This window comes from Amphiura filiformis, chromosome 6, assembly GCF_039555335.1.
Source record: "Amphiura filiformis chromosome 6, Afil_fr2py, whole genome shotgun sequence".
NCBI lineage: Eukaryota > Metazoa > Echinodermata > Ophiuroidea > Amphilepidida > Amphiuridae > Amphiura > Amphiura filiformis.
The window spans coordinates 27,715,754-27,848,365 of record NC_092633.1 but is presented as its reverse complement, the minus strand read 5'-3'; the positions used below and the strand labels follow the sequence as shown (position 1 = coordinate 27,848,365).

Below are 132,612 nucleotides of genomic sequence, written 5' to 3'. Positions count from 1 at the left end.
AAATACATCATCTATAGGTAAGCAAATATGATCATCGTAAAAAGCATGATCAACTCAAGAAACGTTTTCTCATTTTTAATATTTTGGTCTATTTCCGATTTTGGGCATCATTTTGTGCAAATAGGCGTTTTTGAATTTTAAAAAGTTCATTTTGATGCCTTATATGGTCAATATCTCAAAAAATAAGGCCAATATCAAAAAAATAAAAAAACCGTTTTTGGAATGGAGCCTCAAGATTGAGCTAAAAACAAAATAAAATATTTTGGAAAGAGTGTTTTGTTGTTATGATGTACCTAACAAATATTGCCAAAAACTCACTTTTTGTGATTTTCTTCAGAATTGTTGTTTTTACCCCAAATCTGTATTTATATTAAGATTTATTGATGTCTTGCCTTCATAAAAATGTATACTTTTATATGTTTTGCGCGAATAATTACAAAGTTATTGCACTTTTACTACATGCATGTCTGAGAGTACACAGCCACCTTAACTAATAATACCATCCAATTGGATAAGGTAGTACCAATGGCAATATCTTACTATCAATCTCGCAGTGTTTTTAACATCCATCCGAGATCAACATTAAGATATTAAATATATGAATATTTACTAGTTTATGAGAAAATAAACCACACGGAGATTATTCCGGTTCTTTCGGTTTTCAAATTGATTTGTTTCAATCAATTGTCTCACATTCGTCATTCAATATTTCAAACTGAAAAGTTAAACTTTGAAATAATAACATGTTTCATTTTTTACCACCGCAATGAATTCTCTTGACTGCACTTTAAGATCAATCTTGCGTGTGATAAATCACAGTGTCTCCCTGAGGCTCACGCGGATCATCATTTTCACATATCAGATTTGAGTAGCACAGTGGCTGCTAATTTTGAACCATATCGAGTTGCAAACTAATACTTTTCCCTCGCCATATTAAACAATTTTAATGTCGATTTCGCACACACGTAATCTCTTTTAAAAGCAATTTACTTCGTATGCTGCAGATTGCACTGTTCAGTGGCAATTGCGTCGTAATTTACGGCTAATTGAATCCTAAACGTGCGTGCCCCTTGTTTAGAGATACTGATACTCCCCCATCTCAATTGACAATGTGTATCATGTTAGAAATGAGTTTTAAATGATGAGAATTTGGTAAATGATACCGTCTTTTGAGACATTCAAAGATATGATGATTCTGATTAGTCTCGCTTTTCCCTCTGCTACATGTATTTCCTTCTTTTTAATTTTCTTATTGCCTCTTTTTGACTTCCTATCCAATATAATTCGTTCTTTCTTTTTTCTTTTCTTTCTTTTTTGGTTTTTGTTTTAATACCAGCCATGTTTTGCATTTTTGTTTTTTACTTTTTCCCTTCATGTTCTTGATAATCTCTGCTGTATAAGTGTCGTTTTAAATTTTGGTCAGCTTCGTCATTTTAGCATTTCTTTATAGCTTTGCATTCGGCCCATTGGCTATTTTTTTTCTCAGCGCGCGATCAATTAGTACAGCCGTTTTAGGCAATGTTTTTTTTTGAACATCATTATTTTTCATGTTTTTTTGCTTTGATTGCTATCTTCAGCTTGCTATCTTCTGAAGATAGCATTTAGGGCCTACGAAAAAAATAATTAATACCTCCAGCGGAATCGGTTAAAAACATCTTTACGTTTGATGATTTTTTTTATCATTATTTAAATATTATTATTATTATCGCTATCTTCTAAAGATAGCAATTACGGCGGGTATATATCATACAAAAAGATCATTTCTTGCGTACTGAATCATCATTGTTTTTGTTGTTGTTATTTTGTTATTTCTAATACCAGCCATGTTTTGCATTTTTGTTTTTTACTTTTTCCTGATAATCTCTACTGTATATGTGCCGTTTTAAATTTTGATCAGCTTCGTCATTAGCATTTCTCTATTGGCTATTTTTTTCTAAGCGCGCGGTCAATTAGTATAGCCGCGTGCCGTACTGAATCCTCATCTAGAACGCGTGTTGTGCAATGATTTTTGGAACATTTTTCATGTTTTTTGCTTTAATGAAGATAGCATTTAATATGTTAAAAACATCTTTTCGTATCATTATTTTGAATATCTACTGAAGATAGCAATAACGGCGGGTTTATATAAGACAATTTCTTGCGTACTGAATCATCGTTGCTTTTTTGTTATTTTTAATACAAACCATGCATGTTTTGTTTCTTATTTGTTTTCCTTCATGTTCCTGATAATCTCTGCTATATAAGCGCCGTTTTAAATTTTGGTCCGCGTAGTCATTTTAGCATTTCTTTATAGCTTTGCATTCGGCCTATTGGCTATTTTTTTTACACGCGCGGTCAATTATAGTATACCCGTTTTGCATACTGAATCCTCATCTAGAACGCGTGTTAGGCAATGTTTTTTAGCGTTATTACTTTTTATGTTTTTTGCTTTGCTTGCTATCTTCTGAAGATAGCATTTAAGGCCCATGAAGAAAATAATTAATACTTCCAGCAGAATCGGTTAAACACATCTATTCGTATATATATATATTTCTTTATGTTTATCGGATTAAAAAAAATTATTATCATGATTTTTACTATCTATTGAAGATAGCAATTACGACGGGTTTATATAAGACAAAAGATGATTTCTTGCGTACAGAATCGTCAATGGTTTTTTGTTTGTTTTGTTTTTGTTTGTTTTTTTGTTTGTTTTTTAAAACCAGCCATATTCTTCATTTTTGTTTTTTATCTTTTCCCCTACATGTTCCTGATAGTCTCTGCTATATTAGTGCCATTTTAAATTTTGTTCAGCGTCGTCATTTTAGCATTTCTTTATAGCTTTGCATTCGACCTATATCGGCTATTTTTTCTAAGCGCGCGGTCAATTAGTATAATAATAGCCGCGTGCTGTATTATACTGAATCCTCATCTAGAACGCGTGTTATGCAATGATTTTTTGGAACATTATTATTTTTCATGTTTTTTGCTTTAATTGCTATCTTCTGAAAATAGCATTTAAGGCTACGAAGAAAATAATCAATACCTCCAGCGGAATCTGTTAAAAGCATCTTTTCGTACATATAGGCATATGGTTTTTATTTTATTTAATGATTTAAAAACAAATTTATTATCATTATTTTGACTATCTACTGAAGATAGCAATAACGGCGGGTTTATATAAGATAAAAGATAATTTCTTGTGTACTGAATCATCATTGTTTTTTGTTATTTTTATTACAAGCCATGTTTGCCTTTTTGTTTGTTATTTGTTTTCCTTCATGTTCCTGATAATCTCTGCTATAAAAGTGCCGTTTTAAATTTGGTCAGCGTCGTCATTTTAGCATTTCTTTATAGCTTTGCATTCGGCCTATTGGCTATTTTTTTATTACACGCGCGGTCAATTAGTATACCCGTTTTGCGCACTGAATCCTCATCTAGAACGCGTGTTAGGCAATGTTTTTTAGCGTTATTACTTTTTATGTTATTTGCTTTGCTTGCTATCTTCTGAAGATAGCATTTAGGGCCCATGAAGAAAATAATTAATACCTCCAGCGGAATCGGTTAAAAACACTTATTCGTATATATATATATTTTTTCTTTATGCTTATCGGATTTAAAAAAAAATATTATCATGATTTTAACTATCTACTGAAGATAGCAATTACGACGGGTTTATATAAGACAAAAGATTATTTCGTGCGTACTGAATCATCATTGTTTTTTTGTTTGTTTTTTGTTTTTGTTTTTGTTTTTTTAATACCAGCCATATTTTGCATTTTTGTTTTTTATCTTTTCCCCTACATGTTCCTGATAGTCGCTGCTATATTAGTGCCGTTTTAAATTTGGTTCAGCTTCGTCATTTTAGCATTTCTTTATAGCTTTGCATTCGGCCTATTGGCTATTTTGTCTAAGCGCGCGGTCAATTAGTATAGCCGCGTGCCGTACTGAATCCTCATCTAGAACGCGTGTTATGCAATGATTTTCGGAACATTATTAATTTTCATGTTTTTTGCTTTAATTGTTATCTTCTGAAAATAGCATTTAAAGCTACGAAGAAAATAATCAATACCTCCAGCGGATTCTGTTAAAAGCATCTTTTCGTACATATATATTTTTCTGTATATTTAATGATTTTTAAATTTATTATCATTATTTTGACTATCTACTGAAGATAGCAATAACGGCGGGTTTATATAAGACAAAAGATAATTTCTTGTGTACTGAATCATCATTGTTTTTTGTTATTTTTAATACAAGCCATGTTTTGCCTTTTTGTTTGTTATTTGTTTTCCTTCATGTTCCTGATAATCTCTGCTATAAAAGTGCCGTTTTAAATTTGGTCAGCGTCGTCATTTTAGCATTTCTTTATAGCTTTGCATTCGGCCTATTGGCTATTTTTTTATTACACGCGCGGTCAGTGGCGTAACTCCTATGGGCTCTGGGGGGCCGCGCCCCCGGGCACCCGGGCTAAGGGGCACCCAAGCCTGGATAGCCTTTGACACGATAATACTTTGTTATAGGAAAGAAGTGGAAACCTTTACCCACCATGCATAGAATTACTCTTCATTTGGGTGTCCCTTCAACACAAAATTTTTCGCTCGCTTCGCGCGCATTGAAACATAAATTGGCATTTTAAAGACCTAAATTCAACTTGATTTAATACCAAATTAGTGGTATTTTTGCACGCCTGCACGCAATTGTTTTAGGAAGAGGGGGTATTTTGTATTCTTGCCCCTGATCGCCACAATCACTAGCTACGTCACTGCAGCTAGTAGCTGCTAGTGATGAGTCTTCAAAAGTAAAGACATTGGAGAATATGAAAACATTTTGTTTTATTAACATGCACTGCATTAGCTTGTATTGAAACATGAAATAAATTTAATCTGAAACACTATTTGTAAGTTATTCGGTAGGTCTATACATATGCCTTTCAATACCAAAATTGATTAGCTCTGCACCATGCACACCCTTGGTTAGGGGCACCCGAACTACTTTCGCCCCCGGGCACCCTGTCCCAAAGTTACGCCACTGCGCGCGGTCAATTAGTATACCCATTTTGCGCACTGAATCCTCATCTAGAACGCGTGTTAGGCAATGTTTTTTAGCGTTATTACTTTTTATGTTATTTGCTTTGCTTGCTATCTTCTGAAGATAGCATTTAGGGCCCATGAAGAAAATAATTAATACCTCCAGCGGAATCGGTTAAAAACACTTATTCGTATATATATATTTTTTTCTTTATGCTTATCGGATTAAAAAAAAAAATATTATCATGATTTTAACTATCTGCTGAAGATAGCAATTACGACGGGTTTATATAAGACAAAAGATTATTTCGTGCGTACTGAATCATCATTGTTTTGTTTTTTTGTTTTTTGTTTTTTTGTTTTTTTAATACCAGCCATATTTTGCATTTTTGTTTTTTATCTTTTCCCCTACATGTTCCTGAATAATTAATACCTCCAGCGGAATCGGTTAAAAACACTTATTCGTATATTTATATTTTTTTCTTTATGCTTATCGGATTAAAAAAAAAAATATTATCATGATTTTAACTATCTACTGAAGATAGCAATTACGACGGGTTTATATAAGACAAAAGATTATTTCGTGCGTACTGAATCATCATTGTTTTTTTTTGTTTGTTTTTTGTTTTTGTTTTTGTTTTTTAATACCAGCCATATTTTGCATTTTTGTTTTTTATCTTTTCCCTACATGTTCCTGATAGTCGCTGCTATATTAGTGCCGTTTTAAATTTGGTTCAGCTTCGTCATTTTAGCATTTCTTTATAGCTTTGCATTCGGCCTATTGGCTATTTTGTCTAAGCGCGCGGTCAATTAGTATAGCCGCGTGCCGTACTGAATCCTCATCTAGAACGCGTGTTATGCAATGATTTTCGGAACATTATTAATTTTCATGTTTTTTGCTTTAATTGTTATCTTCTGAAAATAGCATTTAAAGCTACGAAGAAAATAATCAATACCTCCAGCGGATTCTGTTAAAAGCATCTTTTCGTACATATATATTTTTCTGTATATTTAATGATTTTTTAAATTTATTATCATTATTTTGACTATCTACTGAAGATAGCAATAACGGCGGGTTTATATAAGACAAAAGATAATTTCTTGTGTACTGAATCATCATTGTTTTTTGTTATTTTTAATACAAGCCATGTTTTGCCTTTTTGTTTGTTATTTGTTTTCCTTCATGTTCCTGATAATCTCTGCTATAAAAGTGCCGTTTTAAATTTGGTCAGCGTCGTCATTTTAGCATTTCTTTATAGCTTTGCATTCGGCCTATTGGCTATTTTTTATTACACGCGCGGTCAGTGGCGTAACTCCTATGGGCTCTGGGGGCCGCGCCCCGGGCACCCAGGCTAAGGGCACCCAAGCCTGGATAGCCTTTGACACGATAATACTTTGTTATAGGAAAGAAGTGGAAACCTTTACCCACCATGCATAGAATTACTCTTCATTTGGGTGCCCCTTCAACACAAAATTTTTCGCTCGCTTCGCGCGCATTGAAACATAAATTGGCATTTTAAAGACCTAAATTCAACTTGATTTAATACCAAATTAGTGGTATTTTTGCACGCCTGCACGCAATTGTTTTAGGAAGAGGGGTATTTTGTATTCTTGCCCCTGATCGCCACAATCACTAGCTACGTCACTGCAGCTAGTAGCTGCTAGTGATGAGTCTTCAAAAGTAAAGACATTGGAGAATATGAAAACATTTTGTTTTATTAACATGCACTGCATTAGCTTGTATTGAAACATGAAATAAATTTAATCTGAAACACTATTTGTAAGTTATTCGGTAGGTCTATACATATGCCTTTCAATACCAAAATTGATTAGCTCTGCACCATGCACACCCTTGGTTAGGGGCACCCGAACTACTTTCGCCCCCGGGCACCCTGTCCCAAAGTTACGCCACTGCGCGCGGTCAATTAGTATACCCATTTTGCGCACTGAATCCTCATCTAGAACGCGTGTTAGGCAATGTTTTTTAGCGTTATTACTTTTTATGTTATTTGCTTTGCTTGCTATCTTCTGAAGATAGCATTTAGGGCCCATGAAGAAAATAATTAATACCTCCAGCGGAATCGGTTAAAAACACTTATTCGTATATATATATTTTTTCTTTATGCTTATCGGATTAAAAAAAAAAAAATATTATCATGATTTTAACTATCTGCTGAAGATAGCAATTACGACGGGTTTATATAAGACAAAAGATTATTTCGTGCGTACTGAATCATCATTGTTTTGTTTTTTTGTTTTTTGTTTTTTTGTTTTTTAATACCAGCCATATTTTGCATTTTTTTGTTTTTTATCTTTTCCCTACATGTTCCTGATAGTCGCTGCTATATTAGTGCCGTTTTAAATTTGGTTCAGCTTCGTCATTTTAGCATTTCTTTATAGCTTTGCATTCGGCCTATTGGCTGTTTTGTCTAAGCGCGCGGTCAATTAGTATAGCCGCGTGCCGTACTGAATCCTCATCTAGAACACGTGTTATGCAATGATTTTTGGAACATTATTAATTTTCATATTTTTTGCTTTAATTGCTATCTTCTGAAAATAGCATTTAAGGCTACGAAGAAAATAATCAATACCTCCAGCGGATTCTGTTAAAAGCATCTTTTCGTACATATATATTTTTCTGTATATTTAATGATTTTTTAAAATTATTATCATTATTTTGATTATCTACTGAAGATAGCAATTACGGCGGGTTTATATAAAACAAAAGATAATTTCTTGCGTACTGAATCATCATTGTTTTTTGTTATTTTTTTTAATACCAGCCATGTTTTGCATTTTTGTTTGTATTAGCATGCCCGTTTTGCATACTGAATCCTCATCTAGAACACGTGTTAGGCAATTATTTTTTAGCGTTATTACTTTTTATGTTTTTTGCTTTGCTTGCTATCTTCTGAAGATAGCATTTAGGGCCTACGAAGAAAGTAATTAATACTTCCAGCGGAATCGGTTAAAAACATCTATTCGTATATATATATTTTTCTTTATGCTTATAGATTTTTTTAAGAATTATTATCATGATTTTGACTATCTTCTGAAGATAGCAATTACGACAGGTTTATATAAGACAAAAGATAATTTCTTGCGTACTGAATCATCATTGTTTTAATTTTCTTTTTGTTTTTTTTTTTTGTTTTTGTTTTTTTAATACCAGCCATATTTTTTTTTTTTCATTCCACTTTTTCCCTACATGTTCCTGATAGTCTCTGCTATATTAGTGCCGTTTTAAATTTTGTTCAGCTTCGTCATTTTAACACTTCTTTAATAGCTTTGCATTCGGCCTATCGGCTATTTTTTCTAAGCTCGCGGTCAATTAGTATACCCGTTTTGCATACTGAATCCTCATCTAAAACGCGTGTTAGGCAATGTTTTTTTAGCGTTATTACTTTTTATGTTTTTTGCTTTGCTTGCTATCTTCTGAAGATAGCATTTAGGGCCTACGAAGAAAGTAATTAATACTTCCAGCGGAATCGGTTAAAAACATCTATTCGTATATATATATTTTTCTTTATGCTTATAGATTTTTAAAGAATTATTATCATGATTTTGACTATCTTCTGAAGATAGCAATTACGACGGGTTTATATAAGACAAAAGGTAATTTCTTTCGTACTGAATCATCATTGTTTTAATTTTGTTTTTGTTTTTTGTTTTTGAATTTGTTTTTTTAATACCAGCCATATTCTTCATTTTTGTTTTTTTATCTTTTCCCCTACATGTTCCTGATAGTCGCTGCTATATTAGTGCCGTTTTAAATTTTGTTCAGCTTCGTCATTTTAGCATTTCTTTATAGCTTTGCATTCGGCCTATTGGCTATTTTTTCTAAGCGCGCGGTCAATTAGTATAGCCGCGTGCCGTACTGAATCCTCATCTAGAACGCGTGTTATGCAATGATTTTTTTGAACATTATTATTATTATTAATGTTCATGTTTTTTGCTTTAATTGCTATCTTCTGAAAATAGCATTTAAGGATACGAAGAAAATAATCAATACCTCCAGCGGTATCTGTTAAAAGCATCTTTTCGTACATATATGTTTTTCTTTTTATTTAATGATTTAAAAAAAATGTATTATCATTATTTTGACTATCTACTGAAGATAGCAATAACGACGGGTTTATATAAGACAAACGATAATTTCTTGCGTACTAAATCATCATTGTTTTTTTGTTATTTTTTAATACCAGCCATGTTTTGCATTTTTGTTAGTATTAGTATACCCGTTTTGCATACTGAATCCTCATCTAGAACGCGTGTTAGGCAACGTTTTTTTAGCGTTATTACTTTTTATGTTATTTGCTTTGCTTGCTATCTTCTGAAGATAGCATTTAGGGCCCACGAAGAAAATAATTAATACTTCCAGCGGAATCGGTTAAAAACATCTATTCGTATATATATTTTTTTCTTTATGTTTATCGATTTTTAAAATTATTATCATGATTTTGACTATCTACTGAAGATAGCAATTACGGCGGGTTTATATAAGACAAAAGATAATTTCTTGCGTACTGAATCATCATTGTTGTTTTTTCGTTTTTTTAATACCATCCATGTTTGCTTTATGTTTATTGATTTTTATTATTAACATGATTTTGACTATCTACTGAAGATAGCAATTACGGTGGGTTTATATAAGACAAAAAATAATTTCTTGTGTAGGCTACTGAATCATTATTGTTTTTGTTTTTTTGTTTTTTTAAATACCAGCCATATACCAGCCATTTATGCAAAGTAAATTTCCAGAAGAGTCATGTACACAAACTCAGCCCTCCTAAAGCCTGCACCATTATAGTGCTATCAGTGGTAGATATCAACTCACACTGTACCATGCATATAGTGCTATCAGGGGTAGATATCAACTCACACTGTACCATGCGTACTGCTATCAGGGGTAGACTTCTCCGTAGTCATACTCTGGCTATTACATTTAAGCATAAAACTCTGATTTGTATTAATTTGTGTGCAATTGATAGATTTACACATCTGATCTGTCACCGTACCGTACTCCCTCTGTTTGTTAGCTTCTATCAGGGGTAGATAGCAACACACATGTACCATACATAATGTGCTATCAGGGGTAGATAGCAACACACACCCCGCCATACACACTGTGTTATCAGGGGTAGATAGCAACGCGCACTGTACATACCATGCGTAGCTTGCTATCAGGGGTAGATAACAACACACACTGTACCATGCATGTGCTAAGGTGCTGTCAGGGGTAGATAGCAACACACACACTGTGCCATACAGACTGTGCTATCAGGGGTAGATAGCAACGCACACTGTACCATGCGTATAGTTTGCTATCAGGGGTAGATAGCAACACACAATGTACCATACATACTGTGCTATCAGGGGTACCGTAGATAGCAACACCCCGTACCATAAACTAGGTATGCTAAGCAAGGTTATCTATCTGATACACAGAAGATAGATATGATTTTTAACATATCATAATAATTTTCTACAGCTTTAATGTATACGTATGATAAAATGAATTGAAGATAACGAAAATACATGGTCTCTGGTTCTGACAAGTCTTTTATACATCCGTAAGTTTCTGCCGTTATTACGGTCATGTCGTAGATTTTGTGTTGTGTAATATATTCTCTTCGTATCATTTGTTGAGACTGCTTTGTAAATTATACAATGTTACGATATAAGTTTTTGTACATACGGGCGCTTTATAAATGGTAAAATTGCACAGTAGTCTACTGAAGATATCAATATTGAAAAGCGTGCTAATTATAAAGACACCTAAAATCATAAATGCTTGGTATTTAAGATGATACCAATAATGCAACCTGCTAAACTATCTTCTTTAAAACATTTCTCTCTGTCCCTCACTGCATGCCCCTCCCCTTTTCTCTGTCTTTCCCTCCCTCCCCTCTCTCCGTCCCTCCCTCCCCTCCCCTCCCTCCACTTTCTCCCTCTATATCATCACTACTCTCCTTTTCTTTCAGCACGAACACCCTTCTCTCACCTTTTCCTTCCGGTATTCGTCACTTCCCTCTCGCTTTCTTTTTCATCACCTGCCGACTTTACAAAATGACAAACATACCAATAAATTAAACAATCAATTTTCATTAATCTATTGTTAACAAGTTCATAGTTATTTTTGTCATTAGTTGACACAAGATGTGTCCTTTGAAGACACAATAAGGTCTCCAAATAAGATGTGAATGGCAGGTTTTGATTTCTCTAAAAGCTTGCCATAGGGCTTGAATACAAAGGGACTTAATCGGGACGTGTCATGAATTGCTTTATCCCGATTGGATATCGCCTTCATAATCACGCTCAAGAGTTCTGTCACCGTCTCTCTCACAATTTAGGAAACTTTACTGAGTTAACACGATAAGCTCAGGGAGTTAAACGGCAGAGAGCGATTTTTCTAATTCGATTAAGTTTTTCGATCATGCGCGTCTTAATGGCAGTAGGTATTTTTGTTCTCATTTGTAATTATTGTGCAAGTGGTATTGAGGGCTTTTATAAACGAGGAATTGGATGAATTGAGCATAAATTTTGTCTTGTCTTGGGAGGCTACCTAAATGCAATAATCATCATCATTTCCATCACTATAACTTTGATGTCATTTAGCGACGGCGCCACTTTTTGACCGACTGGACACGGTTGGCATACGAACATACCATACTTGCGATACTCTCTCACTCTTGCATAATACTTTGATATGCTTTACTTGGTTCTAAGTCACCACAATCAAGACATTTCTCAGAGATAGTTACGTAAATTTGAATACCACCTTTTACAATTAATTTGCAAACAATAATACAGTAGAGTATTATATTTAGAACAAAGTTTGCTAACTAAAAAAAAATAATACCGGTTTTAGGTGGATACTTATCCTACAAGTCGTCGAATTATGGAAGAATTGCAGGCATTTGTGACCAAATCTTTCGCAGATACAAATGATGATATTACTCCAAGCGCGGGAAAACTTAAAGACAAACCTTTTTCTCTGGCCAAATTTGACAACTCGGCATGGCTTAACGTTCTCAGTGAAAATAACTCGTCGACCGGAGGGAGTAGAAAAACAAGACGTGTGGCGTTCGGTCCCGGCTTTCGTCGGCGTTAGATAGACTGGAGCGATTCGAAGCTATGCGGAATAGTTTGCATGGAGCCAAGACGACCGGGATATTTTCACTTAGCGAAATAGAACCATTGGCATTGACAAGGAAAACCCCGGCATCGGTGGTGGGAAGAACAGGGGGTGCCAAGAAACACAAACTTCATCAAGGGAGTGAAGGTAAGTCAAAGTCCTAAATCGTGTGAAATATAAAATATTGTTAATTAAATCAAATTCTAGAATCAAATTCTAGAAATGCTAGAAGTGTAAGTTTGCTGCTCATCTCATTCATTTCGTGAATTTACTTGATCCATCAGATAATGCGATTGGAAGATAAATTTAAAACAAGATGGCTTAGTCAGGGCACGGAGGGGCAGCTGTCCCCTGTGTGACATCTTGGCCCAGTGCCTTGATATTTTAGGTTTTTTTAGGCCTTTTTTGCCAATTAATTTGGTCAAAGTTACATCTTAAAAGCCGCCCCCATGAAAAATCTTTACGCCAGCTGCCTATTTCAACAAAAGCTTGGGACTTGGTTAAATAAAGTAATGCAAGTGATATAAGGTATGAAAAATATGGCATATTTTAGTTATAACCTATAACATGAATGTTTGAGGCAAGCCTCTACAATCATATTCAATGTAATAATCAAATGTTACTTTTATTGTTTGAAAATGAAGGTATAATAAAACTCACTTTTGGACCTTTGAAACTAAATGCTATCTTCCATTTTATGACTTTTGTTGTCTTTGAATTATGAGCATGGAAGTAAGAGATGCTATACAAATTACTTGGGAAACAGCACAATATAGGTCACTGGGGTTGTATGACCTTTGTTGCCGTATTTCACCAGAATAACGAAGCATTCTAGACGGTGCAAACTATTACTTTTCGGATTTATTTTTTACGTGACAAACAATGTGAAGCTATTTTTTTTTATAGATTTATTCGGATCGCCTGTATACTCTCAAATTTGACTTTTGAACTTTGTACTACACTTTTGCTGAATCCTTAGGATGAGAGGAATACTTGGACCAACTTTGAAATCCCCCTGTTGTCCTTTAAATATCAAATTTGATGACTTTCGACAAGTTTGATAAAAGTTCACATAAAAGATTCATGTGTACATAAAAAGGAACTAGCTAGCCTAGCTAGCTAACTAACTATATCATATTAACATGACATACCTGTTTTCTTTCCGTGTTTTTTGTATTTGGAATATTATAGGCCCCTATATATACAAAATATGTATACAGACTCGTGCGTAATATGTAACCTTAGTTTCCAACTTGAAAAGCAAAAAAGAAATATACCAACAATACCAAAATGACATCACATTACATTATTCTTTCGTAAAACAACTTTAATTTACTCCATAGGGCCCAATTGATTCAAACAAAAAATGTTGAAGTTTGTTTTGCAATGAGTTCCGTGAGAAGGAAAGTCTACGTTACTGCCGCTCTTGCTTACGTTGTGCATGCGTCGTATGTATGGAAATGGGGCGGTGCATGCCCAATTGTCATGATTCTGGTGATAAGGGAGCGCTTTATTTGGTGCTTCCTTCTCACTTACATTCCAAACAATATTAAAATATTGGTACCGCTAAAGTAAAGTTAGTGTTAGTTTGCCTAGCATATAAATAAGCAATCCCTTAGGGACGCATCATTATAGATATCATGGGGCTGGGGGTTGGGTAGTTTTTCGGGAAAAAAAATTCTCACCATCGGAGCAAAAAAAAATTGCTCCACCTTTGACAATTTTCTTTGCTCCACCTTGAACCAGAATCAAATTGATGTCAAGGGTGAAAGAGGAATTTGTCATAGTTAGAGAAGGAAAATTAACCTGAAACCTCATATTTGACAATTTTAGCTTTTAAATTGCAAATTATCTTGCGCTTCGTGCAAATTTGTCAGTGTTACTTAATATTTCGTGCAATTGTGTTTGTACAGAAAAGCCACATGATGATGATGAGCCACATATACCATCAAAGCAACCTCGTCCTAACCATGCCGACGACACCAAACTACCGACAACAGTTTTAGATGACGGTACAACAAACATCGGAGTCAACGACAGCGATGCCGACGACGAAGCAGATTTTGATGAAGACAATGCCGACAACATAAGCGTCGGCGGCCTAGATGATTTGCCGGCAGGTCTTTCTGCTACTGATCTTTCCAGAGATCCAGCAACGGATCTTGGCGATGATGATGACGAACCGGGTGAAGATATAGATGGACTCCGGGACCCAGACAGTCCGACGAGTACAGTGCCAGCAGGGAAGTTGAAACAGCGCAGAAGCCGGACCAATTTCACTGCAGAACAACTGAGTGCGCTGGAAAAACTGTTTGACGAAACACATTACCCAGATGCGTTTATGCGTGAAGAATTGAGCAGAAAATTAGGCCTATCAGAAGCAAGAGTTCAGGTCAGTAAACTATACGTAGGCGTTCTCTTCATCAATACCGTATTAGAAGGGTTTTCCGTATCGGACTTCCATCTTGTCGTTTTTACAAGCACTGATGGTTAAAGTCCATTGCTTGAGGACCGGACATGCACGGAATGTGTCAAATGAACCATCTTCTACACTGTAAAATTAATTTTTCGTCAAAAAAGTGGTCTAATTTGACAATTTTAAAATTATGTAATTGTCAAAAACTAAGCTGTTTATGTTAGAAATTTATTTGTAATGATTTGTCATTATTCAGTTTATCATTACAAGTGGAAAATAATTTATTGTGTTGAAAATTAATTTTAATTTCAAGAGTTCTTTTTCATCATTATAAATTAGTTCTCAGTGTAACAGATTATTTTTGGAATGAAATTGAAAATTAAGATTTTTTAATTTGTCAAATTAGACCACATTTTTGATGAATTAGAATATACTGAGTATTCCAAATTATGAAAGGCCCCCAGCACTGCACGTGAATGTTTATGTGAAACTCATCAAATACCGTATACACCCCTAATATACGTAATTTTGATCTAACTGTGAAAACATCGAAGCAGGTCTTTTTGGTGACAGCACATCCCCGATGCAGTATCAATGATAAATAGGTCTTGATCTGCAGGTTTTCCAAAAATACAGTGTTGTCCACTCTCCGGGCTACATAGATTACGACACAATAGGGCGGTTAATTTAGAGAAAACATAATGTTTAGTTAAACCATCGTGCTTATAAATTCAATGTATAATATCCCTTGCTGTCAAATAACATTATACATGAAAAGACTATAGTAAATTTATTTATTTTAATGGATCTGTAACAACATAAAACATTGAAACCAACAAAAAACCAAGTATGTACCCAACTATATCTTAAAGGCTTTTTTATTCTTTCATTTAAGGTTTGGTTTCAGAACAGGCGAGCCAAATGTCGTAAGCAAGAGAACCAGGGTGGAAAAGGTGAGTCCTGTTTATATGATTCGGTCCTCGAAAATAGTATGTTCCCAGCAAATACAAAACGTTTTACAGAAAACGTTTAAATATCGGGTTATTTATATAAAGGGTAAAATAAACCGCTTTAATAATTTTCAGAAAACATTTTTGAAAACTTGATCAACTTGATATAAAACAATTACATTTTAACATAATTATTTTATTATGTGTTGACAAAATATTTTCCAAAAATGTTTGCCAGCATGTGGTTGATATTCATAGTAGATAGCAGCTATAGCTAAAATAAGCGTCAGCAATTTTGCTATCTTCTGTATAGATAGCATTGACAATAACATGCAATTGCAATCGTATCGAGATAATCAAACGGTAATGTTCATACATTAAGACAGAAAAATGTACGTGATGATGTGCGCTCGCTATTCTAGTACAATCCACACTTCCCCTGTGGAAGATTTTGGAAATATCTTCCACAGTGGGAGTATGTTTTTCAAATGTAATTGGTCAAAGTTAATCATTTTGAAAGCCCTACTCCCCCTGCTATATCTTCCACAACTGGAGTGAGTATTTCAAATGGAAGTTGCCCAATTGTCTATTCTATTCGAAACTTATACTCCCTCTGTGGAAGACTTTAGTTAAATCTTCAGTGTGGATTTTAAATGGAATAGCCCATGATACACTGTGATGAAATTATAGTTTTCTTCATGTCATAATTATATAAACAATATTCATTAATTTGTTAATAAAATCAAATACGCTCTCGTGTGCTCTGTAAAGCCCGGGTTCTTATTGTTATACATAAAAGTTGATCTGCTATTTAGTATGATAAGAACGGCATCTTAATTATGTTATAATGCTATGAAGAAATAATTGCATGCAACAGCACGCAAGCGTTTTAATATATTTTACAATAAAAACAGTGTGCATAAGAATTGCCTAAACATATTTTGTATCATCATATGAAAATAACTTACGAAATTAATCAAAAAATGGGAGGGTTTTGATTATTACGCTAACGAAATAATGAAAAGAAAGTTGAAATAGATAAGCAGAGATGGTTACAGATGACTGTAATTACGTATTGTGACATCTAATATGAGTGGAGCAAAGAACAAAGATCTCACTAACTTAATAATTACTCGTGCCACACGTCAGCTCACACCTCGCCGTATGCTCAAATCAAAGAAGGTAACATAGCTGCATTGCTATAGGAGAAAAACTACCCAGCAATGTACCCAGGAGAATTGGGAGGGCATCCCGTTCAGCGCGCAAATTGGATTAATAAAGGCTAAAGAAAAACAAATTAAATCTCAAGATTACGTTGTTAAGCCCACATCATCAAAATACGAAATTTTGTCTCGATGTTGCTCATTCATTTTCCAAGTCGTTAAGTCTTCCTATTGGCATCGTAAAATAAGAAAAGATTGATAAATATTTTGAATGATACCTGCTAGCAAAAGCACTAATCATCAATTAAATCGTTGCCTTATATATATCATAATAAACATCACATGCATGATATTGTTGGAAGTTAACCAAAATTTAAAAAAAATGAAAATATAGAGAGCTTTAAAAATGCATATATAACTTAGTCCTATTCAAATAGAATTGAGCAAATGCTATTTAGCAAAATAATATTCCATAACCAAATTATGTTAAAATTTAATAAATTTACAAGTGACTTCAGTAAATAAAGTTACGGATTGTGGTGGAGATTAAGTCGTATTACAGAATTAAATCAATATATAAACCATTTAGCGCTGGATACTCCGCAGTTAACACATTTTATAAGAACGTTATACAAAACGCCTTTACCTTATAAAATTTGTGCACTGAGAAAGGATCTTCAAAGTCTAAGTAATTGAATCAGCAGGATTCTACAGACTACAGTCATTTCTTAACACTTAACCAATTTTCTCTCAATTGGATTACTTGACAAAGTAATAGGTCTATAACGACGTGGTAATTGACATAAAATTCATTTTGGCTAGTCAGGCCAGCGTGTAATGGATACGGGAATGGGTATAGCTCGCGCAAGGCGAGTCGGCCTCAACGCCCGCCCCGTGAGATCAAATTCAAAGACTTGCACACTACCCATGGAAAATCAGTGCACCATATTTTTTCAAACTTGAGGAAGCGATATAAAGTGTTTTTATAACATTTTGAACAGTTATTAACTGTCTAGTCTGTGTAGGCTAAATAGACATTAGCTTGTTTCAAATTTCTTTTAAGAGAGAAAGATAGAGAAAGAGAAAGATAAAGTCCTAGTATACACTGTAAAAACAGTGTTTAGCAATTAAACACTTTTCTAAACACAATTTTGCCACCACTTTGTAAACATGTTTAAAAGCTAAACATCATGTGTCAAATTTCTCAACATTGGTCAGTGATGGTGTTTAATTTCTAAACATCTGACATCCATATTCTAAACATAACGTTTCTAAACACATTCTTGCCACCACTTTCTAAACACTGTTTTTACAGTGTAGCGAGCAGAAAAAAAGAGAGAAAGAGGAGGAGGAGATAGAGAGACAGTAAGACACAGGCAGACACTCCAAAATAGAACATTTTCTATAATTTTCCATTATTATCGTCAGTAGATACTAGCATGTATTACCATGTTCAGTAGATAGCATGTATTATTAGTATCGTTAGCAGAAAGCATGCTTTATTACTGTCTTCAGTATCTTCAGTAGATAGCAAACATTAGTACTATCTTCAGCAAATAGTAAGCTTTATTACTATCTTTAGTACATAACAGACATTATTACTATCTTCAGTAGATAGCAACCTTTATTAATATCTTCAGTAGATAGCAGACATTATCACTATCTTCAGTAGATAAGCTTCATTACTATCTTTAGTATAACATACATCTTCAGTAGATAGCAACCTTTATTATGATTGTCAGTATATATTAGAATGTATGACCATGTTCAGTAGATAACATGCATTACTATCTTCAGCAGATAGGAAGCTTTATTACTATCTTCAATAGATATCATGCGTTATTACTATCTTCAGTAGATAGCAAGCGGTATTATTACTATCTTCAGCAGATAGTAAGCTTTATTACTATCTTCTGTAGATATCAGACATTATTACTATCTTCAGCAGATATCAGACATTATTAATATCTGCAGTAGATAGCAAGCTTTATTACTATTTTCAGTAGATATCCTGCGTTACTACTATCTTCAGTATAGATAGCAAGCTTTATTACTATCTTCTGTAGATAGCAGACATTATTACTATCTTCTGTAGATAGCAAGCTTTATTAATATTTCAATAAATATCATGCGTTACTACTATTTTCAGTCAATAGCATGCATTATTGCTATCTTCAGTAGATAGCAAACATTATTACTATCTTCAGTAGATATCAGACATTATTACTATCTTCTGTAGATAGCAAGCTTTACTATCTTCAGAAGATATCAGACATTAATACTATCTTCAGTGATAGCTAGCATTATTACTATCTCCAGTAGATAGCAAGCTTTTGTCATTTTTAATTTACGCCATACTCATACCTTGTGTCCTGTATATAAGATTTTTGATGTTCCTTCACTGACAACCAATGTGATATTTATGTTCAAACGCGTGAACTCGGTTGATTTGACCGTGTTAAATAGGCTCATGAGAGTTGGTAAGCATGTGATAAACATAATATTTTTCACATGAATTAATGTGAATGTGCTTAAAATATCGTATCATGGATGACATTAATGTAATGTTATATGCATCATTGGCAAATGCATCATCGGCAATGGTTAAGGGATCTGGAATGAGCGTTTTGAGCGTTTCGACAGTATTTGTTGGGGGACATGAGAGCACATCAGACATATCGAATTGCATTATGAATACGAAGAATGTGTTTCTGATATCAAATAATTTTCATTTTTTGAAATTCACGATAGGCCCTATAATACAAATTTTATGACAAATTATTAAAATTTGATATTTTTCACATTTTTGATATATAACAGTCCTCGAAGTAAATTTTATATATCTAATGACATATTCTTAAAGTGTATGTAGCTGGGAGGAAAAGCCGACGATCAATTGAAAATTTTGACCTTTCATATTGAAGATATGGATTTTTTCCCCCAAAATGACCTAATTTTTGTTGGTGTTTTGTGGGGAAAAAATCCATATCTTCAATACGAAAGGTCAAAATTTTCAATTGATCGTCGGATTTTCATCCCACCTACATACACTTTAAGTATAAATCATCAGATTTATAAAGTTTACTTCGAGTACTGTTAAATATCAAAAATATCAATTTTTAATCATTTGCCATAAAATGTGTATTACATTGCGAATTTCAAAAAATCAAAATTATTTGATATCAGAAGGCCATTCTTCGTATTCAGAATGCAATTCGATATGTCTGATGTGCTCTAATGTCCCACAATAAATACTGTCCAAACGTTCATACCCCACCCCTTAATGCAATTTACTGCTACTTTTATCATATTTTCACTGGATTGTTATGATAAACAAAAAGAAAACATTAACAAACTTATTATACATGATATATGAACAATGCTATTATAAAAGTGGCTATTCTTTTAACATGTTTAAACAATCTAAAGGTAGAAGCTGGTTTTATTTTACGCACGTGGGAGCATGAAATATTCCATATAATGTAATACAATGTGAAGATTTAGGCAATATCATCCAAGACAATAAAAATGGATTGTATTAAAGTATACGATAAAAGACAAAAGAAATCAACTTAATATAATTTTTGACAACATTAGATATAGCGTAGAAGATAACTGTTAAATTTAGTCATCGGCTTCATTTATATTTTGATGTCGTGAGATGGAACCCGTGTTAACTTAAATCACTCAAAAATGCAAGCTACATCTGACATGGCTATTCATTTTGATTTGTTGTTATTTTCAACTTGAACAAGCGAACACATACAACACTCCTTCCTTGTATAGGCATATACTTTATTGACACATCTCAGAACTGTATAAAAACATGAACATAATACGTTAATAATTCGATCAAATTAATCTATTTCAAATTTTCGTGTGAAATAAAATAATTGCGTTCAAATAGAAAGTTAAAAAGTAATTTGGGTCAATTGAATTATTTTGTTAAAAGTTAATACAGATTTTCTGGTACACCCTTAAGGCGGGATTATCACGCGCGTCAAAATCTTAACAAACTCAGAGATTTAAACTGTTTGGGAGAACGCCCCACTGACGGATTTGCTGATACAGGAAAATTGATGTATAAATACATTTTAATAATTGATTTTGAGATCAAAAGTTTTTGCCATTACTGAAATCCATATTTATGTGAGTATATAGTTTGGTTAAGAGTTTATTTAGTATAATTTGTGATTTTGATTATGATTTCGATTCATCCGATTTCTTCGTGTTTTTGTTGATATATAAATAATAAATACAATACAGGCCTATATCTTAATCAATTTATTTTTATTTATATTGTTATATAGGCCTATACATGTATACATTTATATAATGACGTTATTACTTTTGTTTTTCAAGTACCATTTACTATATCAAACTAAATTACCGCTGTGGTTGACTTTCACATACCGTACGTGACGTGTATTCATTAACGGCGAAGTAATGACGCTTTTCGTTTGAGAAAATAAATATTAACTGAGAACACGGTTAGTTAAATCCAATATTAGTTTTAATACAATTGATTATTGTATTTATAATGTTTATTTTTCTTATCGGGCGCAACTTAACTAACCATTACGCACATTGAGGCACCATGCATGCCCGCGGGTGGCAGGCGGGCAGTGCTTTGTAGCTTGCCCTCGGCACGCCCTGATCATAATGTACCATACGACGGCCATTACAAAAATTAAACGATGACTGCACTGATGAAATTGGAGATTACAATTTTCATCAAGATGATTCTATTTCTCTTGAAATAAAACACTTTAGAAACAAATTTGCAACCCATGTATTTCTCTTTGATTTTTAATTTAATATTGCTTGAGAATTGGGATCAAACTAGAGTTATCGGCAATGTTCGGAACATATCAAAGCACTTAAACAGATAGATATGAACAAGAAAGAGAAAAGAAAGGGGAAGGATTGGGATTAGAAAGGCGGGCAAGAAAATGTACGAAGAAAGAAAGACAGAGGAAAAGAAAAGACAGTTTAGCCAATGCTGTCTACTGAAGATAGCTGGGCCAAAATGAAATCCGATGATAAAATCTGTGTCAAAATCAAAAATGATATGTACTGATTAGTGTGGTCTTTGATGAATTTTATTGAGGGGGTTAAGGTTGTCAATTATACGTTAAGGTTGTCAATGCTATCTTACGAAGATAACCAAGCCAAAATACTATCTATTTACTATCTACTGAAGATATAACTAAACCAACAATAAATGCTATCTACTGACGGTAGTGATGCCAAAATGCTATCTACTGAAGATAGCTATGCCAACATAACAAGCAAAGTTTGCTATGCAAGGTTCGCATGGAAAATATCAACAAATCCGTCACGTCAGTGGCTTAAACAGAATTGTTGAAGCTATTTTCCATGTGCGAGCATTTTAAAAACGCTCGCAAAAAAGATGAAAATTTTGGATTCATTATACACCTTACATATTTCAGAACCTGTCTTTCAGTTCGTTTTCTTATAGCTGTTCTTTTGAAATTTACTTAGGCATCCCTATTATTTTACTGGTCTCGTTATACTAATATTATTATCTTATCGTTTGTGTTAATTATAAGGTTTTTTTTGTCAATCACTACCCATAGAAAGGCAAGTTCATCTCATCATTAAAGTTTTCTTCATAACTTTCAACTTTCTATCGATCGGCCTTGCGAAAATCTCCCTTAAAGTGGTTGGCAAACGTTTTCACTCATTTACATAATCGAATACAAAATTGTCCAATTCGCGCCATCATTTAAAAACTATTAGGAAATTTGTCTGTACTAGAAAAAGGGTTCAGTTTCGTCAATAATGGGTTGCGTCGCGAATAAGTTTCCGTGTGTTTTAATCCTCTCAGCGCGGTAAACAATTGGTAAAGGTACACACATGCAGTCGAGAAGTTTCAATCATATGGGCTCATGTTTAAAACATCACATTTTCATTAATTATTTTGAAATAAAAAAGTTAATTTAAATGAATAAATCGTAATTTGAATTTACTATGATTTTGTTAAAATTACGACAAAAGTCAATAGTGACAGTTTAACAATTTCAACCAAAAACCAGCGTGTAAGGTGCGCTTCAGACTCCGTATTGTACGTACAATATTGTATGTACAATATTTTTCGTGACGTCAAAAAGTATTGCACGTCCAATAAATATACGTGCCACGACGAGTTGAATCAGATTAAATAACGCGCTATATAATATAAAACCCTGACGGTTCATTGTTTGTTAAATCCAAGCGAGGTCACCCGAAAATCTATGCAAGAGAAATTTCTACTGCTGCTGATGAAAAATCCTAGAGTGCGTTTGGAGGTTTTTCTGCACTTTACCAGTAGGCCTAATAAATTCATTAAAAAATAAAAATAAAATAAACATTTAGAGGGAATGTTTTTACTCACTGCTCATCTGATCCACTTTCCCAGGAAACTAAATACCGATACTCCTTAGTTTTATCCCTGACTTTCCAGACATAATTATGAGTAAACATCAAATTTAATGTTTACAAAACAATCAAATATATATACATTCGTTTGCATTTTGTACATTAATATTAATATTAATAATGTACAAACATTAAAAAAGGGGGCCTAAGAGTATGTCTATTTTTAATCATATACTAATTCCGCCATGCCCAAACATGAAATCGTGTAAAACAGACCACTTGTAAATTAGAACCCCAAATTTCAATCAAAAATAAAAACAACTTTGTTGTCAAATACACTAGGCCTATACATTGTATTACAGGAATTTAATAGATGGTGCATTTTAATAAATAAATAGATTAATACGGATAACGGACGAGAAATATTTGGCAATACCGGATTTACCACAGAGCCAGTGGATAAAGAAATTAATTAAAATTAAAACAAATTAAATGAGAAAATGAAAGCAAGGACATTTGGTGAAGTATTGTTTTAGAATGCGAAGGAGTCCTAAATGTTACCCAGGCCCAGGACACTGATTAATGTAAATTCGACCCATAGTTATTTTGTCTACTTTTGCCAGCATTCAACCTGTTCAATGTAATTTATGCCTATTTTCAATAAAATTCGGAAATCTGACGTACGGTAGGCCTATCAACGTTGTATCGTGCACAAATTATGATTCGAGACTATTTCATTTGACACGGTTGTATGGATTTCAAAAGATCGGTCCTATAATAGATATCGAATAGAGAATTACAGCAGGAGGCTTTGAGGATGCCGTAATCCTCTTGATAATCAACCAATCAGAGAGACATATTTCAGAAATATGTTCGTATAGTTGAAACTCTTTCAATATTTTAAGTAATCGCGTTTCACATTTAGCAGCACTTTGGCTTGCAATAAAGCCACGAAGGGACGGTAATGCTAATATACGATTTCAGTCAAATATTGGTGCAAATATACGATTTCGGTCAACTATTTGGCTATTCTTTGCCCAAAATTATGAAATGTTTATTAGTAACAACTCTTAGGAGGGTTTTCGAGTAATTTTAACGAAATAATGAGGTAAAATAAAAGAAAGCCCACTTACAATTTTGGACGCTTAACTGTGGTGTTCTAGGGGAATTAAAATATCACAATTAACATGTTTAATTCAAAATCGTTGTCCTACAAGCACATGTTAAATGGCTCGATTCACATTAGGTATAAGCTGGGACATTGTCAGATTGTGTAGACATTACAAATACAAACAATAAGGTTGAAAAAAACCATTTAAAAATGATTTTAAAAGATCGTCTATTTTGTAGCTTACACTGATTAGACCAAATATCTGCCTCTGACGAAAAAAAAAAAAAATGTTTTCCATGCTGATTTGTTTTTGTAACGAGTATATCATATCAAAAAGAAAGAAATAAAGGCGGATATTACTTTTTAAAATCTCAACGCATTACTATTAATAGGCCTATAATTAATGAAAAAGTATAGAAGGCGTTGCATCCGGGTCTACAGGCCTACAAATAATACTTAAGAAACTGAATAAATCAATATATGACTAAATATAAATGAATCTCTAAATCAATTAATCAATCAGTAATCAATCAATCAATAAATAAATAAATAAACAAATAGGCCTAAATAAATAAATCTATAAATAAATAAATAAATAAATAAATAAATAAATAAATAAATAAATAAATAAATAAGAACTGAATGTGCCATTTATATTATTATTACAATTTTAATATTTTTTTATATTAATATCAGTATTAATATTATTAACTTTCAAGGTGCCCATTGATTATATAATAATTCAAGTACAGTTGAATACAAGAAGACATAAAAGATTCCGTGCACGAACACTGCACTAAATTTACCACTCTTAGAAATTTGGCAACTCCGTATCAATTAAGCAACCAATGATTGTGGCAAAATATATATTTTCCCGGTACATACTTTTTATTGTACGTGCAATACTTTCTGACGTCACGAAAAATATTGTACATACAATATTGTACGTACAATGCGGAGTCTGAAGCGCACTTTAAGCTTATAATGTTGACCATTTAAGCAGTATTATCTGGATGAACAAACATAACATTCTCTTATAATCGAAGTGACGAATTTAGATCAGAAAATCAATGCTACCCCGCAGTCAAATGCAGCTAGCTCCGTCTGTCGGGCCCTCATCCACCATGTTTCCATCTTCTCGTCTCTAGCTTTTTCTTTAAAAGGCAAATTGAATTACACAATAATTAAATTGACAATTTGAAGAGCTGAGAGTGGTTTAGTCGGTAGCAATTTTGAGATAAATCAAATTTAGAGGGAATAATCGAGTAAAAGGAGATTGAATACTATGAGCTCTGGTTTAGATATATAGTAATTTACACCTCAGGCTCAGGGCACGGATGTTATTAAATCGACTCGAGCTGTCACTAAGTCACAAATTTGACAATGTTAGAAGAATACCATGATTTCAACTTGGCTTTATATCTAAGTGATTACGAGTACTTTAAGGAGGTATATTTCTCTTGGTGATATAGTAACAGGCATCCAATGTACTTGCAATAATATTAGTTTCTTTTAATACTGGATCAATTTGTCTCATTCCTCTTTGTTTTACTTAGAGTGAATGAATTTATTTCAATGTAGATAATTTAATTTGAATATTGAATTTAACAACATCGTGTTCTTAGGAGATATAAGATTCCTATAATGCCCATGCGTATTCTAAAAGTTTGATTAGATTCATAAGTACAACGTATGGTGAACATAAAGAGGGGTTATTGGTAGTTTATATAACCAACATGGATGTTTGTGAACATTATTATTAGTTTTGATTAAAATAACAAACAAACTATTAATTTGCCAGACTCGTGTAAGGAACGTGGACAGCTTTCGGTGTTATTGTAACTCAAATAAATTCACACACACACACACCCCCACAAACAAACATACAAAAAAAAAAAAAAAAAAAAAAAAAAAAAGGGTCTATAAGTATAAAATTTATACTACATCGCTATTATAGCGATAGCGATTATTTGTTAGCCAATGAGGTAGCGCGCTTTTTGCTGGGTTGGGAAAAGCGCACTAGCTCATTGGTCAAATACCAATCGATGTGATTTTTGTTTTATCAGATGCATCATTGGATGACTTCACACGAGAGCGGGATCCACATAAAACCGTTTCAATGCGATCTCCAGGGATGCGCATCCATAGTAGAAAGTGTCTAACTCTTGAATCCACACCCGGCAAATGATCGCGTAGTGTTTCTAGTAAGCGAGTTACAATGCCCTTTCTCATTATGTGCATCACTACCCGCACGATAAGCTTTTTGCTCTGCACTGCTATCTATATCTTAGATAGGCAGAATGTTAGAATAGCTAGGCGTATATCCTCAGTTGACAGCATTTTGGCATAGTTGTCGTCAGTAAATAGCATTTTTGACCTAGCTTTCTTCAGTACACAACATGTTTGACACAGCTATCTTCAGTAGACAGCATTTTAGCCTAGCTATCTTTCTTCCGAAGAAAGCGATTGTAACATTTTTGGCATTACCTTCTTCAATATATACAGTTTGTGTAATTGCAATCTTCAGTAGAGAGCACTTTTGACATAGCTATATTCTGACATAGATAACATTAAATAGCATCTTGACATAGCTATCATTTGTAGACAACATGATTGACATAGCTTTCTTCAGTAGATACCATTTTGACATAGGCCTAGTAACTTCAGTTGACAGCTTTTTTGACATAGCTATCTTCAGTAGATAGCATTTTTGCCACAGCTTTCTTCAGTAGATAGCATTTTTGACATAGCTATCATTGGTAGATAGATAGCATTTTTGACATAGCTATCTTCAGTATATAGCATTTTTGTCATAGCTATCTTCAGTAGATAGCATTTTTGCCATGGCTATCTTCAGAAGATAGCATTTTGACATAGTGATCTTCAGTAGATAGCATTTTTTGCCATAGTTATTTTCAGTAGTTAACGTTTTTGCCATATAGCTATCTTCAGCAGACAGCGTTTTTGATATAGCTATCTTCAGTAGATAGATAGCATTTTTGACATAGCTATCTTCAGTAGATAGCATTTTGACATAGTGATCTTCAGTAGATAGCAATTTTGCCATAGTTGTCTTCAGTAGATAGCATTTTGACGTAGCTATCTTCAGTAGATAGATAGCATTTTTTGCTATCTAATAGTCACATGATATTATTTTCAGTAGTTAACGTTTTTGCCATATAGCTATCTTCAGCAGACAGCGTTTCTGATATAGCTATCTTCAGTAGATAGATAGCATTTTTGACATAGCTATCTTCAGTAGATAGCATTTTGACATAGTTATCTTCTGTAGATAGCATTTGAAATAGCTATCTTCAGTAGATAGCATTTTGACGTAGCTATCTTCAGTAGATAGATAGCATTTTTTGCTATCTAATAGTCACATGATACACCTAATGAGCCACGGCTGAGGAATAAATGTAAAGCGCATTGATCATCATTCTATATATAATTTTTTTTGACACAGCCATTTTCAGTAGATAGCGTTTTTGCCATAGCTATCTTCAGTAGACAGCATTTTTGCCAAAGCTATCTTCAGTAGATAGCATTGTTGACAGCTATCTTCAGTAAATAACATTTTTGACATAGCTATCTTCGGTAGATAATATTTTTGACATAACTATCTTCAGTATAGTAGATAGAGCATAATTATTTGACATAGTTTTCTTCAGTATATAGCATTTTTGCCATAGCTATCTTCAGTAGATAGCATTTTTGCCATAGCTATCTTCAGTAGAGTAGCATTTTTGCCATAGCTATCTTCAGTAGATAGCATTTTTGCCATAGCTATCTTCAGTAGATAGCATTTTTGCCATAGCTATCTTCAGTAGATAGCAATTTTGCCATAGCGGTCTTCAGTAGATAACATTTATGACATAGCTATCTTTAGTAGATAGCATTTTGAAATAGCTATCTTCAGTAGATAGATAGCTTTTTTTTTTGCTATCTGATAGTTCCATGAAACACGTGAGCCACGGCTGAGGAATACATGTAAAGCGCATTGATCATCATTCTATATATAATATTTTTGACACAGCCATTTTCAGTAGATAGCGTTTTGCCATAACTATCTTCAGTAGACAGCGTTTTTGCCGTAGCTATCTTCAGTAGATAGCATTTTGACAGCTATCTTCAGTAAATAACATTTTTGACATAGCTATCTTCGGTAGATAATATTTTTGACATAACTATCTTCAGTATAGAGCATTTTTGACATAGTTTTCTTCAGTATATAGCATTTTTGCCATAGCTATCTTCAGTAGAGAGCATTTTTGCCATAGCTATCTTCAGTAGATAGCAATTTTGCCATAGCGGTCTTCAGTAGATAACATTTATGACATAGCTATATTTAGTAGATAGCATTTTGAAATAGCTATCTTCAGTAGATAGCATTTTGTTGTAGCTATCTTCAGTAGATAGATAGCATTTTTAACAACCATTTTCAGTAAATAACAATTTTGCCATAGCTATCTTCGGTAGATAACATTTTTGCCATAGCTATCTTCAGCAGATAGCATTTTTGACATAGCTATCTTCAGTAGATAACATTTTTGCCACAGCTATCTTCAGTAGATAGCATTTTTGCTATTGACAGCCCCATGATACACCTATAGTGGCAGCGGAATATGTAAAGCGCTTACGAATTTAAGGCATTATATTAATGACCACATTTGTTTATTTATTCATTCAAGTTTTAGTATTACACTCTTTTATTATTTTAATAATAAAAGAGTAAATACCAACATGATAACAAATATTTCAAGCAGTTAAAAATCCAAGATGACATTTTGACCAGAATTAACAGCAAGAGTCTAGCATGCAGGTTAAATAACATGTAAACAATTTTATTAAATCTGTAATTACAAAACCAGCCTCATGTTCAAAAGCTTCAATATGGATGGATTGCCCTTAGGAACATAAAGGTATCACCTGATTAGAACTTCAACTGGAATGCCAACATTTTGTTGGAGGTGTTGTACAGTTATGATTTTTTTCCTGAAACTTTTAGGGTTATTGAAACAATTATGTTATGTTATTAATATCTTTTTAATTTGTCACTCCGTTTTATATACGTTGTATTTTTAGAAGTAGTATAATACTCCTATTTAAATTTTGAAAGTAAATCTAAAGAAACTACTGAATGATCGGTATAAGTTGGTTCATTCAAGGGCATATAATGACAGCTCCAAATATAGCTAAATATGATCACGACGATTTGAAAATCTAAACTTTTGAAAATATTGGCATGTCGATTGCTCTGGTGTGATCCGCACAAGAAGGGTTGATATTGATTTCTTAAACGGTATTAACCAATAAACAACGTGCTTTGTTGTTTTTGCTGGTTTCTCTTGTGGCTATACTTGAACTGATTTATTTTTAATTTGGATAAAATCCCCGGGGATAGTTTTGACGTATTAAGGCGTGTGTAGTCAACCCTTGAGGTGTTTAACCCTTTGTTTGAATTTCATAAAACTAACGAGCTCAATTCGAACGATTAGTATAGTCGGTGGATGGGAATTACTTCATGTTTATTGAAACACAGGAGTGTGTTAGCTTGTGTTGTGTGTCAAATACTTGAAGTTCACATTTACATTCACAAGTTTACATTTACAAGTTTACATTCAAGTCTGAAGTTCTTCTTTCGTGGGCTATACATGTAATGACTGTTTGACAAAAATGATAAATTTGATATATTTCATGATTTGAGGCATGAAATAAAATAAACCTACAAACAGTGTTTGCTTTAAAGAACCAAAATGCCAATACCGTAAAAACTTGATAGTTACCATATGTGCTTACTATCGAGCGTTTTTAAAAACACGAACTTGTACCAAAGTCCGGCGCTTTACCAACTGAGCTATGGGGTTGAGACACAAATTTGCAGGTTTACTTGTTTGTATATAACTGTGTGTATCGATGATTTGCTCAAAACCCTTTACACTTCAGGGCGGATCCAGGAATTTTCAATAGAGGGGCATCGAGCCACCGCCGCTGCTGCGCGGCTTGGCTTAGCGCCATATACAAAGTCAGGCGCCGCTCTGCAAAAATACACAGAGTCAGGCGCCGATCGGCAAAAAATAGAGGGGACGCGCGCCGGGTGCGCCCCCCCTCTAAATCCGCCCCTGCACTTTTGTGGATGGGGCGCTTCATGTTTGAATGTTTTAAACTGTGCTCGATAGTAAGCACATATGCTAACTATCAAGTTTTTACGGTAACTGATTAATTCCAAAGATATCTGATTTGATACTGTAAGCTTCTGCATGTATTAAGTATCATTTTAAATTAACATTTCCATCACTTTGTTTTTATCTCTCCCTCCAGGTACCCCAGTCACTGCTAACACTTCAGTGGACACATGCCGAGTAGCCCCTTACTTAAGCATGGGCTCTCTCAGGATGCCATTCGAAAGAGTACAGGAGCAACTTCAGATTAATCTTTCTACCAGCCCCACCCTGTGCTCAACAGTCCCCAGACCAACCCCATCTCTGCTGGCAGCCCATGCCCCCTCTTTGATGCTGTTCCCCCCTCCTGCTTATGCGTTTCCATTGGCAACATTGATGTCGCACATGATGAGACAACAGCAGGCACAGGCTAGTGCTAGTGCAGCTAGTGGGGGCAGCAGTAGCAGCACAAAGAGCTCAAGTATTGCAGACTTGAGAATGAAAGCACGACAACATGCTGCTGCACTAGGTTTACATTCATTTGTAGCACCATAGGTTAGTACCCAGCGTGCCATAATGGAACTGATTTGTACAAAAAACAATTATATCAATATAATTCATCATTAATATTGTAAGTGCTGTGGATTATTTCAAATTGTCATAAGTGTCAAACACTACATGTACAGTTTAGTAAAAAGATATTTTTGTGTTTTGGGGGAGTCAAGCTTGACAGTGTACACATGCATGACCATATTATCACCATACCCCTAAAAAGTCCCCTACCCCTGCCCCTACCCACAGATATACCTCATAAACAAGAATGCTTTATACTAATTTTGATGTACTTTTTGGAACCAGCTTACAAAATCTGTTTTAAAAACTACCCTAAAAAGTTCATTCTTGGAAATCCATTTAATATGTAGCAGGGGTATACACCTTCAACCCCAGTGGGCTAGGGGTCCACTCTGGGGCTGGTGACTTGACTAGTCATCAAAAACACCCCTCTTCCCTCTTTTGGTCACACATGTAGAGTTTGTTTCCTGGATTGCATACATCCATACATACATGATCATGACATATAGATTGTTAATAATTATATTGTCTATACATTTTATTATTTCTTATTGTTCTTTCACAAAGTGTGTATCTGGTATTTATAATGAAAACTTGTACATAATGTATATAAACTACAAGGGTCACTCTTCAGTTGGAATGATAAACAATGACTTATAATATGCTTTCAAGAACAATTTGAAAAGCAGCGGCACTTTGTAACTTATTGTACTTTTTTCTGCAGAAATCAAATATTAGGCTATTCCTGTTGAAATCCATACACACCCTATACCAGACATGACCTTAATCGCTCCCAGAGGGTGGGGTGCAGATTGGAGTCACACATTGCGGTAACCATTTAAAATGCACACTCCCTCTGTAGAAGATTAGGCTTGTGTCTTCCATAGGGGGTGTATGGATTTCAACTGGAATAGACCATTGCACTTAAGGTTGATATGACACATTGTTTGGCTTTACAAATACAAGAACCACCCCTGCACATTTACAGACTTGTAAGAGAGATTGAATTTCTTGTGATCAGTGGCGTGCACAAAGGGGGGGAAGAGGGCACATGCCCCCCCCCCACTTTCAATGTGCTGCGCACGCCACTGCTTGTGACTTCCCCCTTCGAATTGGGAAGGTAGTAACATTTAGCACTAAAGTCAGTACTTTTTTGGATACTCTTTCCCTCTAACCATGACAAATCAATGGCTGTGCTTTTGTCCCTACAGAACACTGCAGCTGGTTACAGCCTGCATAGATGCAATTACAGTTTTATAAACTTTTAAAATCCATACACCCCCTATGGAAGTCATGACCAGTGGCATAGCATGAGTCATCCTATTGAGGGGCACCGACCATGATTGGGGGTACCCAGCCTGATTGGAGGGAGGGGTAGTACGAGCTGTTTTTTGGTAATTTTCCTATGGGATCTTCTAAATCGTACCCCTATGACGCCACACCACTGGTCATGACCTTAATCACCCACACAGGGTGTGTGAATTTGAAATGGAATCACCTATTCAGGTAAGCCCATTTGAAATTCACACTCCCTGTGTGGAAGCACAGATCTAAATTTCCAGGATCTGTGGTGGAAGATTACTAGGGTCATGTCTTCCATAGGGGCATGTGGATTTCAACTGGAATAGTCCAATAGGTATAATTCATACTTGATGACAAATTCAAATTGTAGAATAACTGAATCAATTTGTCACTTAATTCTAGTAATGATAGATATTTTCTGCACATATCATTGTGTTGCTAGTATGCAATCACATACATGATTTGCTATTTCATATTTACATGATTATTCATTTCTTACAAAATAATATAGAATAAAAAAAGATGATACATTTAAATATATTTTCAAAATGGCAGCTAACACCAGAAGGTTACTTTACCAGCATTTCAAATCATTAAAATTAACATACCCTGTTTCTTTTTGTTCATTTCAAGTTTTATATTGAATAATATAATCAATTATTATCAAGTGTAAAAATGTATGTTTGTTGTAATTGATGATTGGAAAGATTCAGAATGATTCGAGTCTTTCTTATTATTTTATGATCTTATTTTTCCATCCAAACTTGGAATACACACATTTTTAAGAACACAGTTTGCATTGTTTTCAAATAAAGGAATACAGCAAACATATGTTTATGCCCTACACCAAAAAAAAGGTTTGCCTCAGAAGACTGTGCATAGCTGGTAAAATTCACATTTTTGCACATTTCTTCCTTTTCAGGCTTTTCCCTTTTATTCTTCAGAAAAAAAAGTAAGGTGTGAAGCAGCACAAACAAAAATTCAAAATTACATACCGCTAAGAGGTTCCTCCATGTTCTTCTGAGACACACCTTTTATTTTCTTATCATCATGTTGCACAACATTATTCAGGTAATCATTTTAGATGCTCAATAACTATAGGTTATTCATTGGGTTAGAGAGATGTATCATCTGATTATAAACTGATGCCTAAAATTGTCTCTCACTTAGAGGAAGAGATTGGCATCTTGACTGAATAGCCAAATCTTCTAGTTTATGCGGTCCAGCAAAACAATGTTTTTGTTTTCAATAGTATTTATCCAGAATTTACTTATCAATGACACCACTTTGTGGACAATTTCCCAATAAATCCTGGGGTGCTCTATTTTGGTCTTACCATGGTAGCTTTATAAGCTTTTTTTTACACACAGTGCTGTTGTGATTCCAGACTTTTAAAGTCTAATCTCTGTGAAAGACAATAATATTAGCCCCCTCTGAAGGGTGTGTCTATTTTAATGTGAAGATGGCCACTCTATATGTACATTTAATGTATATGAATACTCAGCTATACTCTGATCAGCTCACAATAGGCGGGACTCATAACATTGTGGATTGATATAGAATCAGCTGGGCGTAGCACTTATGCAAACTGCTCTTTGCGTATTGCGTGACTGATGTGCACTTTTGTGAATTTACGCGGGCATTAGTTGGGACTGTATTGACTTCCGCAGTAACAAAAACCGAACAATTCCCGGCTATTAGGAGTTGATCAAAGTATAGTATAGTGTTCTTTTAATCCTTGTGGATTGTATAGAAACTTATAGCATGTTTCTACTCACAACACAACAACAACTAATGTCTTTTTAACTGGTATTTCAGGCTGTTTCCACTGAGATCACTTAGTGATAAGCAACATTGGAAAAACAAACTCAGAGAAGATTTGATTTTGGCATACCATGTTGATTGGAAATAGCAGAATGGGTAATGCCTATAGTGAGCTGGATACCAGTCATCATGTGTCCAATAGAATCAATGTTCTCAGTAGAAACATACTAAAAGTCAATGTTCTCAGTAGAAACATACTAATAAATTATTTTAAAAATTCCTCCCACTGGTCATCAGCATTAGTACAGAATTATAATGCCATAGCCAGCCAGGCTAATATCAAGGCAGTTCCTCCATAAGGTGCAAATGGGACTAGTTTAGGATCTGATGTGATTGCATAATAGTACATAGGCACACAGAAGAGAACCATCCCTGTTGACATTAAACCACCAACCTGCAACAACAATAGAAACATACAACTCATAATTAAACTCATTTTTAAATTTCTAAAAAGATTCTGGACAGCTGAATATCTAGAAGTTTCTAATGTGATATGATCGATGGGAATGAGTCACGTTTATTAAAAACTAAAACAAAATTGATAGAAAATTACATCTCTAAGTATTTTTGTACATTAGTGTGTTCATCATTATCATCATTTCCTTGGTCCTGCAAAGCAAAATACACTTTCATGTATTTTTTTGCCAAAATCTATTTTGTAAAACTGTACCAATTCCAGTGCCGCTGAGAGCCATTATGGGCCTGGGGTAAAATGAATGCACAGGCCCCCTGAGGTGTCTTTTCTTTGCTTTTATGGGCCCATTAATGTATATTTTATTTATTTTTACGTGCCCCCTAGGACCCTGGCCCTGGGGTAATGCACCCCTTTAACCCCCCTTGTCGGCAGCACTGACCAATTCAGTAAAAAGTTTGAAAGAAAGTGCATATTATCTGTTCAAGTGTTAATGTACATAAAGTCTTTCAAATGATAAGCACTTGACTGACATTCATATTCTATACATGGTACATTATTATTTTTAATACAAAGTTACAGAAATGAGGTGTTTTAAACAAATTAGGTAGTGTAAAACTAATGTAAAACACCAGGAGTCCTGATATTTTACATTAGTTTTCCCACTACCTATTTTTGTTCAAAACGCTTTATTTCTGCTGAGGAGTGATCTTATAGTTAGTATTTTAATAGTTACATTTTTCAGCTAGATATAAACTATTATGATAATTATAAAAGAAACTTGTATATGTAAACTATAAAATCTAATGTTTGTAAATAAGTTGCTATATGGATTGTACAAAATCACCATTAATCTTTCCTGTTTGTATATACATGATGCCATAAATAAATTTCAGTGATTCTGTTAACCCAAAATTGGTGCAGCTTGTGTCATGATTTTGACTTCTTAACTTTATATCAGTTAAAACATGAATTCCATTCATTATTATACGTTCTTGACCAGGGGTGTAGCAAGACCCTCGGGGGCCCATGGACAAGGAGCAGTGTGGGCCCTTTTAACATCTGTTTTAGCAGCCCTATCCCTAACACATATAGATTCGTGTTGGAATTTGTCCATCCTGTCCACACATTTGCTATGTCCCTGTTCTTGACACTGTTTCTTACACAAATTAGAACTGGCATTTACCATTGTTTGCATGTTTACAAAATTTGACTACCAAAGTAATAACTTTGAAATTATTGGAAACAATATCTTCGTACATGTAGGATGAATTTTCCCATTATAAAACATTTTTTTACAGTACTAATGAGTACAAATTTCAGTTTTTGTCACCAAACTTTCTTACTGATTGATCCTCATGTTTAGGGGCATCTCAGCAAAGACAACCTTTTCTTAGTGTCACATGTCACTGAAAGACCCCTCATAAATTTATAGGTATCAAACTAGCATTGCTTGCTACATGTCTCAATTATTTGAATGCACCACTTTCAAAGTTTACTACACTTATGGAACTTTTAGCCATTTCATGAGATAATCACACTTTACAAAAGGAAAACAATAAATGAACAGACAAATTTGATTAACTGGATGCAAATACAAACAAGTAAATGCAAGACAAAACTGCCAAGGAATATACAAAAAGGCAGGTGGGATAAAACATAAGAAATAACACATGGTGTGCTGCAAGAACAAGGATACATTAACCTCCCAGCTTATGATGTTTTTAATTTTATAAGACCAGTGCAGGCCAGTCAGGAGTCATTTTACTCACCACCATAGGTTTTCTACATAATGGTGCTGCCAGAAGTCCCAGCGTATGAAAGAAGTGATACCTATTTGCCGAGTCAAATGTCTGAAATAATTAATAAAAGCACAACATTTCATGTAAGAGATCTAACTTTCCCTCCTTAGTATTATTTTTTTACTAGGACGGCAGCATTCCATCCCGGGTGTTACTTACAGTGGACCAAGCATGATAGAATTTGTTCCTAGAATCTCTTAATATTTTGATATTTGTTATTTTCAGCTGTGCTGATTACAAATCTGAATTAAAAAATCCAATTCAGAGTCAGATTTTTAAGCAAAATCAATTCTGAAAGGGTGTATTTCCTACTATTTTAATACAGGCTTCAATTGAAAAAATACCAAAAAAATCTTTGTTTAAACTCTTCGTAATTTTAAAGAATTGTTCATAGAATTTTGTTTGTTTTCACATTATGTTCAGGTTGTTGTTATATACTTTATAATATATGGTTAAAATTTGCAAACAAAATATGAAAACAACACAAATTTAAGCACAGTTTCCTCTCCTATTTGCATCATGTGCATAGCTGAGATGCAGGTTGATGTGAATTGCGCACGCAATGACTTGGACGTGTGAGAAGGTTGTACAACAAAATGTGAGGTGCAGGAAAACGCATGACTTGATACCTGCAAACTCACAAGATCCCTTGAAATAAAATGGAATGGAATATAATGGGAGTGCTCAGAAATGGACGAGTATGTTGACTGTGATAGGAGTGGTCTGGAGCTTTCACTTTAACATCACCAACCCTTTTACCCCAGGAAAAACCACAAATCACTGCAAATCATGGGGAAAATTCAAAATTGCGGCAAATTTTCAGATTCATTTCGATGAAAATAATGCTGGTGTTGTCACAGCAGTAGAGGATTTATGGAAAGTATTAATGGAAAGGGAAGACTGAATGTCTCTCTGATTGAAGAAAATTGTAAAGTAATTGAAGGTACTCACCACCTTTTCATGTTCCAAGCCTTCTTTTGTCCTCAACACTGAAGATAAGCAAAATGAATGATAATAAATATAATAGATTATGATACAATAATCTGATCAACAATGAGGTAAATGGGGGGGGGGGGAGATCAGACGGGGTCTAATTCTGCATAAAACCGGGCAGCCTTATTTCTATAGATCTGCTGCGCATTCAAATTGCATTGTATTGCATCGTAATTTCATTTGTGTCTATGCTAATTATATTTACACAACATGAACTCACATGTTTTCAAGCAAATTCGCCGATAATAGGTGATCAAAAGCGATCGGAATGTTACAAAAGTACAGATCCCATTCAGCTTACTTCATATGAGATGATCTTTGGAAAAATACGGCATAATTTGTCTTCTTCTTCATCTTACGTAACAGTATTGTTCTCCAAAAAAACCCGGAAGCTTGTCGTTTGGAGCTCTAGCTGAAATACAGCAAGATAATATAAGATAGTAAATGTAAACCTGTATTTTAGCTAGAGTATCTCGAGCTAGGGAAGATGAGACTGTCGATCTGGTTAATGGCCTTTAATTGTATGCGTCCATATCAAAAGCGATGCACTTGTCGGCTGCTACATGTGTCTCATTTCACATAATAGCTAGAATAAATACCAGACTCATCTCAAAATGGAGGTCACTTCAAATCATCCCAAATCACATGGTTTAGGAATACAGAGAACATTCCTTAACCATGTGATTTGGGATGATTTGAAGTGACCTCCACTTCAGAGATGAGTCTGGTATTTATTCCTAGCTATTATGTGAAATGAGACACATGTAGCAGCCGACAAGTGCATCGTTTTGATATGGACGTACACAATTATCATTGACAATGACATTATCATTTTTTATACATGTAAGGCCAAGTAAAATGAATAACATTGTATATCAATTATCATCCCATGCACCATTGATTTTAGGAGATTTTCAAATGTTTTTGTTATTTTTCTTATTTGCTCCCTTACTTTGTTTCTAACCTAAACTTGTTGTGATGAAAAGACATGTTAATATTGAAGTTCTTGGTTATCATTTCTAAACACATTACAAACACTTTCTTCAGGCTAGCTAGGCCCAGCAGAGTGAGAAGTTACTTGACCATTGCATTCAAAATCTAGTCGGATTTGCTGAAGTATGACACTGTGTAAAGCAATGGAAGTTCAGAAGTAAACACAGCTGATAATGGTGATTGCATCAAAAATGTTGCTACACTTCAGCAAAATTTTAGACTGTCCAAAATAGGCAAATCTTGCTCAAAAGATACAGTTGACTCGATCATCAAAACTTGCTTTCATCCAAATTTCAACATTAACAGAACAATAACCTCTGCACCACTGTCCAACCGAAAAACGATAGCAATGCAAATTTGAATCTAGAGTTCTTGAGTAAGTATAAGCAGGGGTAGGCTTGCTCGAGAAACACTAGCAACGAATTTGCTTACAGATGCCCTCGCAAGCTTTGCGTTAGAGAATAATATGCTCGAACAAGAAATTCAAGGGTAGGCTTTGAGGAAATATTATAATATTAAAAATATATCAAAATATTAGGAGCCTCCTCATTTTTATAATGTGTTGACAAAGCCTTTACAATTGCAATTTTAAAAATGAGAAATGAATTTAATAATAAGGGCCTCCATCATCAAATTTGTATTTATTTTATTTTTTTCCAAATTCCAAACGTACTGTAGATTTCAACTTTCATTGATGATTGCTTTTTTTATTGATGATTTCTTACCATGGGCTCCATATGTTCCTAAACCTACTGCTGATGCCCTGAAACTCCAGCAATGCGGACGAACATTTTCCCGTTTCTAAAAGCTGCCATAGCCATTTTCCTACAAATATTTATATCGTTTTTCAGGCAAATTAAGACGATCCGGACTTCGTGTATTTGTGCACGTACGTAAATTCGGGAATTGCCTGAGATAAACGCGATCTTAAACGCGATCACATGATCAAACATGTGATTATTCTATCGCCTGTTAAGGGCAAAGTTCGGATATAACAGTTTCTACAACTTGCAATCTGAACGTCGTAATATAACTGATGATGCAAAATCTTACTGCATTTTCCACCACTGATTGAGGGAAGGATTTGAGGCCCTGGACTGGAGGATTGATTAACTTGGGCTTCAAACATGGTCAATCACATTGTACATGTTGGGCACCTATTTGTCCGTATTGCAGGAATTTCTGGAGCCCTTGCAGTTGGTCTTGGGGCATACGGGGCTCATGGTAAGAATAGAAATGCATGCCAATTTTTAAGCTTACTTCAAATTAAAATTCCAATGACAATGCAACAGTCAATAGGATACTCACAGTGCAGCAGAAGATACCTTCTCTGGCCAAGACAGAATCTATTCAGACAGGCCTGTATGTTGAATACATTTGTAACATAACACCCACTGGAATGCCACATATATATGTGGGTAATTCAGTGCTGTCAGGTGGGTATAATTTCTGGGAAAACTGCAGGGGGGGGGGGCAACATAACCTGGAACACATTCCTCACCATAGGGCCATGAACAATAGAGTAATTGAAGAAACATGGCACCCTGAACGCATTGTGCAGTTCAATTTAATATATAGGATATCGCATGACACACATCACTGACCCCTTTTTTTTCAGCAAGTCTGCCACCCAATGACCCACTATTTTCATTAGCGCACAGTGTCAACACCCTGTATTATAAATATTTTTTCCATACAGCTCAATACTCCGTTGAAATCAATATTCTATTATTGACACAGATAAAGAAAGTTTACATAGCATTGTGTTATAGGACTTGTACCTGGAACTTAACTGAATGGGCTAAACGTGTTCCTATAAAGTATAATTGTAATTCTCAAAATTAAATATATCACAATTTTTACTTTGGATTTCAAAATCTTTACTTATAAAATGCAGTAAAAGATATCCACAGCAGGCTGCAAGGCCCCGCTAATTAGTGTATTGCTTTTCGAGTTAGTGTACTGGAAACAAACCCCTGGTTTTACCTGAAAACAAATCGATTTTTCTTGTAATTTTAGAAACATCATATGGGGTACTAGAGCATGCACAAATCGTAATAATGTGTAGAATATAGAAACTCTGTGGTATCTCGTATGATAGTCATGGTATGCTTAGCCTGAGTCTCTTGGCCTATCTCGAACAAAATCGCCATGCGTAGCTGTTAAAAAACGAGAGGATTCGCTGTACTATCACAGCAATTTTTGACACGAAGATATAGGGATGATGACGTTGTGTAGCATAACACCCAATCCCCTTTTTTTTAGAACTTTACCCAAAATCTGCAAGTATTTTGATCAATTTTTACATTTTTTTTAGTTGCAATTTTAGCTTCAAAATGGCAAATTTGCACACATTTTTGCCCAGAAAGTTACTTTTCCTGGTCAATGACACACAATTTTTAGTGTTTCCATACATTAAATGACTCCAATTTTCTCTGAGCCGCCACTGAATGACCCCCTTTTTCGACAAAAATCACCACCGATAAGTCTCTGTTAGGCACAGGTACGTCCTCGTCCAGTGTCTTAGCTGGCCACCCATCTGCTCGTCATTTCAGACGGGAATTAGCTTCTGGGATGGGCAAAATTAATGCCTTTGACAGATGCTAAATTATAATTAGAGGTGTTGAGAAAGGCTATTGACCTTTTTTGGTAGACCAGATTTGCAAAACAAGGCTATAGCAATACATATTTGAACTCTTTGAACCCCCAATGGGTTGCACAAATCTGGTAAATGTTTTAAAGGTCAAATGAGGACAGACAATTTTATTCAAATGATGGGCAAACCTCAATTCCTAGCTAAGACCTGGGTATGTCCCTTTCATATTCGAGTGCCAACCCCCAGGATAGTCTTGGAATATAGAACTTTTATTTAGATTTATTTTGTAAACTGTGGAACAAGATAATATATGATTTTTATTCCTTTTACAGGATTGAAAAACAGAACTGACAAGGAAAGAGAGGTAAGTAGTATGAACATTGCAGTGCTTATTAGGTTTCCAAATGCATTGAAAGAATGGTCAGCAAGGCATTAGCCAGAGGGATGACCAGGTGTCATATGGGCACCCTGTTTTCAATTTGGACACCCTAAAATTCTTATTTTTATAATGGAGTGAATTAGAATAAGGTATTTTTGACCATTTTGGACACCCTAAAGACACCCCTCTGGCTAATGCCTTGCTGATCAGAAATTATAGCTTGATATATTTATCCAAAACAAAACCATTGAAAAATCCCACAAAAACAGCACTTTTCTAAGTAAAATTGTTTTCATATGTCAGTAAAGGTCTACATTTTAAAAGTTCACAAAAAGTAAAAAAAAAGTGTAAAAAAAGTGTAATAATTTAAGTGATTTTGAAATCACAAAAGGTCAAGTTTTGTGTGTGGATATACATGTAGAGTAGACTTCTTACATTTTAGCGTAAATCCTCAATCCTGTTGAGTAATGCACAGGTACAGGTTAAAGTAAAAGATTTGAAAAAGTACCATTGCCCCTCCAATAACTTGCACCAGGTGCCATTGCCCCCTCAAAAATTTAAAATCTTTATGTGCCTCTGACATGTTCAACTGCAACACATGGCTTGTAGACCCAAGTCACCTAACCAAAACTTAACAGTTGCATTTATTTCATATAACAGGTATTCATGACAGCTAACAGATATCACATGCTACACACACTAGCTTTACTGGCTGTACCATTGACAAATCAACCAAATATGGTATGTATTTTCAATATTTTTTCTGTTGTTGTTGAGAAGCTAAACAGGAATGTGTGAGGCACTTCCATTTCAGAGGTAATGCATATGTTGGGTTATCATGTTTGTTGACCCTCATATTTATAAAAAGCGGATCTCTTTTATGAGCAAAATGCAGAATATCTTCAACAAAGATAGTTAACAAAGTGCCAATAAATGAGAGTGTTTCATTCAGGAAAAGAAAGGTTGCTCAGAAGATTTGCCCCCTCGAGGTCTCACTTTCCGGGTGACTCTCATGCTCAGATACTGAGAACACTGCTTAGTTTGAGGGAGTGCCTTCCCATACTGTTTGTTAACTTAATTACATTGTCAGATATTGTAATTATGGTATTCTAAAAGAATCCCATAATTAGCAGCCTGAAATGCCTGTCAGTGAAAATTGTTGCTCTCAAAAATCTGAAGGAAATAGAGAATATGCTTTTAAGAAAGTTGATGGAAAATACAGTTTGAAATGCTTACCGCTTTTCTTGACAATGACCCTATTGCATGATGTTAAATAAAACTTTCCTCATTTATGATGAGATCAGCAAAGTTAGGCCACCTTAATAAAAACCTGTGTCTCAAAGCTTGTCGGAAATTGAAAACCTAATGCGGAATGTGTGTGTGTGGGTTTTTTTAAATAATTTTTTACTTTTTATTTTTTTATGTGTCACTAGTACAGGCTAGGCTTTGGGACAAGCATTTTGTTCAGAAACTATCCAACATCTGTGATTGAATATTAGCAAATAGTAGCAAATAAAGTTACTGCTACAAATTCAGGGCTGTGGCCACTTAACAGTGTTGTATTCGAGGACCTCATGTCCAAGACCAAAGCCAAGGAGGGTGTCTCCGAGGCCAAGGATATGAGGCCAAGGACAGACCATCTGAGGCCAAGGACTTTTGTCTCCGAGGCGAAGGACAAAGGACTTTCTTAATAATGAACCACTCATACACTCGTACTCTAGGGTGATCATGTTTGCTTTTTTTTTCGTAATTATCTTAACTTTTTACACTAAACGAACACCACTAAATAAGAAAAGAAAAACTGCAGGCATGTGCATGCCCACAAATAATTGCGAATATGTGTGCCTACCCGCAAACACTTGCGCAGGTGTGTGCATAGTTTGTGCACCCGCAAACACTTGCGCAGGTGTGTGCGTAGTTTGTGCACCCGCAAACACTTGCGCAGGTGTGTGCGTAGTTTGTGCACCCGCAAACACTTGCGCAGGTGTATGCGTAGTTTGTGCACCCGCAAACACTTGCGCAGGTGTGTGCATAGTTTGTGCACCCGCAACCACTTGTGTACGTACCAAAACACATGCTGGCAAACGCAATTGCAAACTCACAAATCCTTGAATATGCATGTGTGTACCCATAAACACTTGCAAACATGCATGCATACCCGCAAACATAAGTATGTGTCATGTGTCAATAAACACCACGCAAGTGCACAGTGCACAAGTGTATATAGGAAACTTAGCTCAGCTCAGTGTCTCTACACTTGACTGTAATACATACTCTCCTGTGCACAAAATGTTACATGACCCAAATGATCAATTTATTTGAAGAGACTAGTACAGTTACAAGCCGAAGCTGAAGGTAAATAAACAAATAATAGATATAAAAGGTGGTAGGTGGTTCAGAGAAACAGTGAATGACCAAAGAAATGTCATTCATGATTTTGCTTATCCTTGTCAGGTCCTTGTTGTCAAAGACCAAGGACTTTGAGGTCCGAGGCCAAGACCAAGGACCACACGTCTGACGTCAGAGGCCAAGGACTACATGTCCGAGGACCAAGAAACTAAAAAACTGTCCTTGAGGAGTCCTCGAGGCCAAGGAGGACTACAACACTGGTAGCCAGCCATTTCCTGTGGAGGGGGGGTCACTCCCATTGTGGCCTGTACACCATCCGCGATAATGAAAACGCAGTAAAAAGGGTAATTTTTTTAGTGGGTAGGCACGATACGCATGTAACACGTTTAGGGTGTCAAAAACATGAAATATTGGAAAAAAGGGTAGCAAAATTGCAATTGCTAATACGCGGAAATGAAATTTAGGGTATGAAATTTGATGCAAATAATAAAATCCCTGTTTAGGGTGTGAAAACACCTGTTTAGGGTATTGTTTTAACCAAGGGTTAAATCCTTGTTTAGGGTGCTTTTCAAAAGTTGATTGTCGCGGATGGTGTACAGGCCACAATGGGGGGGGGGTCACTCCCATTAAGGTGGCAAAGCCCAATTCTCGCCCCATTATTAAATGTTTTGTCCCATTGTCAGGACCATGTACTTTAGTCTTTGCCATCCCCATTTTATCCCTGAACATTTTCAGCTCCCACTGGCTATGCCACTAAAATAAATTCTTCAATGTGTTTAGTTGTCATGTTGTAATACCAATATGAAACACTGAATGAAAAAAGTGTAACATCAATGTCATATATATAAACCACATTCTTTTATACAAAATTGCAAAGCAAAAAAATTGAGAAAAAATTGAAAATTTGAAATAAAATATGAATTTTGAATTTTATTTTTGCCCCTTTTTAAAAAAAGACAAACAAATGAATTTCTTGATTTTCAAAGAAGATCATAATGCGCATGATTTTACTAACACACACATCACGTTGCAGCTTTGAGACACAGGTTTTGATTAAGGTGGCCATAGCTATTTGACATAAAAATCAATTTTGAGTTATGGATTGTAAGTACTTCATGTTTACATCAAGGTTACCATAATTTGATAAAATTGTCAGTATATTGAACTCCTATTATTAGGTAAGAATATAAAGATTTTGTATTTGACTGATGAGTGGTGGTTCAACAGGGGTCAAATGTCCCCCAGTCAGAACTCTTGCCCCCCCCCCCCAAGGGGGCTGGCATTTTCTTCGGAATTGTGACCCCCTATTTTAGCAAAAAAATTTATGACCCCTCACCACCGGCACCGATACATCTGATTGAAATCAGTCTTTTTGAATAAAATAAACACAGTATCTGTGGTCATCTTGTGACTCCCTACATTTTGGTCATTAAAAATTTTATGACCCCCCCTGTATTTTTCTTTCCAAGTTTTATGAACCCCCACCTCAGATATTTGGGATCCCCCCTGAAGAAAATGCCAGCCCCCTAAGATGTCCCCAGTAAAACTCCAAATTACAAAAACCAAAAAATATTTCTGGCAGCAAGTTTGTGCAAAATTTGTTGATTTTGTCCCTTCCCATGCACTTTTTCCTCATCACCCCCACCCCACCCTGAATTTTTTTTTTTTTTTTGGTGCCACTACTTACTGTGACTAATAGATTATTGCATCATCATCATCACCCACTGTTGGTTGTATTCCTTATTTTACAGGTTGGTGTCACCATGCTACTTGGTATGCTTGGCTTCTGTGGGACATGCTACTACTCTGCACTGTCTGGAGATACATCTTTGAATCGATTTACACCTTATGGTGGGGTGACACTGATGATTGCTTGGGCTATGATGGCCTTATGACGGATCCCTGGGGAATACTGAACATTGACTTTTGTTATGAGTGGGTTAAGGAGGGATATGATAGGCAATTTAATTTTGTATAAAAATCTAAGTTGTCAAGATCTGATGGACTTCAGAAAGGCTTTTGATAATAAAACACAACTTTGTATGCAAAATTTTAATAGTTTCATATGATTTGGATATTTTTAATTCAAATAAGATTTGTATACCACTGCAATATTTCACAAGTACCTGTCCATCCAATTTTAACATTGTCTCCTGTAACAACAAGGTAGATATGATCAGTGGCTGCACCAGAAATTTTTTCAGGGGGCGGCATTGGGGGGCAAAATCACCAAATTTTGACCAAAATTGCCCCCCTCCCTTAGTGCCTCCACTGGATATGATTAGACTGCAGTGTCCATAATTATAGCCTCTGTGGACTGTAAATAATTGGTGACAATATACATTTTTATGGGGCTGTGAGTAACAGAAACACCATGCACCATGCCCCCGGGACCATGTGTTATGAGTTGCGCACATTTTAAACCATTTAGTACTTGTAGTGAATGGCATAAGATTGCACGTAACTTGTTGGGTAAAGAAAGACGACTGACTGTATAATAATTTCACTGATTAAAAGTGACCCTACAACATTTTACAAAAATGTATGATGATATAAATGAGGGCAAATTTGAACATACAGACAGTGTCAGTGCAATCATACTTTCATTGATTAACTTTGAAGCCAGTTAGTCATGCTAATAGCAGCCACTGGTCCAGGATGAGTCGAGCTGAATAGGACCCAAAAGTTGTCAAAATTGGGCCGATTTCGCCCAAATAAAACACCCCCAGGATCCATTTCTGAATAGTACAATGTATATTACAAGAAAGTATGCAAATAAAGCTCAGCTCATTAGTATTCAAAATAATTATGCAAATAATGTGACAAAACTAAACCAGAAAACAAAATCATTTTCACCCTCTATCTATATCTCTGATTCTCTGTACTGCTTATTCATTTACATGGCATTTTATTAATAGAGTGGATTAATAGCTCATTAATAGAATCAGGCCTTTAATATATGAGTATATCCCAAAGATGGTTCCTGGCCCTATAGTTTGTAAAATATTGGACACACCAAAACTGGGCAACCATTAATTTAAGTCTTGAATAGAATGATGACAGCAAACATCTCAGTAAAATTGGTTTTGTGCTGGCAATATGGTAAATATTTTGACCTATCAGTCTTTATTTATTCCATATTTATAAATAAGAATTTATCAGTCTTGTATTCCATATTTATAAATAAGAATTTATAAATTCTTGATGGAGATAACTGAAGGCTACCATTATGGCTGGGTGCCAGTATGTCTGGAGAGTTGATCTCTAGCACAGTGGGTCACTGGGTGGTCTTCCTGAACTTTTCAATAGTATTAAAAGCAGTTGATTTCAGGAACTTGGCGCTCAAAATTTGTTCTGTTTTACCGAGTAAAAACCATTATAAAATGAATGGTGCTCAAAAACTTTTTAAATGATTTTGATAACTTTTCTCTAAAATTAGTTTGTCAAAACGTATGTAAGTTACAGAATCACCCAATCTTCAGACTTTTTGCAGTAGTCATTTTTGTGAAAATTCATGAATACTGACATCTTGTTTTCCTATTCATTTGTACTGAGTGAATGCTGTTGTGTAAGGGACCGTTCACAAACACTTGTTGGGGGGGGGCCTGATGCAAAAAGGGGGGCCCTGAAATTTTTTGACCCTCTTAAGGGGGGGCCTGAAAAAATGACCACAAATTTTCCTGGGAAAATTGAGTCTATATGCTTTTCTATGGGGTTGACCCATAATTTTCATGTCAAAAGGGGAGGGCCCTGACATTTTTGAGATCTGTAAAGGGGGCCTCAAAAAATTTTATGATGATTTTTTTTGCATCAAGCCCCCCAACAAGTGTATGTGAATGGTCCCTAATGGCTGCGCCCATGTACCCCATGGTGAATTTATATATTTGTATTTATAAATATGAAATACAAGATTGAATATCCAAATGTTTTGGTCCCATTCAATTTTAAAAGTTCTTATTGTATTGCTACATACACATTTAAATCAGTCAACATTCATTAAAAGAAACAATAAGTTGTTGTTGTTGAAGGAATAGTTGTCAGACAAAATCCACTAATAAACTTTTTTGTGTATTTTCTACAAACTGTGTTTTATTTTGTGTTTATTTAACAACTCAAATACCACAGACTAATCTACACCCAGATACCACAGATCCGGGGATTATCAGGGGAAATTTAGACAAAAACATTTCCCGGTTGCATCATTTTGAAACGGTATTAACTATATATTAACAGCGAGATAAAAATATATACCGTTTTTTAGCAAGACTGCATTTCAAAAAGAGGGCTTTATTGAGACAATGTGTGCATGTAGCATGCAAAAAAATTGCTATTTTACTCTATTTTGGCTCATGATCAGGGTGAATTTTGAGCTATTTTGTTGGGAAACACTAAACAGGCTCCTTTCACCTTGCCTTCCTGATTTTATCTTTCATTTTTTTTCAAAGGGGTACTTTTTCTTTTATTTTTTTGTCAATGCCACTAACCTCCTGCTGCTGAGGGGCTGTGCAATTATTATTAGCTCGGGTGGAAGGGGGTGGGGTAACATTTTCAAACGGCCTGCCAAAAATTGCTTGTCCCCCCCCCCTCTCAGCCTGCCAAAAGTCACTTGCCCCACTCTTGGCCTGTCAACAAAATTGCTTGCCCCCCTCTTGGCCTGCCAAAAATGATTTTCTCTCCCCATTTGCACATCCCAATTTTTGGGGATCCCAATTCGCAAACCTAAAATGGTCGAGATATATACAGAAAATTTGCATTCAAAAATGTTTTTGTACTGTTTTCCTAAGCCTTTTTAGAGCATAAAAGGTGCCCCATGAAAGTATGCCAAGAATCGCTTATCCCCTTCCCTTGGCTGACCAAAAATTTCTCACCCCCATTACTCATGTTATTGCAAGTGCCCCCTGAAATTTTAGAAAATCCCATAGGAAAATTGCAGACAAATTGCTTGTGCCCCCAATCATGATCGGTGCCCCCACCCCCATATGATGACCCACGCTACGCCACTGCAACTATTAAAATGACCCCCTCGCCCCACCAATGTTTCGATTTTTGGGTCAAATGCATGGTTGTTTCATTTAGTGGTGTGCGTCCCTAATAAATGAATAATTGATGACCTACGAGCTGTAACTCAAGCCCGTAACCAGCAACGGAAATTTACGTTGTAAACAATGGCAGCTGCAGAAAAACGAGAGCAATTGTTTCATTTCACCAATTTACCTGGAAAGAAATGTCTTTCACTGGAGAACAGCGCAACCACAGATTTACTGATGAAATGGTTCGTATTACTGCCCTCTTCAATAGCTTTCAATGCTCTTGAATTTAACACTGATCGTGTCCTAAAAGTCAAGCAGCCAACAAGCCTGCCAAATTCTGCAACCACCATCTACAATCAATTTTACTATAGCTAAAATAATAGTTTCTCGATCATGAGAGCTCAATATAGGCACGCAATGACAATTGCGTCGGCGTACAATGCCTACTACACACGCTTTGGGTACGGTAGCGCTGCATTTCCGTGCACAATCGATCGCGCTGTTGTTTCATTCCACTAAACTTGCAACATTACGCAGGGCACGCAGTACATTCTTCCTTCCTTTCCTCCCTTCCTTCCGTTAAAGTGCAGACCACATATAGATATGGATAATCACACTGCGTTGGTGGCTCATGCGTGGAGCAACACATGCAAAAATATCAGGTGCAATATGTACATGTGCGAGTAAAAAGCTGGCTGTAAGATGCTACAGTTGTTGGGCCCTCAGCGCAGATTTGAAAGCGTTGAGGGTTGAGAAAGCTGCAGGATCACTCTCCAAGCTGTTCCAGTCCCTTGTTGTTCTTGGGAAGAAGGAGTTGGAATAGGCAGCTAAGTTGCAGTGTTGGCACAGGAAACGAGATGAATGACCTCTGGTTCTGGATGTTGATGGAGTAAGATAATTGGACCACTCGATGTCAATGAGGCCAAACCTGATTCGGTACATCATCTGGAGTCTGCTCAATCGGCGGCGACAGGCAAGTGAGGGCCACTGAAGTTGTTCCATCATTGCTGTTACACTAGCAGTTCTGTCGTATATTCCTGTGACATATCTTGCTGAGCTGCGCTGTACCTGTTCCAACTTGCTGGTGTTTCGTTGTGTATGAGGATCCCATGCAGTAGCCGAATACTCAAGGATGGGTCTTACAAATGTCTTGTAGCTGGTTTCTTTGATGTTTTTACTACAGTGGCTGAGGTTGCGACACAGGAAGGCTTTGGTGGAATTGGCTTTCTTGGATACTGCATCCACATGTGTGTTAAATCTCAGTTTGGAATCCAGATGTAGACTCAGTCAGGCATTGCGGATTCAGAGTCGTTGGTGAATACCGAGGAAAACTGCCTATTTAGTATGTCAGCTTTCTGCTTGGGGTCTGTATGGAGGATCCCCTTCTCCTTCAGCGGTGAGACGCCTAGCTGGTCACAGCGTTTTGATTTCACAATTGCTCCCAGCTTTTTGTTGCCACCAGGATCACTGTTTACGATGTCATAAACGTATTTGTTGTACGCCTGCCTGCAGACTTTCTTAGTTTCTTTCTTCAGTCTGTTTAAGCGTGTCCAATCACGCTCCTTTCTGGTATATCTTGCCTTCCTGTAAGCACGCTTCTTGCGTCTGGTTGCTCTCTTGGTATGAGTGTTCAGCCAAGGTTGGCCATGACGGGTTGAGCTGAATTTAGAAGGAACCAAGTCAGTCAGCACCTCTTCAAGTTCTTGTTGAAGCTTGTCAGATAGTTGTTCCACAGGGGTTTCAACTGAGTACTGGTCTGTAAAATTCCATAAGAGAATCTTGTGTCGTATGGGCTTACCCCTTTGAGCTTGGACATTCATCTCGGTGAAGACTACGTCGTGATCACTCAGACCAGGGGCACCTTCACATCTGTTGGTCAGCGTGGGCCTGTTGGTAAGTATCACATCAAGAGTGTTATCTCCACGGGTGGGGAAGTCGACCAGTTGTTCTAAGCCCGCATCAGCTATGGTCTGGAGAAATGATTGGTTGATGGCAATCGGATACTGGTGCGAGATGATACGGTTATGAGTCCAGTCTATGTCGGGGAGATTTATATCACCACCAAACCAGATGGAAGCACCAGGATTACGTAGGCATATCTCAAACATAGTTCTATTACGTTCATCCATATACTGCTGGTCGTTGTTAGTGGGTCTTTACAGGGCACCAACTATGATGGTATTTTTCCCATTAATTATTTTAGCATAACAAATTCAGCTCCAGAGTCAACGTTAAACTGGTGACTATTTAAGCTGTTGTGCACGCCCAGGAGAACTCCACCATGTCTGTCACCCCTGTCCTTTCTATAAAGATCATAGCCGGTGGGAATATTTCACCATAGGTCATTGATGGTTTTAACCATGTTTCACACCAAGATTATGTCGGGTTTTGTAGCATCTACTAAACACCAAAACTCCTCTCTTTTGGAGTATATACTTTGAAAGTTAATTTCCAAGGTACATAAATTGTGAATTGAGTTTGCATTATTGATGCTAGGTTGCTTGGTTGGGGATGATTTGGCAAGAGGAGATCCTGGTTGAGTAGAACTAGTGGAACTACAGCTAGACCGCCCTGAAGTAATCGAGGAGTCAGCATTCAGGATGAATGAATCAAAGAGGCCAGACGAGATGTTTGGTGTACCACATTTATAACATTCCCATGGCATGTCGCATCTGCCGAGCACATCAAGCATGTCGTCAGATAATCCAACACACTCTGCATGAAACCATGAGTTACATGTGTCGCAAAGGATGCTAGCCTTAGCACCACGGTATGATGAGCAGGCTCTGGTACACTCACCGCAAGGATACTTTGGGGTGCGGGGGCCAGGGTTTATCTCTATTGTCACCTGCTTGGAGGATGAGGAGTGGTAGATACAATAAAGTCAAAATGCAGGAGAGCATACACAAGTTCTTGCTTACTTGATGACCAAAGGCATGGAGAGATTTAACATTGGTCGGCTGATACTGACAGCATGATGGAGAACGACCAGGGGACATGTTGATGGACTGTTTAGTGTTTACATGTTGTTACTACATGCTGTATGCATGTACATGGTATGTGGCAATCCATCAGAATGCAATAACTAGGCTGGCTATAGCTACAGTACATCACTACATCATCAACATGACTAGTAGAGTGAAGGCAGTTGACCGTAACCATGACTACACTACAGCTCACGGTACAGGAAATTAAAACCTTTGCATGAACAAAGGGGTGACGGATAATTGGATACACATATTAAAGAGAGTCATACATTACACATGTACAAGACAGGTCCATGCACTGCAGGGTTATAAACAAAGGCATGCAGACAATCAGCCTTGGCAAAGCCCTTGATGTAGGTGTAGCATACTTTCATGATCAAGAAACTATTGTTTTAGCTATAGCCTAGTCTCAAGGGTATCGTAAACACATGGTCCTCCTTTTTTGGCGACAGTATTTATTACGTCCCCCCCCCAAAAAAAATGACGAGCCCATCACATCTACATGATCACTCGGGCCGCCCCCAATTTGTTTTAAGTACCGGTATCAAAAAATCCTAATTTGCAAGCATCACAAAATGATTTTTATAATGATTTTTTAGTTAAAAAAATTGGGGAAGCAGGTCCACTTTTCACAACCCCCCTAAAAAGGTCCAATATTCAAAATCTGCATGTGACCCTCCAAGAAAATCTTGCGTATGGGCGTGTGATTGCTAGTCTATAATTTGTGTCTTGTCTCAAGTTGAGAGTAACACCATGTTGCATATCACAGTCGCCGTTTTTGATTGCGCGCAAACCTAATCCCGCGGAGGTGCAGGGCATATACAATATACACATAATGTGCCAATTGTCAAATTGTGCGCAAAATTGCAGCAAAAGCTGTATGTTATTTATGATAACAAAAGAGGTACCGCTAGAATGTACCTCATTTCTTAACATATTAATGAACCACTTGTCTTGAATCACTGAAATTTCAGTGAAGTAATTGGATTCATTTCCCTATATTACATAACTTTTGTTGCCGGTGTGTAGTTATTTTTTGAAAAAATGCAAAATTAGTCACAAAATTTATCAAGGGGTGTAGTACCACCTTAAACCATGTTACTTCGCCACCATAGTGCACAAAATCATGTCATGTGGCAATACAAACAAAAGATATGGCCCAGTCCATATTATGTATTTACTGATAATATATTAATATTTGAACAAATTTGTATGATTTGTTTCAGGTCTATGAAAGACACGATTCAGGTACAGTATTACAGCTATGATAAGCTATTCCAGTCTTACCAGAAAGATGACTTTGCTTTGGTGAGTAGTTATTTCATGCATAACAAGGCGGTTCTCGAACCACGAGTCTTGCCTGCTTTTGTGACCGCCTGCTTTTGCGATAACTGTTGGTAGAGAGGTAAATGAATTTGGCGGTTATCAGATGGGCACGATTATCTGGCTGATGGCAACTATACTGTACCCACCAAGTTTCATGCCCATGCAACAGTTTTTACTAATATGACCTCAGATGACCCCTGGTGGCCCTGAAATGACCTTCTAAAATTTTGGCTCTAAATGTTGACTGTACCCCTCGTGCTAAGTTTCATGCCCATACGACAGTTTTTACTAATTTGACCTCAGATGACCCCTGGTGGCCTCGAAATGACCTTCCAAAAATTTGGTTTTAAATGTTGACTGTACCCACCAAGTTTCATGCCCATACAACAGTTTTTGCTAATTTGACCTCAGATGACCCCGAAATGACCTTCCAAAAATTTGACTAAGTTTCGACAGTTTTTACTAATTTGACCTCAGGTGACCCCTGGTAACCTCAAAATGACCTTCAAAAATTTGGCTTTAAATGTTGACTGTACCCACCAAGTTTCATGCCCATACGACAGTTTTTACTAATTTGACCTCAGATGACCCCTGGTGACCCCCAAATGACCTTCCAAATCCTTGGCTTTAAATGTTGACTGTACCCACCAAGTTTCATGCCCATACGACAGTTTTTACTAATTTGACCTCAGATGACCCCTGGTGACCCCAAAATGAACTTCCAAAAATTTGGCTTGAAATGTTGACTGTACCCATCAAGTTTCATGCCCATACGACAGTTTTTAATAACTTGACCTCAAATGACCCCTGAGTGACCTCGGATGACCCCGTAATGACCTTTCAAAAATTTGGCAAAACCAAAGAACTATTTCATCAAAGAAATAAATCAAAACAGAAAGATGCTTCCTTTACGAGTTATCACTCATTGAAAGTGCTACTTTGCTATACTTTACAAAGAAAGCGACTATCTTAAAGTCGTCATATTTCATTAATTACATGACCGATCAAGCTGTTATTTGGATATGTGATGCACAGTTGAAAATTAATTATTAAAAGATTTGGTGACCTCGGTTGACCTTTGACCTTGTATGTGACCTTTGACCTCACGAAATTGGATAAAGTATGTTGCGCTGAAAAATCAAATTTGGCAATACCAAAGAACTATTTCATCAAATAAATCAAAACAGAAAGATGCTTCCTTTACGAGTTATCACTCATTGAAAGTGCTACTTTGCTTTACTTTACATGGAAAGCGACTATCTTAAAGTTGTCATATTTCCTTAATTACATGACCGATCAAGCTGTTATTTGGATATGTGATGCACAGTTGAAAAATAATTATTAAAAGATTTGGTGACCTCAGTTGACCTTTGACCTTGTATGTGACCTTTGACCTCACGAAATTGGATAAAGTATGTTGCGCTGGAAATCTAATCAGGTCGAGTACCTCTGGCCACGCAACTCCCCACCAAGTTATGTCACTGTACCCCATACGGATCTCCAGATAATCTGTTCACAAGGTATTTTGCTTATTACGCATATATTATGCAAATTAGGTACTTAATTACCATATTTTACGCTCAAAATCTAATCAGGTCGAGAACCTCTGGCCCCGCTACTCCTCACCAAGTTACGTCACTGTACCCCATACGGATCTCCAGATAAGCTGTTCACAAGGGCTTTTTGCTTGATACGCATCAAATACGCATAAATCATGCAAATTAGGTACTTAATTACCATATTTTGCGCTGAAAATCTAATCGGGTTGAGATCCTCTGGTCATACTACCCCCTACCACGTTATGTTGACCGTACCCACCAAGTTTCGTGCCCATACGACAGTTTTTAGTCATTTGACCTCAGATGACCCCTGGATGACCTCGGGTGACCTTGACGCACTAACCAATACAAACTTGTTCTGTCTGGGGTGAAGATGCACCCACCCACCAAGTTTGAAGAACGTGCGACCCCAAGTCTCCGAGAAAATAGGTTTTTGCATTTTATGCATAAATTATGCAAATTAGGTACTTAATTACCATATTTTGCGCTGAAAATCGAATCGGGTTGAGATCCTCTGGTCATACTACCCCCTACCACGTTTCATCATCATAGGGCTTAGGGATCTTACGGATCCCCCAGATACAGCTCCACAAGGCGGATTTCTTCAGATTTCCAACCACATTTGTAGAATCGTTCCGCATAAATTATGCAAATTAACAACTAAATGCGCATACTTTTCGCCGAAAAACTAATCAGGTGATCAGCAGATGTGTATCATAGCTGCCACCAGGTTTCGTTACCATGCGCCCGACGGATCTTGAGATAGTCTGTCCACAAACTCCGCTATCAATTTGCGCTGATTTTCAGATAAATTATGCAAATTAGCTATGTTAATTTGCATATTTTTCACGAAAACATACGATTCGAGCAAACTTGGATACCCTTCCTCCCACCAAGTAGCGTCGCCGTAGGTCTTACGGTTCCCCAGATACAGCTCCGGACGGACACACATACATCCACACACACGCCCCCACACCCCCATCCATCCACACACACACCCCCACACACGGACAGACAGAAATAGTGATTACTAAGTCCCATCCTGAACAAAGTTCAGGCGAGACAATAAAATGTTTGTTGCCCCCCCCTTTTTTTTTAGCTCTGCTAGAGGTACATGTATAGTACACTCAAATTTATAAATGTTTACATTCAATCCACAGTTCATGTTGAGTAGCCCCAGGGAGTAGACCAAGTTGTAAAGTAATTGAATGATCACTAAAATAATACCAATTTTGGCCAGTGTTTTCATAAAAATAATTCGGTTATGATGGTATTTTAGAAGCACATTTTTTTCATGTGTATTTTAACAATTTATGCATTTAAAATGCAGTTACAGGCCTATTCAGTGATCCCAGCAAAAGTGTAAAAAGTGTATAAGTTGCTTAAAAGTAAAGGATAAGTCATTAAAATTGTCATTTATAGGCATTTTAGGGAAAAAAAACCCAGCAATATTGACGAAGTTGAAACTGCATTCAAATACATCTATTTTACTGATTAATGTGCAAAAAAACTAAATTTTGGTGATTTTTATGATTTTCCAAATGAGTAAATCTCTAAATAGGTCTTATAATTCTAACATTCTACTCATTTTCCTTTTTTGTTTCAATTGTGCTTTTAAAAATGACTACTCTGAACTGTCTTTCACAAATTGTAGTGGAATAGAATATTTAAATTTATATATCTTTCTCTCTATATAAAACAGGATTTCTTAACTGATTCACAAGTGATGTCCACGTTGTCAGTAATGTCTTCTAGAGGCTCATGGGGAGGATTAGGTGAGTTGCAATCATCAGTTGTAATATGTATGTGCCATTTTTATCCACTTGATTTTCACTCATGTACTTTTTCATCTGGGAGCTGCCCCCTGTGAAAAGTCTTGCCCCACCACCTTGTGTGATGGTGGCTGACAAGAGACAAAAAGGTATACCAAACATTGTGGAAACAAATTACATCTGTAGACTAAAGGTAATTGGACAAACCCACCTTGCTTGAAATATACCTCTGTTTTTATACACAATCAACTGATACCGAATCCCTATTTTCCTAAAATATATTTGTCTCTTTTAAGGGTTGACTACAATGTAAGTACTGTTGGTCGAGGCAGCCAAAAAGATCAATTTTCATTGTCTAAATCAATATATTATTGAGTAATAACACCTTGGTGTTTTGCAGAAATTCAGTTTACAAATCATACTTTGAAAACTTGCTTGATTTATTATTGTCAATGAGTTATGTATGTTTTACAAAGGTGATGTGGTTTCAGCTCTTTTTACAACACAACTCAAGAACCACAGGACCTACAAAAGTATATCTGTGATATATGAAATTTTTGCCAAAGCTCACTACCAATCGCAGGATGCTGTGAACTACCAAATCGCAACCGTTGAAAATAGTTACTATACTAACCTTAAAACAAGAAATAATAAACAATTAAATAAGTTCTGTTTGTTGTAATTGTTGGACTGCATTTCTTCATTATTATACATTGATGCATCACAAATTGACTAATTCCCTCTCAGGTTTCAAGGCTGCCAAAGTAGAAGTTGAGCCTGTACCATGTGCTATCACCTCCATGACAATCTTTGACAGACTCCAAGAAGAAGGTATCGTGAGGGAATCAGGAAGTATTATGAAATGCTTTGATGAATTCTATGAAGACTTCCAAATATCAGATGAACTCAGAAAAGTGAGTAAAACCTGTGCTGCAGTGTCATGAATTTGTTTGTTTGGTACATATACCGGTAGTTGCAAATGGGACTGACACATAGGATATCAAAATTATAACTTTCACTGCAAAATCTGGATATTAATTTTGATGTACATTTTCTAGAAATCCCTGTACAGGGATCGAAATACAAGTAGTGAGTCACAGAAAAGGTATATCGGAAACTGCAAATCATTTTTTGCAAAAGCAAAGATAAAAATTATGTTCTGGTCATTTATAGGTCCAAAAAATTGTTGGCCCCTGTAGGCTGTTGTATGTGTATTAGACTCAAAATAAGGAGAACATAGGGTAATAAAGTAGAACTAACTATGGGTTGTAAATACAACAGACAAAGTGGGGTTTATTTTGTAGTCCTCAAAATTTAATAATAAATGGAAAGAGTTCTCAGGAGCGGTTATCTTTACAGAGGAATGTGTGGGCTTACTCGGGCATTACATATTTATTTTAGTCATCTTATGACATTAAAAAAAAACTTCTTTATCACATTTTAGTGCATGTTTGGCCACTACACATCAAAAAAATACATCTTTTATTTAATTTTCATAGGCTTTTGGATTATTAGGACAAACCTTATGATAACAAATTTAATTGCAATATGTGGTTTAATTTGCTCATTACCATTACTCTTTTTGTTCATTTTGCAGATGTTACTTATGGAAGACTCAGATAATTATGAGATGTATAGCGATGAAGAGAGAGATGAATTGTTATTACGCCTCTTCAAACACTTATGTCTTGGAGGAGCAGTGTGCCAATATGAAGATGACATCAAGCCATACCTAGATACAACTAAAGCATTATACAAAGAACTCATCAGGTAGGGGAATAATATATCCAGAGATCTATATTACCCAGTTTAATGTCCATTTCCAGTTTTGATCCTTCAATTCAGGTGGCTGATGAGCACTTGCATGTAGCATTCAGTATGGGCAGGGGCGTAGCAAGTGGGCGGACAGGGTGCAGGGTCAGAATTTCGGCGTGAATCAGAGAATCAATTCTCGCAACAGATTTGTGTGAATCAAAGTTGATTCCCGCAAATGTTTGTAGTTTACACAGAAGTTGATTTGCGAGAATCAAATGATTCCTGCAAATTTATTCTGCAAGAATCAAGATTGATTCTCGCACTGTGAAATGAAATTCTGACCCTGAGGGTGGACAAAGTCCAGGGTCCTGTGGGTTCATCAAGCATTGCGAGCAAGAATGAAATTGAAATGGGGGGCGAATGTTAAAGAAGGGCCCCACACTGCTCCTTGTACATGGGCCCCAGGGCTCTTGCTACACCCTGAGTATACCTGGGTACAGGGAACAAGCTACAGAGTATTACCCCTTTTGAAAAAGATTGTTGCTCTTTCTTTGAAAATGTCGCCATCAAAGAAAAATGGTCCAGAAATCTTAAAAGTTACATCTGCGTAATTATGAATGATTAAAGAATTTATGTACAGGAATGATCCTATATGAAATTGATTTATGCCACAAGTGAGCTACACAAGTTGATGAGAGCTGGATTGATGCTACCTCCACTGTATCATCACCTGACATAATTATTTCCAGTCTGTGCCCGGTCTTAAATGAATTAACCCCATGAATTAAGAACTGACAGTTAGCATGTTTCTTTTCAGTGTGCAAAAGGATGCTAGTACCCAGGACCTGAGAGTGACATCACTGGTGTATAAAGTTAAAGCATGGGTATGTGTACTCTTCTTTGTTTATTTTTGACTAATTGGAAAAGATGAACCAAGCAACATTACTTTTACATTTTAAAGTTGTGTTATTCAAATAAAAATACATTTTGAAGATAAACTACTCAGAGGCTTGCGCATCATACACTAGAACATGGAAACATTCAAACGTTACAGACTAGCGCACAAGCAAAGATCAAATTGATGATACTTAATCGTTATTCTTAACATATCAATATACAGTGGAAAGAAGAATTATGCAATTGTGCAATGCACAATTCTTCTTTTCCCTGTATACTCAAAAGTAGTTTTAGTTATACTTGACATACTGAAACTTAACTTTCTTTGGTGTAAAATCTGAACCGTTTCCTACTACTACAACCCTCCCCCTTACAATCAATGTTGAGTGTCTCTAGGGGTATATAACCAAATAAACAACTGGCAACATTGACCGGGGACTGGTGGGGGGTAGGTGGAAAGGAGGAGTCAGTATCTTGCCTTATTGGGTACCAACTTAATTTAACAAACTGAACATCCATCATAAATTATTATGACATGATCAAGAGGAATGAGTCTTCATGCCACCTCCTATTTATTTTAAGTTATTGATAAAACATGTGATGTATTCTTATGTTTTACATTGTATATTTCTTGACAGGACAAAGATGACCACCAGTTTTACCCATCAGAAGATGATCATGAGCAGACCTTTGCCTACTTGATAGTGGATCCACTCAAGAGACATGTAACAGTGTTCTACCACAGATGGGGAAGGGGAATATTTGGTTGATCTATAATACCACATTATAAAGCAAACAATGGACATGTATTTGCCTGCCTTCAAATACGTTTATATAGTTCTGTTCTAGAAGTGCATATATCTAGTACCGTTCTAAAGGTGGGGATATTTATTTGTATGCTTTGAGAGATTTGTTTTAGTGCTTACACTGACCAAGAGCACAAGTTTGAACTAGATGCCACAGTAATGTGTTTTACCAAACACGAATATCTATGCCAGTGACCACACCTAACCCCCTTCCCCTATTCACAAACGAAAACTTGGTAGGCATCATGTGAAAGCACTCTCTAAAGCACTACCAGACTGGCACGCACTCTCTCTAATACCCTACCAAGCCTTCACTCTCTCTTATACCCCATCAGACCATCAATCTCTCTAAAACACCACCAGACTAGCACACTCTCTCTAATACCCTACCAAGCCTTCACTCTTTCTTATACCCCATCAGACCCTCGTTCTCTCTAAAACACCACCAGCCTGGACCACACTCTCTGTAATACCCCACCCCTTAACCAACCACACCCCTTGTCCCATCATGACACCCTTTTGAGGTGGTCCAAGGAACCAAAATCAAAATGCCTACACATTCCCTTTTCAGGGAGTTTTTGTCAAGTGATGAGTTTCCTTGACGTACGATTCAGACCTTTATCATTGCAAACACAGGTAGCTAACAAAATACTACCTATTGCGCTACACTGTGTTAATATGTCGTGCCTAGTTTGCTTTTTAAAGCCTTTAGACTTTGACCTCTGGGGATGCAGCTAACATAGAATACATCTAGGGTCATGGGTCATCATTGTACCAAGTATGAACCCTGAGGGCGCTGTAGTTCCTGAGCTACAGCTGTTTGACATTTTACACATATTGACCCCTGTAGCCCATGACCTCTGGGGTCGATGTTACTGCAGAAAATATCTAAGGGTCATGGGCCATCGTTGTACCAAGTATGAACCCTAAGGGCGCTATAGTTCTTGAGCTAAAGCTGTTTAAAAGTTTACACATATTGCTCCCTGTAGCCTATGACCTTTGACCTATGGGGTCGTGGCTACCATAGGTTACATTTAGGGGTCATGGGTCATCATTATACTAAGTATGAACCCTGAGGGCGCTATAGTTCTTTAGCTAGAGCCAGGGGCTAGAGCTGTTTGAAATTTTACACATATTGCCCCCTGTAGCCCATGACCTTTGACCTCTGGGGTCGGGAGTACCCTAGGAAATTTTTGGGGGTCATGGGCCATCATTATACCAAGTATGGGCCCCGAGGCTACTTTAGTTCTTGAGCTAGTAGAGTGCAAAGAAGTGGTCGTAAGGAGAAGAAGGCGAAGACGAAGGAGAAGACTAAACACAACAAATACAATATCTATGCCCCGTTGCACGGGCATAGATAAAGTTAGCCACTTGTCACCCTACTACAATAATTGCCGAAGTCATTTTTTGAAATTTTTAGAACAATTTATTACATTATTATGTTTTGATGAATCCAAGCGTGTGAAAATATTGGATCCAACACTTAATAATGATAAAATTGGATGCTTTATATTGGACTCGACTATGTCTCGTCCAATATTTAAAAACTCATAGCTCGACCAATAAATATGGGCTCAATCAATCCAATTTTATATCAAAATGTGGTTTATGCATCAGTTATGTAATCACCCTAATTATTTTGGATAATTCCTTTTAATTTGTAACTATTTGTTCTTGTGCAAAGATTAGTGAATATAATATATGTTTAAATGCATTCTTGAACCATATTTTGTACTTTGTTCTCTAAATTACAAACAAGTACCGTCGGATCCGTAGCGGTCGCTGCGGGACAAGGAATTCAATTTTGCAGTGTTGGTGTCTTTGAAGCAGGTTCAAGTTAAATTTCGGAAAAAAAAATTTCAAAAAAAAAAATTTGGGAAAAAAAAAAATTTAGAAAAAAAAAAAAATAAAAAAAAAAAAAAATTTGGGAAAAAAAAAAATTTCAAAAAAAAAAAAAAAATTGGGAAAAAAAAAAAATTTCAAAAAAACAAATTTCAAAAAAAAAAAAATTTGGGAAAAAAAAAAATTTCAAAAAAAAAAATTCGGAAAAAAAAAATTTCAAAAAAAAAAAAAAAATTTCGGAAAAAAAAAAAATTTCAAAAACAAAAAAAATCCCAATTTCCCTTAATTCTCTTCAATTTCCCTTAACTTCCCTCAATTTCCCTGATTTTCCCAAATTTCGGACTAAACTCTTTTCCAGTATGGGGCGGTATAGGCCCTCCCCCTCACCAAGTATCATAGCCATGCGACAAACCGTGTAGACGTAACAGCATGTTTTAACGTTTGTTACTAACGGACGGACGGACGGACTAACAGACGGAGAGACATGGTGACTTATAGAGCTGCTACCCGCAGCTAAAAATGACTTGGGCAATTATCATAGCAGGCTGACGCATTGTAGTTGTGATTTCGTATACAGTAAGCCAAAAAATTAAGGTACCAGTTATGTTCACCTCCTGTATATCCTAAACAAAGACAGATGTGTCATAATTGGAACCAGCAGCCAATAGCCGCATCTTTTAGCTCGAATTTAAGACCTCATTCGTTGAAATTGTTCAAGAAATAAAGGCACGGCGATCCCAAAACCCAAGGAAGATACCAGTTTAAAAGTTGCAGTTTGCTGTATTAAATGCCCTATTGATTTGTACACAAAGTGTTTGTGAACAAGAGAACTAGCGCTGCGCTTCCATTGATTAACACGTTAAAACTAGCGTCGTGCTTTCATTGATTAGAACACAAAAGTGCAACTTTTGATTTCGTTTCTTCATTAGGTTTTAGATCACCGTTTCTTTAATTCTCAACCAATTTCAACAAACAAGGTCTTAAAGGAGCTAAAGAGAGTACAGGTATTGACTGCTTGTTTTAATTTTGACATATTTGTCTTTATTTAGATATACAGGGGTGAACATAACTGGTACCTTAATTCTTTGGCTCACTGTATGTGGATTTTATTGACCTATGGTTTAATTTGTATTATAACATTTACAACTTTTTTCAAATTTGTCTGTTACATTTGTCAAATTGTCAGCTGAATTCTCATAAGACACGATCTGATCCACATAGATCAAAGGACATTTTGAAAAATTGATGTTTTTTATCGTTTTTACTGCTTATGTTTGCCTATTTATCAATTTACTATTGCCACCTTTTGTCTGATTGGATCAGATTGTGCCACTTATGGTGAGATATGGTACTGCTATTAGGATGTTAGAAATTTTCCTTGATGAAGATTGTAAACTGAAATATGTTCCATTTGCTTGGAATTAACATGGTAATTATAGATATAATGCAGAATGGGGTTCAAATTTTGAGTATTATTGGTGGGATTTGATCCCATTTTTGCTAAATAAAACATTTTTGTATATTTTGAACAAAAAAAGGTGAATAGGGTGAATGAAGTCTTGGGTGAGAGCCTTTTTGTTTGATTTTGCAAACTCCACATTGCCCCTACATACATTATAAAGTACAAGTATTCAAGGCATTACCCAGAGGGGTGTCTTAGGGTGTCCAAAATGGTCAAAAATACCTTATTCTACAAAATCAGGGTCTCCACTTCCCATTCACTCCATTATAAAAATCAGAATTTTAGGGTATCCAAATCGAAAACAGAGCGTCCAAATGAAACCTGGACACCCCTCTGGCTAATGGCTTGCACATATTTATGCATTACAGTATGTAAAATGTATTGAACTTGTTAAAATAAAAGGAAAACTTCAAATTTGATTACGAGTTCTGCAGTTTATTTTATACTAGCTAGTTGAGTAAACGGGAGCGGTTAGTAAACAGGAGTGTTTAGTAAACGGGAGTAAACGGTGATGATAATCATGATGTCTTGGTGTAGATTATTCATCCAGCAATAATCAGATGTTGATAATCATGTTAGCTCCTGTCATGTAAGAAGCTAAACTTTTATTTAAGTGAATATCCAGATCTGTGATAATGTTGTTATACTCACTCAATCCCTCAGATTTATTTTGCAAATCTGTCACCCAATGACCCCTTTTTTCATGACCCCTTTTTTTAATAGAAATTTACACCAAATCTGCAAATATTTTAGGCGCTTCGCTCGCATTGTGAACAAATTTAACATTTTTGTAGCAATTTCAGTTTCAAAAAGGCAAATTTTCACAAAACGTTGCCCAAAAAGTTATGTTTTACGGTTAATGGCACTGAATTTTAGCGTTCTCACACATTTTCTTGGAGGCCCCCACTACTGAATAACCCCTTTTTTGACCATAATCGCCTTCGATAGACCCCTAGTGTCATACTCTGGTAGCAGAGATGCCAGTTTTCAAGTTTTAACCTGAATACAGGTTTTTTGTGAGTTCAAATTCCTGTGTTTTTATTTATTTTCAGCCTGTTTTGGGGCTTTTTGGCCTGCATTTGTGCGCTTTTCTGTGGCATCTCTGTGGTAGGGACAGGTACGTTACTTTCATATTCGAGTGCCCCCCCCTCCCGGCGCACCCTCCATCAGACACCCTCCCTCCGCGTATTGATAAGAAGCTTGTTTTGGACATCCGATAACAACTATTATAATGTCAAAGTGGTCTCGAAATAGCTTCAATTCGGTCTTTATTTTGAATTTTTTTCAAATAGGGCCTACTCAGGGGGCCACATCCCCCTGGGTATTAAGAAGTGTCCGTTTTTGCTTCTGCTTCGGACAGCTGTACACTTACGTTTTAAACGATGATAACAACATTAGTGTCAAAATGGTGCTTCAATTGAGCCTTTATTTTGATTTTTTTCAAATACTCAACCCCCCTTGATACCCCCTGCGTATAAAGAAGTGTCCGTTTTGGCTTCTGTTTTGGACACCTGTACACTTTAAAGCAATGACAAAACAAAAATGGTCCCCGAAATGGCTTCAATTAGGCCTAGGCCTTTATTTTGATCAAGTGTTCAATTCTCAGTGGATGCTACCCCCCTCCTCAGACCATCATACAACCCTCTGCGGCGCGCGACCTATAAACCCAGACGCAGTACGTGTCAGGGTGCGTGACTCGCCACTAATCAAGCAGCGCATTTGACGCATTTTGGTCATGACCTGAGCCGTAAGGTTATTGACCTCAACGGCCTAGCAACCGACCATTTTTTTTGTTCTTTCCATAGTGATTGAATAGTTTTGCAAAAATGAACCTCAGATGGTTTAATGGCAATATGTACCCGATCAATGTACGAATAAATCAGAGCTGAAAGTGAAATCATCTCTGAGTCTATTCGCGAACAAGATTTAGCGACTTCCTTTTATTTATATAGGATAGGTGTGAATTTGTACAAGTTTATACAATCTGCTTTTACATAACAATACGGGACATAAGAAAAGGCAATCTAAGACCCCGTTTACACTAGGGAAAAGTCGTACTTCAACAACGACTTTTTTGAAGTCGAGTTCAGTCGAATTCAGGTCTAAACAGGTACAGTCGTTGTTCAAGTACGACCGAAGTCGAGTTCAAAAGTCGTTGTTCAACAATGCTCCTGAGGTTCATTAAGTCAAATTCAATTCGACCTTGTCGTGGTTGAAGTGCAACTTTTCCTGGTCTAAACAGTCATTCGAATTGAATTCGACCTTTTCATGCGTGTCGCTGACCTGGCGAGGTGAATTTCCGGTCCGTTGATGTGATATCGATAAACAACAGCTCTTCTTGTGTATTTTCGTACATGCACAGCATACTGCAGTGAGTGTACGTACATGCACGGAGTGTCTGATCGTATCTTTCTGGGGAAGGTTTTGCTAATTTTGCATTAAATTGATCGACCTGAAATTGAAATGGTTCGCAAGGTTCCCAACAAGGTGAAACCACAGAAACTTGGGGTAAAATGTCCACTGAAAACGAGCTTTTTTTGATGACCACATACAGAGACGAATTTGTTCGGGCGCATGTGTAAACACCCAGTAAAAACACAAACACGAATTAATTTATGCTAATCTTCTGTCTTAATCGAATTTGATGTCGAGTTTGAATTCGACTTTTCTCTAGTCTAAACAGGGTCTAAACAGATTTCTTTAAATGCAATCATTTTCTCAAAATGGCTCAAAAGGAGATGCAGCAGTGTTGCACCTGAGCAGAGCTGTATTTCAGACTGGTAAAACATCATTTAACCCCGGCATTTAACAAACCGTTGTTTTATTGTTGACATCTTTATAGAGGTTGGCCATCACTTTGCTTTTCATATGGGTTATCTCAGATGCAACCATGAAGGATTAGGAGTCCAGTCAGCAGAACTACCAGCTATGCAATTTACTAGCTATGAAATGGTTTGTGCCATACAGTAAAAATGTCCATTGATTGTTGATGGCTTCATTCATACTATAAATCTCTGTTAATATGAGAATAAAATGAAATGGCATGCCTTAATCCATTCCCCAACTTGTTTGGGCACCAAAACGAATATGATACAAAGCCCCAACTTATATGCAAACCAATAAATAGTTCCAGTAGCAAGTGAAATACATAAAGCTGAGAAGATATGTTATGCCATTACCTTTGTATTATAGTGTGAAAACTATCAGAAGTTGTTTTTGATTGTTTTAATTTGTCTGAAAGGAACATAAGTTTGCTTCCCAAGCCTCTCAGTCAGCTTTCCATTATGAGTCATTTTGTCAATAAGCAATTGATGATGCAAAGCTTGTTTGCTGTGCTACCTCTTAGCTGCTCTGGGCATTACATACAATTTGACTGGTTTACACAGTTCTAATGCCCCTTGTGAATCTGATCTGTTTGAAGATGATGATGATGCAAAGCCATACACACTTGATCCGGATATTTCTACAATGTTGGGGTCATAGGTCATCACCAAGGAAACCTCCACCTGGCAAGGATCTGTAAAGATGCAATTTTAATTATGGAAACAATATTATTATTTTCAACAAATTTTTTAAATACAAAGTAGCTCTGCAAAAATGCATTGTAATATTGAATAATTTGTCAGAGTTTGGAATTATTTTGTCCTACTTTGGTTTTATGAATTTAGTACACTTTGTGGTATATTGTTACCTGCTGTCTTCAGGGGCGTATTCGCGGGGTTGTGGCTACATCCTTCCCCAGAAACCAAAAATGGACCCAAAAGAGAAAATTTTAGGCTGGTTGCTATCTACATGTACGTACCACACCATTTTATTGTCTCCCTTCCGCAGGTGAGTAAACTTTTGTTGTATATACAACTGTAAGCTGATTGCAAGTTGCTCTTCTGTTTTCCCTACAAACTTCAAATTCTTCCCTAGATGGTACAGTTTGCACTCTGAACCATAGCAACATCCTTGAATCCTATTGAAACTTCTTCTTTTTTCAACATCCCCCCTTTTTTTCTAAAACACAAAATTCTTCTCCCTGTTTCCTCCCCTTTTGAGGTGAATAATGGAAGAATAGATGCCCCTGGCTGTCTTAGCATTCAATATGATGATTTGACTTCAGACACACTGCATTTTTGCCTTTAATTTCATTGTTTTCATAAGCGCCTCCTGGAAGTGACAGACTTTAGCACCACAATGTGCTAATTAGGTCAACTACTGTAATGACCCTGTTAAAAGTGTAATAATAAAAGACTCACCAGACCACATTCCATGAGATAAATATATGTCAGTCATCAATCTATGGCTTAGTGGTCCCATGCTGCGAAAATCTGACATCCTAGGAGTGAATAATTGCACCTGACCATCAGGAAATCGCACCTGCAATACACAAACATGAATGAAGAGGTCAAATGATGTGAATCAAACACACATCAGTTTTACAAGGTATCTATCCCACAGGCAGACTTTTACTTCTCTTTATTTTGATCTTTGCCTTGCCTTACAACACTGAATTAATTTAAGTTAATAATCATGGATCACAATATGATATGGTCCTCAGAAAGACGTATTACATTTAGAGGTTAATAACTTCAAATCGGTTACTTGGAGGGCATTGTGAAAAATCTAAACATTTTGCCTTTGGAACCGAGGAATATCCTGAGGGGCGTAGCACCAAGGGATATTTCAAGGTCCAAAGCAGAATGTTTAGATTTTTCACAATGCCCGACATATTACCAAAGCAAAGTTGTGAGATATTAATGACCTCGATTTGCATTCACATTTTTACAAATTATAAAATATGATTGGATTGCACGTGTTGCGTATATTCATGAGGTTATGAATACGCAATAATGTAACACTCTATGCATGAGCACAGGAAGAGACAGAGCATGATGTATGTGTTACTTATTTATAATATTATGTACCCATATGTGAAGACAATTGTCAGATGATGCAGTCAGTTCTATCCACAAAGAAACAGGACTCAATGCACAATATAATCTCTACTAAATTGCTGTAATGGATTGTTATGCATGGGGACCAAAAAGTGTACAATTTGCATGTTTTGGGAAATGTCAAAATCAGTTGATGATATATTTAATATTTCATTTGTTTGCATATACCATCTATGTTTTGTCTGTCTGCAAAATCACAGTTCTTGCACGTGCTAGGCACTTGTATACATTTTGAGATGCACACAGCCTAAACACAGAAGTGGTGCTCTGATTGGCTAATTCAATCGTCTCAAAATCATAAACACAATCTGATTCGTTGATTATGTGTCAAAGCATTGGTCATTGCAGATCGAAGCTCATGATGGGAACACAAAGGCCCACCTATATTGCTCATTAACAGGGCACTCACATCAATCAGAGGAAGAGTGACATTCTCTTCTGAAAGCCAGTGTAGCACAATGGGCTATTCCAGTTGAAATCCACACTACCCATGTGGAAAATTTAGGAAATATCTTTCATAGGGGGAGTATGGATTTGAAATGTAATTGGTCAGGGTTAATCATTTTGAAACCCATACTTCCCTTGTATTATGGCTTAATGGCTTTATTTATATCATCCACAAATGGAGTATTTCAAATGGAAATTGCCCACCTGTCTATTCTATTCTATTTGAAACTCATACTCCCTCTGTTGAAGACTTCAGCTTAATCTTCCAAAGGGGTAGTGTGGATTTCAACAGAATAGCCCAATTCACCCCCTCCATAAGCAACACAAAAACATGTCGAAGCTTGCCAGTTGATATCATTACCTGCACTTGCACTCTTTGTAAGTCTTGTACATTTTCCAGCTGACAGTCCATGAACACACTGAGTGCTAATCCAGCAGTGAACCTCAATGGGTTATCTGATCCTCCTATGGGTTCATTAATAGCGGCTGTAGCACGGCAAACCTTGTTGGAGAGGATCAGTGACGGAACCTTGGTATGGATTAGGAGAGGTTGAAGGAACTTGGCTAAGATGCCTGATTTGGTAGCAGCCAGCTTGTGCATCTCGGAGAAGAGTGCTTGTGTGAAACTGTCTGGTTGTAACGAGTGGGCAACAAATAATCTGAAACATGAAATAACAATAGATATACAATAAGGCTGAAAAATAATATCTTAATATGCTTGTTTCTGGTATTATTTTAAACCAAGATGGACGGTTTTTTTTATATCTTTTATTTTTTTTTTAGATTTGAGATTTATGTCACTTATGGATAATTCATATGCAAAGTACTGAGGTTAAGGTAAGTAGTCCAAATGTAACACATGGTGCTTTCTATCATAAAGGACAGCCAAATCTTATGACAAGTATTGAGTTTAATTGCTCCTGCAGTTTTCAAAGCAAAACAGTGTACCACAGAATTATGGCTTAGAACAGTATATAATGCTCTTGGGGCATTATATCACCTTGCTACTCTTTCTTGCAAGATACCATCTAAATGCAACATATCCCAGGCCTAGAATTTCAATGGGCACATATCAACTATTGAGCTTTCCTTTGACCAAATGAACTTATTTCAGAGACATAGGAAATGCATGACTTAACTTTCGATAATTTTTTTCCATGGTTCATAAGGTTTTGGTTTGAATACTGTATAAGTGGTTATTTTCGCGTACAGTTATTTTCGCGAATTGGAGTGAGAGAGACATTTTTGGGATTGTTATTTTCGCGATTGCCTAGTCTTGCCCTATACTTGCAATACATTTATACATATATTCGCGAGGTGTTAATTTCGCGGATGGCACTCCATTCGCGAAATCCGCGAAAATAAAACCCTCGCGAAAATTACCACTTATACAGTAATTTCCTTTGTTTAGCAAAATAAATTTATGATGTTCAATTTGTTTTCTTTAAAGAGAAAAAGCAAAGAATTTGAGAACAGTTAATCATTTGGTTCAGATGGTTTAATTAACAATTCTAACGCTTCTCAATCACAAACCTGTGCATACTGGTAAGCCTCTGTAAGTACTGCTCACAAACCATGTGAGTGGATTTGCTCTTGGAACTATCCGTTACCCTCCCTCTGAGCTGTATCACTAATTGTAATGTCCAACTTCTAAGTCTCAGCTGCAGAATAGACGCCATCTCTTGGAGACTACAGCCAAGAAACAAGTGCTCCAATTGATGGCTAAGCTCAAGAACCTGTGGAAGAGAGTTAGGTAAAATGATAGAAAATAAGAATTTTAAAATATTTGGTGAAAATATCTAAAAGAAAAGAAAATCAACTTGGTACAGCAAAGCTTTATTACGGAACTTCTTAAGTGGCAGTTACTTGTTAGGGTATAGAGGAAAGTAAAACTAGAATTACGCGGTTTGTAATTAAGGTGGCCCCCACACGAAAGGTTTGTAAACAAATAATATGCAATATGCAAATAAGCTCATTAATATTCAGAAATATGCAAATTTCATGACACAAAACTATACAGCACACAAGGCCAACACATCCAATCCCCATACCAAGTTTACAGTTGATCAGTCTTTGAGATTGAGCTGCAAGACTTCCAGTATTCATTTTCTTTTAAGTACGCATAAATTCTTCTTTTGAATGAACTTGGAAAACATTTATACTGAAGTAAATCATAAATTGAGACAAATCTCTTGTATTATTATTGTCCCTACTTATGCTTTATGATGACACAATTGGTATTCATAATAGTTGAAATTATGATTGTTGTTGGTTTAGTCATGCAGCCCTATTGCCAATTGGCAGGTAAACTTTATATCATAGTGCAATAAGTAACTGAAATAATTTTACTTCACATACTCATTTAGTTTCCTCTGTGGCTTCATTCAAAGCTCTTTGAAACAACACATAATACTTGTCCTTTTAAAAGGTAAATGTATATTTTACGCTGCCTTTAATTTTACCCTAGCAACTGTTTTTCCTATTCAATACAAATTTTTATACTGTTTTAATCTGCAACTACATTATCATGTTTCAAAACAAAATGACAAAATAATGGAATTCTTTAATGTTACAGCAAATTACCCTGTCAGCAGCTGCTGTAGCTGTATCAGCATATTGTTGAGGACATAAAGCTGCTGGTACTCCCCACTGTTCATCACTCAAAGCCTGAAATAAATGAAATGGTTGGAAATTGCGTTATCCGAAGTATGTATCATTAAAGCTACATCAAGGTTTGAGAGCCAGAGCACTCAAGAAATGCCGTTTAGAGAAAAACAAATTTTAATATTTTTGCAAACTAAATCTATTTACAACTCACAAAGTAAGTGTCTGTAACCGAAACGTCTATCCCATTCATTACAACAAATGTCAATTATGATTAAGAATAGTGGAATTTAAGATATTCTTCAGTATTCCTTCCAGTACTGAGTTACGTCTTTCTAGCGCTTACTGAAATCTATAATATCCGAGTTACGGCTTCTAACTTCCAATGTTGTCAATGGTGTGTCATTACAATCTCTTTATAATCACCAGACAAGCCCAGCGCTAACCATTGGTGGTGAAGAAATGCCATACTGTGAAGAAGCTGTCCATCTGGACATCTGGAAAGCCAACTCCCTTGATGTTGAAGAACGAATCCAATGTGCCAGAAGAACTGTCTATACACTGATGGGTGCAGGTCTTTACATGAGAAATGGCCTTCCACCTCACAGTGCTTTTCACATATGGACTACATATGTGATTTCAAGAACGCTTTATGGCATAGATGCAAACTCATTCAAACAAGCTGACATTGACAAGATGGACAAATTTTAAAGAAACATCCTCTGTCAACTTTCTTCCTTCTGTCAACTCTGTCAACTTTCTTCTTTCATCTCCCTTGATGTTGAAGAACAAATTCAATGTGTGAGAAGAACTGTCTATGTATTGATGGATGCAGGTCTTCACAGGAGAAATGGCCTCCCACCTCATATTGCTTTTCACATATGGACTACTTAATTATGGTCTCAGGTGACGTGTTATGTCAAAAGGAGACACTTTTGGGCAGGTTATGAATTTTGAGGTTTTTACATAGAGATATTTTGCTCCACAACGCCATTTTTCCAAATGAATTTGGACATTCCTAAGCGAAGATATTGAGTTCGGAAGTGATGGTTTATAAAATTGGAAATTGAGATATCGGCCTTTAAAAATATTATTGACAATGTTGAGAGTGCGAATTATCTTGAAAAATGTCTCAAAAAATACAAGATGCCAGTTACATTCTGGTCTGAAACTATCAGACAATATTTTTAACATTAATAACATCACAAATTAGCAACAAACCCAAATTGTGAAAAAATCACCCACCAGCAGATTTTTGGCTATTTCTCCATTTACGATCCTGCCCAAAAGTGTCTCCTTTTGACATGACACGTCACATATCCTCCGTCAACTTCAATTTCTGTCTTCATCTCCTGCTGCTCAATGGTTAATGGTCTCCTGGGTGCCAAGCCTGTTGAAGCCCTAATTAATTCTGCAATCTTATCTCTCTTTGGTAGCATTTCACGAGATACAGATGGTGCCAAAAGAACATTCCAATCAGGCAACTGGTTGTCTTTCAAGAGCAACTCCTGGTTTATGAACGTCAGAGAAGTCCTCAACAAAACAAGTACAACCATCCTCCATCTTTGATATAATCAAAAACCCACCTTCCAAAGTGACAGGGAAGCTAACTATTGACAAGACAATCGAAATCTACTGGAATGAGGAGCTGACCAGCGATGCAAAAACTAAATCTTCTTTAACGCATCTCAACACGTCTAATCTACAGATTGTACGACCACATCAAGTATGGTCACCCTACCAATCAACCCAAGAGAAGTAGAGAGGGCCAGCATCAAAGCAAGACTACTTACTGACACCTTTGTTCTTCAAAGCAACCACTTGAAATTTAACCAGTGTAAAGTGGAAGGTACCTGCCTGCTATACAAGACAGATCATTTCCAGCTGAGCTGTGAAGAGTTAGAACAGCCGAGAAAATTATATGCCGAAAGGCTTGACAAATTTCTCTACGATAACTAACCAAGCATGGCAAAGTGAGAGAAATATTGCTCAGCAAGAAACTGACTATTCAACTCATAATTGACTCTTCTCATCCAGAAATAGCAAAGACTTATGTTTGACACCCGAATCAACTGGTGAAATTGATGCCATCCCTAGGAGCTGGGGCTACACACTGCATGTGTACCGGAGTGCTTTGCTTGTGAAGATTTCTGCAGAGTAACTTATTGTATTTCCCCACATTATATGTTTATAACCTTCAGTCTGTGACACTTTTCCTGTCATACATCATTTGGTTATGCTAATGGTGTGTCTGGAGTAATAATGTTGTTAAAAAGTGGCATGAAGGTTAAACTGTGTCATCTCTATAGATAGAGGTACTGGACATTGTGCAGGCCGGAAAGCCTTATCTCAGTGTTGAACCAATTTGAGTTAGGGCCAGAAAGCCTTGAGTTGAGGTTTTCTGGCTAAACTGCAGTTTACTCTATTGAGATGTGGCTAAGTAGCATATTGTGCTGTATCAGCAATATAAAGTTGATTGGGTTAAAGCTTTATGGTTTTAAGAATCGGTGGGTGTTGGTGATTATTTTGGTACCAAAATCTCAAAATCACCAAAAATTGAGTTATGGCTTTCAACCCTTGACATGTTGTTTGATTGGTCCAATTGCTGACCATAAATCACAGTACTTAAAAGATGCCCACTTGTGGGTAAAAAGTTAATTTTCATTATATCATGCTATTTTGGGCTAATACAATAGACATAAAATAAATATGTGGAAAAAAAGACTGACCTTTGCAAAGACAAGTTGACACTGGATGTATAGTGATGAGAACTCTGCTGATGCAGCGAGCCTTGGCTTCAAGTGACCAACTCGATCTAGATCACTGCAACAAACACATACAACGATTATTTAATAGCGACCATAAGCACACACATGAAATAACAGTAGATCAAATTTGAATGCTGAACAAAATCTAACATTTCAAGAAATGTTTAAGAAATCGAGTAGCAAAAGTTTGCACAATATTTTTTGTGGGACCTGAGAGCGCATCAGGCACACCAGATTGTATCCAGAATGCAATTTGGTGTGTCTGATGTGCTCTCAGGTCCCACAAAAAATACTGTGCAAATGTTGCTATCCGATCCCTCAATAGATTCTGAAAATTAGCATCCTTTTAGAAAGATTTTGTCAGAAGCTTCTACCTATAATGTGAAATCTTTCATGATTTTAATTTTTAATGTTTAACACACATTTCTTCAGAAGAAATCTAGTAATGATGCAATGGAAAAATCCTGCTTTTCTTAACCATTTACTGATGACCTAAGACAAGGACATATCTATGACAATTAACACCACTGTATTTCTTCTACAGATGATAAAGTGCTATATAAAGAAGATGAGTGTCACACACAGAATTAAAGACAGAGAATCGGGACTCGCCTGCCATCTTGATACAGGCAAATGGAGCAAAAATTAGTCCCAAACAAAAATGTTTGGTAGACTCATAACCGGTGCGATCTTACCTTTCCGATGTTGATTAAGATACTTCTTGCATCGATCCCGAGATGCGGAAAAAACAATAGTCATTTTGTCCCACATAAATGAATAAATAACAAAACCCCGATCCCCGAGTGGACTCACCCATTCGGTGACGCCACACACGATAATCATCCCTTATCCGACTTGGGCAGCCCCTACTCGGCCAAACTTGTAGGGGCGGCCGGGTCGATAATCAACATCGGAAAGGTAAGATCGCACCGGTTATGAGTCTACCAAACATTTTTGTTTGGCACTAGCCTCAGTACACCGGTCGATCTTACCGCTTCCGATGTTGATTAAGATACTTCTTGCATCAACATCTGAAAGATCGATCTAGCAAGTAACCGACGGATGGAGGTACAAGATTGGCCAGCATCTGATAAGGATCGGGAGAGTGGGTAGCATGGTAATCGCGAGGTCAAACTATTTCCCCCCCACGGCCGGAAACAGAAAGACTACGTGAACAGACAAAACCCTGAACTGAAAGTGCAGTGGTTAAGAATAGAAACACTGGTTCTTACCATGTTGGAATTCTGATTGTCCGCAAAACACCTGATACCCAACCACCATGTTATCTCCGCAGAACAGCCCTGGTGAACTTATCGCCTGGTCGTTGGTTTACGTCTTTGTAGTAAACCGTGGAAAAGGACGACGGGTTCTTCCAGGACACAGCCTGACAAATCTCTTCAATGGGGACCCCCCTATGGTAGGCCCACGAAGATGAGATAGATCTGGTTGAGTGGGCCTTGGGGCGAGCGTCTTTTGTCGCCCCCGAGTCCACCAACACCTGGACCAGCCACCGTGCCAGAGTCTGTTTAGCGGCTGGACCGTGCGGTTCTGCGTGGGTGATAAATAAGCGGTCATGAGCCCCTCTTAAGGTTTGTGTTCGCCAAGGTAGTGCTGTAGCGCCTCACCGGGCACCACAACCTGTCTTCGGCTATTGACGAACCCTGCCCAATACTGGGTAGGAAGAGGGGCGAGTGTCGGAATGTACTTCGCTCATTTTTGCAAGGAAATCCGGCGAAGAAACAGCGTCGCTCCGTTGTTAGTAACATACGGAGGCTGACTTCGAGACTGCGTGCAACTCCGAGCAGCGCCGTCCCGCAAGCCAACGCCAGAAGAAAGGCCGCCTTAAGGGTGACGTAGTTAAGGGTCGCTTTTGACAGGGGCTCAAAAGGGGACCCTTAATATACTCCAAGACTGTGTTGAGGTCCCATGGAGGGACCACCTTCCTTTCCGGCGGGCGCTCGCTGAACATACCGTCGAGAAGAAGACTTAGGGACCCATCTGAATTGATAGTCGAATCCGCCTTCAAATCCCGATGAATCGAGAGAATGGCTGACTTGTAGTTGGCTATCGCTGCCTGCTGAAGTCCTGACCTGAACTTTTCTGTCAGAAAATCTGCCACTAGAGGCACAGGGGCTCTAGTGGGAGATGTATTTCTCTCATCGCACCATGCGTAGTAGGGAGCCAGACGCTGACTATACGTGCACGGAGGGTAGACTCGCTCGCCTACCCCTGGCGATGAGAGAAGCAGCTTCTGATGAAAAGCCTCCCTCCGCCGCACGCTTCCTGATAAGGGCCATGCAGCTAACTGCAGGTGCTCTAGTGGTAGACTTGGTACCTCTCCTCCGGCATCCGGAGTAGATTTGGTAACTCGGGGAGTACTCGCGGCTGTGCCGCTAGTAGATGCACCCTCGGTCCAAACCCCAGGTGTTTTGCCCAGAACGGTGCTATCAGAATGACGCTGTAATCCTCCTCCCGATCTTGGTCACCACCCTTGCGAGCAGTGAGATCGGGGAAAGCGTAAGCAGTCATTCCTCCCCAGTCTCACGGACAGAGCGCCCACGGCGAATGCCTGTGGGTCTCGCGACCCTCGAGCAGTACACCGGCAGCTGATGATTTCGATGAGATGCGAACAAATCTATCGAGGGTGGTACATCACCTCGAAGATCGCCTGGGCGACCTGCGGAGCAAGGGACCATTCTGTAGGTCCCGACACCTTTCCTCGTGACAGATCGTCCGCGAGGATGTTGGTGACTCCCGCTATGTGCATCGCTCTCAACGTAATCTGCCTGGCCTTGCACCACCCTATCAGGCGTGAAAAGCGTGCAGGCACAACCGTGGTGACCTGGTGCCCCTTGTCTGTTGAGGTAGGCCACCACGGTTGTGTTGTCCGCTTGGACAACGATATGAGATCCACGATCACCTTCTCGAAATGCTGGAGAGTTCTCTCCACTGCCCAAAGTTCGAGAAGGTTGATATGGAACTCCGCCTCCGTGGCCGACCATAGGCCCGAGACTGAGTCCCGTGGATGTGGCCCCCAGCCCAGCTTTGACGCTGCGGTCGTCACTACGTGACGCACCGCTGGTGCAGGAAACCTGACACCTTGAGTCAAATTGGGCTGATGGGTCCACCACCAGAGTTCCTCTCGCGCTGCATCTCCGACATCGAACCGCGAGGGATATTGGGTGACGACTGGGCCTGTAAAAGGCTAGAAGGTGTAGTTGTATAGGCCTCATGTGAAAGCGGCAGTACGGCACGAGGTCTACCATACTGGCCATAAGGCCCAAAACCTTCATCCATGCCACAGCGGGTGCCCCTCTGACTCGCCAAGAGTCGGGCACACCTCGCCATGTTCGCACCCTCTCGGGTGAGGGCGCCCGCGATCCCTCCTTGAGGTTGATCTGGGCCCCTAAGAATAGTGGTGTTCATGGGGACCAAATTGGATTTCTTGACGCTGATCAGAAATCCCAGGTCCCGCACCGCACGGACTACTAACTCCACGAGACACTGTGTCTCCAGTGGGGTGCGTCCCAAATGAACCAATCGTCCAGGTAGCAACACATGTTGACTCCCCTGCGCTTCAGGTACGCTGCCACCGCTTCTGACCAGGAGTGTAAACACTCTGGGGAGGTGGACAAGCGAATGGCAGGCATCGAAACTGGTAAGTTTGACCCTGTACCTTGAAGCGTAGAAACCTCTGATCTTGAGGTGCGATCGGAACATGCAGATATGCGTCCGAGAGATCTAGCGATGCCGCCCACATACCCTTGATGGGGCAGGCTAGCACCGAAGCGAGAGTCTCCATTCTGAACCTCTTGGGCCTGATGAACTAGCTCAACGGCTTGAGGTTCAGAATGGGCCTCCAGTCGCCGGTCTTCTTTGGAGCCAGAAAAAACGTGCTCCAAAACCCCTTGGTGAAAGGGGGGTAGACCGGGACAATCGCTTGCTTCGTGAGAAGCTGAGTGACCTCTGACAGTAGTGCCCGACGCTGGGGGCCGTCTGGCGGCACTACCGTGGACCTCTGAATCGTGCAGGCGCACGAGGGGTGGCTGGTAAATTCCAGCCTGTAACCCCTACTGACCACTGACAATACCCAGGCGCCCGGTGAGATGGCATGCCATCTCTGGGCGTAATGCACAGCGGCCGCCCACAGGGGAATCCCTGTGGAAGTCCAAGGCCTGCCGGCATGGACTGTCGACCGCCGTGCCCTCAGGACCGATCTGGTTTGCCACCCTTAGAAGAACGGCTCTTCTTAGGGGGCTTGCCATACGATCCAGCACTACTCTTGCGCTTCCCAGATTTTTTGGGAGGTGCTGGAGTAGCCTCGGCTCGGGTGTAGTCTGTGGTGCGCGTCCTGCTGAAGCCGGAGCTGGCGCTGAAGAACGCTTAGAAGACTTCTTCTTCTTGTGCTTCTTCTTCGCCTTACTGCCCTTCCCCTTGGTCAGGGCAGCCTCTGACTTCTTCAGAGTGCTCTCATTGGTGGCCTTCTTTGCCCGGTCCTCCACCGTAGCGCAAAAGGCCTGTCCAAAGAGTAGCCCCTGTCCCACCGAGTCTGACTTCTTCATTGCTTCAGCAAAGTCGGAGCCGTAAGTTGACTGGAGGGACAGACAGGCATTCTCCCGGCGGCGAGATGACATCCTATGGGCTAGGCCCATAGAACTCTCGTTGAGGTTAGCTGTTAGCACCGCTAACAGATTAACCTCAAGGAAGAGTTCCGACGTTGCCCGTGGTCGCTTCGCTACCTTCCTACCGAGGTGCTCGGCAAGCGTGGTAGCGCCGCTAGGGGCTCTGATAAGCGAGCGTGCTCGCTTATCGATGAGCTTTAGCTCCTCCTCCCACTGGGGAGAACGACCCGCGCGCCTTTGGCCGCCAGCGGCAGGCGCTGGCAACGCCTGGATCCATGTCAGGGACCCTGAGGTAGGTTTCAGTAGTCCTCCTGCGAAACACGCAGTGGAAGCGTGCAAGCACGCCGGCGTCAAGCTCCAGCGAGCCTGACAGCCCTACGAAACCTACCCTTGAGGTCCGCCGTGAATGCAAGTGCGGGCGACCCTTGTGTGGACGCCAGCTTAGCTGGGCATCCTACTGAAAGATGCCCTGGTCCTCCTGAACGGACTCCTCCTGAGAGAAAGCCAGGCCCAAACCTTGGGCCACACGGCTCATCACCTCAGCGGTGTCCGCAGGCAGACCATTGCTAGCGAGTTCCTCACGGGAAGCGGGGAAGGATACCTGAAGCTAGCTGCACAGCCTCATCAGACTGTGAGTCGCTACTGGTTTCATCTTCCGACTCTTTCCCTCGCCTTCAGACTCTGACTCACTCTCTGATGAGGAAGAGATCTGACGACGGGCATCTGAAGGTGGACAGGGAGGTGTCGCCACCGTGTGGCTAGCCAACTGAACACCAGCAGAAGAGGGAGTACTCCCGCTAGACCCCGAGATGCTAGCTATAGCTGCCCAGGATCCGCCCGCCCTCGCTGCTGTCGCCCTAGCCATAGCAGCGCGCGGCCTACCCTGAGCTGTATCAGGGTTAGCCACTCGCCGCCCAGGTTGGGTAACAACTGGTGGTACTGCTTGCCCAACGCTAGGCGGCACTTGCCACGGTGCTAGACCGTGGAAGAAACCACCCTGCGGCGGATACCACGGGGCATACCCTGTCGGTAGCTGACCCTGAAAGGATCCGCCACCAGGAAACCCCATGGAACGGCAGTACCAGTACCGCCTCCCCTGTTGCCACAGAGACTGTGGTAACCAGGACGCAGTACTGCGGTACCTGCGTGGTTGTAGCGTAGGTGCCCGGTAGGGCTCCTGCCGCGCACCACTGTACCCATGCCTCACAGCGCCCCCGCTAGAGGATCAAGCCGCAGGTATGGGTACCCGCTATACTGGCTGTCCCTTGGCTAAAAGGAGCTTGCCTAGTATCACGGGTAGCTGAGCGTGTATACCCTCGATCAGTCACCTCGCTACCTGAATAGGCAGTATCAATCAATGGAGCCATGCTCCGCTGAATAGATAGTGATCGATCATAAGAGGGTAATTGACCCATTGACTGTAATGGATCACCCACGCCTGCTGGCTCTCGAGGACATAAGTGGGTTGTTGATCAGCCAGGCTGTTCAAACTACCTACCCTAACCTCTTGAGCCTCGCCCAAGGTCGCTGTGTGTGGCGGACCACTCACGGCAGCTATGGGCGCGTGCATAGTGGCTACCACTGAAGTCGAGCCGTAGCTCGTCCTCGGTAGCTGCCACCGCTTGCACGTGGGTCGCTGTCCCGTGAGAGACTGCGAGCCCAGCCCCGGTATAGCCGCGAGCCAGTCCCGGAGGACAGCCGGCAGCCATTCCAAGGCCCCGGGCATCACTCGGCGGTCCCGCCATGGAACGCTGCCGTGTGACAACCCCAGTTGGTTCTGCTAAGACTACACCAAGCGTTAGCCCCGGTATCGTCTCTGCTAAACCCATGCACGTTTCATTCGACCCTTGCGGGAACGAAGCGTGCTGCGTGCCGTGGATCAACCCAGGCAAGCCCGGGTTCCACTGGCACGCTGCGTTACAGACCGCCGAGGCAAGCCCGGAGGTCCGCTTTGCACGCTGTATGCTAGGATTCAACCCAGGCAAGCCCGGGTACCCTTGGCATACTGTCCGTCGCCGCTACTTCGCGGGTGCTAGACCCGCTGTTCGCCAGCAATAGACGGGTGTCCACCTGCAAGAAGCTCGCTAGAGATCTCACTGGTAGACTGGTACTCGCTTGTTAGGGCAAGTACCGCCCTGCTGCCTGCTACTAGCTTAGACGTTAAGTCAGTGCTTTCGCTGGCTGCTAGGCCTTCGGGCTCGCTAGCAGTCCCCGGAGGGTCCGCCTGCTTTCCCGGGACCGGAGCCCCAGAGGTTACCTTAGCGTGGCCCTTGCCGGCCGCGCTAGTACCTACCATATCAATCTTACCTGTAGGCTTCTGTTTCTTAGTCTTCGCCTTCTGTCTGTGTCAAGACCCAAACGAGCGCTACTTTCTAAATCCTCAAGTGGATGTCCGATAAGCCTATGCAAAAGGAAGCACACTTATTTGATTTAGAGCAATCCCTGTGGGTGTAGCAGAGTGGATGCGGTCCCACTCTGCCACAAGGGAAGGGCATGATTGACAAGGCCTGGACATTGTAGTAATCGGGAGCGTGCAGCACTACCCCCGAACACAAGCTCAAGCCCAATAAACAGACCCACACGCACAGTGGCTGTCGCTGATGTAGTGGTATGATATAAAAATATATGTACAAAGGGATGAAAAACTGAAAACCTTTTGGTATAGATTTGTCAGGCTGGTCCTTCGAAACCCACCGAACTCTTAGCAGTAACTCGTCATCAGACGCGTGCATCGAAAGATATAACGATAGAGCACACCATAAACATAGCGATAATCACTCACCATACATGTATACACAGTACTGTACAAACATCTATTGTAACTTACTAGTCTGCTATAGTTGTTTTACGTGAGAACAAAAAATAAAATGGCGCCCTAAGGGCGGCCATTTTGAAAACGTGTGTCCCGTGATACTGAACGGAAACACTCATACAAGCTAAGTTTTTGGATCGTTTTTGTCACTTTTCTAGTCGAAAAATGTCGTCAAAACTATCTCCCTAGCGTACTATACTGGTTGGTTTTTACCTCAGGTGTAACAAACAAACTGTATATCTCGTCCTTTGGTTCGTAATGATACTAAGCGTTGGTAAAGAAAAAATCCACACGCCTATCTCATCTAGAAACCAAGGAGGATAAGGGTGATTATCGTAGTGTGACGTCACCGAATGGGTGAGTCCACTCGGGGATCGGGGTTTTTGTTATTTATTCATTTATGTGGGACAAAATGACTATTGGTTTTTCCGCATCTCGGATCGATGCAAGAAGTATCTTAATCAACATCGGAAACGGTAAGATCGACCGGTGTACTGAGTCTGGGGGTATTCGGTTTCCCTCGGAATGCACTCGAAGCATTCGTTGTCATGCAAGCGCGACATGGATGAAGGGCACATTTGAGAGACGCACTTGATGCACCTGCATGCGAGTACCAAGACGCTTCAGATGAGACGCAGAATTGTTTTCGTTCGTCTCTGAGCACCGTCGGCAAGGACCCGAATACCCCCAATTTTCTGCCCCTAGCTGAGGGCACTATTGTACGTGGTGGTATAGGGAGTCCCGGTTCTCCTTCTCTAATTCTGTGGTGTCACACAATAAAAAGTTTCAATTCTGGTACAAATTTCTTCTACATTATGGAGTATAATACTCCCTTTGCTACAAACCAACCTTATTGTGAGTTGCATTTGTGTGATGGCAGACTTGCGATCCATTCTGTCTAAAGCTTTAATCTTATCCATAGTATCTTGTAAGAACCCTTCTGATTCCTGAGATGTACCTGCTGATTCTGATGCCATCCCTACTCCTATAGAAAGACTCATTTGCTGTTGAATATAACAAAATACACAGCTGATGGTTTCATTTTCAACATTTGTCTCTTATCATTAGGTATAAAGCTGAATGTATACTCGATCGCCCAGTGTTTACTTTTGTTTTCAAAGCGTCAAGCCAATCAATCAATACAAATCGCCAAGGCAAAAACGACATCACTTTTGCGAGTTGTGTTGTCTGCAATCGCTATCGCCGTGATAAGTATAAATGCAAAAGCGACAAGCGATGCATCGCAAAATTTGGCGGTGAATTTATAGGCCTACTCGATCGCCCAGTGCTTACTTTCGTTTTCAATGCATCAAACCGATCAATCAATACAAATCGCCAAGGCAAAAACGACATCACTTTTGCGAGTTGTGTTGTCTGCAATCGCTATCGCCGTGATAAGTATAAATGCAAAAGCGACAAGCGTTTATGCATCGCAAAATTTGGCGATTGCTCATCACTTTCCAAAAGTGGTGCATCGCAATCGCTCAAGTATAAATTGAGGTTATGATCGCCAAATACATTGGAAGATTTGATTTGACAAAATAAAATGTATTGATATTAATCCGTGATGTTATAAGGCTTGCCGATTATGAGCTGATCAAAGTATACAATGTAAGTACCTTTATTAGGCATGTTCATAAAATTTTGAAATTTAATAAATTCATCTAAAATTATTGCTTTCATTAAAAAGAAAATTATTTAACTTAAAAATGAGGGGTCAATCATGTATGTAGGCCTAGAATTGGCAATGTTATGAGGAAAAGTATGCTCGCCTGAATGTCCCAAAAAAGGCCAAATTGTGTGTCCCAGCATTATCAATGGCTTCCTATGTTTTAACATGTGTGTATGTATTTTATGGCTAAATTTTTGAGCATGAAGGGCCATTTTACAAAAATGCGCTAATGTTTCATGAAATGTGGCTTTTATTATTTGATAGTATTAAATATTATTCAAATGCAGATTTTCTAAAAATCATGCAGGTTGGAGTTTTGAGGGTCAAAATCCAAATTTTCTTAATTTTCTTATTGGATTACACAGTTAAGACAGGATCTTGGATCACAAGTAAGCTTAATGAAGCCCGCCCTCACATATTAAAAATGTGATCATGCCTACCTTTATCTCTGGAACAAGATGTGGTAAGCTGTCTCTAAGATATGAATAATGCCGCATTGTATACTCAGGAAATAGAGACATCATAGTTGGACTCTTGGATGCAGAGTTGAAGATGAGAACCATTACTGCTATATCTAAACAAGTTTGGTGAGTTAAAGAAAGATTGTGCAAATATAAACAAGAAACTTATGCATATATTTAAACTATTTACATGACTACAGCAGGAAACTTATGCGCATGTATATGTGTGTAGGTCGGCTTTGGCTGGCCTGCATGAAACAATGTTGTAAATAATGCTTTAATAAACCACCAAGTCTATTTTAAATGTATGTGTATAATTATACATTTACATAACTACAGCATTGTATATAATTCTACTATTCATATGATTACAGCATAAACAAGTGTATTAATGGGGTTGGTTCACAGAACTTTTTGTAACCAGGCCTGAAACTCTTTGCATTAAATATCCTGAGATTTTGAGCAGCCGCCTTGTGGCTCCTTCATAAAAGCTGTCTGGGATGAGAATTCTTAAAGTGCATCATCAAATTTGAATGATCGCATAACCCTAACCCTAAACCCTAACCTTAAACCCTGGTGTCATTTTTGTGCCATTAATCATCAGATCACAGTGGCACAAATTAAATGTACTGAATAAACATAGTTAAAGAACTTTACAAAAGCATCCTGGATATTGAATGGTTTATTCAAGTTAATATAATTTAACCCCTGAGCACTACCTGCCGATCTAACATTGCCACTGATTGGTCAATTACATGATATCTCCACTTTAATCACCAATCAGAATGGAGCTTTGCAAATAATTCACCCCAATTTTTTGTGTGGTGAAATTATTCTAACAATGTTTGCTGATTGGTCCAATTGATAATGAAAACTTCATTTTGGCCAATCGGCAGGTAGTTCTCATGGGGTTAAAATGGAAACACAATATCAGGCTGATATGACATGGCTCAGGACTTTTGTGTCTAATTTACATAAATCTGCCTAACAAACTAACATGTTAAGAGTTATTGAAAACTTTTAACACCTGTGTCCAAGATGTTCATTTCTGAATTATGCAACCTGTCATCATTGCTGACTCTATGCTACACAAAGGATACATGCAGGATCATCCATATCTGGTTCAGGCGTATCAAAGTATGGGTGTGTTCCAAGAAACTCTGGTACCAATGTCAACGTCAAGTCAGGATGAGCCAAGCCTAAATGTTTTACACACCTAACAAAATAACAAACAGATCAAAAAAAATATTATAAACCCATATTATATTCCTTAATTCTTTGGACTCTCTGATGTAGGGGTAATGAAGTTCTAATCACAGGTCACATTCTATGATGCAACATATTTAACCAGAAGATGCAAAACTTACAGTGAATTTGGGCAATAAAGAAAGCCTTCACAGGCAATCAGGCAAAGTGGAACTCTCATCATGAATTCAATTCTTCTGAAATATTTTTGTACATTTTCTGAGCTGTATCACATTTCTCTCACCTACATTCTCCCTTTTTACCTTCTTTGAATTCAGAAATAATTAAAATCAATGATCAAAAATCAAGATCAGCGAAGTAAACCATTCATTTGCATTTAATTTTATTACTTTTCTTTCCTTTTTCAATTTTGCTAAGCACCATATCTGGTTGAAATGTAATAAATATGGGAAATGAGTTTGACTGACCGTACAATGTCTGTGCCTTTCTTTACATAAGCATGTTTCTATCAGAAATAAATATCTGGCCAGTCACATCAAAAGGAAGAACTTTACAAGACATCATGATTCATGAAAAAAATAAAGAACATAAAATCTGTGATGTATCAAAATAAAACTGATAAAACTGTACTCAAATTTGAGTTTTCTTCCTCGAAAGCCCCCATGGACACAAGTATTCAAGCATAAAGTAGCTTGTAAACCTACTTCCATATGGAGACCCTATCCTGTGGGTACTTATTCAAATTTCTAATCAGATACTGGAGGGCGCTGTTCAAACATGATTTTGTAGCCAGTTTCACTGTGCACAGTAGATCATGAACACCTTCACGAATTTCCTTAGCAAAATCCTGAAAAACATAAATGCACAATTGATATTGTTAAACAAAGGTGAAAAACAGTATAATATATTTGAAGGGTCAGATAAATCTGAATTTCAAAACTAGTAAATTTTAAGAGCTAAACTCTAAGAACAATACTGCACTGCGTAGAGAATTGTCATGTGCAATTTCATGCTGCCTGTTTGTTCTTTGCTCTGGTTTTTAATCATTTTTCAAGATTACTCCTGGCAACCTGCACAGTATGAGTTTGAACTGTTGTGTTATTTTACCTTGTTATTTTACCTTTGTACATTTTGCTCAATAGTGTTAAATTTATCGTACCTAAATAAATTATTGTAATTTTAGAGTTGTATTTTGTTCATCTTGTGGTTGCATGCAATATAAGGTACTTAATAAATTGCATGTATTATTATTGTATTATTATCATTACATGAAATACTTAATTACTTATTACAAACAAAATCCAAATATTACTTTTACCCCTCTCATTCCCATCAGCCAGTTTAAATCCACACTACCCCTGTGGAAGGTTTTGGAAATACTTTCCACAGGGAGAGTAAGTTTTTCAAATATAATTGGTCAGAATTAATCACTTTGAAACCCATACTCCCCCTGTATTATGGTTTTACCTATATCTTCCACAACTGGAGTGAGTATTTCAAGTGGAAGTAACCCAATTGTCTATTCTATTCAAAACTTATATTCCCTCTGTGGAAGACTTTAGCTAAATCTTCCACAGGGGAATATGAATTTTAAATGTAATAGCCCAATTCCAGTACTTGACACACTTACATCTAAAACATTCAATATGATTTCCAGCTGATCCTCTCTCAGTATGATAACGCTGCTTATCTTGCGTAAACTGTGGATGGCATTGAGGCGAACGCTCTCTATCTCATCGTTGAACATATCTACAAGGAAATCCAGTGAGGTATTGGCAAAACTTGGCGAGTGACTAGCCAACTCGCACAAGGAATCTACTGCTGCTAGACGTACCTCTGAAATGATGATAATGAAAAAACAAAAACAGTGCATTTATTTATTCTCAACGTCATGACTGGAAATAGCTAGCTCACTTGAATAATTGAGACAAAGTATTACGTGAAAGAAACCTTGAATCATGCTAATTATGGTGTTAATGTTAATGAAGATGTATAGGGCAATTCTACGTCTCGTCCAATATTTTAAAACTCATAGCTCGACCAATAAATTTGTCCATTGGGTTCAAACCATCCAATTTTATATCAAACTTGGTGCATAAGATCCTGGGTTCAATTCATGGTGGCAGAGATTTACTGGGATATTAACTTGGGGAAACAAGTTTGAAATTAATTGGCAACATCTGTAGACTAAAGTTAGACTTCCGCTCTCCCCATAGTTCATTTAGAATTTGGTAAATGAAAGAACTCCATGCTTTGGAGGGGATGTTAAGCCATCACACCTGTGTATAGAGAGACATACCTGTACATGTATCTCGCAGTCAGTTTCAAAAAGAGTAGGATGTTAAACCCTGACAGACAGATCCCAACCCATCCCAGTGTTTAAATGGACCCAATGGAAATAAGCTTCTTACAAGAGGCTTTCTTTTAGGTTCTCCCAAGGTTGTAAAACCTGAACAAATCAAATCAAATCAAATCAAATCAAAGAGTTGTCAGATTCATACACCTACCTAAAAATTCATCTTCTAAACCATGTACAAAAGCTCCACAAGCTCCGGTGTTGATGAGACTGACCTTATCAGGGTCAACCTGTTCTTTAGGTGCATCATCAGCCCACTTCTGTCCTGATGACCACTCTCCTGCTTCATAACTCTCTTTCTGTCTCTCATGTGCTGTCGTCTTTCTCTAGCAAATCAAACAACAAATATTTTTGTGAATGTAGTGATTTATATGTGTTGGTAGTTAAAAAAGAATTTAAAACTGCTCACATTTTTGATCCATATAATTTCAGAGTAACCATTCTGTTATCAGCAGTGTAATGCTGTTGATTGACTGATGATGATCCTCTATTTTCTCCAGCTGTAGACAATGTCCTGTTAACCCTTAGACAGTGTTTCTCACCAAAAATCATAGATTTGGGAGAGTTTGAAACCCCTGTACCTGTTATAGTCTCTATTTCTGTGGCAGAAGTTTGTCCTCTTCAAAACACTTTGATGACAATTTCCAACTTTTGCCACAAAAAATGAGAGAGACAAGAGATAAAAAGGACATCAACAGCATTGCACCACTGTATATATTTGTGTTATATTTCATCTTCTTTTTTTTCATTTTCATTTATTTGCCCTCTATATTGTTTTTCCCTATTTTTTCTCATCAGAAAATCAACTTGTAAATTGGTTGAATCAAATATCAATCACATATTCCTACCAACAGGGTATACGCTACTGGACCGTGGATTCATCACTGATTTACAACGCTTGGCTTCTGTACACAGGTATAGGAAGAGTTGTTGAAATGTATATCAACAAGTGCACAAATGCCAGAAACATTTCAGTTCAATATACTCACTCTCAGTCCTGACATGAGTTTCTTGTCCAGAGTCTGTTCCAAGAATTTAGGGCTTACAAGATGCAATGAACCCAGCAGACCTGCTGCTTCAGTTCTTACTGTCATAGACAAATCTGTTACCTGGATGGAAACAAAAACAATTACTCAATCATCATCATGCCATGTTATTTTTGCGTACCAATTATGCTATTTTACATGCATTGTCTTTTATTTATGTAACTAGACCCTAGTTTATGGAATAGACTCCTTGTCTCTTTTGGTGTGATCTCTGCTTTTCTGTGTTGTTTTTGGAGAGCTTCTAGATGCAGCCACTTTGAAAGTGACTTTTGTTACTCGTTGGCTATCCCTGCTAGAGGCTCTCTAAGTCTTGTCTCTTGTGTTTTTTTGCACAAAAAGGGAGTTTTTGAACTCCTCATCTTGGACTGGTGTCTTGGACTGTAATAATTCATGTTATAGTGCTGGGCAAGCCTTTTACATGAAATGTTTTTAATATTCTGGTGTCCACATGCTTTTCTTTTATGTTGAATGTTTTTATCTGGCAAATAAAATGAAACAAAATGAAATGGTAACAAGGTAATTGCTGACTGTCACATACCATTTGGCATATCTTTGCAAAGCCGTCATCTATGAGCCTCAGTGTTTCATCTACAGAACCAGGAACTGGAACCAACTCTTCTGGATACACCTGACTTAGCACCCATACCAGCTTCAATGCTGCCAGACGCACTCCCTCATAGTCATCAGTGAGGGCGCTGCATACTTGGTCGTAAAGAGAAAAATCTAACTTTTGTCCTCTCTGATGCAAGCAAATCTGTAATCGATAAAAACAATACAACATATATACTAAATGGTTCACTGAACTTTCCATGCTAAATGTGATCTCATGATGATGATCACTTCTTGCAGATGTGACAGCCTATTTGTCTTATATACTTGGAGCACACTACTTTCCCCTCTATGAGTAACATGATGGAGTTTATATTGTCTGGTGTACATCATTGGTACATCCAATAAAAGGTAAAAGGTATACCAGCTCGATGTTAAGAAGAAGTTTGATGTAGAAAAACAAGTAAAACACATACAGACAGTATGCAGAGGGGAACAAGGAATAACAAAATGTAGGCACAGAAGTAGGTAATGTTTGATGGCCAAGTAAGGGCTCATATTGAAATTCCCTTACACAGGAAGGTGTGCGCCATCCTGCAGCTTTCCTATGCTAGCCTTCTTTTGTTAAAATCCTGTGTGATTTATAACACTGCAATTAGCCACTTACATTAGGAGCGCGCTTTCCTGGGTTGTGCGACGAGCCATAGTCAGTTTGTTTTCTTCCCATTCGTCATGGACCAACCTTCAAAAGGTTGTATCACTGATGCATATAATCCATCTTTATAATCCGTTTTATGACCGAGCTTTCCTGAGGCGCACGCTTAGCGAGGGGAATCCTGCCTTCTTTCTGTGTGAAAGCGTGGTAGGGTATTTCAATATGAGCCCTAAGTAGATAAAGATTTATAAATCCTGCCCCTGCCCCTAAAAAACCCAAACCAAACCTAATAACAACAATGAGTAAAACAGAGACATTATGCAAAGGGGAACAACAGATAACAGAGAAACATGTAGGGTTTGATGACCAAGTAGGTAATGTTTCATTAAAAAAAGTTTCAATAAAGTAAAATAATTTCTAATGATTTTCTTGGTAACAGAAGAAAAACACTGTGTCATACAGGTGATATGACCTACCATAGCCTTGAAAGCACTACTCCTAACCCTTGGGTCTATATCATTGGTATATTCTCCTAGAAGTCTTTGTAAATTCACCATTTTCTTATCATCTTTCTTAGATTGCCTCTCTACAATGCCTAGGGCTCCAATCAGAGATAAACACTCTGACCTAACCACATGGCTGGTATCATTCAGGCTCTGTAAAATAAGATTCATAAATTAATAAAAATAACTAATTTAGTGAGTGCTTCAGTAATTTCCTACTGTGATAAAGTATACAGACACAGTAGTCAAATGTTTGGTTTCATGATAAGAATTTTGTTGGGAAATTCCTACCATTTCAATATTTCTTTTAAATGTAATACTTTTTCATTGGTTTTTATGTCTTCTGATAAAAGGATCGGATAGACAAGTTTGCACAGTATTTTTCGTGGGATCTGAGAGCACATCAGACATACCAAATTGCATTCTGAATACGAGGAATGTCCTTCTGATATCAAATAATTTTGATTCTAAATTTGCGTTTCGTCATACATTATGTAGCAAAGCCTTAGTATGGCATAGATAAAAAAAACATGCACACTCAACAAAATTAGGAGGGTCAGTTTTCAATATCCAAATATCCAAATGTAGTATTTATTTGAATAGTAATTTAAAATTTTACTGCACCATATAAGGTGCATGTTTGCTGGGATGATGACCTATGCCCTACAGGTCGTGAACTATGACTACATACCTTGTGTGCACTGTCTACCATTTGTCGGTGGAGGTCTGCTGAAAGTGGCAAAGATTTACCAACAGTAGATAGAGTTGAGAAGAGTTGAGCTTTCACCTTGTGTGATTCTGAAATATAAAATAGCAGACATTCTAACCATAATAGTAACACATTTCAACACTATATTCAACTTTTTGGTTGTTCATTACATAAATCATGGGTCAAATCCTTGTACTGACATACATGTTGGTATATGCACACTTTTCTGTAGCAAGATAGCCCCATTTCTGTAGAGACACTTCTTTTTGGCTCTGTGATTTTGGTATTTTCCTTGCTATCTAAGTACTATTTACTGTAATTTGATTGATGATTACATAGCTAGTTTCAATCTCTTGCTGTAAAATATTTTTGTTGCTTGTCCCTGAGAAAAGTCAGTTTATATGCTTGAAATGTGTTGTATTTTTGTTTGCTTTTGTCTTTCCCTGTGGTTTTAGATTTTTACTACTGCATTGTTAGTATACACCTCCATGCTTTAATTTACATACTGCATTAGTTTTTATCTTGTCTTTGTCTTGTTCCCCACATCAAGTTGGTATACCTGGCTTGAATCTTTCTATACTTGTCTCAGTTTATTGAGTTTAAATAGCAGTATTTGGCTAATGAAATACTTCTGTCAAAGCTTTTGAGAGACATGGGTTAATAAAATTTGGCACCAAAAACAATTTAAAAAAAAATTGAGTTCCTCACTCACCTTCCTTGGCAACCAATGCCAATAGATCCTCAGCAAGGGAAGCAGCTTTGTAGCCTGGAGTCCTGGCCAAGTCTCCCAACAACATCACAATCTTAGCTCTTACTGCTGGCCATGTGGCAGAACAGTAATACTCCAATAAGGAACGAACTACTCCATCTGAAATCAGTGGTCAAAATGTAATAGTGGATGAAGCAAAACTCAAATACTTCTGTACCTTGGGGACCAACTTAAATCATTGTTAGGTTTTGATCCAAAAATATTGGATCCAAAACATAATAATGATAAAATTGGATGCTTTATGCCCAATATTTATTGGTCTCGCTATGAGTTTTAAAATATTGGACTTGACTATGTCTCCTCGTCCAGGGTTGTAGCTAGACCAAGTTGAGTGCCGGCTAAATTTACTATCAAATTAGAGTGCTGGCTCGGGGCACAATCTTTTTAGCGAACATGAGGGATCAGGGAATAGGTTTTTTTGTTTTTTTACTCTCTTTATGATGAATAAATCATTTGTGGGGAAAAAATTGACCGGCGTGGCTATATCCCTGGTCTCGTCCAATATTTTAAAACTCATAGCTTGACCAATAAATATGGGCTCAACCGATCCAATTATATCCCTTGGATCTGGTTCAGACTGATATTGTAAGTGCGAATTTTTCATCTGCAGCAACTTCTATTTCACAGATGGGTCTTGGAAATACCACAGGGTTCCTATTTATGTTGTCATGCATTAAATCTTTTGTTCAAATGGGAATAATAAGCAGTGTGTGATGTTGATTAAATCAAGTCTACTTTACCATAATTAACTGTAAAGCAAGATATTTTTGCTGCATTAAAATTTCGCATTTTAGAGAGAAGTCAGAACCCATGGATGTTTCTGTGACAAGAAATTTTTGTGAATTTGTACATTTCCTTCAGGGGGTACTACACCTGTGGTAAATTTAGACTATTTTTGCATTTTTCTCAAAAATAATAACACACTGGTAACAAAAGTTATGTATATTATTGGGGCAAGGAATCCAATTACTACACTGAAATTTCAGTAACTCAAGACAAGCGGTTCAGCATATATGATAGGAAATGAGGTACATCCGAGCGGTACCTTATTTCTTATCATAAATAACGAACCGCTTGTCTAGGGTCACTGAAATTCCAGTGTAGTAATTGGATTCCTTGCCCCTATAATATACATAACTTTTGTTACCAGTGTGTTATTAGTTTTTGAGAAAAATGCAAAAATAGACACAAATTTATCGAGGGGTGTAGTACCCCCTTAAAGGCATTGTAAATATTTTTGTCCTAATTTCCTTTAGGGCCTTTAGGAAGAAAAAATATTCATGTTCATAAAAATATTACGAATTAACTGCCCTAACAATTTTAATGCACACTAACTATTTGCATTAACAAGCATACCTGTATGATCTGCTGTGATTGGTAGTTTATTACCAAACTCCACAAGTTTGCTAAGTGCTTCATGACTGGTAGTAGTTCCTCGCAGGTCAAGCTGTAGGCTAGGTGAAGGCTTGGCAGCTTGGACAAGACGAAGTTTGGCTGGAGGTTGCTGCTGCTGACTTTCATCTTGCTGTAGGTATACAGAAATGAAATAAAGATATAACTGCTCAATCCTGCAAGTATAAAATTACATAGCAGGTATTATATACCTCATATGTGCCTGGACACCACGAATCAGCCGTAAAGTCGGCCCCCGGTCAATTTTGTTTTATTTCGTGTTTAGACTATGGACCGGTCACGTGCGTCCCGATCAAACTGCGCAATCGCAGCATCTACGTATCCATTCGGTATATAAAACAAATATTGACTGCTATATTCGGGACATGGTTAAGATTATAGGCCCGCGGTGATCTCAAAACATGCGCCTCGGGTCATAGCATGGTTTTGAGATCACCTTGGGCCTATAATTTTAGCCATGCCCCTCATATAGCAGTCAATATTTGTATACTGTGTTTTTCATTGGAAGAGCAGCAATTAAACTGGCTATAGGCGAAGAAAAAACAAAACTGTTCTACAGAAATTCTCAAAATCTGAAAAATCTATAAAAAGATTTTTGGCAAACATATTTTCTAAAAATGTTCAGCCAAAATTAAGCAAGTTTGGCTCCAAAAACGGCTGATTTTACATGCTTTTATCACAATTTTTTTTGTCTGCATGAATGTTGACTGGCTCGGCCTGACGGTCTGGCTAGTAGAACAGGTTTTTTTGTCAAGTCGCCTTAGCTAAGTTAGCTATGTATTTTGATATTTCCAATTATTTATCATGGTGAGTGACGTTAACGACAATTTTATTTTGCTCCAAACAGATCATAAATTGAATTCTTTTGGTGTGTATGTCTGTTCGATTTATAAAAGTTGCTTGGCTTTTATATTAAATTGAAGAGGTGTTGCAGGTGCCTCATTTTTAGAGCATTGTAAATTCAAACCCCTTCAAAGCCAACATGTTACACGACAAGTTTACAAGTTTATTTTAAATTAAATCTTTATACGGTAATTATATCATTATAATTATATCATTTTTAGAATAAAACCTCACTTGTCCCAGTCTACCCAAGTGTAAACTGGGAAGCTGTTAGGGCAAGGACAGGGAAAATGTGTGACGCGCAAAAATGCTACTTTTGAGTAAGTAGGTGAGCGCTGTGCTGCTCCTGACCTGCTCTCCATTTATGTTCCAGTTTGGTGATGTTTTGTGTTGTTTTACCAGATAAGTTTACTACTGTCAATTCTACTTGCACCAGTGCCTCTTTTGGTCAAGTTTTGTGATTTTTTGAGACTGTGGATGATGGAAATTTTACAATTTTCTCAACATCAGCTATCATCATCACTACAGTGAGTACACATCACACCATATTGACTTTTAGTACTGTGGTTATCTATGACAAGACCTTGTGTTCAATCAGCTGTATCAAGTGCTGAGTCCTCATCATGACAGGCCATTCAATAAAATCAATTGGCCTTGTAGCTATGTTTGGTGTTTGGCTATGGCTGGGTATTACAACGGGTGCTGAAACCATAATTTCCACCACTCCGCCGGTCAAACAATTCTTGAATTTGGTCATTTTCTGGGAGCAAGAATCCCTATTACAGCAATTCCAGTTCCACTTTTCAATATAGACTTTTAAGTGCTGGTGACATTCAGCCCAATCCAGGGCCTACAAGCCCCATTGATGAACATAATCATGAATTTCAACATGGTAAACAAATCCCTCTTGTTGACTCTGGTCTAAGATACGATCGTAACCAACTGCTTGATCTTAACCACGATCACTACACGGTCTGCCCCCAGGTATGGCATAGACTTATCGCCCTCGAAATATCTGCTAAGAAAAGAACTCGCAGAGGTAGTGTCGGTGGTAAACGCCAAGTTAATGGTAGCAATAACTGTAATAATGTGAGTAATGGCAATGTCAACTCTAACCGACTCACAAATCTTCCTGCTGTCTTCATGACTAACGCTCAGTCTGTTAATAATAAAATGGATGAACTTGAAGTCATTTTAAGACAAGAAAAGATTGACATCTGTGTTATTCCAGAGTCCTGGTTCAAACCAGACATGCCTTCCTGCAAAACTAACATCAGCGATTTTACAATGTTTTCTAAGTCCAGGGGTGATAGACGAGGAGGTGGAGTCGCGATTTATGTAACAAACAGTTGCCCTGCCAAAGAACTTGACATCACTGTTCCTGATGAATTAGAATGCGTTTGGGTGCAGGTGAGACCACATCGTCTACCGAGAGGTGTATCTGCGATTGTATTCTGTGTTATTTACATCGTAACGGATTCGCCCTTACAACCACTTTTAGCTCAGCATGTAACTGACAACATTGACCATCTGCGCTCTCGTTACCCTGAACTTGGTTTTTGTATAACTGGCGACTTTAATCGTATGGACATAACACCCATTACTCTTGGTAATCACCTCGAACAACTTATTACTTTTCCTACAAGAGGCCGTGCAACCTTAGACCTCCTCATAACCAACATCCAGCTTCACTATCAGGCTCCCTCTGCTTACTCCAACATTGGCAAAAGCGATCATGCCTGTTCTTTGGAAACCCAAATCCAAGCTCTCTGATAACATCATAAAAACGAGAATTACTCGCCCTTTCCCTGATGATAAGGTTAGAGCATTTGGGAGGTGGATCCAAGATCAAACTTGGAGTGAGGTCTATGGTTGCTCTGGTACTCAAAATAAGACTGATGCCATGTATTTAGTTCTTTGTGAAGGTATTAATTTGTATTTTCCCAACAAAACTGTCAGAATACATCAAAATGACAAGCCTTGGATCACCCCAAGAATTAAATCTCTTATAAGAAAGCGTCAAATTGCTTTTGCGGCTAAGTCAACTCAGTGGCCCAAGCTGAGGAATCAGGTTATTAGAGCAATTGACAAGGCCAAGGTGTCATACTATGCTGATAAGGTCCGTAAACTTCAGACTGAGGACCCTCGTAAATGGTATCAATCGCTTAAGGTTATGCTTAATAAAAACAATAGTGAACTCAATATGCATATAAAAGACATTGATGAGAGTGATCACAAGGCCATGGCCAATGCAATCAACACAAAATTTGTTGGTGTTTCTAGTCATGTTCAGCCGCTTGACACATCTGCTCTCCCCACTTTCCTCCCTGTTAAAGACTGCGTGCCCATCCTGAATCCCTGGGAGGTCTATCATGAGTTGCAGAAAGTTAAGGCGTCCAAATCTTGTGGCCCTGACCGCATCCCACCCAAGATCATAAGGGAGTTTGCGTATGAGTTGAGCGGTCCCATGACTGAAATACTTAACTCCTCTTTTGCTGAAGGCATTGTCCCCCATCAGTGGAGGTCTGCAATTGTTATCCCGGTTCCAAAACAATATCCCCTTATATTGACAAACTTAGACCCATATCATTAACTGATATATTTGCTAAAATTGCTGAGGGTTTCATCTCAAAATGGATTCTTGAGGATATTGCTGACAATATTGACATAAACCAGTTTGGTAACATCAGTGGCATTTCTACATCTCATTATCTGATTAATCTTATTCATACAATGTTCTTTGGTTCTGATTCACCTCAAAATATAGGCACTGTGGTCCTTACTGACTTCTCCAAGGCCTTTGACCTTGTTAATCATAATATTGCGATTGACAAGTTATTGGCCTTGGGTGTCAGGGGGGCCATAGTGCCTTGAGTCATCAATTTTCTCAGTGACCGTCGTCAATGTGTAAGATATAATAAAACATTGTCCGATTATGCTCAGTTGCATGCAGGTTGCAGGTGTTCCTCAGGGCACCAAAATTGGTCCTATCACCTTCCAGGCGGTCATCAATGATGCGGCTCAGGGCTGCTGCTCTCATTACTGGAAATATGTTGATGATCTTACCTTTGCGGAGAACCGCAACTGTAATGAGGGCAGCAGTCTTCAGGCTGATCTTGATGAGTTCCTGGATTGGTCCTTGAGAAATCAACTTAAATTAAATGCCAAGCTATTTACATCTGTTACATGAGAAATCCACCTCCACTCACTGGCCTTAAAATTGGTAACGCTTCTCTGAAGTATGTTCATCATGCCAAAGTTCTTGGTATTTACATCCAGGCAGATCTCAAATGGGATACTCAAGTTAATCATATATGCCAAAATGCCAACAAAAGATTGTTTATTCTTAGTAAGTTAAAACGTTTTGGTTTCAACACCACTGAATTGATCACCATTTATTCTTTTTATGTTCGCCCTCTCCTGGAATATGCCGATGTGATCTGGCATTCTTCTCTTACTGCCAAACAAGCCTTGATGATTGAACGTATCCAAAAGAGGGCCTGTAAGATTATATTAGGTTATAACAAGTTCATTTCTTACAAACATGCTCTCAGTACTTGCAACTTGGACCCCCTTTCCACTAGGAGGGAAAGTCACTGCCTTACTTTTGCTCAGTCGCTTCCATCATGTGAACGCACTAGCGGGCTTCTCCTCAGAGAAGGAAGGAGGTCCATGGTAGGAGTCTCAGGAATGATGATGAGTTTTCCAGGCTGACAATGCGCACTGAAAGATTCGCCAACAGCCCGGTACCCTACTATATCCATCTTCTCAATAAGTAGGTTGTCTAGCCTCTGGCTTCCATCCTCTTCATTCTCCTCAGACTCCATCCAAAGTTGTTGTTGTTTTTTTGATTGCTCACATTTTGATATGTCTCATCTAATTGGTCTGTTTTTGTATAATCTTGTATTTATGTATATTTATATTTATATTGTGTTTTTGTAAAACGGTACTCAATTCAGCCTTTGGCTGCGATGCATCTGTTTAATAAAACCTAAACCTAAACCTAAACCTAAAAATGCTGAAATTTGCTTATAATAGGGTATAATCGCTCAGTTACTTTCTAAGGTCTGACAGCAAATTTTAACATTTTCCCAAAATAACCATTTTCAGGTACTCCATTTCCAAAAAGCTGAAGGTTTCACTAAAATCAAAGAATCCATATTGATCTGTAGACTGCGGAACTCAGTCCTCAATGATAGTCAGTCATTTATCTTTTGGTCATTATATGACTATCATTTGAGGACTGAGTTCTTCGACTACATCTTTCGAGGTGCAGTTCCAGACAATAGCTTGGGATTATTGGGGCAGAGGTTATCTATTGAATCCTTTCATGACCACTGAAGCATAGTCAAGTCTAGTCCGAATAATCAGACCCAGAACAAAATATTAATTTCTGACATGATCGTGTACTGGGTCTGAACTGTTTCCATATGAAATCTTGATGGCAAATTGGACAATAGAAGCACATGGTTCTATGTGACAGCTTTTTAATCCCTATTCAGGTTACGTGAATCACGCTATTGTGTACCATCCTTCTGATACTTGAGTGTTTGGACAAGCGGAACGGTTTGTTGTCTACCTCTCTGTTTGTAAACAAACCAGGAGGTCGAAATCGTCCTCCTCGCCGAATACGAAAGTCGGCGTAATAGTACGGCACTGAGTCAAGTCTGCCAAGGACACTCGACACGAATTGAAAGACCATGTCACTCTCGACAAAAGAATGCATGCATGTCAAAGGTCATAACGACACCAATTTGGTGTTTGTTATGCTCCTTGAAATATGTACCTTAAAGGGGCACTTCGTGATCCACAGCCTCATCCCCCACTTTTCTCAAAAAAAAGTTGAGATTTTTATATCACTGGAAACCTCTGGCTACATAATGTTTATGTACAAAATATTTCTTGCAGATTAATTCGTTTAGCAAAGATATCGTGAAATTTGAATTTTGTTCTGGTGCACCAGAACGAAATTACAACGTATTGTCTATATGGAGCAGTGTAATACACATAATCATGCATAACTCGCAAACGCAATATCAGAATCAACTGAAATTTTGGGAATATGCTTTTTTCGTGGATATGTACTGAAAAATGTCATAAAAAGAGGATGCTAGGATCACAAAATACTCCTTTAAGGTCTATGTCTGATTGATCTGCAACACAATCTGTGTTTTTCATAATTTTTTATTTAGGATTGCAAAGTTAATTTCTCCATATCATATAGACTAGTCTAGAATTGGAACCTATTGTAATGTAATGTAATTATGTATATATATATAGCTCTGCATAGCTCTATATTTTTTGTATGACATCATTACATTGATTGACAAGAGATTACAAATTACATAATTTGTGAATGTGATAAATTGACATGAATTTGTAAGCTTATCAAACTTTCAACAAACAAGAGTTTAGCTTTTCCTATTTTCTTCCAAAAGAACACTGACACAATGTTTTGAACAACAGTTATGTTTTGAACAACAGATGAGAGAGACGAGAGAGACGACGTCAGAGAGAGTGGTCGCACTTTTCGGAGCTCCCGTTTTTACACCAAATTTTTCTAATTTATTCTCCACTTTTTCGATTTATTCCAAATTTTTGCCCTTATTACCCTCTCCGCTATTTATTCGACACCGTTTTGACGACTTTTGGAGAATTTTTGGACCACTGGAGCTGTATTTTAAAGACTTTAATTTTTCCCGCCATTGGATGTTTTGATATTGGATACGTGGATACCATTGTTGTGCAATTACTGCTGCGTCACCGAGTTGTTTTACTTGAGTTCCATCATCGCTTGCAGATTTACTTTCTACAACTCATCCACCCAATTTTTAACCAATTTTGATGTGTTATTTTACTGTGGACTTTTAGACGTTTCTGAACATTTTTAACCTGGATTCAACTTCACCTCATCAGTGTCTGCAATTTTTAATCATGACGGAGCCTACTGCTTCAATTTTAACTGACCGGTTCCACCATGTTTTTATTCGCATTGGATCGCCGTGGGAGATTCTTGGGATCATACTCTTTGGTTTGTATGGCATTGTACCTTACTGTGAGACACTCAGGACTACACGGAAGATAAACGGTAGGATCATTCCTTTTTGACTCAACTTTCAATCCTGTTGACATTGATGTGCGCTGAACTTTATAGACTATCCGTGCAATTTCACGAGGCTTACATAGTTTCACATTCATGCAGTGCTAACCCGTATCTTGGGAAGGGTATTGTTATGAGCGCCACGCCCTTTCTTGGCTACCCCAGGGGAAGATTGCCCTCTTCCTCCTTGTTAATTTGCTCGCTGGAGATATTAATTTAAACCCTGGCCCCCCAGTGGCTAGTTTTGACAATGAAAATCATATCAATACCAATAACATTGGCATTAATGGCGTGTGTAATCAGAGCCAGTCCCAGACCACTCGTAGATCAAGGCGTGGAAGGAAACCCAAGTGGCCCCTGCGGTATGTGTGGTTACTCGGCTGCTAAAGACTCTATTCAGTGTTCTACTTGTGAGACATGGTTTCACTTCAATTGCTCTAACGCTTGAATAATTCCATCCGGTACCATAATGACCATCCTGATGCAATTTGGTTGTGTCCAACATGCGACATTGTTAATTTTGCAAGCTCCTTTTTCGAGGATAGTGATTTGAACTCCAACCTCAGTAACCCTTTTGAGTGTTTATCATCCCTGGATGACTCTGACATTGAACTTGAAGTTAGTGTTCCATCGTATCCACTCAGTGCATCCAGTCCCAGGGGTGTCAAAAAAGTCCCCCCCACCAAGTTAACCCGTGATGGCGATGGTTGGAAATCACAAAGGGTTGACCCGTTGTTTCTGAAGAAACAAGAGAATGGTTGGACAATCGCCGCCAGGAACGGTCATCACAAGTTTGCCAATATTCAACAAAACCCTGCCAATAGTCAAAATTCTACTGATTTTAGACACAACTCTGCCAACGATAGACAATTCTCTGCCAATATTAGACAAAATTCTGCCAACCTTAGACAAAACTCTGCCAATGTTAGACAAAACTCTGCCAATGTTAGACAAAACTCTGCCAATGTTAGACAAAACTCTGCCAATGTTAGACAAAACTCTGCCAATGTCAGACAAAACTCTGCCAATGTTAAAAGTAAACCCAGTAGCAATGGACATAACATCAGCATTGCCGTTGTCAACTGTCGCAGCATTAAAGGAAATCGGCCGTCCTTGAATCATTCATTGAACTTGAGAATCCTGATATCATTTTTGGTACAGAATCCTGGCTGGATGATAATATCAATTCCGCAAGTTTTTCCAGATCATATGCAAGTTTTCCGTAAAGACAGGAATTACATACGGTGGTGGCGATTTGTTGCAGTAAACAAAGACATACCCTGTTTTGAGAGTACCGATCTTGATACTGATGACGACACAGAACTGTTGTGGTGTCAGGCTTCTCTACCTGGCCAAAACGTCCTGATTGGAGGATTCTACAGACCCCAGATGCAGGGTTGGACCCTCTGTTAAGTCTTGGTGATAGCCTTGCTAAAATAAACAGCAGTGCTGGTTCTCTGCGTACATCATCCTAGGAGGGGACTTCAATGTCCCAAATCTTGATTGGTCATGTGAAGAGGAAGTGATACCCAGAGGTGAACTCCAAACTTCATTGATCCAAATTATTAATGATAATTTCCTGTCACAGAAAGTGAATTTTCCTACCAGGAAAGATGTGAATGGGACTGAGAACACACTTGATTTATTGCTCACCACTCATCCTTCTCTGATGCAAAATGTGAGGCCACATGCAGGCATAAGTGATCATTGCATCATCCAGAGCACCATTTCCACCAAAGCCAAGCTTCAAGTTAAACTCCCCAGAAACATCCCTCTGTGGCGTAAGGTCGACGAGAGTGAGTTCAAAGCAAGATCGTCTATTTTGAGCGAAGAATTCTTTGCTCGTCTGCGGAGACAAGTACCGTGAGGGAAATTGGACCTGGTTTAAAGATTCTCTGAACTCGCTTTCGTGGTTGAACTAGTTCCACATAAGCGTGTTAAAGGTAGACCGCCCGGCACCGTGGTTTAACTCCAAGATGAAGCGCCTCTGCAGCAAGAAGGAAAAAGCTTACGTGAGAGCAAAGAAGAGTGGTTTAACATCTGATTGGGATAAGTTCTGCAGTATCCGCAAGCAAGTGGACCGAGCTCTCGGAAGGCACACAGAGAACATGTGCAGACAGTAGCTGAGTCAGAAGACCCCAAAATATTTTGGCGTTACATCAGATCCAGGCGCCAAGATAACACTGGTGTGCAGCCACTGAAGGTTGACGGCGAGCTGTTTACAAGTGACTCTGATAAAGCCCAGGTTCTTGCTAACCAGTTCCAGAGTGTTTTTACAAGAGAAGACTCAGATCCGGAATCAATGCCCATTTTGCCTGATAGTCCATACCCAGACATGCCTGAGATTAAAATCCAGACTGAAGGAGTCGAGAAACTTCTTAACGACATCAAAGTTTCCAAAGCAATTGGACCAGATGAGATCCAGAACCAGGCCTTGAAACTGGCGGCTCACGAACTTGCGCCTATATTGACTTTCATATTTCAACAGTCCTTGGACTCTGGTTCATTGCCACTCGACTGGAGGAGAGCAAACATAAGCCCCATTTTCAAGAAAGGTACCACCACCGATCCTGCCAATTACAGGCGGTGTCCTTGACCAGTACATGTTGCAAATTGTTGGAGCACATCGTGGATAGTCAGGTGATGAGACACTTGAACAAGTTTAACATCATCGCAGACAACCAACATGCTTTTAAATAAAGCGAGATCCTGCGAAACCCAACTCATCCTCACTTCACAAGATTTGCTACAGAATCTGGACAGTAAACATACTACTGACTTGGGAGTGCTTGACTTCTCAAAAGCTTTCGATGTCATGCCACATAACCGGCTACTTCTCAAGATAGGATATTATGGCATCAGAAATAAAACCAAAGAGTGGATTGCTTCCTTCTTAACCAAACGTTTCCAGCGTGTAGTGGTGAATGGGAACTCATCCGACTGGAAACCAGTTCTCAGTGGAGCTCCACAGGGGACAGTTTTGGGTCCTCATCTCTTCCTCATGTTCATAAATGACATCCATGAAAACATCTCTAGTACCACCCGCTTATTTGCTGATGATTGCCTGGTTTACAACAACATCAAGTCAGCTGAAGATGAACACCAGCTACAAGCAGATTTAGACAAAATGGTTGAATGGGCCCAAACATGGGGCATGAGATTTAATCCATCAAAGTGTAAAACCATGAGGATCACCCATAAGAGGAATCCAGAACCTTGCAACTACTCCATGATGGGAGTCGACCTAGAGGAGACGAATAATACCCAGTATTTAGGTGTCCACTTTCAACGTGATCTTCGTTGGAACAAACAGACAGAGTATGCTACATCAAAAGCAACCAGGGTGCTTAACTTCATCAGAAGAAATTTTTATCACTGTGCTCCATCTGTCAAGGAAAAATTGTACTTGACCTTTCGTTAGACCCCACTTAGACTATGCCACAGCTTCTTGGGACCCCTTTACCAAGAAGAACATTGACACCATTGAAAGAGTCCAGAAGAGGGCTGCAAGATTTGTGTCCAACACTTATGGGCAAGATACCAGCATCACTGCCATCCTGAAAGAATTGAATTGGTCCTCGCTTCAGGAAAGAAGGAAGTGCCATCGGCTTACCTGCTTCTATAAGATCCTGAATGGCCACCTGGAGATTAAGCACTCCGACCACATCAAGCCCAAAACAACCAGACCCAGAAGAGGACACTCACAGCAATTCCAGCAGCAACACACAAACACAGATGCAAATGCAAACTCATTCTTCATCCGAACCACCAGGGAATGGAACAGACTCCTTCATACCACAGTAGAACAGCCTTCACCATTGACCTTCAAAACAGCTCTCAAATCCGACCCTGCAATTCACATCAATTAGACCACTCTCTCCGACCTCCAGTTAAAACTCTTTTTGGAGTATTTAGGAGGAAGAACTACCAAGTACCAAGTACCAAGTACCAAGTTATAAGACGAGAGCCTTAAAAATGTATGCAGGGCTGCAAAACTGCTTTAATTTACCTCAACAACTTGGCTGTACTCTTCGTAAGCTCTTTTCTTCAAGTGCGCTGCCATTTTGTTGTCTGCATATGTTAGAAACCTATTCAATAAAATAATAATCATTAAATTATTTTAACTCATGCATTCATATTTAAAGCAAACTAATTACATCTAAAATATAATAATAAATTGTATAAGTGTGAAATAACATAACATATATGGTTTTATATAATTTAAAATAGTAAAAATATTGTGAAATAAATAGTTGTTTAAATAAATTGAATATCACGGTGACATTTTTTCTCAAGCTAAATGCGAAGTTCATAATTTACACATCCACATCGGTATCAGGACGACTCGACCTCCGGACTACTCGACCACGGACTACTCGACCACGGACAACTCGACCTCCCTGACAAGTCGACCTCCCTGACAAGTCGACCTCCAGAATCGCCGTGCACTTGGTGCATTCATGAAAAGTGATAAATGCATGCACGAAGTTGTTGTTGTTATTTATCATTATTACTTTGTTGAGTAGCTAACATAATTAGTAGGCCTACATTTAAATGTTTTGTGTGAAATAATATCGTAATATGAATTAATATTCCATATAACAAGACATGATTATCAAGATCATAAGAACTCTGCATAGAGAGATACGGTATGGCAATATTTTTGTATTGACCACTTGATAAGGTGATTAACGCATTGTCACTTACCTACAATAGCAGAATGGTATTAGATGTAAAATTTAATCTTGCTCTTGGAAGTACAGCGACCACTTTCTGTAATATAACTAATGCTGATGATATATATGAAATTTTTGATAAATTCTGTAAATCTTTCGCAAAGAGAGCGTGGAAAGCAAGATCAGAATTGAAGACTACTGACAACTAATAATTGTATGTGCTAAATTCTGCGTTGCTTGTTTAATATAATCTATATTGTATATAATATTTTTATTGCCGTAAACCCACTTCAAGTCAACTTGGGTTCAGGTAGTTGTGTGTTTTCCTCATTCATTTGTCATTCAATATGTATTTCTTTTGCTGTACAACAAGTTTTGCTTTTTTAAGTCACCTTTGTATAATATTTGTGTAATTTGCTTTGTTTCCTTTAATATCTTGTTTATGAACGCACCGCCGGATTGGCGTGTGCCACTGTTACAAAAGTGTATGTTCTAATAAATAAATAAATAAATATTATATAAAATCAATGAATGTCAGGTATTTGTTATCAATGAACATGATCAATGGAATCTATAATTTAATAAAGAGTCAGATAAAAAGGAAACTAGTAGTTTTCGTGGAGAGTAAATATCACTAGAAAATTCAGATACAGAATCATGATCAGACCGCGTATTTCTACAGAAAAGTCATGAAATTATGTGAATGTTCTTGTTCTTGTGTACGAATTAAATACAGCTCTTACCACCATGCGGAGCATTTATTAAAACGCAATTAATTAAAACTTCTTTATATTGGAATGGATGGATAAATTGTCTTAGGACTATAAAAATTTTGACATGAAATAAAATGATTTCAGTACCAAGAAATAATATTTTAGCAATGTACCAGTATTTTCCATTGGGTTTGATTTAAGCTTCGCTATTAATATTGACTTGCTTATATTATTTATTTATTTATTTATTTATTTATTTATTTATTTATTTATTTATTTATTTATTTATTTATTTATTTATTATAATTTATGCTCTGAAATTGAGCATAACATTTACAACGCATGCGCGCGGGTCTATAAAATACAGAAGTTCATTAATACATTTACTATTATGTACGTGTTTATTGTCATCATGTATGAGACTTGTGTTAATTTCAATTTGCCTCATCACATGTTTAACATAGGTAAGCATGTGTTTAACATATGTACCTTGGTGGGCAACCGGCAACGGAGTATGTGGGGACTTGAGTTAATTTCACAGGCTTCAACACGTTTAACAGCACGTTGGTGGGCAACGGAGCACTGCACTTGTGTTAATTTTGACACGTTTAACATAATGCACGTTGGTGGGCAATGGAACCCATGCATGCACGCATGCATAGTCTGGGGTACGTTGGTGGGCAACGGAGTATAAGACTTAATTTCTATCGCTTCAACATCAGGCACGTTGGTGGGCAACGTAACCCATGGCGCGTTGGCATGGGGGGGGGAGGGGACGGAGTACGAGATTTGTGTTTTATTTGACATCGCTTCAATACGTTTAAGATATGAACGGGGATTGTTGATGTTTTATGTTATTTCGCTGTTCTACTAAAAATTAATGCACACATTTGGCAGAATGCATATGAAGGCCTATTAGGAAAAACTTTTAGTATTTTGATATTTCGTGTTTGTTTTGTTTGTTTTTTTCACTATCTACTGAAATAGCATTTTGCGGCGCGACGGCCCTATAAACTTGATATACAACATTTGAAAATAGTTGAAAAGGCCTACTTTTAATATTTGATAAATTTGAAAATTTCACAAAAGTTGAAAAAGTTGAATTTCGGATTGAAAAAGACTTCCAATGATTGAAAAAGTGTATAAAGTTGAAAAACTCCCGAATTTTAGCCCCCACTGGTTATGCCACTTCTTTCGGGGAAAATGTTAACAAAATGGGGGCCTTTTGTGGGCAGATGCTAAAACATTCGGTTCCTTTAAGATCCTAAAAAGTTGGTCTTTCAGTGGCAGATGCTTAAAAATGGGACCCGTTTCGAGGAAAATCTAAAAATGAGTTCTTTTGAGTGCAGAATCTAAAACTTAGGTCTTTTGGTTGCATATGTTGAAACATGTTGAAACTTTCAGTTTTTAATGAAATAAAGATATGATATAGGCTACATCATGCCTGCAGGATAAACACGTGAACCCAAAGAGAGAAGAACGAATTCGATGGTGTTGCATGCATTATCCACAACAGTGCGTTAGGTGCTCCGCTGGTACTCCTTTGCTAGAAGGAAATCCCTGATTGGGGAACTTCTGAAAAATATCATTTGAACGAATGTGACAAAGCATACCTGTAACAACTTATTTGAATTTGCAAATGGGTGAAATAATTCATTATCAGTTAAGTGTCGATACCTGTGTACGACATACATGAATAAAGTACTGAAGTAGGGCCTAAACACATGTCTTCCAAATCTAGGTATATTAAACACCCAGATTTGGAAGTTATAGGTTATGCCTATAGGAAGTGGTCATTTTGTTATAAAAATAGATATGACAAGACAGATTCTTTATAAATTTATTTCAGTTTATTACACAAATTTTACTGATCTATTATAGGGTACACTTGTTTAGCCTGACCCTTTTAAGATTTATCCCATAGGATTAGGATATATCTATCATTAAACTTACTATCAATCAAGTTTATCTACGTTGTTGGCATTTATAGTTATACGTCCGATGATGTTGAACCATCCTTTTAACCAAAAGACTCACTTCCCTTTATTTCTATTTGAATACTTAACCATTCCCCTGGGGAGTTGGAAAATGAGGTTCTATCTAAATGAAGTCCCCATCGAAGTCATTTAAACAATGTCAGACAAGGGATACAAATTAATGTTTACCACCTTTACAGATATTTTGCAACAGATTGATAATGATTTTTTTTTAAATTTCCATGATAATCTATTGACATTTTCATGAACATAATAAAAAGTTTTGGCCAGTGATAAGGGCGGGTGACGGGACATTTTCAATCACCTTTCATTACTCTCATCATGGAAATACAAGAATTTTGAATAGCCTAACTATAATAATATTGAAGAGTTTGTTTCCAAAACTGATTATATCGAATGGCTAGTGTAAAATGTGGTTAATTAATTCCTGTACAGCAGTTGACAAGTTCGAACAACAGATATGAAATATATATTTATAACAATGATTTGAGTAGGAAAGCCGGGAAGGAAAGTCGTCTATTTCTTTTTACACTCATCCAAAGCAGATGATATGGCATAGTAAAATGCAACGTGCTAAATCAATTAGAGAATTCAGTAGGCTGATTAAACTTAAGAAAATTTAAAATTATACAAGAAAAAGTAACAGAAAGCAGCTGTTCAAAATGTCAAGTTCAACTGTCTTCCCTACATGGTCCGGATACGTCGCAAGCACAAGACACGGGTAAACGGCCCGTAATAGACTTGTAATTCCCCAGGCGGTTATATAGTGATGAGAACATACCAGGTTATGCAGTCACGCAGCCGAGGGGTCCGGGGACTCAAGCAATCGATCTTACGTCCGGGTCCGTTCTGTCACCTCTGCGTGCTCGGTTGCAGTGCCGTTGATTCAACCCCTGTCTCACCCGGCGCTTTCGGCAGCACTGAAATACCCGCAGTGCCGCCGTGGGTGCCGAATGTAGGCCTACCCCAAAAATCCCGGAGCAAAAATAGTATAATATCTCCAAGCTGCTGCTCGCGTTTGTTTCGCTGTGCGCTTGGAGAAATTAGTTAATGTTATCATAACTTTATTAAGTACAGAAGGAATTTAACATAATGATAAATACATACATCATACATCAATGTAACTGAAACGTAGATTTCTACATTTACAACTATTATAATCATAAATATCAAGGCCTAAATTTCAGAAATATAAATTAATTATTGCCCTGTTTCCCTGTTTTGCATTTTTTATGATATGCCTATCATGCGCTATCGTGTCTGTGAGTTTTTAAAATTAATATTAATTTGCTTATTGTGCTCTGAAGCTGGAAATAATTTGAAATCCAAACTATTCTTGTTATAACTTTTCTTCAACTTGGTATCGATGATTAGAATCTGATTATATTTATAGATTCCATTGATAAATAATAGCACACTAGTTAATGATTAATACCAAAGAATTCAATATCCTAACCATTCGGCTATTGTTCCTAGTATTATACAATGTGACATTGCGCTAATCACCTTATCAAGTTGACAATACCAAAATATTTCCCTTTCCTACGCAGAGCTATTTCAAGCTATTATCTTTTATAATAATTTTATTATTTTAACCTATCGTCAATATTATTCCTCACGCAATGTTGAAATATACCAAATGTTAGATAAACAAGTAAGTAAATAATAATAAAAATTAATTAATTGCTAATTAAATAAATGAAATAAATAAATAAATTGCAATAATAGGCCCTAAATTAAACAAACATATCTGGATACGTCGCAAGCACAAAGACACGGCACAAGACACGGGCAAACGGCCCGTAATAGACTCGTAATTCCCCAGGCGACTATAGTGATGAGAACATACCAGTTTATGCAGACATGTAGCCGAGGGGCCCGGGGACTCAATCGATCGTACGTCCGGGTCCGTTCTGTCAGCGTACTCGGTTGCAGTGCCGTTGATTCAACCCCTGTCTCACCCGGCGCTTTCGGCAGCACTGAAATACCCGCGGTGCAAAACGTGGGTGCCGAATGTACCCCAAAAGTCCCGGAGCAAAAATAGTATAATATCTCCAAGCTGCTGCTCGCGTTTGTTTCGCTGTGCGCATTTGTCTTGGAGAAATTAGTTAAATATTTTTAACATAACTTTAAGTACAGAAGGAATTTAACATAATAATAAATACATACTGTAATCAATGTATCTGAAACGTAGATTTCTACATTTACAACTATTATAATCATAAATATCAAGGGCTAAATTTCAGAAATATAAATTAATTATTGTCCTGTTTCCCTCTGTTTTTGACTTTTTATGATATGCCTATCATGCGCTATCATGCTTGTGAGTTTTTTAATTAATATTAATTTGCTTATTGTGCTCTGAAGCTGGAAATAATCTGAAATCCAAACTATTCTTCTTACTGTTATAACTTTTCAACTTGGTATCGATGATTAGAATCTGATTATACTTAAAGATTCCATTGATAAATAATAGCACACTAGGCCTAGTCAATGATTAATACCAAAGAATTCAATATCCTAGCCATTCGGCTATTGTTCTATTGTACAATGTGACATTGCGCTAATCACCTTATCAAGTTGACAATACCAAAATATTTCCAAGATATCCCATCCCTTTCCTACGCAGAGCTATTTCAAGCTATTACCTTTTATAATAATTTATTATTATAACCTATCGTCAATATACCATAAATAATTCCTCACGCAATGTTGAAATATACTAAATGTCAGATAAACAACTAAGTAAATAATAATAAAAATAATTAATTGCTAATTAACTAAATGAAATAAATAAAATTGCAATAATATATAAACAAACATAATAATAATAAAACATGACATAATAAATACATAATGCATTAAATACATAAGGGGTAACAGCAAGAAAGAGAAAAATAAGCAAAGAAACTAATAAAGTTCTTCATTGTGACTTCTTAACCATTCTAATTATAGTCCCGGCTAATATCACTGTAGTAAAATAATTAACAATAAAACCACAATAATAGTGACATGTATTGAAGTACATTCCATGATCATAATAATAATATTCACTTGATATGCGCAAACAGAACATCAGCCCCCATTAGCCAAAAAACAAACAAACAAGACTTCACACATAGGAATAAATAAATAAATAAATAAATAAATAAATAAATAAATAAATAAATAAATAAATAAATAAATAAATAAATAAATAAATAAATAAATAAATAAATAAATAATGACATCAGATAACATACCAGTTTATAATAACCCCGGAGAGAGATAAGAAAGAAACAACTTCAAAAATTGAGTGTTTTCACATGTTTTTGTAGGCCCATATACGACTACGTTGGAATTTTGTACCGGGATATATTGTAATAAAAGTCTGGATATAATACTAGTATCACTAAAATAATTGACAATAAAACCATAGGAAATAAACCCATAGTAGCTCTAATCATCACATCATAAATATTATGGAAAACATGGAGCAAGCAAATCTTTAAACATGATGTAAAATGAAATGCACGATCAGCAAGTCATCCATCGGCGATGAATGCATCAAGTGCACGGTGAATATAAAGCTCGAGTTCTCAGGAAGGTCGACTTGTCCGTGGTCGAGCTGTCACGGAGGTCGAGTTGTCAGAAGTCGAGTAGTCCGGAGGTCGAGTCGTCTGACATTCTCCACATCAAGACACCTCGGAACTCCGCCCTAAATATGCTGTTTATTTTGTTTTCGTGAACGGTTGTGGGAAGCTGAAATCTGAGTAAGCTTATCCCATACAACACTGCAGCGGCCACCGCTTCTGTAAGTCTTAGTTCAAAAGTCTAATGCCTAATCTCAACGCTTTATAGCAACCATGTCGAAACGATCCGCTCGGGAACGCCATACATCAGAGAGTGCAGAGGTGAGTATTATTAATATAAATTTATAAATTATTTATTTTCCCTTGTCTAGTTGCTGAATATTCTACAAGGCGGTAGACGAAGTACATTCTCCCACAGTGCCGTACTATTATTACGCTGACTATCGTATTCGGCGAGGAGGACGATTTCGACCTCCTGGTTTGTTTACAAACAGAGAGGTAGACAAAAACCGTTCCGCTTGTCCAAACACTCAAGTATCAGACGGATGGTCCACAATAGCGTGATTCACGTAACCTGAATAGGGATTAAAAAGCTGTCACGTATTGTGCTTCTATTGTCCAATTTGCCATCAAGATTTCATATGGAAACAGTTCAGACCCAGTACACGATCATGTCAGAAATTAATATTTTGTTCTGGGTCTGATTATTCGGACTAATTCTCCCACTGTTCTCGCTGACTAATGTATAAAGAGGGATTATTATTATGACTCAATCACCCTATCGAATTGTAATAACATACATTGTAGACTTTATACTACAGTGACACTGCCGTCCTGCTGCTGTTGCTTACACATGCGTATTTATAATTATTTTATATTATTTTAACAATACTTTATTAAAACATTTTATCAAATTTGATTGAGTCTCAAGTTATTTTAATATAAGTTATTAAAAGTCCGTTTGTTTATTTATTTATTTATTTATTTATTTATTTATTTATTTTTATTTGGTGTTTTTTCTTGGCTTTCTTTCTTTCTTTCTTTTAATAAAAGTTATTAAAAGTCCGTTTGTTTGTTTATTTATTTATTTTTATTTGTTTTGTTTTTCTTGGCTTTCTTTCTTTCTTTTAATAAAAGGTATTAAAAGTCTGTTTGTTTATTTATTTATTTATTTATTTATTTTTATTTGGTGTTTTTCTTGGCTTTCTTTTCTTTCTTTCTTTCTTTTAATAAAAGTTATTAAAAGTCTGTTTGTTTATTTATTTATTTATTTATTTTTATTTGGTTTTTTTTCTTGGCTTTCTTTCTTTCTTTCTTTTAATAAAATTTATTAAAAGTCCGTTTATTTATTTATTTATTTTTATTTGGGTTTTTTTCTTGGCTTTCTTTCTTTACTCATGTGTGGACACACGCTTAGCTCATATGACAGCGTTCGAGCTTTGACTTACGTTTGGCGGACAGAATGGTGGGAACTTAAAGTGAAAGATATCCTACTTAAAGGAACATTTTCTGGGGTGAAATTTTGTGTAGAAACTGAATCTGACATAAAAAATGCATAATTGTCAACTTGAAAATTTTCCCCATAGCACTGTACAGGCATATTTCTGCCCGAAGTCCTCAAATTTGATCGAAAATTGGCGCCAAAAAAATAAGTCCTTCAAAACTGGGACTCTCAGGGCTAAACAAACATAAACTTGCTCTAGAGGGAGGTCTTGGCTATAGCAAGTTTATATTTGTTTAGCCTTATACCTCACAGTTTTGAAGGACTTATTTTTATGAAAACCTTTATTTTTTCACACCCTTGAAATGTTAGGGGTAGGGGTAACAAATTACTACTTTAATTTTTGTCAGTACATTCAACTGTGTCAAGTTTTATACCACTATTTAGCTAGTGAAATACTGAACATAAAGACACAAAAAGCATCTCAATAGCTAATACCATTGAGGAGTTATGGCTTTTTCAAGCTCAAAATTAGGCGAAAATTTCATTTTTTCCCAAATCAATTGTCACCCTGACCTCCAACTTTCTAACCCTGTTACAAAAGTAAAGAAACAGATTTATCCCATTTAATGATTTGAATATCACAAATGTACCTTTGTCACATAATTAGCATAAAAAATTAGGCACTACTCAGTAGTTTTCATGTTCATACACTCACAGGAAATTAGCAAGTCAAAAATTTTGTCACCCCAAAACGGCCATTTTTGGCCAAAATTGGACCAAAAAATGAATTTTTCTCAAAATCAGTGAAAAATAAGGGGTTTTAAGTGCCAAAATCTGAAAATATGTGACATTTTACCCCTAGAAACATTTAAGGGGGGTACTACACCCTAGATAATTTTGTGTCTATTTTTGCATTTTTCTCAAAAACTAATACTACAGTGGTAACAAAAGTTACGTATATTATAGGGGCAAGGAATCCAATTACTATACTGAAATTTCAGTGACCCATGACAAGCGGTTTGGTATTTATGATAAGAAAAGAGGTACTGCTAGAATGTACCTCATTTCCAATCATATATGCTGAACCGCTTGTCATGGGTCACTGAAATTTCAGTATAGTAATTGGATTCCTTGCCCCAATAATATACATAACTTTTGTTACCAGTGTCTTATTATTTTTGAGAAAAATGCAAAAATAGTCACAATTTACCACAGGGTGTAGTACCCCTTCTTAAGCAATCAAGAATTTTGACTGTTTTCACCCCTAAATATTTTTTTCACACGCGTGTCCGCCAAATGTAAGTCAAAGCTTGAATGCTGTCATATGCTCCGTGAACTATTACCGGTAATAGACACAAAGCACATGCTCCGTGCAGTGACACTACTACGATTATTGATCAACAACCACAGGATCGATTGGGAGAATATAATCCAACGAGAACAGTGGGAGAATGTGCTTCGTCTACCGCCTTGTAATATTCTGACATGTCTGAGTACGACCCAACAGCAACAGGGTGTTGATTTTTATGTAATTGATGTCTAAAATTCCAATTTTGAATTTGGCCTAAAAATTGGAGTTGTCGTTTTCTTAAAATAGCAGTTTTACGTCCAAATATATGAGGGCGCTTTGCATTAAACATCATTTTCTTTAAATCACTGATTAAATCAACTTTTTCATTTCTTTCTTAAATTCACTGTTTTACTTCATTCCTAATGCTTTAAAATATAGAGTCCGTGTTGTTAACCGTGTTGTAAAAATTGTAAATCCGTGTCATGAATAAAGCTTTACATGTATAACTAAATGATATTATTGGAATATTCTCACGATAATACTAGGCCGACTATTACGATGTTTGAAGAGATATAGGGTTCATGCCTTGGTAATATATATTTCAGACAGTATTAAACAGTATTTTTATCATAAAAATTGACACACACAACTCATGATTGCTTTTAACACTTATTTCTCTTATCTTTTAACAATTTTTGTCACATCAAACAAAAATGTCATTTTCCGTGTTGTACGTCCAATTCCGTGATTTTTTCCTGTTTTCCGTAAAATGGAAAACATCGGACTCTACTTTAAAAGCCATGTAATGTACGATCTTATAATATGAAATTGGTTAATTTTTTTCAAACATGATTTTTTTTGCATATTTGTGATGTTTACACGTGTCCCAACTTGCACCTAAATGGAATATCGGCTAAATTTGTTGTCTTTGTAGGTCAACAGAGCAAAGTTCGACATATTATCATAATTTAAAAATTATGATAATATGTCCTCCCATACATTGTAGAACTGAATGTTAAATGGCTAAAATAACCAGTGGGGTTTCTTTCACTTTACCTTGTTATTTCAACTTAAAATGGACAGCAACCCTTCCTGGCAGTTATTACTAATATTATTTCAACATATTGAATAAAGGATAAAAAAAATAAAATTTGACGGAAATCGTACATTAAGGGCTGGGGTATGAACGTTTGGACAGTATTTATTTTGGGACATTAGAGCACATCAGACATATCGAATTGCATTCTGAATATGAAGAATGTCATTCTGATATATCAAATAATTTTGATTTTTGAAATTACGCAATTTAATACACATTTTATGGCAAATCATTAAAATTGATATTTTTGATATTTAACAGTACTTGAAGTAAACTTTATAAATCTGATGATTTATACGTAAAGTATATGTAGGTGGGATGAAAAGCCATTAAAAGCAATTGAAAATGTTGACCTTTCGTATTGAAGATATGGAATATTTTTCCCAAAACACCAAACAAAATTAGGTCTTTTGGGAAAAAATCCATATCTTCAATATGAAAGGTCAAAATTTTCAATTGACCATCGGCTTTTCCTCCCTGCTACATACACTTTAAGAATATATCATTAGATTTATATAATTTACTTCGAGGACTGTTATATATCAAATCAAATTTTTATAATTTGTCATAAAATTTGTATTATATTGTGATTTAAAAAAAAATGCAAATTATTTGATATCAGAAAGACATGCTTCAGATTCAGAATGCAATTCGATAGGTCTGAGGTGCTCTCATGTCCCACAAAAATACTGTCGAACGCATAATAAACGCCATTTTGGATCCCTTAAGGCTTTAATACAACTTCTGGATACAAATGATGTTATTTAATCTATTACTATAAATTCAGTGCAGATCTCGAATTCAACAGGTTTTTCCCAGTGATTTTATCTTATGTTTTCTTTGAAATTTTCAAATGTAAAAATATGTTTTGATTTTTGTAAATTATACCCTGGGTATATGTGATAGAATTGTGCATATGTTTAGCATTCCGCTATATAGAATTGTGCATATGTGACATGATGATCAAGGGAAATGAGTCGGATGTCGCTAATATTGATTTTGAGATAATGGCAAAGAAAGTGTTAAACTTCTTTTGTTTTATATTGTTTTCAGTGATGGATAAATTGATGTAACCGCAAAGAAAAGTTGTATCTACACAGGGTTTTCAGTTTCTGAAAGCTCTAAATGTCCTCTTTAGAAACATGTAAAACTCATTTTCAATCAGGGTCGACATGTGACTCATTCCCCTTGATTACCTCACATATGTCTAACATTCCGCTGGTCTCTTTTGACTTTTATATCATGGGGGATAGCAGTTCTTGGAATAATCAAATCCAATATTATTATTTTTAATCAAAAAAATTGGCAACCTACTGAGTACCGACATATGACGTGCCCACACTGGCCATATCGGCAACCCTGGCATGTTACCCTTGATGGGGGGGGGAGAGTCATAAAATAATTGGCTTTGGTCACCAACATTCTTTACTCCCCCCCCCCCCTTTTGAAGAATATGACTGCCCATGCCCTTAACTTGTATGAAATACAGCTCAAAACAACTGTTGAAAAAATTGTCAATTTTTGCACTTGTATTTTGTTACATGTAGGACAGGGAAAGAGCTGCCAAAAAGAAACTACAGAACTTCTTGACAGAGATGCTGAGAGTGGGATGCGTTAGGGTAAGATTGCTTCTTTTCAGCCATTATGTAGTGAAAAATAAGAAAGTAAGATACAAGTACCGAAGAAACAACAAAAACACAAATGGAAGATAGAGCAATACATTATGGAGATTGCCTATAGCCACCCCTTCATACAGGGTACATACAGACAAGAACCTGGCATGAATATACATTTTGGTACTTGTTGATAAGTTCCCTTTCAGATTGCCTTTGAAATTATGTTGACCAGTTTCAGCTGAGACTAGTAAACCAACATAATTTACATAACAATGGCATACTAGACCTTGCACACAGTGGATGAATGGATTGATGTACATATAGCTTCTGAATACTAGTCTCAATGGAAAAAATTAAGCTGGCTGCAAATTTCCCTGGGCAAGGAACTTGCTGCTAATTGTCCCGGTCCTACTTTACCTGTACAAAACTAGGGCTGCAATGGTTAAATGTACAAAAAAATGTAGGCTGGCACAACAAGTTCTAGTTTTTTTTTAGCAAGAGATTTTTAGATAAATAAATAATATTCAACACTTATAATTTCAGGGATTCAAGTACTTCAGCATGTACATGCGTGGTAGAGAGGAAATGATCTGTACCGTACTTAACGAGCCTTTGGTAAGTTTAATACCTATTTTAAAAGTTATAAAATATTTTTGATAACACTGTCCATCATGGCTTTTCCTATTTGTTAAATCTGTTGTACATGTTGTCATGACATGAGTTTGACAGACTGCTGTATTTGGATTTGTCTATTTGTAAAATTCATGCATAAATACTGTTGAATTAGCAGAGGGGATCAGTGTTTTAGCACTAGAGGGCAGCATAAGGATGATCCGCATGATAAGTGAGAGAAAAGAAGCTGGGTAAATGCAATAGCTGCCATGTGTTATAGCTGAGTACAATATATTGTCTGTGGATTGCCAAATGTTTACAGAGCAGCTATTTGCACTTAACCCACTTCTGGCACCAAATGTCTGATGGGGGACAAAATAAACAGGACTTGGTGTCAAATGGGAGACCCCATGGAAAATAACTAAATTAAAAGCTCACTTTTGAGGGTCTTGAAGTAAAATTCTGTCAATGTACGCACCATGTTTATATAACAATTATACACCTCTTTGCTTAAATTGCTTCATTTGTCTCTTTTCAGAAGCCATATAATTGTTATATTAGTGCACAAATGCACATGTGCAAGTCCATTCAAGATAGTCATTGCCACTTATTGGTGGAATTGGACAAATTTGGCATGTCCCTAAATGTGCAAATTTTGTTTAGGCCTAATATCTAGCTCACATGTACGGTAATTACTTATCAGGATAACCATTTGCAAGTATATAATTAATTTGCAGGTAAGGTTGATTGGTGTAAGTATTTAGAGTGTGGTTTGTTTTTTTACTTACAGACCCCAACCAGTGCATCTCCAGCAATGGGCACAACTAGTGAAGGACATTTCAATTTTGAGGGCAGCTTTACCTCATCAGATCTACCATTTGAACAGTAAGTTTTGAGGATGAAAATAAGAGACATTTCTCTCACGATTTGTGTCTTACATGCTGAAAAGAAAGATATTACACAAACCCCACGACACAGAGTAGTAAGAGGTTTGAGTGTTTTTCAGCTTTCATTAACTTTCCCATACCCTTGCAGGAACAATGATTTATATAAGCTAGGGTAGAGTTTGTGGAAAACATAATTCAATTTAATTTACTCCCCTAGTAACTCTGAACTCATCTCAACTTCATCTCATCTCATCTCATCCATGGAATGGTCAGAACACTTGTTCCATAATTTTATCAGCTCCAGGATGAAATACTGTGGTGTGTAAATTACAGTAGCGTAGCCAGCGGGGGGGCAGGGGGGGCAGAGTGCCCCCCCTGACAAAAAAATGAAAGAAAAAGTGCCCTCTGACAAAAAAATGAAAGAGAAAATCAGGAGGGCAAAGGAAAAGAAAAGGGCAAGGAGCCCTTTTCTAGCAAAATTCAGGGCCAAAATAGTGTAAAATACAAAATTTTTCAGCTACTGCGCACACATTGTAACAATAAAGCCCTTTTAAGGGGTACTACACCCATTGATTTTTTTTTTGCATTTTTTGCATTTTGTGAAGAAATTACAAAAAAAATTGGACAAAGTGGTATGCAAAATGAAGGGGCAAATCTTCTCGTTTTATTGGTGGCATCGGTATCAATGTAGCTTACATGCTTTTGAAGATAGAAGCCAAAAGGAGGTACATCACTGATGATTTAATTTCACTTCATTTTGGAAAGCTTACTATCAACGGATTTCGTTAAAATTTTGGATATGTGTTGCTAACATATTAGGGAAATAAAGTTGATATGTAAAATGGGAATAAGTGGTTCCTGATTTCTTTTTATGACTTCATGATCTTGGTGCTCCAAAAAAAAAAAAAAACGAACCGGTTAAAATGCTTCTATTTTCAATGTCGAGCTATATTTTGTATTTTGAACTTGCAACACTATGTCACTGAAACTTAATTAAGCCATAGGTAACAGGTTACCACAACCACACTACAGCAATGTTCAAAAGATTGTATTTTTGTCACCTATACCACCATATTAGGTAGTTTTCCGTAAGCTTCATTTTTATGATTTTGGTAACTATTTTATATTTATTTGCCCAATCCAACTCAACTAGGCAATCTAAATTGTACTCACCATTTACATCCCAAGGTATTTTAGTATATCCACCTCACACATTTCCATTATATATCCAGTAACAGACAAAATATCAAAATTGATGCCTCATTATGACATGTATGATATCCACAGACTATCACATGTATTCAAAATGGATGCCTGAATTTGACCTGAACCAATTGACCTATAACCTGACCTTTGATGACCTTATAGCCTTTTTTAATCTCTTTTCCTAACAACATATTATAGAAGATATATACATGGTGTAGTATTGAATTGTCTATGTGGAAGAGATTAGGGGATTTAATTTATTCAGTGTTATAATCAGTGAGTACATTTCTATAGATAGTATAACAAAGGATTTAATGTATTCTATTCATGTATTCTACTTGGACATGTTCAATAGAATTATATTATGGTTTGTTATGAAACACACATCTCAGTTACCAGGATACAGTAAACAAAAAAATATAAAGGGCTAAAATGATTTTCTAAAATGGTTTAAAACCGCTTTGTATGTAGAGATATTTTATAAGTTCAGGACATGAGATGATGAACATATAAATATACTTCATAAATTTGCAACAAAAAAAAGAAGATGGGTACTGATGAAAATCGGGGTATTAAATCGCCTTAACCCTTTGAACCCGACGAGCCGCCATAGTGGCTCACGGTAACCTGTACCGTAGTCCCGACGAGCCACTATAGAGGCTTCTACCATGGTGTGTCAAAACCCAAGAGTCGCTAAAGCGGCTCACGTAACATCAATTGCGATATGTTTTGTTTACATCGGAATCCTTTGGCTATCTGGGAGACCGGGGTTCAGGGTCGGAGACCTTTTGTTTTGGCGTGACGGGCACAATGCTGAGGCAATTTTCAAGGTCATTAGGAAGCTCAGGGTTGGATGTACGGGACTATGTGGTAGGCCAGGGTTCAAAGGGTTAAGCCGGATAATGGGCGAAAATAGTGTAAAATACCATTTTTTTCGCGCTAACCGCGCACATCATCCCAATAAGGCCCTTTTCGGGAAGCTCGAAGACATACAGTCTCTATGTATTGTATGATGCAACTGCAATTTTTTTCGTCTGTGCCCCAAAAAATTTATTTTGCCCCCCCTGACCAAGAAAGCTGGCTACGCCCCTGGTAAATTATACTCTTGGTGATAATATTGGGTGTCTGATCACTTCCAAGTTCCAGTCACACTCTCACACCCACTTAAAGACAAGGCCTGATGTGTGCTCTACTAATTGAAGACCAGGATTCATTCCTGCTTGTACATAACATATTTGTTGGAGCAATCTCAAAATATTCAATGGTCTTCCTTTCACAATTAACTTGCCTACCTGCCTCTAAATTCCAACATACATCATAGCTATACCAGTATTCCATTTTCATGTAACAATGCAGCTAAATTAACATTAATCACTAACATAGTGCTTATAGGTAGTGCTTAGTATTAATGGCCAATGACTGTGGGTGTATACTGACCTCAGTATCTAATCCAGCACCGTAAAGATTCATTTGCCTTAGGTAAATTTCATGTCCAAATAGAGAGCTCCCTCTGAAATCCCAACACAGATTATTCCGTGCCTATGGGAGGGCATTCTTAGGTTGTGCCTATAATTCCACTTAGGTCAAGTGAGCCCATTGCGCCATTAGGCGAATCTTTACAGTATCTGGTTAAAATGTTAAGCCCTATTTTAAGGAAGAAAATAGGGAATTGCTGAGATCCTACTAAAATCTTACTGCAAATTTTGGCCCAAACCTTACCAATTTGCAAGCTTGCACAACTAAAAGTCATAAGAAATTAAAAACCAAACCAAACACAAAATTCATAACCAGCTATCAATATTTAGCAATGATGACTGGGAAGGAAGACTCAGTCACTCACTCGCCCACTGTTCATCTTTTGAAAAAAAAAACTGATAAAAGTATTGAGTCTACAGTTAAAAGCCATAATGTACACTCATATAATTTTTAAATGAATTTTTTTTTCAAACCTGATTTTTTTGGCACATTTGTAATGTTTACACATGTTCCACCTTTACCTTACACCTAAATGTAATCAGCCAAATTTGCTGTGTTTGTTATTTGATACACAATACACATATAATGTCATAATTACGACATTACATCTCCCATAAAAGTCCACAGTAAACAGCCAAAATATTCAATAAAATTTATTTCATTTTACCATGTTATTTTAGCTTAAAATGGACAGAAACCCTTCCTAACAGATATGACTTATATTATTTCATCATTTTCATAATGGGAAATGGGCAAATGTGACACAATCTGGTCCATGGGAGCCAAAGGCGGCAAACTTGAAACTGGGATAAAGGTAAAAATATGGATTAAAAAACAATAAATTACATAAGAAAATATACATCAAAAAACTTCATAACTTTAGAGCCAAGTATACTAGACCTTTGGTGTTTTCAGTAAATCATAGCCTATTGTATGTGTAATGTAATAATTACAGTAACTCTATTTTCAAAAATGCCTCCTTTGGCCCCCATAGACCAGATCGTGTCATAAATGAGCTCTAAACTGGAAAACTGCTTTGCATGATGCTACCATGTCATTGTCACCCATACTTACATTGCATGGCTTTGTGTATTTCACTAATCATTTTACAGGAAAGATCTGATGATGTCCAGTGGAACTCAAAGGAAGTAAGTAGTCATTACTGCATAGGTGTGTCTACGTTTACACGTTTCACGTGTAAATGCACTATCCGTTTAGGAAAATCACTAACCTTTTAAACATAAAAATGCTTTGGGAGAGTCCCTGGACCTATAGGATCATTGATGGTTGACATAAAAACAGTTTATACAGTTAGGCGACCGGATTATGGTCTGTTTAAACGGATAGACAAATAACCGTTAATTTACACCCCTACTACATCATGCATTTGTATTATTGTGCTTCAAATAATGCTATCAGCAAATTGATTTCAAGGATAATGATCACAGGCAGGTATAGTTCATACATTCAAGTTAATAACCATTGTGCATACATGTCTGTCTTCATATTTCAAATGAAATTCAAAACATTCATTTAAACATCCCTTTATGAGTAGTCCTTTAATATGTTCCCCTGACAGAAACGTCTGTGCATTTTGTTCATGTAGTTTTATTTTGATTTTATTTGATGTGATAGGTTAAGTGGTCTTGGTTACATGGATGTTGGACTACCACCGGCATCACCTAGTGAACGAGAAATTATACCTATGGTGAGGAACTTGTAAACATTTGTATTTACCAAACTGGAGCACTGACTCTTAAACAATTTCATGATATTGTTGGTAAATCCTAAGAAAAAATAAGGCAATATAAGTTAACAATATATAATAATTTTTTATTTTGTTTGTTTGTTCATATTTAGACTGATGACAGGACAGTGTTTTTGATAGCCGGATACGCCAAGTATTCCTGCCCCTATGTGTGGGTGAGAAATAACCATGAAAGACTTGTCAAACTCAAAGATGGTGATTCAAGTAAACCCTCCATCTCCAGAGATAGTCCTCTCAAACTCAAATCCACTTCACATTGGAATGATAAAGGTAAGCCAAATATGACTAGGAATTAAAAAATATTTGTGTCAGGTTCTGGGAAAATGCAAATTCAGATCAAACAATGGGCTATTCTAGTTGAAATCCATACACCTATGGAAGACATGACCTTATTATACTACACAGGGAGTATAAATTTCAAATATAGTTACCTGAATGGGTGACACCATTTGAAATCTATAACCGCTGTGGGGTGCGGGAGATAATGGTCATGTCTATTAGGGGGTGTATGGATTGCAACTGGAATTGCCCAATTTGGAATTCTCCTCTTACAAATGTGTATATTTAAAATGAATGTCTCCCCCTGTTTTCCCCAAACATCTGGGTTCCCCTCAACCTGCAACCTTTGATCGGTTCCTAAACCAGGTCACTCAGATCTTGTACCCACATCATTTGTCAGTCCTATTTGAAAACTTTTACTTACAACATTCAATACATATATCATATTGTTCTTCATTATAAATAAATGATGTAATTTGAGAATAAAAACTAATATGAAATGTATGGATTTGTTCAAAAACAAAACCCACAGGGCATATGTTAGTAATGAGCTTCAACATGACAACTGTTCTAGGTCATCTAAAGTGAAAACATCTTTTCAACTAGTCTGATGATTGGTTGAAATTGGATAGAATGTTTGTTATTTTAATTCTACCTGTCATTCCCCTAAAAGTCACTTCCCCTGAGCCCCCTCTTTAAATATCCTAGCTGAACAGCTTAACATTGGAATAAGTTGTTAAACTTGTCGTATTTTGTTCCTCTTCAGATATCAGAATATGGGACGTCCTTGGCGAGTTAGTCAAACTGTCTTCATTGCCTTCACCACACAACCCATTTGCTGTTGACCTTGAGTACTTTACTAGCCTACCAGTGAATGAGAGAATAGTTGCATCAGCTGCTATGGTACATTTCTTGCAGTGTGTACTCATATATGCTGGGAATAAATCCTACAGTGGTTTAGGTAAGAAGTTATGGTAGGGGATAAACATTGGGTACTTTGTAAGTCTAATAAACGGCTGAGAGAGTTGTAGCATCATTAGTCACTAGTTTGGAAGTAATGATGATCAAGTTTGCAAATTATAAACAGTTTTTTTCTGGATATCATCTTCACACAAAAGCAGAGATCCACAGATTTATAATCATACCACAAACTGACATTATGTCCCTTTGTAAAAGATTAGCCATGATGATATCTTTTGATGTAAAACATACACTAATTAAAGATTGCTGCAATATAACATACATGCTCCAAATAGTCATGGCTGTTCACTGAATTATGCACACAGAGTAAACAAAAGGTTATTCTTTGTTTCATAACAGTTGCAGATGATCTGAGAGAAATCACCAAGCACCATTTTGCCGATTTCCAAACTTACCTGCTGCAAAGCACTTCACAGCAAAGAGAACAAGACCAAACTGCATCCAACCAATCTTATAGTTACCAGCAACAGCAGGGAATGTCATCATCAGCAGGGGCTGCTACACAGCCACATCAAGCTGGATATTCTACTGGAAGAACCAAGCTAACACAACGAGTAGTGGCTCCATATTGAAGTCATGCAAAGGACTTGTATCTAAAAGACTTGAATGTTAAAAGTGGAGAACTTGCAATGTTGTATAAGTTTAGAACTTACAATGTTGTATTTAGAGGAGAACTTGCAATCTTTTGTATTGATAGCAATGGTGCAATTATAATTGGTTTCAACTAATCGTAGTGTTGTGGGAGGTTTAAAGGATATACTGTCATTTGGACATCCTTAAGGGCTCGGAAAGTGATGTTTTCACATTTTTTCTGTGGGACCTGAGAGTACATCAGACATATCTCGTATTCAGAATGCAATTCAATGTGCTTTCAGGTCCCACAAAAAATACTGTGCAAACGTTGCTGTCCAATTCCTTAAATGGAAACCAATTCAAGGATAAAGTTGAACTATATCAAAAAATAAATTGCTGGTTTATGATGACAGTCTATATCAAATGATGGAATACATGACACAAAATTTTAGAACACTCTATTTTACTTAAACAATACATATATGAGGAAAGCAGTCCAAGTCCAGATCAGGATTAAATGACTGTGTTTATTCCTTTGTTAATTGGACCATGTTCATTGGCTAAAGTAGAGGAGACAGGACAGGAGTAGCATTATTATTATATGATGATTTTATTTTCATACCACCTCAAAACACTCTAAAAAGTAGAGGTGCTTCGATAATTGAGAGGACCTATCATGCAACAATTGAAACTATTGCCTACGTAAATGACCTTTGAAGGAGAAATGAACTTTTTAGCACATCAAACCCAGTTGATAGTTCTAAAAGAAACCTCAATTAGTTTTTAAAACTCTCCTTCTTAATGCAAAATGGTAATCTGCCTTGTACACGTAGCACTGAATTGAATTTCTTTCACTGCTGTCACAGTTCATGCATGTAATTATCAAAAGTGATTACAAAATACAAATATTACCAGTACATTGAAGTACTGGTAACTAAGCTGGTAGGTATGCCAGTGACATCCAAGTGATGGCATCAACAGAGGTAACAACTTGGTTTGGATGTAGAAAAAAATATAAAGCACAATTCTGTGATTTGCTATAATAGTACTACCATTCAATACTATGTGCAAGAAGCCAATTCCTTCCTGGTTTTTTTATGGCTAATATGCACAATAAAATTACACCTGATCCAAGTAGCATATTTTGAGCAGACAACAAGTTTGGTAAAAGCACTTCTCAATTGTACCAAACACCTCTCCAGGTGTACTATGGCCTTGACATTATGCACAACAGGAAGCATAGAAATGGCAATCTTGGGAATACAACACACAGTAATAAATTAACCAACAAATACACATAGGAATTAAAAATTTATTTTAAAATTTGCCATACATGATTCATTGGTAAAAAAAATCACACCTTCCTTAAAAATACTTTTGTAAGAATTGATGGAAGTGATTTCAAACATCCACCTGTATTAGAAATCCATTCACAGCAGACTGGAAACATGTGTTACTTTAAAGCAAGTTAGTGGTGTTTGTGCCCAAATATTGAAGAAAAAAAAAAGATCTATTCTGAGACAGGCCCAAAGCTGGAACAAGCAAACACAAAACTGTTAACACTATAAATGTGTTATAAACATGTTTTGGTATTGGTCAAAATGTTTTTAAAACATTTAATTTAGGGTTATATAAAGGTCATGAGAATATGTTTGGGCACAAACACCAGTAGCTCAGGCACCGCTCTGACTGCTTTAAAGTAACACTAAACTGCTATGCAGTTAGTGTTTCCAGTCTACTGTGAATGGATTTCTAATACAGGTTGATGTTTGAAATCCATTACCAGCAGACAGGAACACTAACTGTATAGCAGTTTAGTGTTACTTAAAGCGTACAGAGCGTGTGTTTGTGCTAAATATTGAGACAGGCACAAAACTGTCTTTAAAACATTATAAATGTGTTATAAACATGTTTTGGTATTGGTCAAAATGTTTTAACGACATTTAATGTTGGGTTATATAAAGGACAAGAGAATACGTTTGTAAAACGTTTTATATGTAAAAGCACATCAACAGTTAAAATGTCAAAATATTATAGTAAAATATTTGTTGGCAATCATTTTTGAAAAATATTTTGTCAACACGTAAATAACATGTTTATTAGATGTTTAGCAGGAAGTTTTCAAAAATACTTTTCGACTGTTATAACATTTAATAAAACCCGACATATATAACTTTCTGAAAACATTTGGTGTTTGATGGGTTGTGTTGTACTTAATATTTTGTCACATGATACAAATGTTAATTTGTCTTTATAAAATTGCATATATTATAACTTGATTTGATAAGTTCATGTATAATTGATTATCTTGAAGATAGTTCAAAATAAATTTGATTGAGGAAGGCAATCATAATCTTAATTTGTAAGATATTGTGAGTGATTAATACAACAATACACCCTCTATTGATTACAGATACACATCACAAAAAGTAACTACCCCCAAATCGAATTTTCAAACTGAAATAGCGAAAAGCCCAAGTATGTTCTGCACATTTTGTTACCTTATTTGTGTCAGGTGCTGTGCTGCCTGTGCAACAATTATGAGCCCTGGGTGAGGATAAAATGGGAGGGGGTTGTTTGGCAAGCCAAGAGGGCAGGGGTGCATTTTTTTAGGGATGTAATTAAGTAACTGTTGGGAAAAAACCTGAAATGAAAGAAAGCAAAGTGAGCAAGCAGAACGCTTGATCAGAGTATTATCATTTTAAAATCCAGATTCCGGAAAGACATTATTTGGCACACATTTATGGTGCACCTTTTCAATAAAGGCTCCAAACAGGCCAAGGAAAACAGTACGGAAATGTTCAAATATGCACAATATCCTGCTCGCTATGCTTTTACTATACATTTATAAAAGGTTTCTAGAAATGTTACTCTCTGGGGGTGGGGTGGGGGCTCATCATTATTGAATAGCCCCTTAAATAGCTCGAATTGTTGCCATGACAACACTGAATTAAACAGATACCAATTGTGGTACAATTCAGAAAACTCTGCTACCAAATCAGAAATTACCTAGGCCAAACAGGTCCCTCCATATCCAACGCTGCACTTTTAATTATACTTTTTAGAATAAGTCAAAATATATTTTACGAAATGTAAAAAAATAAGTACCGGTATAGCCCTTTTGTTTTACACATGTGCACCAATAGAATATGGGACGTCCTTGGCGAGTTAGTCAAACTGTCTTCATTGCCTTCACCACACAACCCATTTGCTGTTGACCTTGAGTACTTTACTAGCCTACCAGTGAATGAGAGAATAGTTGCATCAGCTGCTATGGTACATTTCTTGCAGTGTGTACTCATATATGCTGGGAATAAATCCTACAGTGGTTTAGGTAAGAAGTTATGGTAGGGGATAAACATTGGGTACTTTGTAAGTCTAATAAACGGCTGAGAGAGTTGTAGCATCATTAGTCACTAGTTTGGAAGTAATGATGATCAAGTTTGCAAATTATAAACAGTTTTTTTCTGGATATCATCTTCACACAAAAGCAGAGATCCACAGATTTATAATCATACCACAAACTGACATTATGTCCCTTTGTAAAAGATTAGCCATGATGATATCTTTTGATGTAAAACATACACTAATTAAAGATTGCTGCAATATAACATACATGCTCCAAATAGTCATGGCTGTTCACTGAATTATGCACACAGAGTAAACAAAAAGGTTATTCTTTGTTTCATAACAGTTGCAGATGATCTGAGAGAAATCACCAAGCACCATTTTGCCGATTTCCAAACTTACCTGCTGCAAAGCACTTCACAGCAAAGAGAACAAGACCAAACTGCATCCAACCAATCTTATAGTTACCAGCAACAGCAGGGAATGTCATCATCAGCAGGGGCTGCTACACAGCCACATCAAGCTGGATATTCTACTGGAAGAACCAAGCTAACACAACGAGTAGTGGCTCCATATTGAAGTCATGCAAAGGACTTGTATCTAAAAGACTTGAATGTTAAAAGTGGAGAACTTGCAATGTTGTATAAGTTTAGAACTTACAATGTTGTATTTAGAGGAGAACTTGCAATCTTTTGTATTGATAGCAATGGTGCAATTATAATTGGTTTCAACTAATCGTAGTGTTGTGGGAGGTTTAAAGGATATACTGTCATTTGGACATCCTTAAGGGCTCGGAAAGTGATGTTTTCACATTTTTTCTGTGGGACCTGAGAGTACATCAGACATATCTCGTATTCAGAATGCAATTCAATGTGCTTTCAGGTCCCACAAAAAATACTGTGCAAACGTTGCTGTCCAATTCCTTAAATGGAAACCAATTCAAGGATAAAGTTGAACTATATCAAAAAATAAATTGCTGGTTTATGATGACAGTCTATATCAAATGATGGAATACATGACACAAAATTTTAGAACACTCTATTTTACTTAAACAATACATATATGAGGAAAGCAGTCCAAGTCCAGATCAGGATTAAATGACTGTGTTTATTCCTTTGTTAATTGGACCATGTTCATTGGCTAAAGTAGAGGAGACAGGACAGGAGTAGCATTATTATTATATGATGATTTTATTTTCATACCACCTCAAAACACTCTAAAAAGTAGAGGTGCTTCGATAATTGAGAGGACCTATCATGCAACAATTGAAACTATTGCCTACGTAAATGACCTTTGAAGGAGAAATGAACTTTTTAGCACATCAAACCCAGTTGATAGTTCTAAAAGAAACCTCAATTAGTTTTTAAAACTCTCCTTCTTAATGCAAAATGGTAATCTGCCTTGTACACGTAGCACTGAATTGAATTTCTTTCACTGCTGTCACAGTTCATGCATGTAATTATCAAAAGTGATTACAAAATACAAATATTACCAGTACATTGAAGTACTGGTAACTAAGATGGTAGGTATGCCAGTGACATCCAAGTGATGGCATCAACAGAGGTAACAACTTGGTTTGGATGTAGAAAAAAATATAAAGCACAATTCTGTGATTTGCTATAATAGTACTACCATTCAATACTATGTGCAAGAAGCCAATTCCTTCCTGGTTTTTTTATGGCTAATATGCACAATAAAATTACACCTGATCCAAGTAGCATATTTTGAGCAGACAACAAGTTTGGTAAAAGCACTTCTCAATTGTACCAAACACCTCTCCAGGTGTACTATGGCCTTGACATTATGCACAACAGGAAGCATAGAAATGGCAATCTTGGGAATACAACACACAGTAATAAATTAACCAACAAATACACATAGGAATTAAAAATTTATTTTAAAATTTGCCATACATGATTCATTGGTAAAAAAAATCACACCTTCCTTAAAAATACTTTTGTAAGAATTGATGGAAGTGATTTCAAACATCCACCTGTATTAGAAATCCATTCACAGCAGACTGGAAACATGTGTTACTTTAAAGCAAGTTAGTGGTGTTTGTGCCCAAATATTAAAAAAAAAAAAAAAAGATCTATTCTGAGACAGGCCCAAAGCTGGAACAAGCAAACACAAAACTGTTAACACTATAAATGTGTTATAAACATGTTTTGGTATTGGTCAAAATGTTTTTAAAACATTTAATTTAGGGTTATATAAAGGTCATGAGAATATGTTTGGGCACAAACACCAGTAGCTCAGGCACCGCTCTGACTCGCTTTAAAGTAACACTAAACTGCTATGCAGTTAGTGTTTCCAGTCTACTGTGAATGGATTTCTAATACAGGTTGATGTTTGAAATCCATTACCAGCAGACAGGGAACACTAACTGTATAGCAGTTTAGTGTTACTTTAAAGCGTGCCAGAGCGGTGTTTGTGCCCAAATATTGAGACAGGCACAAAACTGTCTTTAAAACATTATAAATGTGTTATAAACATGTTTTGGTATTGGTCAAAATGTTTTAACGACATTTAATGTTGGGTTATATAAAGGACAAGAGAATACGTTTGTAAAACGTTTTATATGTAAAAGCACATCAACAGTTAAAATGTCAAAATATTATAGTAAAATATTTGTTGGCAATCATTTTTGAAAAATATTTTGTCAACACGTAAATAACATGTTTATTAGATGTTTAGCAGGAAGTTTTCAAAAATACTTTTCGACTGTTATAACATTTAATAAAACCCGACATATATAACTTTCTGAAAACATTTGGTGTTTGATGGGTTGTGTTGTACTTAATATTTTGTCACATGATACAAATGTTAATTTGTCTTTATAAAATTGCATATATTATAACTTGATTTGATAAGTTCATGTATAATTGATTATCTTGAAGATAGTTCAAAATAAATTTGATTGAGGAAGGCAATCATAATCTTAATTTGTAAGATATTGTGAGTGATTAATACAACAATACACCCTCTATTGATTACAGATACACATCACAAAAAGTAACTACCCCAAATCGAATTTTCAAACTGAAATAGCGAAAAGCCCAAGTATGTTCTGCACATTTTGTTACCTTATTTGTGTCAGGTGCTGTGCTGCCTGTGCAACAATTATGAGCCCTGGGTGAGGATAAAATGGGAGGGGGTTGTTTGGCAAGCCAAGAGGGCAGGGGTGCATTTTTTTAGGGATGTAATTAAGTAACTGTTGGGAAAAAACCTGAAATGGTGCGAGCAAAGTGAGCAAGCAGAACGCTTGATCAGAGTATTATCATTTTAAAATCCAGATTCCGGGAAAGACATTATTTGGCACACATTTATGGTGCACCTTTTCAATAAAGGCTCCAAACAGGCCAAGGAAAACAGTACGGAAATGTTCAAATATGCACAATATCCTGCTCGCTATGCTTTTACTATACATTTATAAAAGGTTTCTAGAAATGTTACTCTCTGGGGGTGGGGTGGGGGCTCATCATTATTGAATAGCCCCTTAAATAGCTCGAATTGTTGCCATGACAACACTGAATTAAACAGATACCAATTGTGGTACAATTCAGAAAACTCTGCTACCAAATCAGAAATTACCTAGGCCAAACAGGTCCCTCCATATCCAACGCTGCACTTTTAATTATACTTTTTAGAATAAGTCAAAATATATTTTACGAAATGTAAAAAAATAAGTACCGGTATAGCCCTTTTTGTTTTACACATGTGCACCAATTTATAGCGTCACACGTCATTGCGTTCAGTCACAATGGTTAATTGTGTAAGAAAAGAGGCTGTTTAAAAGTTGCACCGTAGTCCATAGCAGTCAGGTTTTCTTTAACAAACACATGAATAGACCTGACCTACTGTATTGTTCGAGAGTTGACTCCTATGGACTCAGATGCAACTTTTAACACTGTTTAAAATGGTCTCTTTTTTTACAAAATGAGCCATTGTGACTGAACACAATGACATGTGACGCTATAATTTGGTCCGTATGTATAAAACAAATATGGCTACCCATACCTTTTTACACGTTTGCATTTTGTCAAATATTTTTCGATTTATTTCAAAAAGTATTTAGTTGTGGACCCTATATATTGCCTATGACATGCACGTCCTTTATCATGGCTAGCAAAAAAAATCCCATAACTATTTCAAACCCGCCATCAATCTTATAATAAAAAGCAATAGTGGCATGGCTCATATTCCTTAGTAATGTTGACCAACCAAGATTGATTTTGACTGGCCTATTTATGTTGGCAATTTGAAAAATAATAAATGATAATTACCACAACATTACTAAATGACCAGCACCTATTCTGACTGCCTGGTATTTGTAGATGGTATTTGTAGATAGTGAGGGGTCAGAGCCAAAAGGCCCTTAAGTGCATTTTTGGCCAAAACTGGGCACCTTATGATTATATAGCCATGATCAAGCTATAGCCACAGAAACTGTTATCAGCGAAAATGTAAAGCCCTAAGTGCAACACTATGCATGAAATGTGCGAGAGCCAGAAGGCCCGAAGTACAAAAACGCCTGTATCATTACATGTCGTTTTTGTACTGTCTCAGGGCTTTTGGTTCTGACCCCTCGATAGCTATTATGGAAATTATGTGTATGTCACAACCAACATCAGGTACCTTTCATTGTAATGTGTCACATTTTATTAAGGCTACATGCTCTTTTTGGTTGAAATTTTTGGCGGGAAATAATCCCGCCAAAACATTAAAGTAATCTTTTCCCACAACTAAATATCATAGTCAGGAAATTAATGATGCATCTGGTAGCTTAGATCATAACTTTCATTGCACTTAGTTGCAATTATCCCAGAAAATTCTTGATTTGTTTTTACAGAGTCTTGAATTGTCGATGTTTTTGATCAAAAAACATCACTCGGTGTATTTTGAAACTCGAGGCATTAACTCTTCTCAAATTAGTCCCAAATCATAATTTATTATATGCACGTGTAGCAAACACCAATGGGAATAATTGGACGTTGTTTATGGAGCCTAAATTTGGTTTGATTTTATTTCACAATAATTCTAAGGTGAGAATTTTGACCTGACATTTACTTTTTGATTTCAAATTTAAATTCATCGATATACATATTTTGAATAAATCAATAGAATACGCTTACCTTTCTGCAACACTTCCCGGTATCATTAAGCATCTGCTGATAACCAACATTTTAGCTGAAAACAGTCCCTTCCTATCATTTTTTAACAAAATATGGTTCAAAAGTCTGTACGCTGCGTGTATAAACTAGCACAGCGAGATAACGAACAGAGCTATTTACGGTGGGGTATCTATTGTAAGCTATTAGGGTAGGCCTATAGTATATCTTCCCATAAGTGACAAGATGTGTCAAGCAGGGCGGTATATTCAAACGCTATTGTCTGGATCATTGAGTATCGATTGAGCACGATACATGCAGCACGGATGTGTGTGGTCCTCCCCAGGTTTTGACATAAATTACAAATGACGTCGTGAATGACCCAGCGTTTTCATTTTATTATTACTAAATTAATCGTTGTTTATCACGAGTGCTAAGAGTTGTACCAGTTCAATTCATCAAAATTAATTTGTATTAAATGAAAAACGAACAGACAA

At 37.2% G+C, this 132,612-nt stretch overlaps 6 protein-coding genes across 7 annotated transcripts; 4 read left to right on the top strand and 2 right to left on the bottom strand.

Annotated features, from left to right (window-relative positions):
- Window positions 1-12,020: 12,020 nt before the first annotated feature.
- LOC140155212 (short stature homeobox protein 2-like) lies at window positions 12,021-31,366 on the top strand. Its single transcript, XM_072177957.1, has 4 exons — window positions 12,021-12,294; window positions 14,061-14,539; window positions 15,459-15,516; window positions 30,490-31,366. Exons 1-4 carry the CDS (start codon window positions 12,147-12,149, stop codon window positions 30,882-30,884), a joined length of 1,080 nt encoding a protein of 359 aa, XP_072034058.1. The 5' UTR covers window positions 12,021-12,146; the 3' UTR covers window positions 30,885-31,366.
- A 296-nt stretch (window positions 31,367-31,662) lies between these two features.
- On the bottom strand, window positions 31,663-39,143 carry LOC140155213 (transmembrane protein 256 homolog). Its single transcript, XM_072177958.1, is given in 5 exon segments — window positions 31,663-34,422; window positions 36,213-36,293; window positions 37,194-37,231; window positions 38,954-38,989; window positions 38,992-39,143. Coding segments are annotated over 5 exon segments (357 nt in total). The 5' UTR covers window positions 39,050-39,143; the 3' UTR covers window positions 31,663-34,278.
- Window positions 39,144-39,264: 121 nt separating this feature from the next.
- LOC140155215 (transmembrane protein 256 homolog) lies at window positions 39,265-47,634 on the top strand. Its single transcript, XM_072177959.1, has 4 exons — window positions 39,265-39,452; window positions 41,157-41,188; window positions 41,864-41,944; window positions 45,304-47,634. Exons 1-4 carry the CDS (start codon window positions 39,356-39,358, stop codon window positions 45,445-45,447), a joined length of 354 nt encoding a protein of 117 aa, XP_072034060.1. The 5' UTR covers window positions 39,265-39,355; the 3' UTR covers window positions 45,448-47,634.
- Window positions 47,635-48,551: 917 nt separating this feature from the next.
- Window positions 48,552-59,716, top strand: LOC140155211 (cilia- and flagella-associated protein 300-like). Its single transcript, XM_072177956.1, has 7 exons — window positions 48,552-48,824; window positions 52,796-52,877; window positions 56,157-56,229; window positions 56,974-57,140; window positions 57,824-57,996; window positions 58,799-58,865; window positions 59,517-59,716. Exons 1-7 carry the CDS (start codon window positions 48,718-48,720, stop codon window positions 59,646-59,648), a joined length of 801 nt encoding a protein of 266 aa, XP_072034057.1. The 5' UTR covers window positions 48,552-48,717; the 3' UTR covers window positions 59,649-59,716.
- Window positions 59,717-65,410: 5,694 nt separating this feature from the next.
- On the bottom strand, window positions 65,411-103,550 carry LOC140155210 (integrator complex subunit 4-like). The gene is made up of 19 exons (XM_072177955.1): window positions 103,476-103,550; window positions 92,467-92,635; window positions 91,054-91,209; window positions 90,324-90,430; window positions 89,606-89,785; window positions 88,464-88,679; window positions 87,869-87,988; window positions 87,031-87,205; window positions 86,154-86,359; window positions 85,228-85,370; window positions 84,418-84,533; window positions 83,297-83,430; window positions 82,034-82,188; window positions 73,712-73,805; window positions 70,962-71,045; window positions 69,912-70,114; window positions 68,740-69,037; window positions 67,233-67,353; window positions 65,411-66,505 (listed from the first exon to the last, which is right to left on the bottom strand). The coding sequence occupies exons 1-19, from the start codon at window positions 103,527-103,529 to the stop codon at window positions 66,324-66,326; spliced, it is 2,913 nt and encodes a 970-aa protein (XP_072034056.1). The 5' UTR covers window positions 103,530-103,550; the 3' UTR covers window positions 65,411-66,323.
- Window positions 103,551-110,305: 6,755 nt separating this feature from the next.
- Window positions 110,306-125,340, top strand: LOC140155209 (uncharacterized). Of its 2 annotated transcripts, XM_072177953.1 has the most exons (9): window positions 110,320-110,745; window positions 115,806-115,877; window positions 116,418-116,489; window positions 117,277-117,371; window positions 121,168-121,203; window positions 121,691-121,763; window positions 121,916-122,093; window positions 122,869-123,063; window positions 123,423-125,340. In XM_072177953.1, exons 1-9 carry the CDS (start codon window positions 110,698-110,700, stop codon window positions 123,653-123,655), a joined length of 1,002 nt encoding a protein of 333 aa, XP_072034054.1. In that variant the 5' UTR covers window positions 110,320-110,697; the 3' UTR covers window positions 123,656-125,340. The 2 variants fall into 2 exon arrangements, with proteins under 2 accessions (XP_072034055.1, XP_072034054.1); XM_072177954.1 differs by lacking the exon at window positions 121,168-121,203 and having other exon boundaries at window positions 110,306-110,745.
- The last annotated feature ends 7,272 nt before the right edge of the window (window positions 125,341-132,612 follow it).

What these genes read in the sequence shown, in the direction of transcription:
- LOC140155211 (XM_072177956.1), top strand. Translation starts at nt 48,718, where the DNA reads ATGGCAGCTGCAGAAAAACGAGAGCAATTGTTTCATTTCACCAATTTA. An exon ending in AGAAAGATGACTTTGCTTTG is followed by an intron (nt 52,878 to 56,156) that starts GTGAGTAGTTAT and finishes TATATAAAACAG; the next exon opens with GATTTCTTAACTGATTCACA. An exon ending in AGGCTCATGGGGAGGATTAG is followed by an intron (nt 56,230 to 56,973) that starts GTGAGTTGCAAT and finishes ATTCCCTCTCAG; the next exon opens with GTTTCAAGGCTGCCAAAGTA.
- LOC140155210 (XM_072177955.1), bottom strand. Translation starts at nt 103,529, where the DNA reads ATGGCAGCGCACTTGAAGAAAAGAGCTTACGAAGAGTACAGCCAAGTT. An exon ending in TTGCAAAGATATGCCAAATG is followed by an intron (nt 87,989 to 88,463) that starts GTATGTGACAGT and finishes GTTTCCATCCAG; the next exon opens with GTAACAGATTTGTCTATGAC. An exon ending in ATCTCATGGAATGTGGTCTG is followed by an intron (nt 66,506 to 67,232) that starts GTGAGTCTTTTA and finishes GCATCTTTACAG; the next exon opens with ATCCTTGCCAGGTGGAGGTT.
- LOC140155209 (XM_072177953.1), top strand. Translation starts at nt 110,698, where the DNA reads ATGTCGAAACGATCCGCTCGGGAACGCCATACATCAGAGAGTGCAGAG. An exon ending in TGAGAGTGGGATGCGTTAGG is followed by an intron (nt 115,878 to 116,417) that starts GTAAGATTGCTT and finishes TTATAATTTCAG; the next exon opens with GGATTCAAGTACTTCAGCAT. An exon ending in AACGAGAAATTATACCTATG is followed by an intron (nt 121,764 to 121,915) that starts GTGAGGAACTTG and finishes GTTCATATTTAG; the next exon opens with ACTGATGACAGGACAGTGTT.
- LOC140155215 (XM_072177959.1), top strand. Translation starts at nt 39,356, where the DNA reads ATGGTCAATCACATTGTACATGTTGGGCACCTATTTGTCCGTATTGCA. An exon ending in GAACTGACAAGGAAAGAGAG is followed by an intron (nt 41,189 to 41,863) that starts GTAAGTAGTATG and finishes TTCATATAACAG; the next exon opens with GTATTCATGACAGCTAACAG. An exon ending in TGACAAATCAACCAAATATG is followed by an intron (nt 41,945 to 45,303) that starts GTATGTATTTTC and finishes CTTATTTTACAG; the next exon opens with GTTGGTGTCACCATGCTACT.
- LOC140155212 (XM_072177957.1), top strand. Translation starts at nt 12,147, where the DNA reads ATGCGGAATAGTTTGCATGGAGCCAAGACGACCGGGATATTTTCACTT. An exon ending in ACTTCATCAAGGGAGTGAAG is followed by an intron (nt 12,295 to 14,060) that starts GTAAGTCAAAGT and finishes GTGTTTGTACAG; the next exon opens with AAAAGCCACATGATGATGAT. An exon ending in AGAGAACCAGGGTGGAAAAG is followed by an intron (nt 15,517 to 30,489) that starts GTGAGTCCTGTT and finishes CTCTCCCTCCAG; the next exon opens with GTACCCCAGTCACTGCTAAC.